At 57.9% G+C, this 137714-nt stretch overlaps 4 protein-coding genes and 1 long non-coding RNA gene across 19 annotated transcripts; 3 read left to right on the top strand and 2 right to left on the bottom strand.

Moving 5' to 3' along the window:
• Positions 1-25412: 25412 nt before the first annotated feature.
• Positions 25413-30632, top strand: ERFL (ETS repressor factor like). Of its 2 annotated transcripts, XM_074980649.1 has the most exons (5): positions 25413-25476; positions 28712-28946; positions 29543-29734; positions 29837-29946; positions 30087-30632. In XM_074980649.1, the coding sequence occupies exons 1-5, from the start codon at positions 25413-25415 to the stop codon at positions 30608-30610; spliced, it is 1125 nt and encodes a 374-aa protein (XP_074836750.1). In that variant the 3' UTR covers positions 30611-30632. The 2 variants fall into 2 exon arrangements, with proteins under 2 accessions (XP_074836750.1, XP_074836751.1); XM_074980650.1 differs by lacking the exon at positions 25413-25476 and having other exon boundaries at positions 28843-28946; positions 29543-29711; positions 29835-29946.
• A 923-nt stretch (positions 30633-31555) lies between these two features.
• ARHGEF1 (Rho guanine nucleotide exchange factor 1) lies at positions 31556-49086 on the bottom strand. 3 transcript variants are annotated; one of them, XM_074980645.1, is made up of 33 exons: positions 48980-49086; positions 48224-48329; positions 47515-47580; positions 47320-47391; positions 46791-46904; positions 46595-46693; positions 46286-46328; positions 44375-44480; positions 43555-43695; positions 43394-43423; positions 42855-42957; positions 42621-42714; positions 42244-42282; positions 41692-41847; positions 41456-41555; positions 40005-40193; positions 39725-39909; positions 39454-39600; positions 39094-39176; positions 38874-38999; positions 38414-38528; positions 38121-38221; positions 37792-37869; positions 37569-37644; positions 36139-36306; positions 35675-35762; positions 34575-34685; positions 34281-34348; positions 33822-33950; positions 33509-33646; positions 33037-33188; positions 32851-32953; positions 31556-32562 (listed from the first exon to the last, which is right to left on the bottom strand). In XM_074980645.1, exons 3-32 carry the CDS (start codon positions 47539-47541, stop codon positions 32876-32878), a joined length of 3156 nt encoding a protein of 1051 aa, XP_074836746.1. In that variant the 5' UTR covers positions 47542-47580; positions 48224-48329; positions 48980-49086; the 3' UTR covers positions 31556-32562; positions 32851-32875. The 3 variants fall into 3 exon arrangements, with proteins under 3 accessions (XP_074836746.1, XP_074836749.1, XP_074836748.1); XM_074980648.1 differs by lacking the exon at positions 40005-40193; XM_074980647.1 differs by lacking the exon at positions 42244-42282.
• Positions 49087-63571: 14485 nt separating this feature from the next.
• On the top strand, positions 63572-68190 carry CD79A (CD79a molecule). The gene is made up of 5 exons (XM_074981134.1): positions 63572-63675; positions 65441-65905; positions 66782-66900; positions 67082-67150; positions 67588-68190. The coding sequence occupies exons 1-5, from the start codon at positions 63621-63623 to the stop codon at positions 67699-67701; spliced, it is 822 nt and encodes a 273-aa protein (XP_074837235.1). The 5' UTR covers positions 63572-63620; the 3' UTR covers positions 67702-68190.
• A 2282-nt stretch (positions 68191-70472) lies between these two features.
• Positions 70473-117387, bottom strand: LOC142003969 (uncharacterized). 6 transcript variants are annotated; one of them, XM_074981370.1, is made up of 4 exons: positions 117340-117387; positions 99810-99877; positions 82309-82499; positions 70473-71873 (listed from the first exon to the last, which is right to left on the bottom strand). In XM_074981370.1, exons 1-4 carry the CDS (start codon positions 117340-117342, stop codon positions 70486-70488), a joined length of 1650 nt encoding a protein of 549 aa, XP_074837471.1. In that variant the 5' UTR covers positions 117343-117387; the 3' UTR covers positions 70473-70485. The 6 variants fall into 6 exon arrangements, with proteins under 6 accessions (XP_074837471.1, XP_074837470.1, XP_074837472.1 ...); XM_074981369.1 differs by lacking the exon at positions 117340-117387 and adding an exon at positions 110018-110512; XM_074981371.1 differs by lacking the exon at positions 117340-117387 and adding an exon at positions 105930-106036.
• On the top strand, positions 70477-136911 carry LOC142003971 (uncharacterized). 7 transcript variants are annotated; one of them, XR_012642916.1, is made up of 5 exons: positions 71934-74231; positions 74821-75011; positions 77289-77485; positions 92246-92305; positions 136735-136911. It is a non-coding gene; the product is annotated as an uncharacterized LOC142003971 (long non-coding RNA). The 7 variants fall into 7 exon arrangements; XR_012642915.1 differs by lacking the exon at positions 136735-136911 and adding an exon at positions 103935-104514 and having other exon boundaries at positions 77289-78807; XR_012642918.1 differs by lacking the exons at positions 77289-77485; positions 92246-92305; positions 136735-136911 and adding exons at positions 70477-70491; positions 75107-76973 and having other exon boundaries at positions 73171-74231.
• Positions 136912-137714: the final 803 nt, after the last annotated feature.

The raw sequence follows: 137714 nt of genomic DNA, 5'->3' as shown, positions 1-137714 counted from the left end.
CCGCCCGGATGGTGACCGGCCCGCGCCGTGAGTAGCCGCGCGGGAAAGTTTGGGGGTTTTGGGGGGCGAGGGGGGTCGGGGTGGCCGAGTTCGTGCAGAGCTGGGGGGCGGGGCGGGGGCTCTGAGCCGATCCTGGACCCCCAGGTCACAGCAGCCTCGCCGAGGGCGTCTGCCAGGGGGCTCGGGAGCGGAGCCTCCCTGCGCTGTCCCTCGTCCCACCTCCGGCCGCCCCCCCGCCCCGCTTCTCCCACCTCCGGCCGCCCCCCCCCCCCGCCCCACTTCTCTCGCCCCACTTCTCCCGGCCCCCGTCTCCCACCTCCGGCCGCCCCCCCCGCCCCACTTCTCTCGCCCCACTTCTCCCGGCCCCCGTCTCCCACCTCCGGCCGCCCCCCCCGCCCCACTTTTCCCGGCCCCCGTCCTCTCTTCCCCGCCCGCCCCCCCGCCCCGCTTCTCCCGCCCCCGTCTCCTACCTCCGGCCGCCCCCCCGCCCCACTTCTCCCGCCCCCATCTCCCTTCTGCGCTCGCCCCCCATCTCCCGCCCCGGCGCTAACGGGGGCCGGTTTCCGTTTAGATTAAGGCCGGGACCTAATTCCAGGGCAGGGATCGAAATTTCTGGCACAAAGGGAAATAGCGAATCGATCCGAGCGCCGGAGATTAAGAGACAAGAGCGGCTCCATCAGCGCTAAACGGCCGCCCGGCGGGCTGCGGACGCGGCCGGCATGACAAGGCCGCCCGGCGGGGGGGGTCACCCAGCTTCCGCCCCCCGTGGCCCTCGCTGGCTGCGGGCCTGAGTGTCCCGGGGGCGGGGCTGGGGCAGGCGGGGGGGTGGCAGCCCACGTGGGTCAGGGCCCCCAGAACTCCCCCCTGGGCTGATTCTCGGTGACTGAGAGAGGCTTCCGGCCGCTTACCGGCGGGGGGAGGGTCGGCCCGGCCCGGCCCGCGCGGCACAGGAGGGTGCTGAGTCCCGGGGAAACTCTTGCAGGGCGCTGAGGGCCGGGCAGAGAATCGACCCCACCCCCAGAGCAGGCGCGGGGGCCGAGTTAACCCCTCCGAAATCCGCCTCCTCTCGGCCCGCTCAGCCTCCAGCTGCCCCCCCCCCAGCAACGCGCATCCCCGGGGGCAGAGTCCCTGCTCCGAGCTTCCGCCTGTCCCCGCGGGTGTGCCGCGTGCGGCGTGTGTGTGCCGCGTGCGGCGTGTGTGCCCTGTGCGGTGTATGTGTGTGTGCCGCGTGCGGCGTGTGTGCCCTGTGCGGTGTATGTGTGTGTGCCGCGTGTGGTGTGTGTGCCCTGTGCGGTGTGTGTGTCACATATGGTGTGTGTGCCACATGCAGTGTGTGTGTGCCTTGTGAGGTGTGTGTGCATGTGGTGTGTGTGCGCAGTGCAGTGTGTGTTCCACGTGCGGTGTGTGTGTGTGTGTGTGCCCTGTGTGGTGTGTTGTGTGGGCCAGTGTGTGGGGGCGGTTGTGTTTGTGTGTGTGTGGCTCTTGCGCACGCCCCTGTCTGAGCCCGGCCCGTCCTTGCTGCGTGTGGCCGGGCTGCCCGTCGGGGCCTTGGATGCCTCCTCTCCGTGCGCAGCTCGCCGGGGCAGGGCAGGGCAGGGGCAGGAGGGGGCGGGGCTGGGCAGGGGCAGGGCAGGGCGGGGGCAGGGGCAGGAGGAGGGACGCGCGGCGGTCGGCCCCGGGAGGCGGCGGCCGTGGCTGGGGGGTCTCACCCGGGGCTCCGCGGCGCCGAGCCGGGCCTAGGGCTGAGCGACCCTGAACGTGACCCCCGGGCCAGGCCCCTGGTCAGGCGAGTCCCCCCGGCTCCCACGCAGCCCCGGCGGCTGGGGCAGGGCCCTCGGGTCGGCTCCCTGCTGGGGGCGGGGGCCAGGCCCAGGCGGAGGCCGCGGCCGGGCTTGTGCCCGAGCCGGGCGCGCCCCTTCCCGGGGCGGCCTTGGGGAGAACCGCTCCTCCCCACCGGGCCCGGGCAGGCAGCGCTGCGCTGCGCTGCGCTGCGCTGCGCTCCTGGGCCCGGCCCCGCCTGGGGAGCTGCCCGGGGCGGCTGGGAGCAGGGCTGGGTCAGCGGCTCCCCAGCAGCGGGACCCCCGGGCGCCCCAGCCGGCCCGGCCCGGCCCGGCCCGCACCGCCGCGTGACCGGACCCGCCCGCCGCCCCCCAGCGCCCCCCGGCCCGGCTCCCGGCGGCTCTGCCCCGCGGGTCCTGCCCCCTCGCTGCGCCGCTGGGCCAGCCGGGCGGGGCGCGGGGGCGCAGAGCCGGGCAGGCGGGGTACCGCTGGCAGCAGCCCGGGGAGAAGCGGCCGCTCATCGATCGGCGCCCAGGAGCCGGCTGTTAGGATCGCATCTTGTCACAATAATTTATTGCTCTCATCCCCGCCTGATCGATGGTTTGAATTAGCGAAGCGCCCGGCTTTAATATTTACCCTCCGCGCCGCGCTCCAATCTCCATCCTAATGGAGCTGGACACGGCCGGGAGCTGGGCAGGGCGGGGGCAGCCGTGGGGCTGGAGGCAGGGGGCAGAGACCTGGCAAGCAGAGATCCACGCTAGGGGTGGACACAGGGACGCAGGGTCCATGGGTGGGCCCGTGGGTGTGTGGGTGTGTGCCCGTGGGTGTGTGGGTGTGTGCCCGGGGGTGTGTGGGTGTGTGCCCGGGGGTGTGTGCCCGGGGGTGTGTGGGTGTGTGCCCGGGGGTGTGTGCCCTGTGCGTGTGTGGGTGTGTGCCCGGGGGTGTGTGCCCTGTGCGTGTGTGGGTGTGTGCCCGGGGGTGTGTGCCCTGTGCGTGTGTGGGTGTGTGTGACCCATGGATGTGTGGGTATGTGCGCCCATGAGTGTGTGGGTGCGCACCCAGTGTGTGGGTGTGTGCCCATGTGCGTGTGAGTGTGTGTGCACGCGCGTGGGTGTGTTGGTGTGCGTTCCGTGGGTGTGTGCGTGTGGGGGCATGTGCACCCCACCTTATCCCAGTGCAAAGTGGCGCATAGGCCCTGGCACATGGGAGGCACCCGCCTGCGACTTCCTGGCACTTGGGAGCTGCCGGTTCCCAGCTGGGGTGGCCCAGAGCAGAAGGGACAGAGGCTCCTGGCCTCAAGGACGCAGCGAGGGGCCAGTGGGGCACAAGAGGGGATCTCAGTGCTCAGCCCGAGCACCCGCACAGCTGCTCTGCTGGTGGCACAGGAGGGCCGGAGGGGTGAAGGCCCAGGAGCAGCGCTGGGGGAGGGCAGTCGGGGCAGGGAGCGACCAAGAGGTGCTGGGCAGGGGACAGGCCAGGGAGCTGCTGCCCAGGCAACTCCTCGGGGGCTGTGTGGTGTGATGCCGGGTACCCCCACCCCGTCAGTCTGTCCAGCCCAGCCATGTAACCCTACCCCTCTACCATCCCTCTGTCAGTCTGTCTGTCTGTCCAACCCAGCCACGTAACCCTACCCCTCTACTATCCCTGTCTGTCTGTCCATCCAACAAGCCATGTACCCCCCACAACCTCCTACTATGCCGCTGTCAGTCTGTCTGTCCGTCCAGCCCAGCCATGTACCCCACACCCCTCTGCTATCCCGCTTTCTGTCTGTCCATCTAACCCAGCCATATACACGCACACCCTTCTACTATCCCTCTCTGTCTGTCCATCCAACCCAGCCAGGTACCCCCACACCCCTTTACAATTCCTCTTTCTGTCTGTCCATCCAACCCAGCCAGGTACCCCCACACCCCTTTACAATTCCTCTTTCTGTCTGTCCATCCAACCCAGCCAGGTACCCCCACAACCTCCTGCTATTCCTCTGTCTCTCTCTCTGTCCATCCAACCCAACCGTGTACCCCCACACCTTGTCTCTGTCTATCTCTCCATCCAAAAAAGCCACGTACGCCCACACTCCTCTACTATCCCTCTGTCTCTCTGTCCATCCAACCCAGATGTGTATCACCAAACCTCTCTACTATCCCTCTGTTTGTCTGTCTGTCCATCCAACCCGGACATGTATCCCCACAGCCCTCTACTATCCCTCTGTCTGTCTGTCTGTCTGTCTGTCCAACCCAGCTGTTTACCCCCACAACCTCCTACTACGCCTCTGTCTGTCTGGCCATCCAACCCAGACATGTACCCCCACACCCTTCTACGATCCCTCTGTCTGTCTGTCCATCCAGTCCAGTTGCGTAACCCCCACAACTCTCTGTTATGCCTCCATCTGTCTGTCTAACCCAGCCATGTACCACACGCCCCCTACTATCCCTCTGTCTGTCTGTCCATCCCACCCCACCATGTACCCCCACACCTGCCAGTCTGTCTGTCTGTCTGGATTTGCAGAAGCACTTTAGACCTGTACACACCTTTGGCAATCTGCCCCTTGGCTTCAGTTCCTCTTGCAAACCAGCCCTGCCCCTCTCGGGCCTTCATCCATCTGCAGCACTGGGGGGCGTCTCTGCTGACTGCACTGCTGGGGGGGGTGGTTATCTCTGCTGACTGCACTGCTGGGGGGGGTGGTTATCTCTGCTGACTGCACTGCTGGGGGGGTGGTTATCTCTGCTGACTGCACTGCTGGGGGGGGTGTCTCTGCTGACTGCTCTGTGGGGGGTTTCTCGCTGTTCTCCACACTGTGGCGGGGGTGGGGCAGGGTATCTCTGCTGACCGCATGGCAGTGAAGACTGGCAGTGACAGTGCTGACCACCAGGCGTGCTCCAGCTGCCCCAGCACCCTGGGTAATTGGAAATTGGGGGCTTGCAGATGGTTATTTCCAATCCGCAGGCCTGGCCCAGGTAAGGTGAGCTGGAGGTCACTGGGCCCTCCCCCAGTCTGGACCCAGCCCTCCCTTTGACTATAGCTGGGTCAGGAATCTTTTCAAGGTGGGGCGCCCAAATTCAACCTTTGACCTCTGTAGGTTCCCAGTGCTGGTGAGACTTCGGAAAGTCACTAAGGCAACATCTGCCCAGCCACTGCTCCAAAGTAACTGTGTGACTGCACCCTGCACACCGCACAACCTGCACACACTGCACACTGCACCCTGCACCCTGCACACTGCACACCCTGCACACAGCACACCCTGCACACCACACACCCTGCACACCCTGCACAGCACACCCTGCACACCACACACCCTGCACACTGCACACACTGCACAGCACACACTCTACACACTGCACATCGCACACCCTGCACACACTGCACAGCACACACTGCACACCGCACACCCTGCACACCCCACACACTGCACACCACACACTCTACACACTGCACATTGCACACTCTGCACAGCACACCCTCCACACCACACACCCTGCACACCGCACACCCTGCACACCACACACTCTACACGCTGCACACTGCACACTCTGCATACTGCACACCCTGCACACAGCACACTGCACCTGGAACACTGCACACTGTACACCCTGCACATTGAACACGGCACACCCTGCACACCCTACACCCTGCATACACACTCCTTTGGAACACACTGGAGATCATGGGCACCTGAGCTCAATGCAGGAGGAATAATGCTGCTGCTTTCAGAATGAGCCAGGAGGCGCCCAGTGTCACTGGATGGAAATTGGAGCACTGGGTCCAGCCAGACTCATTCGAACGCGGGTTGTGCATAGCTGTGTTCTTCAGAAGTCAGCTTGTTTCCAGCTCCTGCTCCTGTGGCCATAGCCGAAGAGCCACCCACTTGGGACCCAGCACTGGGTGAGTTTAAATGTCTAAAAGGCCTTTTCTTGCTTGGATGTAAAATGGTTTTCCCCCAAATTACACAAAAGTGCTGACTCTGGCCGGAGCTTCAGCCAGGCCCAGTGTTGCAGCGGGGAGAGGGGGTAGGGCTGAGCCCCCTGGCACACCACTCCAAATCGGCTTGTGGGCTGGGGGGTTGCTGACCCCTGGACTAAACCATCCCTCACCCCCAGGCCAGGCTCTGTGTGATGCTGTTGAGCCAGCCGGAGTTTGTTTCTATGTGACTGAAATTGCAATCATGGCCACTTCTGTGTGTGAACTGACAAATACAAGCCTGTGTGAGGCTGGATGAACAGACGGGGTGTAGGGATGGACAGACAGAGGGGGCGTACGGATGGCCACACAGGCAGGGTATTGGGATGGACAGTTGGGGGGCTAGGGACGGACAGACAGACAGGAACCTCAGAGCACATGAGCCCTCCTGTCCCTCTTGCCCGCCCCCCCCCAGGCTCCAACTGGGTTTTCTAAACCCCCAGCAGGTGTTGTACGGAGGTGGGGGGGCTGGATAATTTCCTCTCACTCTTCCCAGCCCAGAGCTCAAGTGTCAGCACCAGCAAGGGCTTCACAGGGCACTGCCAGCTTCACAGTGCATGTCCAGGCCCCTGCACACCCACCAGCCCCTTTTGCACATCCAGCAGGGAGCCCTCCGCACACAGTCCTGCACATGCAAACCACACACAGATTCCCATGTGCACACACACACTGCCCTACACTCACAGCCCCGTGCACGTCACACACAGCTGTGTGCATGCTTACACCACCCAGCCCCTTGCACGCACATTCCTCACATAGCCCTCCACACATGGCCCTGCACACGCAAGCCACACACACAGAACCAGCCTTGTGTGTGCACCCAGGCTGAGTTGTGCACACACCAGCTGCAGAGTAGGGGTGGAGCTGGGAGGGGATGAGGCACAGGGCAAAGGGGTCACATCAGCCCCAGTGGGAGCAGTTGTCAGGGGAGGTAGGCCCTGCAGGCCCTGTCACCTCATCACACACACACACACACACACACACACACACACCTACCCCTGGCTGTCTCACATGTGTGCACACTTAGAGCCCTGCACACACCCACACCCCTGCCTCAGGCTCTCACACATCTGTGTACCCACACACACTTACCACCCTGCATATGCAAGTGCCCAAATGCTTTCTGGCCTGCACACACTGCACACCACCATACACACAGGCATGTACACCACCCTGCACGCACACCCATATCTATGCACACACTAAGCTCATCTCTGTTTTTTTTGGCTGTCACCAACCTTGGCCACTGTATGGGGAAGATGTGGCTGTGAGAAAATCCCCCAACCCTCTGCCCTCCCTCCCCCACAGGCTGCAGGGGCAGAGGTGTCTCAGGCAGGGCTGGGGGGGGCGGTCTGGGAGGCAGGCGGCTCTGGCTGCCCCGGTCAGGCCACACGGGGAGTGCCAAGGGAGGGGGAGGGGCTGCTACACATCAGCAGCGCTGCCAGGCAGAGGCCCCGGGAGAGAAACCCACGCGGGGCTCTAAATGGTCTAGTGGCAATTTCCTACCAGCTCCCATGGAGAGAGGGCTGCTGCCCCTGGAGCAGGTACATGCCTCTGTGTGTGTGTGTGCGCGCGCGCGCATGCGTGTATGTCCCTGCAGAGTCCGTGTGTGTTCACAGAGTTGTGTGTGTGCCCCTTGTGTCTTTCCAGATGCCCATGTGTTCAACCACTTGTGGTTACGCGTGTGCCTGCTTTGCTGGCGGCATTTACACAGGGCTGTGCCGCTGGGTGTGTCACATTCTCACCCCCACCCTGGACATGTTGCCACCCTCGTGGTGTGTTTCCCGTGGTGTGTGTCTGGGCCCCTGGGCCCCCCATGTCCCCTGCCAGAGCCTCCCAGCCAGCTCACTGGAAGGCTGGGTCCACCCCGCAGGCCTGTGACCTGAACCGCAGATGAGGGATGGCCATGTTGAGCCTGGTGAGGACCTGTCCTAGTTCAGTGGGCACACCCACAGCCCTGTGTACTCACACACACCTGTGCGCACCCACAGCCCTGTGTACTTGCACACACCTGTGCACACCCACAACCCTGTGTACTCACACACACACCTGTGCACACCCACAGCCCCCTGTACTCACTCACATGTGTACACCCACAGCCGTGTACTCACACACACCTGTGCGCACCCACAGCCCTGTGTACTTGCACACACCTGTGCACACCCACAACCCTGTGTACTCACACACACACCTGTGCACACCCACAGCCCCCTGTACTCACTCACATGTGTACACCCACAGCCCTGTGTACTCGCACACCCACACCTGTGCACACCCACAACCCTGTGTACTTACACACACACCTGTGCACAACCACAGCCCCATGTACTCACACACACCTGTGCACACCCACAACCATGTGTACTCACACACACCTATGCACACCCACAGCCCCTGTACTCACTTACATGTGTACACCCACAGCCCCGTGTACTCACACACCTGTGCACACCCACAGCCCCGTGTATCACACACACCTGTGCACACCCACAGCCCTGTGTACTCACACACACCTGTGCACACCCACAGCCCCCTGTACTCACTTACATGTGTACACCCACAGCCCTGTGTACTCACATACATGTGTACACCCACAGGCCCATGTACTCACACACACACCTGTGTACACCCACAGCCCCATGTACCCACATACATGTGTACACCCACAGCCCTGTATACTCACACACACCTGTGTACACATGTGATGGTGTGCATATGTGTGTGTGTGTGTGTGTGTGTGCGCATGAGAGAGACAGACTCAGACTGGATGTGTGTGACAGGCAAGGCAGCTCCTAGCGGCTAAGGATGACCACTGGGGTGGTACCCTAAGCTGGCAGGTAACACCTCTGCCCTGAACACAGCGCAAGGAGGAGCCCGGGGGGTTTGAATCGGAGGTGGCAGTTGGAAGCTGGGGAGGGTGAAGGCAGCCAGCCTGGGCTGAGGGGAGGTTAGAGCCCAGCTGGGGCACCCCTCGGGCTCCTCTCCCCAGGCTGGGTTGGAATCACTGTCTCTGCCAGCTGCACTGACACCTCTGTGCTGAGCTGGGCCTCTGTCGGCTAATGAACTTCCCATTCCACCTGCTCAGTGAGAGTCACTCCTGCCTGCAGATGGGGTGCAGAGCTTGGGGACCCTGAACACCATCACAACACACACAGCCCCATGTACTCACACACACACACACACACACACGCATACGCACACACACGGTCTTCTGTACCCACACACATCTGTACCCCCCCACAGCCCTGTGCACCCATGCACACCTATGTACGCAGCCCCATGTACTCACCCACCTGTGTACACACCTGTGCACACACTCTCTGCCACATGCATGTGTGGGGGTTGCCACAGTCAGGTTGATTTACGCTGGCCCCAGCATGGGTCAGTTTGCCCTGGTGGCCGGCATGCGAGCATACAAGGACAATCACTGGCCCCTTGGGATGGGCAATGGGCCCAGCCGTGCCCTGGTGCTGCAGGGCTGTGACTGGGGCATTGGCCCTTATTTGCTCCCCGTTCCCAGTCTCTCTCCCAGGCTGTACACACCTGCACCCCCCAGCTGCTCTCGGGGTCCCTGGGACCCAGTCCCCGCCCTCCGATCAGGCCATTCCACGCTGGTGTGCCAGTGGCCCACAGCTGCCAGGTGTATTCAGGGGTGTGGTGTGGGGGCAGATGGGGGGTGCATAGGTTGGGGGTGGGGTATGGGCACAGATTGTGGGGGTGCAAATGGAGCATGTGGATGAGCCCAACAGGTAGTGGTCAATGGCTCAGTGTCTGGTTGGTGCTCAGTTTCAAGGGCAGTGTCCCAAGGGTTGGTTCTGGTGCTGGTACTGTTGGACGAGGGGCTGGATTGCACCCTGACCGAGTTCACAGGTGAGGCTAAGCTAGGGGGTCAGGTAGCTACACTGGCGGGCAGGGATGGGGTCCAGGGTGACCCAGACAAACTGGAGGGTTGGGCCAAAAGAAATATGATGGAGTTCAACAAGGAGAAGTTCAGAGTCCTGCACTGGGGCAGAAGAATCCCAAGCATTGTTATAGGCCGGGGACCGACTGAGTCAGCAGCAGTGAGGTGGAAAGGGACCCAGGGGTTATGGTGGATGAGAGGCTGGATATGAGTAAACAGTGAGCCCTTGTAGCCAAGAAGGCTGACGGCATAGTAGGGTTCATTGGGAGGAGCATTTTGAGCAGATCTAGAGACGTTATTATTTCCCTCTACTCAGCACTGGTGAGGCCACATCTGGAGTATTGTAACCAGTTCTGGGGCCCCCAGTACAAAAAGGATGTGGATTTGCTGGAGCAGGTTCAGCGGAGGTCGACAAAAGTGATTAAGGGGCTGGAGCACAAGACCGATGAGGACAGACTGAGGGATCTGGGGTTGTTTAGTTTACAGAAGAGAAGACTGAGGGGTGATTTAATAGCAGCCTTCAGCTTCCTGAAGGGGAGCTCTAAAGAGGATGGAGAGAGACTGTTCTCAGTGGTGACAGATGACAGAACAAGGAGCCATGGTCTGAAGTTGCAGAGGCGGAGGTGTAGGTTGGATATTAGGAAAAACTCCTTCCCCAGGCGGGTGGGGAAGCACTGGAATGTGTTGCCTAGAGAGGTGGTGGATTCTCCATCCCTGGAAGTTTTTAAATCCCGGCTGGACAAGGTCCTGGTTGGGATGATTCATTTGGGGTTGGTCCTGTTTTGGGCAGGGGGCTGGACTCAGGGACCTCCTGAGGTCCCTTCCAGTCCTGGGATTCTATGATGAGGTGTATGTGGTTGTGTGTAGGACACAGGTGTACAGGGGCATGTGTACAGGTAGAGGTAGAGGGGTGCAGAAGGGGGTTGTGTAGATGGGGAGGCAGGAAGGGTGTAGGTGGGGTGCAGACGGGACATGTAGGTGGGGTGCAGGGGGGTATAGATGTGTTGCAGGAGTGGTGCAAGAGCGGTGTAGATGGGGTTTAAGTGGGGGTATAGGTGGGGTGCATGAGCGGGTGTAGGTGGGATACAGGGGGTGTAGGTGGGGTGCATGAGCAGGTGTAGGTGGGATACAGGGGGTGTAGGTGGGGTGCAGGCACAAGTGTAGGTGGGGGTATAGGGGATGTAGGTGAGGTGCAGATGGGGTGTGTAGGGGGTGTAGGTGGGGTTTAGGTGCGGGTGTAGGTGGAGTGCAGGAGGGGTGTAGGTGAGGTTCAGGAGATGGTGTAGGTGGGGGTGCTAGGGGGTGTAGGTGAGGTGTAGGTGGGGGTGCAGATGAGGTGAACAGGAGGAGTGTAGGTGGGGTGCGGGAGGCAGTGTAGGTGGGGGTGAAGGGGGTGTAGGTGGGGTGCAGACGAGGTGTGCAGGGGGGTGTAGGTGGGGTGCAGGAGGTGGCGTAAATGGGGCTGAAGGGGGTGTAGGTTGGGTGTATGGGGGTGTAGGTGAGGTGCAGGAGGTGGTGTATGTGGGGGTGCAGGGAGAGTAGGTGGGGTGCAGGAGGGGTGTACAGGGGTGTAGGTGGGATGCAGGAGGTGGTGTATGGGGGTGTAGGTTGGGTGCAGGAGGCGGTGTAGGTGGGTCGCAGGGGGCTGTAGGTGGGTCGCAGGGGGTGTAGGTTGGGTAAAGGGGGATGTATGGGGGTGTAGGTGAGGTGCAGGAGGCGGTGTAGGTGGGTCGCAGGGGGCTGTAGGTGGGGTGCAGGAGGTGGTGTAGGAGGTGGTGCAGGGGGTGTAGGTGAGGTGCAGGAGGTGGTGTATGGGGGTGTAGGTGGGTCGCAGGGGGCTGTAGGTGGGGTGCAGGAGGTGGTGTAGGAGGTGGTGCAGGGGGTGTAGGTGAGGTGCAGGAGGTGGTGTATGGGGGTGTAGGTTGGGTGCAGGGGGCTGTAGGTGGGTCGCAGGGGGCTGTAGGTGGGGTGCAGGAGGTGGTGTAGGAGGTGGTGCAGGGGGTGTAGGTTGGGTGCAGGCGGGGTACAGGGGTGTCTGCGGAGGGGAGGTGGGAGCTGCGCTGGCCGGAGGAGCCGGGCCCAGCCTCGCAGCGTTGCTTTCCCTCGGGGGGTGACTCACAAGTCCGCCCCCAGCCCCGCACGCGGCTCATTGACGTGCCCCGGGCCCGGGCCCCGGAAATGACTCCCGGGCGGAGCAGCGCCTTCGTGGGCGGCGTCCGCGCCTCCGCCCCCGCCCCCACCCCAGCTCCCGGTTGGGGGCTGCGGGCGGCCCAGGCTGGCTGGGCGGGGGAAGCGGCTGCGGCCGGCGGGAGCGCAGGGCCCGGGCGTGGGCGCCGGCCCGTCCCCTCCCCTCCCCTCCGAGAGCTGCGTGCGGGTCAGACCCAGCGCCCCCGGGGGCCCAGCGGAACTCAGCGCCCGGAGGCAGCGAGGGGGCAGGGCCGCACCCCCCCGAGCCACTGGGGCGGCTGGAGACCCCGGGGAGGCCCCCCGGCCGGGCGGGCATTGAGCTCGGAGGGGGGCGCCGGGGCGGTCAGGTGCCAGTTGCTGGCTCCACACACGTGTGTACGAGGCCATGTCCGGCTCAGCAGAGGCCGCGGCCTCCCCGGGGCGCCTCTCCCAACCCCCAAAGCAACCGCCGCCCCGCCCCACAAACCGCCCCCAGCCCCCGCCCCCCAACCCGGCCTCCCAAAGCAACCACCGCCCCCGCCCCCCCAAACTGCCCCCAGCCCTCGCCACACAACACGCCCCCCAAACCGCCCCCAAATCAACCACCGCCCTCGCCCCCCCAAACTGCCCCAGCCCCCAAAACCAACCTCAGCCCCGCCCTCCCCAAGCAACCCCCGCCCCCCAATACTGCCCCCAGCCCCCCAAACCGCCCCCAGCCCCGGCCCCTCCAAACCGCCCCTCAATACCGGCCCCCCAAGCAACCCCCGCCCCAGCGCCCCAAAACCAAGCGCAGCTCTGGCGTCCCCGCGGCCGCTCTCTTGGCTCGCTCCCCGCAGGAGCCGTCCCCGGGCCGGGCTGGCGCTGAGGACACCCCTCGGCTCGGGGGCTCTGGCGGCCCCTTGGGGCGGTCACCGATCGCAACAGCGCCGCCCTGTGGAGCTGCCGGTGCGGTCCCGCCGCACCCCACCCCTCGCGTGCACCTCAGACGTGCCCGGCGTGCTCGGGCGCGCACACGCTCGTGTGCCACCCCCGCGTTACACACTCACAGGGCACGCGCTTGCACACCGGCCTCCTCCTGCAGCTTCTGCCGGCCTGACGCTTCTCTTGACACTGTGCGGAAACGTGCCCAGCCCACCCGTGGCGGCAGCCAGGGCACCCGGGGAGCAACAAACAGACACCGGCGCCCCGTACCCTGGGGCTGGGCAGTGCGCAGAGACGCCCCTGGGGCTGGGCAGTGCGCGCAGAGACGCTCCTGGGGCTGGGCAGTGCGTGCAGAGATGTTCCTGGGGCTGGGCAGTGCGCATAGAGACGCTGCTGGCGTTGTGCAGTGCGCGCAGAGACACTCCTGGGGCTGGGCAGTGCGCATAGAGACGCTGCTGGTGCTGGGCAGTGTGCGCAGAGACGCTCCTGGGGCTGGGCAGTGCGTGCAGAGATGTTCCTGGGGCTGGGCAGTGCGCATAGAGACGCTGCTGGCATTGTGCAGTGCGCGCAGAGACGCTCCTGGGGCTGGGCAGTGCGCAGAGACACTTCTGGGGCTGGGCAGTGTGCGCAGAGATGCCCCTGGGGCTGGGCAGTGTGCGCAGAGACGTTCCTGGGACTGGGCAGTTTGCGCAGAGATACCCCTGGGGCTGGGCAGTGCGCGGAGACGCTCCTGGGGCTGGGCAGTGCGCGCAGAGACGCCCCTGGGGCTGGGCAGTGCACGCAGAGACGCTCCTGGGGCTGGGCAGTGCGCGGAGATGCTCCTGGGGCTGGGCAGTGCGCGCAGAGACGCCCCTGGGGCTGGGCAGTGCACGCAGAGACGCTCCTGGGGCTGGGCAGTGCGCGGAGATGCCCCTGGGGCTGGGCAGTGCGCGCAGAGATGCCCCTGGGGCTGGGCAGTGCACGCAGAGACGCTCCTGGGGCTGGGCAGTGCGCAGAGACGCCCCTGGGGCTGGGCAGTGCACGCAGAGACGCTCCTGGGGCTGGGCAGTGCGCAGAGACACCCCTGGGGCTGGGCAGTTTGCGCAGAGACGTTCCTGGGGCTGGGCAGTGCGCATAGAGACGCTGCTGGCATTGTGCAGTGCACGCAGAGACGCTCCTGGGGCTGGGCAGTGCGTGCAGAGACGCCCCTGGCGCTGGGCAGTGCGCAGAGACACTCCTGGGCCGGGGCAGTGCGCAGAGATGCCCCTGGGGCTGGGCAGTGCGCATAGAGACACTGCTGGCATTGTGCAGTGTGCGCAGAGACGCTCCTGGGGCTGGGCAGTGCGTGCAGAGATGTTCCTGGGGCTGGGCAGTGCGCATAGAGACGCTGCTGGCGTTGTGCAGTGCGCGCAGAGACACTCCTGGGGCTGGGCAGTGCGCATAGAGACGCTGCTGGTGCTGGGCAGTGCGCGCAGAGACGCTCCTGGGGCTGGGCAGTGCGTGCAGAGATGTTCCTGGGGCTGGGCAGTGCGCATAGAGACACTGCTGGCATTGTGCAGTGCGCGCAGAGATGCTCCTGGGGCTGGGCAGTGCGCAGAGACACTTCTGGGGCTGGGCAGTGTGCGCAGAGATGCCCCTGGGGCTGGGCAGTGCGCGCAGAGACGTTCCTGGGACTGGGCAGTGCGCGCAGAGACACCCCTGGGGCTGGGCAGTGCACGCAGAGACACCCCTGGGACTGGGCAGTTTGCGCAGAGACACCCCTGGGGCTGGGCAGTGCGCGGAGATGCTCCTGGGGCTGGGCAGTGCGCGGAGATGCTCCTGGGGCTGGGCAGTGCGCGCAGAGATGCCCCTGGGGCTGGGCAGTGCGCGCAGAGACGTTCCTGGGACTGGGCAGTGCGCGCAGAGACACCCCTGGGGCTGGGCAGTGCACGCAGAGACGCTCCTGGGGCTGGGCAGTGCGCAGAGATGCCCCTGGGGCTGGGCAGTGCACGCAGAGACGCTCCTGGGGCTGGGCAGTGTGCAGAGACACCCCTGGGGCTGGGCAGTTTGCGCAGAGACGTTCCTGGGGCTGGGCAGTGCGCATAGAGACGCTGCTGGCATTGTGCAGTGCACGCAGAGACGCTCCTGGGGCTGGGCAGTGCGTGCAGAGACGCCCCTGGCGCTGGGCAGTGCGCAGAGACACTCCTGGGCCTGGGCAGTGCGCAGAGATGCCCCTGGGGCTGGGCAGTGCGCATAGAGACACTGCTGGCGTTGTGCAGTGTGCGCAGAGACACTTCTGGGGCTGGGCAGTGCACATAGAGATGCTCCTGGCGCTGGGCAGTGCGCAGAGACGCTCCTGGGGCTGGGCAGTGCGCAGAGACACTTCTGGGGCTGGGCAGTGCACATAGAGACGCTCCTGGGGCTGGGCAGTGCCCGCAGAGACGCTCCTGGGGCTGGGCAGTGCACATAGAGACGCTCCTGGGGCTGGGCAGTGCGCAGAGACGCTCCTGGGGCTGGGCAGTGCACATAGAGACGCTCCTGGGGCTGGGCAGTGCGCAGAGACGCTCCTGGGGCTGGGCAGTGCGCGCAGAGACGCTCCTGGGGCTGGGCAGTGCACAGAGACGCTCCTGGGGCTGGGCAGTGCCCGCAGAGACGCTCCTGGGGCTGGGCAGTGCGCAGAGACGCTCCTGGGGCTGGGCAGTGCGCGCAGAGACGCTCCTGGCGCTGGGCAGTGCGCAGAGACGCTCCTGGGGCTGGGCAGTGCGCGCAGAGACGCTCCTGGGGCTGGGCAGTGCACATAGAGACACTCCTGGGGCTGGGCAGTGCCCGCAGAGACGCTCCTGGGGCTGGGCAGTGCGCAGAGACGCTCCTGGGGCTGGGCAGTGCGCGCAGAGATGCTCCTGGGGCTGGGCAGTGCGCATAGAGACGCTGCTGGCATTGTGCAGTGCGCGCAGAGATGCTCCTGGGGCTGGGCAGTGCGCAGAGACACTTCTGGGGCTGGGCAGTGTGCGCAGAGATGCCCCTGGGGCTGGGCAGTGCGCGCAGAGACGTTCCTGGGACTGGGCAGTGCGCGCAGAGACACCCCTGGGGCTGGGCAGTGCACGCAGAGACACCCCTGGGACTGGGCAGTTTGCGCAGAGACACCCCTGGGGCTGGGCAGTGCGCGGAGACGCTCCTGGGGCTGGGCAGTGCGCGGAGATGCTCCTGGGGCTGGGCAGTGCGCGCAGAGATGCCCCTGGGGCTGGGCAGTGCGCGCAGAGACGTTCCTGGGACTGGGCAGTGCGCGCAGAGACACCCCTGGGGCTGGGCAGTGCACGCAGAGACGCTCCTGGGGCTGGGCAGTGCGCAGAGATGCCCCTGGGGCTGGGCAGTGCACGCAGAGACGCTCCTGGGGCTGGGCAGTGTGCAGAGACACCCCTGGGGCTGGGCAGTTTGCGCAGAGACGTTCCTGGGGCTGGGCAGTGCGCATAGAGACGCTGCTGGCATTGTGCAGTGCACGCAGAGACGCTCCTGGGGCTGGGCAGTGCGTGCAGAGACGCCCCTGGCGCTGGGCAGTGCGCAGAGACACTCCTGGGCCTGGGCAGTGCGCAGAGATGCCCCTGGGGCTGGGCAGTGCGCATAGAGACACTGCTGGCGTTGTGCAGTGTGCGCAGAGACACTTCTGGGGCTGGGCAGTGCACATAGAGATGCTTCTGGCGCTGGGCAGTGCGCAGAGACGCTCCTGGGGCTGGGCAGTGCGCAGAGACACTTCTGGGGCTGGGCAGTGCACATAGAGACGCTCCTGGGGCTGGGCAGTGCCCGCAGAGACGCTCCTGGGGCTGGGCAGTGCGCAGAGACGCTCCTGGGGCTGGGCAGTGCGCGCAGAGACGCTCCTGGGGCTGGGCAGTGCGCAGAGACGCTCCTGGGGCTGGGCAGTGCACATAGAGACGCTCCTGGGGCTGGGCAGTGCGCAGAGACGCTCCTGGGGCTGGGCAGTGCGCGCAGAGACGCTCCTGGGGCTGGGCAGTGCCCGCAGAGACGCTCCTGGGGCTGGGCAGTGCGCAGAGACGCTCCTGGGGCTGGGCAGTGCGCAGAGACGCTCCTGGGGCTGGGCAGTGCGCGCAGAGACGCTCCTGGCGCTGGGCAGTGCGCAGAGACGCTCCTGGGGCTGGGCAGTGCGCGCAGAGACGCTCCTGGGGCTGGGCAGTGCACATAGAGACACTCCTGGGGCTGGGCAGTGCCCGCAGAGACGCTCCTGGGGCTGGGCAGTGCGCAGAGACGCTCCTGGGGCTGGGCAGTGCGCGCAGAGATGCTCCTGGGGCTGGGCAGTGTGCACAGAGACGCTCCTGGGGCTGGGCAGTGCGCAGAGACGCTCCTGGGGCTGGGCAGTGTGCACAGAGACGCTCCTGGGGCTGGGCAGTGCGCGCAGGGACGCTCCTGGTGCTGGGCTGTGGGCGCAGGAGTGGGGGCGAGCAGAACCAGGCCCCAGCTGGAGAATCTGCGGAGGAGGCGCCTCACTTGGTCTCCCGGCCCCGGACTGCTGCAGGTCCGCGGGAGCTCAGCCAGGGTATGCTGCAGCCGGGGGTGGCAATGGCTCGGGGTGTGCTGGGAGGGAGGTAGGGGTGGGGGCACTTTTCCCTCCTTTTATTGACGCTTCTCCGCGGCTCTGGGGCCAGCTGGACGGACACAGAGACGAAGTTGATTGGCGAGGGGTAGTCGGGAACAACGGGGCTCTGGGGATGGCTGGAGAGTGAGGTGTTCTCTGATGTATAGGGGGCGCAGTGACAGACAAACAGAGGGGTGTCTGGGGCAGATAGAGGGGATCTGGGGGTAGGTAAAGTGGTATGTAGATGGGGGTATCTGGAGGTAGATAAAGGGGCGTCTGGGGCAGATAGGGGGTGTCTGGGTGTAGGTAAAGGGGTGTCTGGGGGTAGATGAGGGTATCTGGGGTTAGATAAAGGGGCGTCTGGGGCTGATAGAGGGGTGTCTGGGATCAGGTAAAGGGGTGTCTGGGGCAGATAGAGGTGTCAGGGCAGATAGAAGATGTCTGGGGGCAGGTAAAGGGGTGTCTGGGGGTAGATAGAGGGTGTCTGGGGACAGGTAAAGGGGTGTCAGGGGTAGATGGGCATCTGGGGTAGATAGAGGGTGTCGGGGCAGATAGGTGGTGTCTGGGGCAGATGAGGGTGTCTGGGGGTTGATAGGGGTGTCTGGGGCAGGTAGAGGGTGTCTGGGGGCAGGTAAAGGGGTGTCTGGGGCAGATGAGGGTGTCTGGGGGCAGGTAAAGGGGCGTCTGGGGCAGATAGATGGTGTCTGGGGCAGATGAGGGTGTCTGGAGGCAGGTAAAGGGGTGTCTGGGGCAGATGAAGGTGTCTGGGAGCTGATGGGGGTGTGTGAAGGGAGGTAAAGGGGTGTCTGGGGGCTGATAGGGTGTGTCTGGGGGCAGGCAGAGGGTGTCTGGGGGCAGGTAAAGGGGCATCTGGGGCAGATGAGGGTGTCTGGGGGCTGATAGGGGTGTCTGGGGCAGATGAGGGGGTCTGGGGCAGGTAGAGGGTGTCTGGGGCAGATGAGGGGATCTGGGGGCTGGTAAAGGGGCGTCTGGGGGCAAATGAGGGTGTCTGGGGGCTGGTAAATGGGGCGTCTGGGCAGGTAGAGGGTGTCTGGGGCAGATGAGGGTGTCTGGGGGCTGATAGGGGGTGTCCGGGGCAGATGAGGGTGTCTGGGAGCTGGTAAAGGGGTGTCTGGGGCAGATGAAGGGGTGTCTGGGGCAGGTAGAGGGTGTCTGGGGGTAGATAGAGGGTGTCTGGGGCAGGCAGAGGGTGTCTGGGGCAAATGAGGGTGTCTGGGGGCAGGTAGATGGTGTCTGGGGCAAATGAGGGTGTCTGGGGCAGGTAGAGGGTGTCTGGGGCAGATGAGGGTGTCTGGGGCGGATGAGGGGGTCTGGGGCAGGTAGAGGGTGTCTGGGGCAGATGAGGGGATCTGGGGGCTGGTAAAGGGGCGTCTGGGGGCAGATGAGGGTGTCTGGGGGCTGGTAAATGGGGCACCTGGGGCAGGTAGAGGGTGTCTGGGGCAGATGAGGGTGTCTGGGGGCTGATAGGGGGTGTCCGGGGCAGATGAGGGTGTCTGGGGGCTGGTAAAGGGGTGTCTGGGGCAGATGAAGGGGTGTCTGGGGCAGGTACAGGGTGTCTGGGGCAGATGAAGGGGTGTCTGGGGCAGGTAGAGGGTGTCTGGGGCAGATGAGGGTGTCTGGGGGCTGATAGGGGGTGTCCGGGGCAGATGAGGGTGTCTGGGGGCTGGTAAAGGGGTGTCTGGGGCAGATGAAGGGGTGTCTGGGGCAGGTAGAGGGTGTCTGGGGCAGATGAAGGGGTGTCTGGGGGTAGATAGAGGGTGTCTAGGGCAGGCAGAGGGTGTCTGGGGCAGGTAGAGGGTGTCTGGGGGTAGATAGAGGGTGTCTGGGGCAGGTAGAGGGTGTCTGGGGCAAATGAGGGTGTCTGGGGCAGGTAGAGGGTGTCTGGGGCAGATGAGGGTGTCTGGGGGCTGGTAAAGGGGCGTCTGGGGCAGGTAGAGGGTGTCTGGGGCAGATGAGGGTGTCTGGGGCAGGTAGAGGGTGTCTGGGGGCAGGTAGATGGTGTCTGGGGCAAATGAGGGTGTCTGGGGGCTGATAGGGGGTGTCTGGGGCAGGTAGAGCGTGTCTGGGGTCGGTGAGGGGCTTTGGGGCACGCAGGCGGGGGACGGGAGGCGCAGGCGGGTGGAGGCCCGGCCCGGCCGGCGCTAAGCGGGAATTAGGTTGTTTATATTACTTACGCTCCGCGGGGAGCAGCTGCCGGTGCCGGCTCCTTTGATGTGCATCCCCCGAGCGAGCCCGGGGCCGGTGCGGGGAGGGGCCCAGGACGGCCGCGACGCCCGGGCCCGGGCTCCGCGACAGCAGGTTCCGGCCCCGGCCGAGGCCGCGGCCCGCTCCGCGCTGGGAGCTGAGCCCTCCCGGGGGCTGCGCCCCGACGCCCGCGAGGACCTCCCCAGCCAGCCGGGCCCGGCGAACCTGGCGGCTCGTCCGGCAAGCGGCGGTCCGGGGCGGCGGGGGCGCCTTCGCCCGGGGGTCCCCGCGGGGCTCACGCCGGGGCCGGGGCTTTTCCCGTGTCCACCCAGCGGTCCCGACTCGGGCCTGCGACTTGGCCGCTGCGCAGGGCTCGGCTGGTGCCCCGGACGCCCGGCAGGTCACGGGCACACGCGTGTGCAAGGCCAGGGCGGCGGGCGGGCGGGCGGGCGTTACACGAGGAGGGCCCCTCCCGCAGCCCCTCGGCTCCCTCACGCCCCCGCCACTGGCGCGGGTGTTTGTCCCTTTCCTGCCCCGCTGCCGGCCCGGCCCGCGCCGCTCTCCTTGGTCCGGAGCGGGCCCGCGTCGGGCGCAAGGACAGCTCAGAGCGGCTCTGCAGCGACCGGCGGGGCGGGCCGGGGCGGGGCGGGGCGGGCGGACTCAGAGGGGTCCGCCGCTCCCCCGCCCCCGTTTAGCCCCGGGTTATGAAACAATGAGGGGAGCGCAGAGCCGCCGCGGATCGATAATTAATGACAATGAATAATTTACAGCATCGATCGGGGGCGCGGGGGGGGCTGTTAGCGCGAAAAACAACCTGCAACCCCCCCAGCAGCGCCCAGCACAGAGATGGGGCAGGGCCTGGCCGGACCTCACCAGCTGTGTGTGGGTGTGGGTGTGAGAGAGAGAGAGACAGAACCCAGAGTTGTGTGTGTGTGTGTAAGAGAGAGAGAACCCCCGGTTGTGTGTGTGTGTGTGAGAGAGACAAAACCCACAGCTGTGTGTGTGAGAACCCAGGGTGTGTGTGTGTGTGTGTGTGTGTGTGTGTGTGTGTGACAGACCATACGCGTGTAGGGGTTGCGTGCGCCCCCCGGAGCGCTGCGTGTGCCCGTGTGTGTGTTTCCCGCGGTGCGAGGCGGCGGGCGGGCGGGGGCGCAGGAAGAGGGAATTCCCTGAGCTACTTGTTATAACGTTTCTCCAGGAGGTAGCGCGAGTTGAAAGCCTCGGAACCGAAATCAAAACTAACAAGGAAATGATCCGGCCTCTCATCCGGGCGGCTCCTGGGGCCGCGGGCTGGGAACCCGCGCAGCGCCCCCGCCCAGCGGAAAACTACTGCAGTGGGGGGGGGGGGGCGGGGAGCTGTTCCTGGGACTGACACGGACTGCTCGGCCCTCCGCCTGCCCCACCCCCACCCGCCTCCCGTCTCCCCCACCCCCACCCCAGCCACCGATCTACCCCCACCCCCACCCGCCTCCCGTCTCCCCCACCCCCACCCCAGCCGCCGATCTACCCCCACCCCCACCTGCCTCCCGTCTCCCCCACCCGCCGATCTATCCCCCACCCCACCCCACCCCCTCCCCACCTGCCCCACCTACTCGCCTATCTACCCCTCCCCGCTATCTCCCCACCCAGCTACGGCCCAGCTACTCACCTACCCCTCCCGACCCGCGCCTGCAGCCCCACCCGTGACAGCCCCTTGAGCCGCCTGCGGAGCTCTCGCCGCGCACCTCCGCTGTCAGTCTGGCTGGCTCTGGCCTCTGTCCAACCGGCTCCGCCCCGCCTGCCCCACAGCCGCCACCTCCTCAACCACGATGGGGGTGTGTGCGCGCGCTTCCCACCCCGCTCGGGAACGTGTGTGCGCGTGTGTGTGTGTGTTCCCACAGCCACGTGCGAAGTGTGTGTGTGTTTGGCTGTGTATGGCGAGGGTGCGCACCCTCCTATGAAGTGTGTCTGTGTGTGCCCACGCCCATGTGAAGCGTGTGTGCACGCACGCATGCCGTACGTCTGGGTGTGCGCCCACGTGCGAAGTGTGTTGTACACGTGAGTGCCCGGGGCACTGGCGCTGGGCTATTGCAGCCATCCCCCCAGGAGGCGAGTGTGTAGCTGGCTGAGGACACACGCGCTCTGCACACTCCTGTGCTCGGGAGCTGCGGCGGGCAGAGGCTGGCGCGGCGCGCGGGGTCGGGCGAACCCGGACCAGCCAGGCGCGCGCACAGCGGAGAAGGTGCCGCTCCCGGGGCAGCCACCGGCGCCCAGACTGGCGGGAGTGTGTGCGCGTGTGTGTGTGTGCATGTGCGCGCGTGTGTGCGTGCATGTGCGCGCGTGTGCAGATGAGTGCGCGCGCGTTTGTTGGGCTCCGAATGTTGGCCTGTGTGTCAATCTATATATGTGTGTGTACGTGTGTCGGTCTGTGTGTGCGTGTCTGTATGTGTGCGCATCGATCTCTCAGTGTTGGCCTGCATGTTAGTCCATTTGTGTGTGTGTGCATGTGTCGGTCTGTGTGTGTGTGTCGGTCTCTGAATGTTAACCTGCGTGTCATTCTATATGTGTGTGTGTCTGTGAGTTAGTCTATGTGTGTATCAGTCAGTGTGTGTGTGTGTGTGTGTGAGTGAGTGAGAGAGAGAGAGTGTGTGTGTGTGTGTCGGTCTCTGAGTGTTGACCTGCGAGTCAGTGGATGGGTGTGTGTGTGTCAGTCTGTGTGTGTGTCAGTTTGTGTGTGTATCGGTCTGTGTGTTGGTTTGTGTGTGTATGTGTGTGAGTGACTGAGAGAGAGAGAGTCTGTGTGTGTGTCGGTCTCTGAGTGTTGGCCTGCGAGTCAGTGTTGGGGGTGTCTGTTTGTGTTTGTGTGTTGGTCTGTGTGTGAGTCTGTGTGTGTGTCAGTTTGTGTGTGTGTCAGTCTGTGTGTGAGTTGGTGTGTGTGTGTCGGTTTGTGTGTGTATGTGTGTGAGTGACTGAGAGAGAGAGAGTCTGTGTGTGTCGGTCTCTGAGTGTTGGCCTGCGAGTCAGTGTATGGGGGGGTGTATGTCGGTGTGTGTGTGAGTCGGTGTGGGTGTGTGAGTTGGTGTGGGGGTGTGTGTGTGAGTCGGTGCGGGGGTGTGAGTCGGTGCGGGGGTGTGAGTCGGTGTGTGTGTGTGTGAGTTGGTGTGGGGGTGTGTGTGTGAGTCGGTGTGGGTGTGAGAGTCGGTGCGGGGGTGTGAGTCGGTGTGTGTGTGTGTGAGTTGGTGTGGGGGTATGTGTGTGAGTCGGTGTGGGTGTGAGAGTCGGTGCGGGTGTGTGAGTTGGTGTGGGGGTGTGTGTGTGAGTCGGTGTGGGTGTGAGAGTCGGTGCGGGGGTGTGAGTCGGTGTGTGTGTGTGTGAGTCGGTGTGGGGGTGTGAGTCGGTGTGTGTGTGTGTGAGTCGGTGCGGGGGTGTGAGTCGGTGTGTGTGTGTGTGAGTTGGTGTGGGGGTGTGTGTGTGAGTCGGTGTGGGTGTGAGAGTCGGTGCGGGGGTGTGAGTCGGTGTGTGTGTGTGTGTGAGTCGGTGCGGGGGTGTGAGTCGGTGTGTGTGTGTGTGTGAGTCGGTGCGGGGGTGTGAGTCGGTGCGGGGGTGTGAGTCGGTGTGTGTGTGTGTGAGTCGGTGTGGGGGTGTGAGTCGGTGTGTGTGTGTGTGTGAGTCGATGCGGGTGTGTGAGTCGGTGTGTGTATGGGTGTGAGTCGATGCGGGTGTGTGAGTCGGTGTGGGTGTGAGAGTCGGTGCGGGGGTGTGAGTCGGTGTGTGTGTGTGTGAGTTGGTGTGGGGGTGTGTGTGTGAGTCGGTGTGGGTGTGAGAGTCGGTGCGGGGGTGTGAGTCGGTGTGTGTGTGTGTGTGAGTCGGTGCGGGGGTGTGAGTCGGTGTGTGTGTGTGTGTGAGTCGGTGCGGGGGTGTGAGTCGGTGCGGGGGTGTGAGTCGGTGTGTGTGTGTGTGAGTCGGTGTGGGGGTGTGAGTCGGTGTGTGTGTGTGTGTGAGTCGATGCGGGTGTGTGAGTCGGTGTGTGTATGGGTGTGAGTCGATGCGGGTGTGTGAGTCGGTGTGGGTGTGAGAGTCGGTGCGGGGGTGTGAGTCGGTGTGGGTGTGTGTGTGAGTCGGTGCGGGTGTGTGAGTCGGTGTGTGTATGGGTGTGTTTGCGTGTTTCTGTCTCTGTGCGCACCCCCCGGCCCTGCCTGCGCTGCCCCCGCCCCGGCACGGGAGTCACAGCCGAGCTGCCTCTGGTCCCAGGGTCCCTTTGTGCGTCTCCTGCCCGGAGACCCGGGCGGCCCTACCCGGCGGCGAGCTGCGGGGCTCTGGGGGGGCGGGGGGCGCTGCCTCGGAGTTAATGAAGACAAAGTAAGTGGCTGCCGGGCCCGGCCGCTTTCCTGCTCGGCTGCGAGTCCGGGCAGAGCCCGACCCGACCGGGTGTTTGGAGGGACAGACAGACGGACAGAGGTAGCGGAGCGGCGACAGACGGACAGGGGGAGTGACGGTGCCGGACAGACAGACACACGGGAGGGAGAGGAGACAGACGGACAGGCGGACAGGGGAGGGACGGTGCTGGACGGACATACGCACAGGAGGGAGCGGAGACAGACGGACAGACGGACAGGGGGAGGGACGGTGCCGGACAGACAGACACACGGGAGGGAGAGGAGACAGACGGACAGGCGGACAGGGGAGGGACGGTGCCGGACGGACAGACACACGGGAGGGAGCGGAGCGGAGACAGACGGACAGGCGGACAGGGGAGGGACGGTGCCGGACGGACAGACACACGGGAGGGAGCGGAGCGGAGACAGACGGACAGGCGGACAGGGGAGGGACGGTGCCGGACGGACAGACACACGGGAGGGAGCGGAGCGGAGACAGACGGACAGGCGGACAGGGGAGGGACGGTGCCGGACGGACAGACACACGGGAGGGAGCGGAGCGGAGACAGACGGACAGGCGGACAAGGGAGGGACGGTGCCGGACGGACAGACACACGGGAGGGAGCGGAGCGGAGACAGACGGACAGGCGGACAAGGGAGGGACGGTGCCGGACGGACAGACACACAGGAGGGAGCGGAGCGGAGCGGAGACAGGCGGATAATCAGCCATCCCGAGCCGAGGGGGCGCAGGCAGGGGGCGGGGGAGGGGGCGGGGGGCTCTTTTCCCTGGCCGGGGGGCGAAGCCATAGAGGATGCAGCGTCGCCCCCCGGCTGACAGGCGCCCGACACCTGCTCGGCAGCGGTAATTATCCCCGGCCCCGCTCCGCGCCCCTGGCAGGTGGGGGAGAAGGTCCCGCCCAGACCCGGCTGGAGAACCGGGCGGGGAGCGAGGCGGCTGCGCGGACGTGGCGCGGGGCTGCGAGTCAGCGGAGGAGAGACTCCAAAGGGGCCGGACACGGGGGGGAGGGGGTCGGATAGTGGGGGAGGGGGACGCGGAGGTGCCCCCAAAGGGGCCGGACACGGGGGGGGGGGGGCGCGGAGGTGCCCCCACAGGGGCCGGACACTGGGGGGGAGGGGGTCGGATAGTGGGGGAGGGGGACGCGGAGGTGCCCCCAAAGGGGCCGGACACTGGGGGGAGGGGGTCGGATAGTGGGGGAGGGGGACGCGGAGGTGCTCCCAAACAGGCTGGCGCGGGGTCGCTCGGTGGAGGTATCCGCTTGCCGCTGTCCCGGCCCCTCCCCCATCGGGATCTCTTGCGGGGGGCAGGGACCCGGCGCGCGGGACCCCCAACCCCTGGGCTGAGGGCGGCGGGGCCCCGCGGAGGGCCCGGGGCGGGTGACTCCCGCCGAGGCGCTGGGGGCGGTGTGTCCCCTTCCTCCCGCGGCTCTCCCCGGCCGCGCCCGCTCGCTCGCACCGGCGCCGATCCGTCCCACCCGGCCCTTGTCCCCGCGCCGCGGTCCGGTCCGGTCCGGTCCAGTCCGGTCACTTTCTGCCCCCTCTGTCCGCGCAGGTCCGCCCCGGGCCCAGCATGGACTGTAACTGCGTGTCCGACCTGCTGCTCACGCCCCCGCTGCCGGCGCTCTGGGCTCCAGGTAAGTGCCACCCCCGCGGCCCGGCCCGACAACCGGGACAGCGCGTCCAGGACGGGGTGACGCGACACGGACCCAGCCCGGGGCCTCCCCCACCTCGGTCAGCCCGCGGGGCCCCCGGGGCCGGCCCGACACTGCCGCAAACAGCTCCGAGCGCCCGGCTGCGGGACTCCGCGGGGCGGTTTGTGCGTCCCCAGCCGCCCCGTCCGTCCGTCCGTCCACCCCTCCCCCACCCCCCGCCCCGTCCGTCCTTCTGTCCATCCCTCCGTTTCTCACACCCCACATATCTCCTTTGCCCCTCCCACCGACCCCATTTCTTCTGCCCCCCTCCCCCTCACACCCTCTGCGCCTTCCTCAATTTCCAGCACACCTGCGTCCGTCCCGCCAGCGGTCAGTGCTGCAGGAGGAGCTCTCTACACGCTCCTAGCCCTGCACACACACACAGACACACACGTGCAAGCACATGCACTCCTACCCGTGAACGCGCGCACACGCTGGCAGGTAGGGACACACACTCTGACACCCGTTAGCGCCTTCTCCCCCCGTGGTGTGCCAGCCGCATGCCGTGGGTGCTGGCCTCCGGGAACACGCGTGGGCGGTTGGGCCAAGCTGCAAACCGCCCCCTCCCCGCCCGCAGTGCCACCTCCGGGGGACACGGCCGTGGCCTGGCAGGCGGAGACCGGGCCCTGAGGAGGGGGAGGCGGTTCCAGCCGCCCCCGCTCTGCCCCCGAAGGAAGGGATGTGCCGGTAATGTGCATGTGTGTGTGTGTGTGTGTGTGTGAGACGCCCGTGCACCCAGGGCGGTGTGTGTGTGTGTATGTGTGTGTGTGTGTGAGAGAAAGAGACGCCCGTGCACGCGGGGCGGGGTGTGTGTGTGTGTGTGAGAGAGAGAGAGAGTGTGTGTGTAAGTGTGTGAGAAGCCCGTGCACCTGGGGCAGTGTGTGTGTGTGTGAGAGAGAGAGAGAGAGACACCCGTGCACCCAGGGCGGTGTGTGTGTGTGAGAGAGAGAGAGAGAGAGAGAGTGTGTAAGTTTGTGAGAAGCCCGTGCACCTGGGGCGGGGTGTGTGTGTGTGTGTGTGAGAGAGAGAGAGAGACGCCCGTGCACGCGGGGCGGGGTGTGTAGGGGCGCGTGATTTCTCCGCGCTCCGTCTCTCGGTGCGGGTGACACTCACCCCGCCTGGCACCCCGTGCAGGGCTCCCCGCTCCGCTGGGTCTGCTCAGCGGCCCGGCCTGGTGTGGCCGGGGGTCGGGGACCAACCTGTGCTAACGCCGGCCCAGGCCTAGCGCGTCTGGCTGGGACAGCGCACCCGCGGCCCAGCCCCTCGCCCCGCCGGGTCCGAGCCGGGAGCGGCGGGGAGGCAGCGGGCCGGGTTCGGCCAGCCCGGGGCCGAAGGACCGGCCCGCGCTGCCCGGTGGAGCAGGGGGGCGCTGCGCTTCGCTTCGCTTCGCTTCCCGGAGCACGCGCAGGTTCGGATCCCTGGGCCGGGCAGCGGGGCCGCCGGACGGGTAGCACGGTGGGGAAGGCCCCCGCGGACCTCTGCAGCGCCCCATGGCACAGCGGGGAACCAGGCACTCGGCACCGGCGGGCGCTGCCCGAGCCCGCCCGGCAGCCAAGCCTAGAACCCAGGAGCCCTGCCTGGGCCTGCGGGAAGCGGCCGTAGTGAGCTCCCGCCAGCGCTGGGAGCCCGGGGATGTGGGGGCGGCGCGGGCGGGTCCCCGTTCTGCCCCGCAGCTCGGCCCCAGGCCGGGTAGGGTTCAGTCTGCGCGGGGGCGGGGGGGCACGCGGCCCAGACGCACAATTACCAGCCGTGTAACGGGTGTGTGGAGAGTTACAAAGGGCCACCGATGTACGCTACAGCTGTCACACAAGCACATGGCCACGCCCACGCTAGAGCCGTGTTACACACACACTCGGGCCCATAGCTACGTGCGCAGGCTACCGCTGATACACGCGGGCACACACGCTCTCTACAGCTGTTACACAGAGGGACACGCTCACACTACAGTGGTGTTACACACCCCCATGTGTGTACACTACAGCTGTGTCACACAGAGACACAAGTACACGGCCATGCATGCACTCTACAGCCATGTCACACACAACCACACGTGCACACTACAGCTGTGTTGCACAAAGGCACACGCCAATGGGCACGCTCACAGTCTACACTGTTACACATAGACACACGCCCATGGCCACGTGCGCAGGCTACAGCTGTGTCACACCCAGACACACACACGGCCACGTGCGCTTGCTCTCAGTGTTACACACAGCAGTGGCGCGCGCCGGCACAAGGCATATTCCCACCCACACGCTCCACACCTGTCTCACACGCAGATGCACGCCCATGACCACACGCATGCGTTGCAGCTGTTACACACAGACATGCACACATCTATACACGCACGCTACAGCTGTGTTACACGGACACGCACACTAGAGTGTGTTCCACACAACACATGCACACAGCTACACAAGCGCTCCGCAGCTGTTTCACACACAGACCACACGCACATGGCCATGTGCACACACTCCAGCTGTGCTTCAGAGACACACTCACCTGATTACACCTGCACAGCACAGGTGTGTTACACACAGACCCACACCCACCCACTGCCACATGCACACACTACCGCTGTGACACGCGCGCGCACGCTATAGCTGTGTCACACACACGTGCTCTACAAGGGTGTCACCCAGACACACGTCTTAAGGCGCGGCTGGGCTGCCCGCGGGTTCCCGGCCGAGCAGCGCCGGGGGAGGGGGAGGGGGCAGGGCCTGAACCCGGGCTCGCTCCGGCGGCTCACGACTTAGCCCGCGGGCATGTGCTCGGGCCAGGGTCCTGGATTGCCCGGGGGGGGGGGGCGGGCAGCAGTGGCGTCACCGATCAAACTTCCCAGCCCCCCTCGCCAGAGGTCCCCCCCCACGCCCCGGACCCCCCTCCTGACCAGTCCACCACAGACCCCCCCGCCACCGAATGGCGCTTCCCGTTGGGCGAGCCCCACAAGCGAGGAGATTCTGGCCCCCAGGTCCCAGCCCCGGGCTGCTCGCTCCGGCTCCTCCTGACCCCGAGCCCCACGCGCCAGCCGCGGGAGAAGGGGCCCCGCGGACGGACGTCGGGGGTCTAGCCCCGCGCCCGGCTCCTCTCCCGCGCGCCCTGCGCCACGTCTCCAAACCCGCGCCCAGGGCGCAGCTGCCTCGGGCGCGTTCAGCCAACGAGGGTCCCCGCCCCGCAGGGTTCGCCTTCCCCGACTGGGCCTACAAGCCCGAGTCCAGCCCCGGCTCGCGGCAGATCCAGCTGTGGCACTTCATCCTGGAGCTGCTGCAGAAGGAAGAGTACCAGAGCGTGATCGCCTGGCAGGGCGACTACGGCGAGTTCGTCATCAAGGACCCCGACGAGGTGGCCCGGCTGTGGGGCATCCGCAAGTGCAAGCCCCACATGAACTACGACAAGCTGAGCCGGGCGCTGAGGTGAGGGGCTGGGGAGAACGCGCCCGGGCCGGGCCAGCCCCGAGCGCAGAGCTGCGGCTGGTGGGAGGGCCGTGATCGGCCCCGGGACTCCTGGGTTCTTTCCCCAGACAGGGCTGGGGCAGTGGCTTGGCCGTGCATAAAACGAGCGGAAGACGCGCTTACTTGTAGCGCCCCTCCCCCGCTTGATGGGTGCCGAATGCGCTGGGCGATGCCAGCCCCGGACCCCTCCAGCCCCCCCGGCTGTCCCCCGCCCCCGTTGATAGAGGGGCGGGCGGTTGAGTCCCTTCCACCGCGGGTCAGCCTCAGACGCTGCCTCCCCATTCAGGAGCCGCCAAATGCCCTCGGGCCCGCCCGGCGTCACCCCAGCGGGGCCCAGGAGGGAGCTCGATGCCGGGGGGGGCGCTGGGCTGCAGGGAACAGGGTGGCAGAGCCCAGGGGGCGTTAGGGGGCGCTGGGCTGCAGGGAACGGAGGGGGCCCAGTGGGGCGCCGGGGGCGCCGAGCTGCAGGGAGTTGGATGCGCTGAGCCAGGGGGCGCCGGGCTGTCAGACGCCAGCGGAGGGGAACGCGCGGCCCCACTGAGCCCGCCTCCCCCCAGGTACTACTACAACAAGCGGATCCTGCACAAGACCAAGGGCAAACGCTTCACCTACAAGTTCAACTTCAGCAAGGTGGTGCTGGTGAACTACCCGCTGCTGGACGTGGCCAGCGCCCCCCTCCTGCTGGCCCCGGGCCCCTGCCCCCCGCACGGCCCCGACTGCCCCGAGGTACCCGCGGGGTGCGCGGCTGGGTGGCTCGTGGCCAGGAACTGGGTGGGGGGGGCAGCGCAGATGCTGGGCGGGGCGGGGCGGGGCGGGCCTCCCGCCGCTCACGCCGCTTTCTGCCCCCAGAGCCTGTTCTCCGGCCCCCGCCTGGGGGAACCCGCCCGCGGGCCCCTCTTCGAGCGCCCGGCCGAGGGCGAGAAGCTGCCCCTGGACTCGGCCTTCCCCTTCCTGGGCTCAGGTGAGAGCTGCACCCCGCGCCCAGCACGCCGGAGGGGGGGTCCATCCCGCCGGCCCGAGCCAGGCGGAGAGCTCGGGGGTCCCGGCGGGGGGGCGCGTGCCAGGGGGACGGGCGCTCACCTCTCCCCTTGTCTCCGCCAGGTGTCGCCGGCTACTCGAAGCCCCCCCTGCTGGCCCCCTATGGCCGGACGCCGCCGTTCCCCGAGTACCCCTGGAGTTTTAACCCCTACCTCTCCGGCGCCTTCCCCCTGAGCAGCTCCAAGCTGCCCGCCTCCCTGTACGCCCCACACTTCTACCCCAGCCCCCTGGGCCAGCTCCCGGGCCCCGTCTCCCTGCTGGCGAGGGAGGGGGCCGAGCGGGGGCCCCTGGGGGCTGCAGCTGTGCCACGCTTCTGCCTGCCCCCGCACGGGGCTGCGCTGCCGCTGAGGGCCGAGGGGCACGGGCTGGGCGGGCGCGAGAGGGAGGCGCTGGGGGCTCGGGGCCCCAGTCCCCCTGGGGGCCCCAAGGAGGATCCGGGCTCCGACTCGGAGCTGGAGATAACAGACCTGAGCGAGTGCAGCTCGGAGAACGAGTCCAGCCCCGAGAGCCTGGAGCTCAAGCTGGGGGCGCTGGAGGGGGCGGCCGGGGGCTCAGCCCAGGAGGGGACGAGCCCGGCGGGGAGCTGAGCCCCGGCCCAGGAGGCGGCGCAGGGCAGCTGGAGCCAGAGGCCACCGGACCGGTCACGTGGCCATCCCCGGCGCGACTCCTGCCGGACGCACGGATCGGAGCCAGACGGGCCCAGCCCAGAATCCCCGGGGAGTCCTGGGCCCCCCGCGGGCCTCCGCGTCCGTGCTAGGTACTGCGGGGCGGCACCACGGCCCCCCCCGCCAGCGCCGTCAGGCCCCGTCTGCTCTGTCCCCCGCCGCGGCCCACGCCCGTGGCGCAGCCCGCTCCGCAGGGGGCAGCTCAGCCTTGACTGCCACAGCTGTACCGAGCACGAGGCGCCCGTGGCTGGGACGGGCCCAGGGGGCCGGGCTCCCAGCTCCCCCCCTTCGTCCCCCAGGAACGCGCCTCACCTTCCTCCCCTCCCGCAGCCGGGGAGGGAACCCAGGAGTCCGGGGGGCGGGCGGGAAGGAGCTCCGGCCTGTGCGGTTCTCCAAGGGCACATCGGGGCATCGTCCTTGTTTTCCTCCCTTCCCCCAACGCTCACAGTGCAATATTGTCTGTGGCCCGTGTGTAAAGTCCCCCCGCTCTGCACCCCCGCTTTGCAGCTTTGTGTTCCCCGCAGCAGCCCCGGGGCGCGGGGGGACGAGCCGCGACTTCCCCCGTCGCCCCCGGGCCGGAAACGCGCTTTTCTGGAGTGTGAGAACTAAGCCCCAGGAGGGGCTCGGGCCGGCCGCCAGCTGGGCCCTCTCAAGCAATAAACTCCCGGCGGCAGCCTGGGCGCCGCGCCGCGCGGGGACAAGCCGGAGGCGGACTCCTGTTTTCTGTCCACGCCGCACCGGCGGGCTGGGGCTGGGACCGGGACCGGGACCGGGACCGACCCTACGCTGGGCCTGGGTGCCTTGCAGGCAGGGGAGGGCCGGGCCGGGGCACGGGGGTGCACACAGACGGACAGACACGCTCCGGGCCCTGACACACGTATGGCTTCTATTGCTCCAAGCTCTTTGGTTCAGTGACGCACCAGCCGCGCCCAGCCGAGGCCAGAAACCCACCATCCGCCAGACCCTCGGGGGCGCAGGAAGTCAGGGTTGGGCTTGGGCGGGGGGAACGTATTAACCCAGCTCCCCCCGGCCCCCCAGGGCAGACCTGCAAGAACTCTGAAAATACTGCTTCCCAAAAGCCCCACCTGCCTGCTGGCAGAGCCGGGGGGGGGAGGGCAGGCGGGGGGGGGAGGGCAGGCAGAGGAGTCTATGGGACGATTTGCCCCCCCCCTCACCCCAAGTCCTCCGGGGAATTTCTGCTTTTTACAAGCGGGGGATACCCCTGGGAAGAGCCCTCCCTTGGGGGGACCTCCCATAAGGGCCCTGGGAATGAGGGGCCCGGACCCCCATCTGACATAACTGCTGCAGTTTCACAGGCCAGTTCTCCCACAGCCCCCCTGGTTCGGGCCCCCAGCCACTGGGGCCCCCGCAATACATCCTATATATAAAAATAGTCCAGCAAAAGCAAAGGGGCAGCTCTGCAGAAAAGCAGCTCTGGGCTAAGGCACATGGCAGCAGGGGAGCCTCTGCCCCAGGCCCCTTGCAGCCCCAGCACCTCCTGCTGGCTGACCCCAAACAGCTGGGGTCAGGGACAGGGGGCCTGTCCCCTCTCGGGGCGGCTGACACAGGGACTATGGCCAGCTCGGGGCAGAGGGGGACAGGAGCTTGACCCCATGTGGGAGGCCTCACCTCAGGGCAGCCATGGAGGGGTGTCAGCCCATTGGGGGATTTCAGAGCCAGCCTGTGGGGGACTCAGTCCTACCCAAAATCCCCTCCAGGGGTCCCAGCTCCTCTGGGTGGAGTTCAGGGGTGTCCTATACCCCAACTCTCTCCCGCACGTGTCCCCTATGCACCTCCGCCCTGCCCAGCAACCCCCACAGGAGAGCCCCAGCGGGACCAGACGCCACCCTGTCTTGTCCTCCATCACCAGGGGCCTGGGGAGACAAAGAGCAAGGACCCAGGTTAGAACCGCCAAAGCAACGAGGAGCACCCGGGCTAGGCTGAGTCCCCTCCAGGCGCCCTCCGCTGCTCCCCACACCGCCTCCGGGCCCCCCATCCTGCTCCGCGAGCCGTTTCCGAGCCCTCCATCCTGCTCCCCACATGGCCTCTGGGCTCCCTGGCTGCTCTTTGCCCCGTCCCCTGCGGCATCCTCCCTGGGCCCCCCAGCATCAGCCTAGGGTATCCAGGCCAGGTGAGAGCCCCCCCGCCGTCCTGTCCCCCACCTGTGGCTGCGGCTGCGGCTGCCCCTCAGGTGAAGCTGGGGGCAGTGGCGGAGCTGTGTTTGGCCAGGAGGTGCTGCAGCTGGGAATAATCGTCCTCCATGTCCTGGGGGGGCAAAGGGGATTACTCGCGTGAAATGGGGAAAGCGCAGACCCCCTGCAGCCCATCCCCCACTAGCCCCCCAGCACCTTCAGCCGGTGAATGGCTTCCTCCAGCTGCTGCACCCGAAGCCGCACATCCTCCACCTGCTGGGGGGTCAGGAGGATGGGGGAGCCGGGCCCCTCTCCGTCTGGGAGCCGCGCCCCCCAGTCCAGAGCGCTGGGTCCATTCAGGGGCCCCCCTGGGGAGAACATCGGAGGCAGACTCAGTCCTGCTGCCCAGCACATCAAGCTCCCCCCACCCCCATGGAAAACATGGCCCAGCCTATGCCCCCCAATTCCCATCAGCCCCCGCTCCTCTGGGCCCCCTTGTCCATCAGCCCCGCCCCCTTTGTCCACCGTTTCCCATCAGCCCCCCACATCCCATCAGCCCCCGTTCCTCTGGGCCCCCACATCCCATCACCCCCTGCTCCTCTGGGCCCCCTGGTCCATCACCCCCACCCCACTCGCCCCTATTTCCCATCAGCCCTCACTCCCATTTCCCAGCATGCTCTTCTCATACCTGCCGTCCCCGCCTCGCTCTCAGCGCCGTCCCCTGCGTCCCGCTCCTCGGCCTCAGCGCCCTGGTTCTGGCGCCAGTCGTCCTCGGGGGAGCTGGGGTCCCCGCACCCCCCACCCAGCAGCCTCTTCAGCGCAGACACTGGGGGGAGGAGCAGATAGGGATTCCCTCCGCAGCACCCCCCGGCCCGGCTCTGGCAGCCAGAGGGGGCAGGGGGAGCTCTGTGATGGGGGCAGGGCAGTGGAGGAGGGGTTCCATGGTGGGGGGCAGGGCAGTGGGGGCTGAGTTCTGTGCTGGGAGGTGGCGGGGGTCTCACCTTTCTCCAGCGCGGCAGCTGCCAGCCCCCCCTCGCCAGGTGCCCGGGGCTTGTACAGGAGCAGCAGCTCTGCCAGGATCCGCTCTGCATCCTTCTCCGGCCCCTCCGGTGCCCCGTCCTTCTCCCGCCCTGCAGGCAGGGAACAGCCCCCCGCTGGGACCTCCTGCTGCGGCCTGGAACCCAGGTGTCCTGCCCCCCTCCCCCCGCACAGGGAACCCAGGCGTCCTGCCCCACCTGCCCCGCGCATAGGGAACCCAGGCGTCCTGCCCCCCCCCCCCCCCCGCACAGGAAACCCAGGCGTCCTGCCCCACCTGCCCCGCGCATAGGGAACCCAGGCGTCCTGCCTCCCACCCCCGCACAGGGAACCCAGGCGTCCTGGCCCCACCAACCACCCCGGACCCCAGGATCCGAACTCCCCTGGGCAGGGTGGCTGAGCACATGACGGTGCCCTGCACTCACCCTCCGAGGGCAGCACCTCCTTGAGGGAATTCCCGTTCTCCGAGCTGCTGAGCAGCGGCTCCCGGGTGCTGTACGGAAGGGGTGTCAGCGGAGACAGGAAGAACAGCCCTCAACCCCCCGAGCTGCACCCCATCCTGCCGCCAGAACTCCCCAGTACCCAGCCCCACCCCCAGTAAAACCAGCCTCACCCCACCCCAGAGCTGGGCGCATCTCAGCACCCGGGGAGGGGTCCCTGTGTCTCTGGTCCCGCCCCGCCCCCACCCCGAGCCAGCTGCGTCCCAGCCCCACACTCACTAGCTGGGGCTGTGAGGAGCCGACACACTCTGTGCGGAGCGACGAGGCTTCTGGCGATGGAAACCCGGCAGCTTAAGAGACCCGGCCGTGTGGCTGATCAGCGCGCACCAGCTGGGGAGAGCAGAGCCCCTGAGAAACACCGCCGGGGCCTGGCTCCCACCCCCAGCCCGGCGCCCCCCAGCTCGGCCGCAGCCCCTCGCTCCCGCCCCCAGCCCGGCGCCCCCCAGCTCGGCCGCGGCCCCTCGCTCCCGCCCCCAGCCCGGCACCCCCCAGCCCAGCCCAGCCCAGCCACGGCCCCTCGCTCCCGCCCCCAGCCTGGCGCCCCCCAGCCCAGCCCAGCCCAGCCACGGCCCCTCGCTCCCGCCCCCAGCCCGGCACCCCCCAGCCCAGCCACGGCCCCTCGCTCCCGCTCCCACCCCCAGCCCGGCACCCCCCAGCCCAGCCACGGCCCCTCGCTCCCGCTCCCACCCCCAGCCCGGCACCCCCCAGCCCAGCCATGGCCCCTCGCTCCCACCCCCAGCCCGGCGCCCCCCAGCCCAGCCACGGCCCCTCGCTCCCGCTCCCACCCCCAGCCCGGCACCCCCCAGCCCAGCCACGGCCCCTCGCTCCCGCCCCCAGCCCGGCGCCCCCCAGCCCAGCCACGGCCCCTCGCTCCCGCCCCCAGCCCGGCACCCCCCAGCCCAGCCACAGCCCCTCGCTCCCGCCCCCAGCCCGGCACCCCCCAGCCTCCTGCCCCGAGCTCGGCCGGGGCCCCTTGCTCCCGCCCCCAGCCCGGTGCCCTCCAGCCCAGCCACAGCCCCTCGCTCCCACCCCCAGCCCGGCACCCCCCAGCCCAGCCACGGCCCCTCGCTCCCGCCCCCAGCCCGGCACCCCCCAGCCCACTGCACCCCAGCTCAGCTGCAGTCCCTTGCTCCCACCCCTATCCCAGCCCACTGCCCCCCAGCTCAGCCGTGGCCCCTCGCTCCCGCCCCCCAGCCCATTGCCCCCAAGGTCGGCCGTGGCCCCTTGCTCCCGCCCCCAGCCCACTGCCCCCCAGCTCGGCTGCAGCCCCTCGCTCCTGACCCCCAGCCCCACTGCCCCCTCCCTGGGGTCCAGCTCACTTCTTTCTCTCAGACACCGTCTGCGCCACCAGCTCATAGATCTGGGCTCCATTCTCCCAGCTGAAGATCACATAAAAGGCCTTGTGGTCTGCGATGAGGAGGGGCCAGTCAGAGGGGGATCCTCACCCCTGAGCTCACAGCCCCCTGCTTCAGGCTCCCCGGGGTTGGGGTCATTTATTCGGGGGTGGGGGGCATTGAATTTCCCACAATGCACCAAGGCCCCCAGACTGTCCCACCCTAGAGGCCCCAAGGCCCCCCAACCACCCCGGGATCCCCCGCCCCCCCCAACTGCCCTGGCACCCCCCCGACTCCCCAGGATCCCCCAGGCCCCGGGCTGCCCCAGGATCCCCCGACTGCCCTGGCCCCCCCGACCGCCCCGGGATCCCCCGGCCACCCCGGGATCCCCCAGTCCCCCCGACCCCCCAGACTGCCTCGGCCCCCCCCGACTGCCCCGGCCTGCTGACCTGTGGCCACTTCGCGGGCCATGGCGGAGCTCAGTTTGATGATAGGGCTGAGCAGCTGCCGGGGTTCAGGCATGGGGCCGGCGGGGCGGCTGTGGCACCGAAGGACCAGCCGCTCTTCCTGCCGCTGCAGCAGCACCAGCATGTCATCCAGCAGCAGCACGTGCACGTCTGGGGGGCCAGCAGAGGAGCGGGGGCTCAGCAGTGGGGCAGGGTCCCGGCAGAGGGGCGCCCCCCTCGCCGTGCCCACAGCCCCTCAGCCCCGTGTGCGCTGATGGGCGGGAGCAGCTGTCACTGCGGGGCCTGGGAACTGCTGTGCTGTGCTGAGTGAGGGGTCCCCCAGGGGCCCATGGCACAGGCAGGCTGCTGGGCTCACGGGTTCGGGTTCAGGCTCGGGGGGGGGGGCTCCCAGGAGCCTGAGTCCTGGCGTATTTGACTCCCTCCAGCTTCCAGCCCCCACCACAGACCTGCGCCCCACGGCGCCCCCAGGGCTTCCCATACCTGTGCCCGTGCGGGGGCGCACGGCTGTCGGAAAGTCTTGGGGGGAGTCCCAGTCCCCAGGGGACCCAGTGTGGAGCCCTGTATGTGCCCCAGCTGACCTGGCCCCACAGGGTCTTCCCCTTCCCACTGTGGGGCTGAGCCGGGCTCCCTGCCGAGGCTTCACCTGGCAGCCATGGGGGGCACCTCTGCCTGGGACCTTTGCCTGCTGCGTGGGGGCACCTGGTCCCCCAGCTCCCAGCTGTGCGACCCGTCCACTCTCCTGGGGGTGGGGGCCAGAGCCCCCAGGGCCAGCTCCACCCCAACCCGGCATCTGCCCCCAGCAGGCACTGGGCTCCCTAGGAGCCAAGCCATTTTCCAGCCCCCGGAGCAGCAGGTGCCCTCGTCCGCCACCAACCGGCCGCAGCCCGGCCACAAGCCCCGTGGATGGGCACCTGCAGGGCAGCCGCTCTCGGCGCCTCTTCCACCTGCGCCCGGCTGAGGGTCAGACGTGGGGCCGCCTGGCCTCCAGCTCACCACACTCCCAACACGACACAGGCCTGGGGGCTCAGTCAGCCCCACGGCGCCACCGCCCCCCGACTCACAGCCCTGGGGGCTCAGTCAGCCCCACGGCGCCACCGCCCCCCGACTCACAGCCCTGGGGGCTCAGTCAGCCCCACGGCACCACTGCCCCCCAACTCGCAGTTCTCAGGGCAGGGAAACGGATGCTACTGGAAACCCCCTCCTGGGCCGGAACGCCGGCAAGGAGGACCGAGGGGCTCAGCTCGGCTTTTCCCAGGCTCCCCAGCTGGCCCGGCGGGTGATTGTCAGGGGAAGCTTCCAACAGCCGTACACAGAGCCCGAACTCCACAGCGCTGAGCAGCTCCAAGAGCAGCGGTGAGAAGCCGCATCTCCCAGCCCCCGCAGGGCCCCCGACGCCCCCAGCCAGCACTCACCCACAGCCTTGTCCCGGCTGACGCGCCAGGTCAGGGGCCCCTCATGCACCAGGTTCCGCTTGGTGATATCTGTGTTCTGAGAGGAGCAGTGAGATGGCAACAGCCCCCCATTTCCAGACAGACCCCCACTCTCACCATGCCCCCAGCCAGCACCCCCCCTCCTGTGCCCCCCAACTCCGCCACCAGTGCCCAGCTGCATCCCCCCGCCATGAGATGGCCCCACCTTGAACTCGCTGAGCAGCGGGTCGGTGCTCTGCTTCAGGCCGGAAAGGTCCAAGCGCTTTTGATAGTCCTTCAGTTTCTGCAGGGGCAGGGACAACGTTAGGGCCGGCTGGGCGGCGTTAGGGGTGGCATTAGGGCCAGCTGGGCAGTGGGGCAGGGGTGGTGTTAGGGCTGGCTGGGTGGGGGGGCAGGGGCAGGGGCAGTGTTGGAGGCGGCATTAGGGCTGGCTAGGGGGGGCGGGGAGGGCAGGGGCAGCAGTAAGGGGGCTGGGACAGACACCGGCGGGGGGCGGGTGCTGATGGACAGACGGACAGCAACGGGGAAGCTCACCATGAGGTTCTCCATGTGTCGCACCTCCTGGTTGACGTGGTTCAGGATCTGCCGGCAACACTCAGCCGCCCGCTGCACCTTCGCCCGCTCCTCTTCCTCCTCTGGGGGATGGGCTGGGTCAGTGCCCCCCACAGCCTTGCCCCCACGGCCCCTCCCCCCGGCCCCACCTCATCAGCCCTCCATGGCCCTGCCCCCACGGCCCCCCATAATCCCTCCACCCCAGCCTGCCCCCCAACACGGGACAGCCACCTCTGCAGCCAGTATCCACCCCAGCCTGCCCCCAGCAGCCCCACCCGTATACTTGGCGATGTTCTCCAGCAGCAGCGGGTACTTGGTGAGTCGCTGCATCTCGATGGGGATGATGTCCTTCAGCTGCAGGCGCCGGCACCGGGGCTGGCTCTCCGCCTCCTGGGGAGGGGACAGTGCAGTGGGGCAGGCTGGGGCCAGGGGCAGCCCCTGGGGGAGTTGGAGTGGGGACCAGCAGGGGGCTGCAGTGTGGGGCTGGCTGGAGTGGCAGCACAAGGGGAATGGGGCTGACACAGAGGGAGAGCTGCAGGGAGGGTACCTGGATGAACTGGCTGATTGGGGAGGGGGGAGCCGCGGGGGAGGGGGGTACCTGGATGAACTGGCTGACCGGGGGAGGGGGGTACCTGGATGAACTGGCTGTTGGGGGGGGGGGAGCCGCGCAGGGTACCTGGATGAACTAGCTGACGGGGCGGGAGCTGTGAGGGGGGAGCCGCGGGGGGGGGGTACCTGGATGAACTGGCCAAAACGCGCCTCCTTCCTCTGCTTGGCTTTGAGCTGGTCTAGCGCAAAGCTCTGGCGGCTGCAGAACCGGGCCGAGATCTTCTGGAACCAGCTGCCCTCGGTGCTGTCAAACTGGGACAGGGGGACGGAGGTCACCTGACTGCCGCTCTGCCCCCACCCCCGCCCAGGGCCCCCCACCCCCCAGCCCAGCCTCGCCCACCCCTACCCGGGCCAGCAGCGTGTCCCCGATCTCGGTGATGACGAAGTCGCTCTCCTCACGCAGCTTCTTCAGGCTCTCAAGAAAAATGGCTGCAGGGTTGGGGGGCAGAGCTGGTCAGTGGCCCCCATCCCTACCCTGCCCTGCCCCTTCACTGGCCCCGCCCCTCCCCCATTCTTGCCCTGCCCCCAGTCCCAGCTCTACCCCCCAGCCCCGCCCCTCCCCTTCACCAGCCCCAGCCCCGCCCTGGCCCCTCCCCCAGCTCTTCCCCCAGCCCCACCCCTGCCCTGCCCCGTCCCCACCCCCATTCCCACCCCGCCCCTCCCCCAGCTCCGCCCCCACCCCTCCGGGCCAGGTGCCCGCGCTCACTGTGCGCGTCGGTCAGGTCGTCCAGGCTGGGGAAGATGTTGGCGAGCTCGGCCTCGGGGAAGAAGCCCTCGCTCAGCAGCGGCTGGTAGAAAACCTCCAGCAGCACCCGCAGCATCCGCACGTGGGCGTGTTCGGTGAGGAAGAGCTCTGCGGGGGGCGGCGCGTCAGGGCCTGCAGCGGCTCCCCCCACCCGCGGGGCAGCTGGGAGGGTGGGACCCGGGGGAGGGGGCAGGGCGGGGGGCGGCCGGGAGCCAGGTCTCTCCCCACGCACCGTTGATGACCTCCTGCCGCTTGACTTCGCCTTTCTTCAGCCTGAGGAGGGCGTCGGGGGGGACCCGCTGGCGCCACGTGGGCGGCTCCGGCTCCAGCTCCGCAACGCGCGGCTCAGTCTCCTCAGACTGGGGAGGCAGAAAGGACGGCGGGGGCTCCCCGCCCCCGGCCCCTCCCGGCTCCAGGCTGTGGGAAGAGCAGGGATGAGCGCGCACCCAGCTGCGCCCCAGCGCCCGGCCTGCCAAGGCTTAACCCGTGGGCGGGGGGCTCCCGGCACCTACGTGACACCGCCAGGCCTCAGGCGCCCCTGCGCCAGGGGGGGTCTCTCCTGCAGCTCCCCAGCGCGGACAGCGGCATCCAGGTCCACGTCGCTGCGGGAACGTGGCTGCTTCCCCTTGGTCGAGCCGCGCTGCGAGCGCTTCCGCTCAGCCACGCGCAGGCTCTCCGACCGGCCCAGCCTCCCCGGCAGCCTGCAGGCGCGGGGCGGGAACCACGCACGGGGGGCGCACGACGGACCAGCCACGCACGACGGACCAGCCACGCACGACGGACCAGCCACGCACGACGGACCAGCCACGCACAGGGGGCGCACAACGGACCAGCCACGCACGACGGACCAGCCACGCACGGGGGGCGCACGACGGACCAGCCACGCACAACGGACCAGCCACGCACGGGGGGCGCACGACGGACCAGCCACGCACGACGGACCACCCACGCACAGGGGGCGCACGACGGACCAGCCACGCACGACGGACCACCCACGCACAGGGGGCGCACGACGGACCAGCCACGCACGACGGACCAGCCACGCACAGGGGACCAGCCACGCATGGGGGCACATGACGGGTATGTGTGGAGGGGGAGCCACAGATAGGGCCAGACGCAGAGCCGGGGGAATGGGTCACAGACCACAAGGGAAGAGATCCACCAGACACGTGAGGGGATCGCAGTGAGCCACAGGAGACAGTTGTCAATCACAGAGGAGGCAGAGCCAGTGAAGGTACAAATGGACCAATGGGAGAAGCAACGGGGGTGGAACAGCCAATGGGAAGCAGGGAACAGGAGAAAAGATCAGGCACAAGGTGTGGAGCGGGGACGTGCATCAGGCCAGGGCGCTGCCAGCCATGAACCCGCCCCCAGAGGCCACGCTGTGGGGAGCGGGGTGAGGCTCAGCAGGGGGCAGCTCCCTGGCAGCCAGGGCAGCTTTGGGGTGCTGGGGGGGCCCTGGGCGGTCAGTAGGAGGTGCTGTGGGTGCTCTCCCCAGCTTTCAGGGCCAGCCTGGTCCCTAGGCATGGCATTAGGGGGTGCTGTGGGGCTCCGATTGGGGTGCTTAGGGGGTGCTGTGGGGCTCTGATTGGGGTGCTCTCCCCAGGAGTCAGGGCCAGCCCGATGCCCCAGCACAGCGCTAGGGGTGCTGAGGGCTTGGCAGGATGAGACCCAGGTACTTAGCTCAGCCCGTGGGTGTGTCTAAATTATTCGCCCCGCGGAACCAGCCTGTCCCCACAAACATGCAAATTGGGGGTGCAGGGGTCACCGACCTTTTCCATTTTCTAGGAAGAAAGCACGAGAAGAGGCGTGTTAAGCTGGGGGCTGCCTGGCCCAGTGGGGACCCCCAGTCCGGAGGCGACAATTCCCAGAGTTGGGGGCTCCCAGCCCAGCGGCAGGAGCATGCAGGTGGGCAGGGCGTGGACAGCTGGGGCAGGTGGCTGCAGAGTGGGGCAGGACTCACCTCTCGTTCTCAACACTGTCCTCCGGGGGCGGCTCGCTGGGGAGAGGCGGCTCCGGGGGAGGGGTCTCACCTGGCTCCACAGGGCCCTGGGGCTCTGATCCTGCAAGGGGTGTGAGGAGAGCAGGAGGAGGTGCTGGGGGCACCCAGTAAGACCCCTACAACCCTGCAGCCCCCTGCTCCCCATGGGTCCCTCCTCCGCTGCCCTCCCTCTCCAGACCCACGTCCCCATCTCTTACCCAGATCCCCTTCGGCCCCCTCTCCCGGAGGGGGGTTGATGGTCACAGACACACTGGAGGGCTCGGGTGCTGGGGGCCCAGAGGGTGGCCCTTTGGCCCGGCCCTCACTGCGCTCCAACTTCAGCCCCTTCCGGTCTGGGGCTACAAGCTTCTCGGCTGGGGGGACACGAGGGCAGGTCAGTCACCAACGGGGGGAGCATTCATATGCCGCACCCCGAAATCATCAGGATCCATGGCTGCTCCATGATCCACTAGACCCCACTCCCACTCCAGACCTGGGAGAGAACCCAGGAGTCCTGGCACCCAGCTCCCCTGCTCAAACTCTGCAGCCAGCCGAGCAGTGATGGACACGGGGGGACGACCACGGTTGCATGCAGGGGCTCAGGGTGATGGACGGCTGGGGTGACAGGGTTAGTGTATTAGGGGGGCAGCCCACACACCTGCCCCCCAGGTCAGGACACTCTGCATTTATGGTGAGGGTTAATGAGGTTACGGGGGGCAGAGCCCGGCTAGTGGGCCCCAGAGGACCATGCCTGGGGCGGGGGCTGGTACCTTCGCCCTCAGGGCCTTTGGTTTGTCTGAAATCAGAATCTGTAAGAGAAGAGCAAGGGAGAGCATTGTGCTGAGGGGGAGAAAGGGGCTCCCCTGGGGCTCCCTCCCCCATGGGGATCCACAGCTCCAGGGAGCCCAGCCCGCCTCAGAGCAGGGGGTGCACAGCCGGCACAGCCCAGGCAGCTGGGAACAACATGGGCGTGCAGGCTGGGAGTCTCAGGGACACCCGTGGGGATGCAGAGGGAGTGGGCCTTGGGGCACCCGGGGGACAGGGGCTGGGCACTGCAGAGGACATCGGGGGGCACAGGAGAGCTGGGGGTTGGGGCTCAGGGCAAGCTGGGCTGGCAGACCCCTGGGGGCAGGGACCCTCCACATACTGTGCGACTCCCCACGGTTCCAGCGCGCAGCATCCAACAGGCTGAACCCCTTCCTCGTCCTGGGGGTCTCCTCCGGCTTCCGGCTCCCCGAGATCTGCGGTCGGGAAAGGCGGACGGACAGCCGCTGGGACAGCAGCACAGGGTGGGGGCGGGGCAGGTCCGGAGACTCCAGACCCCCATCCCTGCCCTCCCCTGCCCAGGAGTCCGGGCTCCAGCTCCCAACCAACACCTCACCTTCTTGCGGAAGAAATTCCCTTTCGATTTCTTGCTGTCGCTCACTTTGCTTTTAACCCCCAGGTGCTTCATGTAGGTTGTGATGGCGGCGAAAACGGCAGCGCTGGGAGGAGGGCACAGCAGGGGAGTCAGCGGGCGACGCTGAAGGGATGGGGGGGTCAGCAGGTGGCACTGCGGGGGAGGGGCACGGCAGGGATCAGCAGGTATCACTGCAGGGGAGGGGGAGGGGCATGGCGGGGGGTCGGCAGGTGGCGCTGGGGGGAGGGGGAGGGGCACAGCAGGGATCAGCAGGTACCACTGAGGGGGAGGGGCATGGCAGGGGTCGGCAGGCAGCACGGGGGGAGCAGTTCTGGGGCAGTTGGCAGGGCGCTATTCGTGGGGGTGGGCCACACCCCAGACCAGCTTTGGCAGGGCGCCAGGGGCCCCACAGGTGGCTCTATGGGACAGTGGGGACAGGAATGGCTGGAGAACTGCAGCTGCCCCCCAGGTACCAAGTGGGGAACCAAAGCAGCCCCCAGCCACCCCTCCCCCTTCGTTACCTTTTCTCCTCGTCAGCAGAGATCGTGGGGCTGAAATGGAAACAGGAACCGTGAACCCAGGCGTCCATGTAAAGGCTGCCCCAGAGCCCCAGAGCCCCAGCCTCCTGCCCCCGAGGCGGCTGCAGCACACGCTGCCACAGAGGCCCCCGGGGGTCACTCACTGCATCTCGTCCAGGCGAACCAGCAGCAGCTCCGCCAGCTGCTTCTCCTTGGCCTCGCGGATGCCGCGGTCGCGCGTGTGGTACGACTCCAGCTCGGCCAGTTCCTGCTCCCCCGGCGTCATCCCCATCATCCGCTTCGACCTGGGGGGCATCCCCACAGCGCCCAGTGCTCCCTGAGTCACCTGCCCCGCTGCCCCCCACCGCCCCGCCCTGCCCCCACTGCCCCCCTTGCCCCACCCTCCCGCCCTGCCCCCACTGCCCCGCCCTGCCCCCACTGCCCCCCTTGCCCCACCCTCCCGCCCTGCCCCCCCGCCCTGCCCCCACTGCCGCCACTACCCCTCATCTCCCCGCCCTCCCACCACTGCCCCCGCTGCCCCGTCGCCCTGCCCTGCCCCCACTGCCCCCCATTGCCCCGCGCTCCCACCCTGCCTGCCCACCACCTGCCTGTCTACCTCACCCTGCCCCCACCTACCCCCACTACCCTGCCCTCCCCCCGCCTGCCCCACCTATCTCCCCGCCCCGTCCTGCCCTGCCCCCACCTACCCCCACCCCCACCCTGCCCCCGCCTGCCTCCCCACCTACCCCCGCCTGCCTCCCCAACCTGCCCACCCCTACCTAACCTCCCACTGCCCCACTCCCCTGCATTGCCCTGCCCACCCTACACCTAGCCCACTGAGTCAGCCCCCCCAGCCAGTCCCCACCCAAGCCACTCAGCCCCCATCCAGCCCTCCTGCACTGCCCAGCTCCCACCAAGCCAGGCCCCTTGTGCTGTGCAGCCCAGGCTCCCTGCTGTCCCCCATCACCTCCCCACGGGACTCACCTGAAATCTTCCAGCTGCTTTGAGATCTCACACTCCTGGAAGTTCTGAATGTCTGTCAGGAACCGGCGCTGAACATCATCTGGCAGCAGCTCTGGGCGAGTCCGGTCTGCAGGGGGAAGACAGAAGTGCTGCGAGCTTCCTCTCTGGCAGTGCCCCCAGCAGGACCCTGGCGCTGCGAGCTTCCCCCAGGCAGTGCCCCCAGCAGGACCCTGGCGCTGCGAGCTTCCTCCCTGGCAGTGCCCCCAGCAGGACCTTGGTGCTGCGAGCTTCCCCCCCCGGCAGTGCCCCCAGCAGGGCCCTGGCACTGCGAGCTTCCTCTCTGGCAGTGCCCCCAGCAGGACCCTGGCGCTGCGAGCTTCCTCTCTGGCAGTGCCCCCAGCAGGACCTTGGTGCTGCGAGCTTCCCCCAGGCAGTGCCCCCAGCAGGACCCTGGCGCTGCGAGCTTCCTCCCTGGCAGTGCCCCCAGCAGGACCTTGGTGCTGCGAGCTTCCCCCGGCAGTGCCCCCAGCAGGACCTTGGTGCTGCGAGCTTCCCCCGGCAGTGCCCCCAGCAGGACCTTGGTGCTGCGAGCTTCCCCCGGCAGTGCCCCCAGCAGGGCCCTGGGGGTGCGAGTTCCCCCCACCCAATGGTACGGCTCTAGTCTCTCTTTTCCAGCAGCCAGCGAAGGATGTTGGGTCTGTGTTCAGCCGCCTCTGCCCCTGCCTGGCCCAGCCCCCAGGGGATGAACACAGGACCTTCTCCTGGCCAGTCTCTGCCAGACTCCCCCACCCAGACCCTCCATGGCCCTGCTGGGGGTCAGGCGGGGGGCGGGGGGTGAAGGTGAACCCCGGGTCGGAGCAGCAGCGTCAGCCCAGGACACCTGGGGGATCTGGGCTGGGGGAGGGGTCCAGGCATTGAGACGCGCTGCCAGCTGTAGTGCTGCGGGACGGGCACCAGGTGGCGCCCTGTGCCAGCCTGGCAGGGCCGGGCCGGCTCCTCCCCCAGTCACATCCGGCCCTTCCCAGCCCAGGCTCCCCGAAACCCTGCCGTGCCCCCCCTCCGCCCCACAGCCCTGCTGTGCCCCCCACTCTGCTCCACAGCCCCGCCCCCCACAGCCCCGCCATGTCCCCACTCTGCCCCACAGCCCTGCCGTGCCCCTCACTCTGCCCCCAGCCCTGCCCCCCACAGCCCCGCCATGCCCCCCACTCCACCCCACAGCCCCGCCACGCCCCCCCTCCACCCCACAGCCCTGTCAGTGCCCCCCACTCCGCCCCACAGCCCCGCCCCCCACAGCCCCGCCATGTCCCCACTCTGCCCCACAGCCCTGCCGTGCCCCTCACTCTGCCCCCAGCCCTGCCCCCCACAGCCCCGCCATGCCCCCCACTCCACCCCACAGCCTCGCCCCCCACAGCCCTGCCATGCTCCCCACTCCGCCCCACAGCCCTGCCATGCCCCCCACTCCGCCCCACAGCCCCGACCCCCACAGCCCTGCCATGCCACCCACTCTGCCCCACAGCCCCGCCATGCCCCCGTCTGCCCCACAGCCCTGCCAGTGCCCCTTGCTCTCCCCACAGCCCTGCCATGCCCCCCACTCCGCCCCACAGCCCCGACCCCCACAGCCCTGCCATGCCACCCACTCTGCCCCACAGCCCCGCCATGCCCCCGTCTGCCCCACAGCCCTGCCAGTGCCCCTCACTCCGCCCCACAGCCCCGCTGTGCCCCTTACTCCGCCCCACAGCCCTGCCAGTGCCCCTCACTCCGCCCCACAGCCCCGCTGTGCCCCTCACTCCGCCCCACAGCCCTGCCAGTCTGGTTCCAGGATTCCCCGGGGCACAAAGAACTGCAGGGAGGCTGGCCAGCGCAGAGGCCGGAGGGATGGGAAGTGACGGGCCCAAGACTCAGTGACGCCTGTTCAGCCCGGCACTGGCTCACCCAGTTCAAACTGCACCTGGGCCGGCACGGAGACACGCAGGAGCTGCACAGAGAGAAGGGGTTAGACACAGGGCTGTTCCCGGGGGGCCTGAGAATGGGGGTGGAGCTTGTGGGCCTGCTATCCCCAGAGGGGCCCCAGTGAAGTCATGGAGGGGTGGGTGATTTGGGCCCCAGAGAGCCAGTGCAGGAGTCCCAGGGAAGGTCTCAGGGGGCAGGTGGTGGGGCCTGGGCATGGGGGCCAGGGGGAGAAATGGGGGCAATGGAGGGGGAATGGTTGGGCGCTGCAGGGCACTGGTGGGGGGCTCTCACCCCCGCCTTGTCCAGGAACGTGTGGCAGAAATCCAGGAAGTGCTTCTTGCTCTCTTTGGGGTTCAGGCTGAGGATCAGATCCACATGGAGGTAGCAGAGCTGTGGGGGGACGAGGGTCAGAACAGGGGCAACTGGGAGGTGAACAGCCCCACACGCCCCCCAACTTCCAGGAATCCCCTGGGTCCCCCCCACTCACCACAGGGCTGGAGTCGAACTGCAGTACCACGTGCTGCAGAAAGGCCATGAGATAGGCCGGGTGCTGCTTCACCAGGGACATGTTCTGGAACAGGCTGGTCTGGTCGTCCGGGCTCTGAGGGGTAACCTGAGAATCAGACCCCCGCCGACTGCGCCCCCGGACACTGCCCCCCCCGCCGACTGCGCCCCCCACCCCCAGACACTGCCCCCCCACCGACTGCGCCCCCAGGCCCCCGGACACTGCCCCCCTGCCGACTGCACCCCATGCCCCCAGACACTGCGCCCCCTGCTCCCACAGACCACGGACACTGCCCCCCGCTGACTGTGCCCCCAGACAGTGCCCCCCTGCTGACTGTGACCCCCGCCCCCAGACACTACCCTCCCGCCAATTGTGCCCCCAGGCCCCCGGACAGTGCCCCCCCCACCCACTGCGCCCCCAGACAGTGCCCCCCTGCCGACTGCACCCCCCGCCCCTCGACACTGCCCCCCGCCGACTGCGCCCCCAGACCCCGCACACTGCCCCCACTCACCGGCTCCATGTCATTCTCAAAGTCCTCATCCTCAGCTCCGATGATGGGGACACTGGTGCTGCCATGGGCGCCCTGGGGGCAGAGAGCGGGGGTGGGACGGGCCCCGGGGAACCACACTCCCAGTGCCAGTCCTCAGCTGTACTGCTGGCAGGGGTGGGCCGGGGCCTTGTACCGTCACCTTCCCCAGCCACTCACCTCACTGGATGGCTCCTCAGGGTCCATGTTGTCCCACAGCCTCCCGGCCACGGGCTCTGGGGCCACCTGCCAAGGACACCAAGGTGGGTCACAGGGCCTCCCCCCACGTCTCCCCTGCAGCTCAGCCTGATTCAACCTCCTCAGGAACAGCTGCTGCCGCAGCCCAGAGAGGATGTTTGCTGGCACTGAGTAGCACAACGGGGGGGTAGAGAAGGGCTGTGGGGCACAGCAGGGCGTGGGGCAGCTGTGGGGCACAGAGGAGGGCAGGGACGGGCTGTCCTTGGCAGGCACGGTGCGCAAGCTGGAGGTGAGCACATGGTGAATACAGGCCTGTGCGAGTAAAGAGGCTCAGATCCCACCCGGGGGTGAGGGTGCCCCCAGTCTGACTCACCCCCTCAGATGGGGGGCGTCCAGCCTCAGGCCCAAGCGCGTCGCTGCCCCTGGTGGCCAGGACTGGACTTTCGTCCGCAGTGCTAGCTGGCCCCTGTGGCTGCCGGTTCTGCAGTCCAGGCTGGGGGGAGCCCAAGGCAGGTACAATATGGGGGGCTGAGTAGGGAGGCTGGGCACGTGGGGTGGGGAGAGAGGGACCAGGGCTGGGAGGTGCTGCCAGGCCAGAACCCCGAAGCCAAGGGAGGCAGCAGGGTGGGCTCCGGGTGTGCGTGTTGGGGGAGCCATTCTGCAGCCCCACGCGGACCCCCCAGCTGCCTACCTGCAAGTACAAGCCGAGAATCCCACCCCCAACCGGGGGTCGTAGGGCCGGACACCTGGGTTCCTCCGTGCACCCCTCCCCCAGCCGGAAAGGCAGCACCGTGGGGCTGGAACAGAGAGCAGGGCCCCCACATTGTGTACAGCCAGAGACTCGGCTTCCTGCAGGAAGTGATCAACCGCCAGCGCATCCACCCCCCGCCTCCCAGCCCGGCCCCCCAACCCTTCCCGGGCCTTTGGTCCTGCCCCCCAGCCCTGCCTGTGCCCCACTCCTGGCCTGCAGCCCCCCAACTTTGTGGAGGCTTTAGAAACATTTGCTCCCCCAGCAGCTCCGCTGTGCCGGTGACAGACAGAAGCCCCCCCACCCCCGCCGCTCCTGACAGGTGGGGTGGGATGGGGGGGGGCTCCGCGCACACAGCCGGGGGGGGCCTTTGCCGACCGCAGCTCCCCCGGGCGGGTCGGAGGTGGCGGGCGCGTTGGGGGAAATGTCCCCCCGTTCCAGACACGGCAGGAAACGGGGGGAGGGGCGGGCAGTAAAGTGTCGCCCGGCGCTGCCCCCCCGCGTCCCGGGCCAGGCCGGGGCAGAGCCGCTGAGGGCGGCGGGCGCCGCGGGTTCGCTGCCCGACAGGGTCATCCGAGGGCAGCTGGGGGGTCCGTCCGCCTGCGGGGCGGGGGCAGCGCAGGTCCAGCCCCGGCCCCCTGAGCCCGCCCCCCCGGGCCCCGGGCCCCCCCAACCCCTCCCCCTCCCCGGGATTCCCACCGGAAACGCCACTTCCGCTCCGCGCCGCGCCTGGACCGGGCAGGCGGCTCCGCTGCGCTCGGCTCCGCCGGCGGGACCAGGCCGGGGGGAGGGAGCAGGAAGCCGCCGCCTTTTCCGGGCTCCCCCCCACCCCGCCCCGCTGCCTGCAGCGCTTCCTGCCCGGCCACGAGAGCGGCACTGCCGCCCCCCCCAACAGTCCCCCGCCCGCCCGCTTCCTGCCCGGCCACGGGAGAGGCACCCCCGCCCCGCGACCCCCTCCGGCCCCCGCCCGCCTGCAGCGCTTCCTGCCCGGTCACGAGAGCGGCACCCCCGGCGCCCCCACCGCAGCCCTTGCCCCTCACCTCCATCGCCCTAAACTGCCCAGCCTGGCGCCCCCCACGGCGTGCACAGCGCCGAGCACCGCCAGCCCCCTGCGCCCCCCGGTCAGGCACTCGGGGGCCCCGCCCGCCAGGCCGATTCCCGGGGGGGCTAGTAGTGGAGTCCGAGGGCTCCCGCCCTGCGCTGCCTGAGCGCCTTCTGGCGGCCAGCCCCCGGCTCTGCGCCTTCCGCGCCAGCTCTGTCTGAAATTACCGCGCAGGCCGCCATGCTGGGGTCCTGTAAGGACCCTTCACCCGGCGCGGGGACCCGGCCCCTCTGGGGTCTGGTTCTGTGGGGACCCCTTGTGACGAAATGGAGACTTTCCTGGCTTATTTTATGTGGTGTGCACTCCTGTTTCCCTGGCTGCTGCACCACTGCCGAGGTGGCGAGAGTCGGGGTGCTTTGGGTGGCTGCTGCAGCTGGCAGCGTGTGCCTTGGCCCTTTGCACCCTGAGCCCTAGGTAACGCTTGGCCCGGGAAGTGAGACAAAGGCTGGAGGAGGATTAATGAGTGTGGGGGGCCAGGCAGCTGGAAGTGGGTCAGTCTGTACTGGCTAGGGGGCCGGGGGGCTGTCTCTGGGTACCCCCTGTGATGGACTTCACTGAATGGTCCATTTTCTAGCACTGCCAAACTCTGTTCCACGCTGTGTCCCTGCTGCCCAATAGACCTGCCCTTTCACACACCGGCGGAGTCCCGGCTGTTGAGGTATGTGGGGAGCAGGGATGTGAGAACTTGGCTGATGGACTGGAGGCCGAAGCAGGGAGACCGACCAACCCGAGGCAGCTAATGGGACTTGCCCGGCTGCATCACATGAAAGGGGCCAGTACCAGGGTCCTGACGTGGAGCATCCCCTGCAGAGGTGGAGGTGGTGCACATCAAGGGCAGCACCCAGGGTACAGACGATGCCCTATCACGTGGGAAGGGCCCTGAACTTCCCCAGCTCACTGGCTGAGTGACCTTGCTCAGTTCGGTCTGGAATCAGGGAGAGATGTGATGGAGTGGGCGATATGTGGTGGTGGGGGGCTCACAGAGGGTGGGGGGGCTCCTGCTGGGGGTAACCTGGTAACCAGGTGACACCTCTGGGCTGTAGACAAAGGGGGAGGTGGAGCCAGAGGGGTGTGAATGGGAACTGGGAGTTGGAAGCAGTGAGTCTGGGCTGGGAGAGAGAGAGACAAAGGAGGGGGCCAGGCCCCGGCTCTGGGGACCCCTCGGGGCCTCCTCTCTCCAGCATGGATGGGACTGGCTGTCTCTGCCGGCTGCACTGACACCTCTGTATAACGCTGTGTCCTGTCAGCTAATAAACCCGCTGTTCTCCTGCTGAGTGAGCGTCACTCCTGCCTGTGGACGGGTGCAGAGCTTGGGTACCCCTGAGCCCATCACACTCCTGCCTGTGGATGGGTGCAGAGCCTGGGGGACCCCAAACCCCATCACACTCCTGCCTGCAGATGGGTGCAGAGCTTGAGGACCCCTGAGCCCATTAGAGAGCTTGCACTGTGGGCATGGTGGTGAGTCGGTGGCAGAGGCTGTGGTGGTGGCACCAGAATGCCAAGCCCCTCAGACTGCCCTGTCCAGACACTCCCCCAAGGCCCCACAGGTGGCTGCGCAAAGCAGGGTCTGGCTTCCTCCTGCTCTCCCGCTCTGGGGCTGGGGCACCAGCTGCTCCCATAACTCCTGTGATGGGGTTCAGGGGTCCCCAAGCTCTGCACCCCGGCTGCAGGCAGGAGTGACTCTCCCTCAGCAGGTAGAATGGGAAGTTCATAAGCTGACAGAGGCCCAGCTCAGCACAGAGGTGTCAGCACAGCCGGCAGAGACAGTCACTCCAACCCAGCCTGGGGAGAGGAGCCTGAGGGGTGCCCCAGCTGGGCTCTGACCTCCCCTCTGCCCAGGCTGGCTGCCTTCCAGCTCTCTCTCTCCCAGCTTCTAACTTCCACCTCCAATTGAAACCCAGCTCAGCTCCTCTCTGCTCTGTGCTCAGGGCAGAGGTGTTACCTGCCAGCCGAGGCTACAGCCCCCAGGGTCATCCTTAGCCGCTGGGAGCTGCTCTGCCTGACTCACGCATCTGATACAGCGGGTCTTTCCCACGGAAGGTGCCACAAGACTTCTTGTTGTTCTCAAAGCTACAGACTAACACGGCTCCCTCCCTGGTACTTGTCACGTCCAACCTGACTCTCTCACGCACCCCCCACTCCATCACAACTCCCCACCTCCGCATGGCGAGTGCCCACCGCCTCCTGCTGCAGGCAGCAGCTGCACTTATCCTGGCCTGGGCCTGGGACACTGCCCCTGGCACTGCAGGTCCTGCGTCCATCTGTGGGGACGGGGGATGCAGCCATGGAGCCCTGCCCTGCCCTGCCCCGGAGGAGCCTTTGAGGCCATGGCCGTAGTGGGCCCTCAGCCTGGGCATGTGGCTGCTCCGTACCCCGAGGTGGGGGCTCTGCGTGTCAGTGGGCAGAGGCCGGGCTGCAGGTGGGCTGAGCCGGCCCCACAGACCAGCCCCTCCGGGGGCCCAGATGTGCATAGCTTGATTTGCAGAGTGGGGGCGGCGCTGCCTCTGCAGAGCGAGTGTCTCGCACACCTCGAGGCGGACGGGGGAAGGGCCCCGGGGTTCTGGGACACAGGCGCAGATGTGACGCTGGCCCAGCCCAGGGTGGTGGCACCAGAACAGATGATGCCCAATTCCCACCTGGCTGTAACGGGAATTGACAGGACCCCTTTCAAGCTGCCCAGGGCGAGGGTGCACCTGAAATGGGGGGACAAGGGAGGCCCCAGGGAGGTGGGTTTGCACAGCCATTTGCCGGCGGATGTACTAATGAGGGGTGACCTGGAGCACTGGCCGGGTGAACATCCTCGGGCCCTGGTCCTGACCACAGCCAAAGGCGAGGGGGGCTCTCTGCACGTTCAGGGGAGGATACCCAGCCGGAGCCAGAGGACACAGGTGGATCTGCTCACAGGGACTGGAGCCGGCTCCTTGCTGGAGTCTATTCCCCTCTCAGACCAGCTGACCCCTGCCCAGCAGATGGAGATCAAGGAGGTGCTGAGTTCACACCAACAGCTGTTCTCGGACAGACCCGGACGCACTGACCTGGCTGTCCACCGAATAGAGACAGGCACCCACGCCCCTATCAAGTGTGTGCCATTCAGAGCCCCAGGGAAGACGACTCAGGACATAGAGCGGGAGGTTGAAGACATGCTGGCTCTGGGGGTGATCCAACCCTCGTCCAGCCCCTGGGCCTCTCCCGTGGTGTTAGTCCCTAAAAAAGATGGATCTGTGAGGTTTTGTGTGGACTATCACAAGCTCAACACCATCACCGTATCGGATACCTACCCCATGCCCAGGCCTAACGACCTCCTTGACAAGCTGGAAGGAGCCCGTTACCTCACCACCATAGACCTCACCAAGGGGTACTGGCAAGTGCCATTACACGAAGATGCCCGGCTCAAGTCGGCTTTCATCACACCTGTAGGGCTCTTCAAGTTCCTGGTTCAGCCCTTTGGCCTCAAGGGGGCACCCGCTACCTTCCAGCGTCTGGTGGACCAGCTACTGAAAGGGATGGAGAGCTTTGCCCTGGCTTACATGGACCACGTTTGCATCTTCAGCCAGACGTGGGAGGACCATGTGTCCCAGGTCAGCTAGGTGCTGGTCCGGCTTCAGAAGGCCAGGCTGACTATCAAGGCAGGGAAGTGCCAGGTGGGGATGGCTGAGGTGACCTACCTGGGCCACAAGGTGGGCAGCGGCTGCTTAAAGCCAGAGCCAGCTAAAGTGGAGGCTGTCGGAGATTGGCTAGTACCGCACACTAAGCAGCAGGTCCAGGCCTTCATTGGGATGGCGGGGTACTACCGGAGGTTTGTTCCCCACTTTAGCTCCATCGCAGCCTCCCTCATGGAGCTGTGTAAAAGAAGGAAAGCCTGATAAGGTGGTCTGGAGAGAGAAGCACCAAGAGGCCCTCTGTGCGCTGAAGGAGGCTCTGGTCAGGGCCCCAGTGCTGGCAAACCCAGACTTTGACAAGCCCTTCCTGGTGTCCACCGATGCCTCAGATGTGGGGCTGGTGGCAGTGCTAATGCAGGTGAACGACAAGGGGGAGAAACACCCCATCGTGTACCTGAGCAAGAAGCTGCTGCCCCGGGAGCAGAGCTACGCAGCCATAGAGAAGGAATGTCTGGCCATGGTGTGGGCACTGGGGAAGCTGCAGCCGTACCTGTTTGGACGGCGTTTCACCATGTGCACTGATCACTCACCCCGACCTGGCTGCATCACAGGACAGGGGCCAACGCCAAGCTCCTGCAGTGGAGCTGCTCCTGCAGGACTACGACATGGAGGTGGTCCATGTCAAGGGGAACAGCAACACCACAGCCGATGCCCTGTGTGATGGAGTGGGGGATACTTGTGTGTATGTGAGTGGCTCACAGAGGGTGGGGGGCTCCTGCTGAGGGTAACCGTGATGACCAGGTAACACCTTTGTACTGGAAACAAAGGAGGAGTTGGAGCCTGAGGGGTTTGAATTGGAACTGGGAGTTGGAAGCAGTTAGTCTGGGCTGGGAGAGAGAGAGACAAAGGAGGAGTCAAGGCCCTGGCTCCGGGGGCCCCTCGGGGTCTCCTCTGCCCAACATGGATTGGACTGGCTGTCTCTGCCAGCTGCAGTGACTCCTCTGTACGACGCTGGGCCCTGTTGGCTAATAAACCGGCCGTTCTCCTGCTGAGTGAGAGACTCTCCTGCCTGCGGATGGGGTGCAGAGCTTGGGGGACCCCAAACCCCATCACACTGGTGTCAGAAGTGGGATGTTCTGCACCCCGAGGATGGAGCATCCAGCAGTAAGTGACAGGGGCCCAGGAGGAGGAAGGGGGCCAGCGAGACCCAGGTGTGCTGACGGGCAGTGAGGTGCAATTCCCCAAGGCAGAGGGGCCTGCGGCAAAACCCCAGCAACTGCGGTCGAGGTCCTCGAGCTGGGGTGTCACACGTGAGGAGGGGTTACTCCTGGGAGTCAGTTGGAGTCAGTCCCAGAAGGTGGAGGGGTCGAGGGCCCAACCCCCAGGAACAAGTGACCCACAAGAAGGCTGACACGCTGAATGAGTTTGTCCCAAGACAGTGTGCTCATGGTCCTTGACAGCGGGTGTCACACTGAAGAAGGGGTTCCTCTGGGAGTCTGTTGGAATCGGTCCTAGAAGGAGGAGGGGCCTACGGCCTAAGCCCAGGGAGCTTGTGACCCACAAGGAGCCTGGTACACTGAAGGGATTCTTCCAGGAATCGTGGGGTGCAGAGGGCATCAGCCTGAGAGCCTGCAACCACGCTCAGCAACTCCACTGTGAAGTGGCAGCACCTGGAAACCGATTTGAGATTAAAGGAGCTGGACAAGGCAGCGTGGATGTGCAGTGGCAGAGCTGAGGGTTAAGGAAACTCCTGCAGGGGTGAGCCCAGATCGGGGCAGGGAACTCTGGACTGCATGGTGCTCTGAACCGAGTGGCCTGCCACAGCTCAAGGAGGGAAGGAGCAATTCCAACCCATCATCTACTAGTGCCCAAGACAGGCCTGTGAAGAGTTTTCCAGGCCTGGGCCGAGGAAGGTGCCTGTGTGTCTGTGCAGGAAAGCAGCTGGTCCACTGGGAATGGCAAGTTGTCTGTGAGAGAAGCTGCTTCACCTTCTGGGTGTGTGTCGAGACCAGCCAGGGGGGCTGGGACAAAGGAGAGAGTGTCTCCCATTGTCTGTCTGTGTTGAACAGCAGCAGCAGCCTGGGGAGGGAGCAGAGCCTGCGTTTGGAAAAGGCCTCAACGAGGAGACTAGTCCATTGTCTGAGGAAGACTCCCCCAGCCTGGGGTGGCTGGAGAGGGAACCCGGAAAGAGCATTCCAGGTGTGAGTCTGAATCCAGCCATGGGGGCTGGAGCAGAGGGAATGGCTCTGGGATGGGCAGTGGTGTCCCTGCTAAGGACACTGGTCCTTGGTGCAAGAAAAGTGCTTCTGCTTCTGGGGAAGTGACTCCTTTGTCTGAGCCTGTGGGGGCTTGAGATGGGGCCAAGATCCCAGAGCTGGATCTGAGGGCAGCTGAAGCCCAGATGGGAAATGGGCCTGCCTCTGTGTCTCTCAGGGAGGATGATGCTTTAACTCAGTCTGATCCAGTTAGTATCATCAGGGAATCCCAGAGACCAGGCAATTCTGGTATTTGTTCTTTGCCTGCTGCTGAGGTGTTACTGGGAGGGGTGAGAGGACTCTGTCTGACCAGAGTCATCCTCCAGCCAGGAGACAGGGGCTACGTCTACACGTGCTACATCGAAATACGCTATTTCGATGAATAACGTCTACACGTCCTCCAGGGCTGGCAACGTCCACGTTCAACTTCGACGTTGCGCAGCACCACATCGAAATAGGCGCAGCGAGGGAACGTCTACACGCCAAAGTAGCACACATCGAAATAAGGGTGCCAGGCACAGCTGCAGACAGGGTCACAGGGCGGACTCAACAGCAAGCCGCTCCCTTAAAGGGCCCCTCCCAGACACAGTTGCACTAAACAACACAAGATCCACAGAGCCGACAACTGGTTGCAGACCCTGTGCCTGCAGCATGGATCCCCAGCTGCCGCAGCAGCAGCCAGAAACCCTGGGCTAAGGGCTGCTGCACACAATGACCATAGAGCCCCGCAGGGGCTGGAGAGAGAGTGTCTCTCAACCCCTCAGCTGATGGCTGCCATGGCGGACCCCGCTATTTCCATGTTGCGGGATGTGGATCGTCTACACGTGCCCTACTTCGACATTCAACTTCGAAGTAGGGCGCTATTCCCATCCCCTCATGGGGTTAGCGACTTCGACGTCTCGCCGCCTAACATCAATTTCAACTTTGAAATAGCGCCCAACACGTGTAGCCGTGACGGGCGCTATTTCGAAGTTGGCGCTGCTACTTCAAAGTACAGTGCACGTGTAGACGCGGCCAGGAAGAGCAGACTGGCAATGGAGTTACGCTGATTGATGAAGATAAAGAAGCTGGTAGCAGAAGGGAGAAAAGTGATCCTAACCTTCTGTCCGGTGGTACTAGCTGTCTGCCTGGAGGGGGATTATGTGGGAATCTGCCTGATGGGCCAAAAGTGATCCTGGGCATAGGTGAACCCCAGGAGCTGGCTGTGGCTCAAGGGAGCAGTGCCCCTGTGGAGCCAGACAGGGTGAGCTGTTGTTTGGGTGAGCTCTTGAGGAGGAAAATTTCCCTGAAACTTTTCCTGACCCGTCTGTGGGGACTGCAGAAAATGGGAGTGAGGTGAAGGAGAGTGAACAGGAAAGGTGCAAGGCTGTAAGAGCCAGGACCTGCCTGAGTGTGAAGCCACTGGCTGTACTCTGCAAGGGTCCAGAGCAGGCAGGGTAAAGGTTTCTCAGGAAATGGAAGTTGGTCCAAGTAAAGTGAAAACTCTCAGGGAGTGTGAGCAGCCCTGTGATAACCAAGTAAAACAGCTGCACAGTCAATCTCTGTAGGATGCAGGAGAGCACCAGCAATTCCCCATCTCCAGATGGTGGAAACACTTATATTCTCACACTGGACTCCACTTCTGATTCCATGAGGCGGCAGAAGTTGGAGGTGGAAGGACAAAGGAGCTTTGGGCCTGGTGGGCCAGAAAGGGATAAACAGGGATCCCTTCATGTGGATTCTGCATCTGGGACTCACAAAACAACTTTTAGAAACTAGTTTGGTTTGCAAATTTCCAGACTGGCTGGGAGGGGGCTGTCTCCCTGAGACCATCAATGGCCCAGCTCTTGTTAGAAAGGAGGGCACAGCCAGAGAGATCAGATTTCCATCTCAGGGGGCAAGAGAGAATATTAGAATTTGATGGTGCAAAGAAAGGCCTCAGCCATTTAGCTCCAAAATACCAGATTCTCAAGGAGGTTACACAAAGGTTGTGGTCTACCAAAGAGCAACTTGCACAGTTGCAATGGGCTTGTTCTTCTTACTCACGCTGACTGCTGTAACCAGTGGATGAACATAAGAACATAAGAATGGCCATACTGGGTCAGACCAAAGGTCCATCCAGCCCAGCATCCCATCTGCCGACGGTGGCCAATGCCAGGTACCCCAGAGAAGGAGAACAGAAGACAATGATCAAGTGATTTATCTCCTGCCATCCATCTCTTGCCCTTGTTCTGAAGGCTGGGGCACCATACTTTATCCCTGGCTAATAGCCATTTATGGACTTAACCTGCAAAAATTTATCAAGCTCTTTTTTAAACCCTAATATAGTCCTGGCCTTCACAGCCTCCTCGGGCAAGGAGTTCCACAGGTTGACTGTGCGCTGTGTGAAGAAAAATTTCCTTTTATTAGTTTTGAACCTACTACCCATCAATTTCATTTGGTGTCCCCTAGTTCTTGTATTATGGGAAAAGGTAAATAATTTTTCTGTATTCACTTTCTCCACACCATTCATGATTTTATATACCTCTATCATATCGCCCCTCAATCGCCTCTTTTCCAAACTGAAAAGTCCCAGTCTCTCTAGCCTCTCCCCATATGGGACCCGTTCCAAGCCCCTAATCATCTTAGTCGCCCTTTTCTGAACCTTTTCTAATGCCAATATATCTTTTTGGAGGTGAGGAGACCACATCTGCACGCAGTACTCAAGATGTGGGCGTACCATATTTTATATAGGGGAAGTATGATATCTTTTGTCTTATTATCGATCCCTTTTTTAATAATTCCTAACATCCTATTTGCCTTACTAACTGCCGCTGCACACTGCGTGGATGTCTTCAGAGAACTATCCACTATAACTCCAAGATCCCTTTCCTGATCTGTCGTAGCTAAATTTGACCCCATCATGTAGTACATGTAATTTGGGTTATTTTTTCCAACATGCATTACCTTACACTTACCCACATTAAATTTCATTTGCCATTTTGCTGCCCAATCACTCAGTTTGCTGAGATCTTTTTGTAGTTCTTCACAATCCCTTTTGGTTTTGACTGTCCTGAACAACTTGGTGTCATCTGCAAACTTGGCCACCTCACTGCTTACCTCATTTTCTAGATCATTGATGAACAAGTTGAACAGGATCGGTCCCAGGACTGACCCCTGGGGAACACCACTAGTTACCCTCCTCCATTGTGAAAATTTACCATTTATTCCCACCCTTTGTTTTCTGTCTTTTAACCAATTCCCGATCCATGAAAGGATCTTTCCTCCTATCCCATGACCACCTAATTTACATAAAAGCCTTTGGTGTGGGACCGTGTCAAAGGCTTTCTGGAAATCTAGGTATATTATGTCCAGTGGGTGCCCCTTGTCCTCATGTTTATTAACCCCTTCAAAGAATTCTAATAGATTAGTTAGACACGACTTCCCTCTGCAGAAACCATGCTGACTTTTGCCCAACAATTCGTGCTCTTCTACGTGCCTTGCAATTTTATTCTTTACTAGTGTTTCTACTAATTTGCCTGGTACTGATGTTAAACTTATCGGTCTATAATTGCCAGGGTCTCCTCTAGAGCCTTTTTTAAATATTGGTGTTATATTGGCCGTCTTCCAGTCATTTGGTACCAAAGTGGATTTAAAGGATAGGTTACAAACCACTGTTAATAACTCCGCAATTTCACATTTGAGTTCTTTCAGAACCCTTGGGTGAATACCGTCTGGTCCTGGAGACTTGTTACTATTCAGCTTATCAATTAACTCCAAAACCTCCTCTAATGTCACTTCAATCTGAGTGAGTTCCTCAGATTTGTCACCTAAAAAGGCTGGCTCAAATTTAGGAACCTCTGTAACATCCTCAGCCGTGAAGACTGAAGCAAAGAAATCATTTAATCGCTCCGCAATGGCACTGTCTTCCTTGATCGCTCCTTTTATATCTTTATCGTCCAAGGGCCCCACTGCTTTTTTAGCGGGTTTCCTGCTTGTAATGTATTTAAAAAACATTTTACTATCGTTTTTTGAATTTTTGGCTAGCTGTTCCTCAAAATCTTTTTTGGCTTTTCTTACTACATTATGACACTTAATTTGGGAGTGTTTATGTTCCTTTCTATTTTCCTCACTAGGATTTGACTTCCACTTTTTAAAAGCTGCCCTTTTCTCTCTCACTGCCTTTTTAACATGGCTGTTTAGCCATGGTGGTTCTTTGTTAGGTCTCTTAAGCCGTGTCTACACGTGCACGCTACTTCGAAGTAGCGGCACTAACTTCGAAATAGCGCCCGTCACGGCTACACGCGTCGGGCGCTATTTCGAAGTTAACTTCGACGTTAGGCAGCGAGACGTCGAAGTCGCTAACCCCATGAGGGGATGGGAATAGCGCCCTACTTCGACGTTGAACGTCGAAGTAGGGACCGTGTAGTCGTTGCGCGTCCTGCAACTTCGAAATGGCAGGGTCCGCCATGGCGGCCATCAGCTGAGGGGTTGAGAGACGCTCTCTCTCCAGCCCCTGCGGGGCTCTATGGTCACCGTGGGCAGCAGCCCTTAGCCCAGGGCTTCTGGCTGCTGCTGCGGCAGCTGGGGATCCATGCTGCATGCACAGGGTCTGCAACCAGTTGTCGGCTCTGTGTATCTTGTGTTGTTTAGTGCAAGTGTGTCTGGGAGGGGCTCTTTAAGTTGAGTCCGCCCTGTGACCCTGTCTGCAGCTGTGCCTGGCACCCTTATTTCGATGTGTGCTACTGTGGCGTGTAGACATTCCCTCGCTGTGCCTATTTCGATGTTGTGCTGAGCAACGTTGAAGTTGAACGTCGACGTTGCCAGCCCTGGAGGATGTGTAGACGTTATTCATCGAAATAGCCTATTTCGATGTAGGCTTCACGTGTAGACGTAGCCTTACTGTGTTTTTTTATTTGGGGTATACATTTAAGTTGGGCCTCTAGTATGGTGTCTTTAAACAGTTTCCATGCAGCTTCCAGGGATTTTAGTTTAGTTACTCTACCTTTTAGTTTCTGTTTAACTAGCTTCCTCATTTTAGTGAAATTAAATGCCGGAGTGTTTGACCGCTGCGGTGTTCTTCCCAACACAGGAATATTAAAAGTTATTATATTGTGGTCACTATTTCCAAGCGGTCCAGTAGCAGTTACCTCTTGGACCAGATCCTGCGTTCCAGTCAGGACTAGGTCGAGAATTGACTCTCCCCTTGTGGGTTCCTGTACTAGCTGCTCCAAGAAGCAGTCATTTAAGGCATCAAGAAATTTAATTTCTGAATCCCGTCCTGAGGTGACATGTACCCAGTCAATATAGGGATAATTGAAATCTCCTATTATTACTGTGTTTTTTATTTTGATAGCCTCTCTAATCTCCCTTAACATTTCAGCATCACTATCACTGTCCTGGTTAGGGGGTCAGTAATATATTCCTAATGCCATATTCATATTAGAGGAATGAATTGTTATCCATAATGATTCTATGGAACATTTTGATTCCTTTAGGATTTTTGTTTCATTTGATTCTATATTATCCTTCACATATAGTACCACTCCGCCACCCGCACGCCCTGTTCTGTCTTTCCGATATAATTTATATCCCGGTATGATAGTGTCCCACTGATTGTCCTCATTCCACCATGTTTCTGTGATGCCTATTATGTCAACTTCCTCCTTTGATATGAGATACTCCAGTTCACCCATCTTATTAGACAGACTCCGAGCATTTGTGTAAAAGCACTTTAAAAAACTACCCCTATTTATATGTTCGCCTTTCACAGACGTGTTGGATTTTTTTATATGCGATTGTTTCACGTCTGATCTTGCCCATATATTATTTCCCATGTTCCCTGTCTGACTAACTTCTAGGGAATCCCTATCTATGGAGCCTCGTGTAAGAGAAGTCTCCGTCCGATCCAGGTGCTCCCCTGCACCAATCGGCTTTCCCCCACCTCTTAGTTTAAAAACTGCTCTACGACCTTTTTAATGTTTAACGGCAGCAGTCTGGATCCACCTTGATTTAGATGGAGCCCATCATTCCTGTATAGGCTCCCCCTACCCCCAAAGTGTCCCCAGTTCCTAATAAACCTCAGACCCTCAGGCAGGAGCTGGGGCTGGACTCCAACAGACAGACGCGGCGCCCACCAGGTCGTGCTCCACCAGCAGCGGTTCGTCCTGGGCAGGCCCCTGTGGCAGAGCTGCAACGGCTGGAGCTCCAGGTGTGATTAAAGGAACTGGAAGACTGGGCGAGGCAGTGGCAGCGCTCGGGCCAGGACTGAGAGAAACAGAGGGAGCACGAGGGGACCAAGGCGGAGATGAGACGCGAGGAGGCCCCGGCTGTGGTGAGCGGGGAGGTGGCCAGGAGGCCCAGGACTGGCAGTCAGCAGGACTTGCACGTGCTGGCCCAGTGTAAGGTGAGGAGGACCTGGATGTTTTCTCACCTCCTTTGAGCGAGTCTGCGAGTTGCACCAGGTCTCTCCAGCCGAATGGCTCCTGCGGCTCAACCCCTGGGCTGGAGCAGAAGGCCACAGGTGAGCTCAACCAGTGAGAGGGTCTGCATCTGGGCACTACGACCCATAGGCCCCATGGCATAGGTCCGGGCTGACCCCTGAGACGTCCAGGAGGAAGTTCCAGGAGGCACAGAAGGTCATGACAGGGGCAGCCCTGCCCCCACCCGGCACACGGAGACGCCCGCCTCTGGGGCGTCCAGTCTCCCGGAGGTGCTGGCCTGGGGATCCCCCACCCCCCAGCCAAGCTGAGGACGTATTGCCAGCCCCTCCCCCGGGGCAGCCGGCTCCTCTGGCTGCTGGGACCCCACCCAGCTGACCCCACGAGGCCTCTGGCTGCTGGGCCTGTCTGGGACCTTGGGGCACTGGCCTGTCTGTGCCCCTCCTGCCCATGGCGATAACAGCCCAGGTCTCCTTGTGTCCCTCGGGCCGGCTGCTCTGCCCAGGCCCTGGCCAGCTCTCAGGGGGTGTGTGGCTGGGCCCTGTTTGCTGGGCTCACCCCGTAGGTGCTCCCCTCCATTGCACAGCTGGGAAGGTGTCTCTCCAGGATTCCCTTTCACACCTGGCCCGGCTGTCTGTGAACTCATCCGCCAGCTTCCCCACACCACATGGGCCCTCTGGCTTCCGGTCCTCGAGCCCCAGCCTCAGGGCAGGTGGTCACGCTCCATAGAACCGCTCCAGGACCATGTGACCATGCGGGTCACAAGCTGCCCAGGGTTAGGCCGTTGGCCCCTCCGCCCTCTGGGACCGACTTCAACAGACTCCCAGTGGAACCCCTTCTTCAGTGTGACACCCGCTCTCAGGGACCATGAGCACCCTGTCTTGGGAAGAACTCATTCAGCGTCAGCCTCCTCAGGGGTCACTTGTTCCTGGGGGTTGGGCTCTCGGCCCCTCCACCTTCTGGGACCGACTCCAACAGATTCCCAGGAGTAACCCCTCCTCGGGTGTGACACCCCCTCTCGAGAACCACGAGGAAGAACCTGGGAAGAACTGCTTGGGTTCGGCCGCAGGCCCCTCCGCCTTGGGGAACTGCACCTCATTGCCCTTCAGCACACCTGGGTCTCGCAGGCCCCACTTCTTCCGGGGCCCCGGTCACTTACTGCTGGATGCTCCATCCTCAGGGTGCAGAACATCCCACTTCTGACACCAGTGTGATGGGGTTCTGGGGTCCCTCAAGCTCTGCACCCTGTCCGCAGGCAGGAGAGTCTCTTACTCAGCAGGAAAACAGCGGGTTTATTAGCCGACAGGACACAGCATCGTATAGAGGAGTCAGTACAGCAGGCAGAGACATCCAGTCCAATTCATGTTGGGGAGAGGAGGCCCCGAGGGGCCCCCAGAGCTGGGGCCTGGCCCCCTCCTTTGTCTCTCTCTCTCCCAGCCCAGACTAACTGCTTCCTAACTCTCAGTTCCAATTTAAACCCCTTAGGCTCCACCTTCTCCTCTGTCTCCAGTACAAAGGTGTTACCTGGTCATTAAGGTTACCCTCAGCAGGAGCCCCACACCCTCTGTGAGCCACACACACACACACAGGTATCCCCCACTCCATCACATTAGGTTATAGCCTGCAGGGGCCGTCCACAGCAGGTGTGAGCTGCTCAGCCTGTCGCTTGCCCCTCGACCCCACTACGTCACACCCCTCACCCAGTACTGAGATGCTGCTGAATAACCAGGTGGATAACCAGCCCTGCATGGGCCCCACACAATGCTGCACCATGGACATCTCCCAGCCAAGCGTGCGCTCTGCCAGCAGCTGTGCTGGAGGCCGGAAGGCTGGGGGGCGGTGCAGGGCCCTGGGGCGGGTATGGACGGGCAGTAGGGCGCATCTCCTGCCAGGGGCCCTGGGGGGAAGAACCAGGACCCAGGCAGCTGCTTTGCACACGCAGAGCTCTCCTCCGCCTCGGCACCACAAGACGTGAGCCCAGCCGCCATGGAGAGGGGGCCTGCGTGGGTCTGTGTCCTGCTGCCCCTCTGCCTCCTGCCAGGTAGGTGTCAGCCAGGAGCCCAGAGGGCTGGGGGGCCCTTGGTCACCAGTGCAGTGCCGAACCTGGGGGGAGCTTCACAGGAGTCCTAGAGCTCGCGGTTCTCCATCCCGAGCAGCCCTGCCCGGCCCTGGGCCAGATCAGCCAGAGCCCCCTGGCGGGGGAGGGGGGAACAGGCCCTGCCCAGCCCTGGGGCAGATCAGCCAGAGCCCCCTGGCGGGGGAGGGGGGGACAGGCCCTGCCCAGCCCTGGGGCCAGTTCGCAGCCAGAGCCCGGCAGAGGGGACAGTCCCAGCCCGCCTTAGCTGCCCCCGCCAACCTCCTGAACCCCCGAGCCAGCGCAGGGTGTGCAGCTGCCCTGCTCTCGCCTGGGTTTCATTTCCTGTCAACAGAGCTGGAAAGGAGGAACTGAGAGCTGGGCTGCAGCTGACTGAGCTGTGCTGGGGGATGGTGGGGGCGGGGGGGGGGGAAGGGGCATTACCAAGCCCCTGGCCCCCTGCACGGTGGGGGGGGGGTGTCTCTGGTGTGGGCTGAGTGCTCCAGGCACTTGTAAGCTCTGGGGCGCGGCTGGATGAAAATTTGGGGGCGGGGCACAACGTGGCTCATCACAGAGCTACCCATGGCCCTGCAATGCCCACGGGCAGCAAGACAAGGAGCACGCCCCTGCTCTAGGTATTTGCTCCCACGCCCTGACCCAAGCCAAGGTCAGCACCCAGGAGTCCTGGCTCCCAGCCCCAGGCACAATCCCCCACTCCCCTCCACGGCTGGGACGGCTCCGCTGTAACCATTAGGCATGAGCCCATCTCTCCCTTCCTCTCGATCTCCTGGCTTTGGATTCTGGCAGTGCTCGGGTGCCATGTGGGGGGAGGGAGGTAGGTGCAGGAGGGGTCCCCTCACCCACCACTTCTGGGGTACTTCATACAAATCGCAGCCTCTCTGCAAGGTCCCAGGCCCTGGAGTCAGGGAGGGGCTTGGGGAAGGGGGGCAGCACCCCATGGCCAGCGTGCACAGGCAGGGGCATGTGGGTGGCTGGGGGGGCTGGGGTCATGCAGCATGTGAGGTGCTACCATGGGTCCCCTCCGCCTTCCTGTGCCCCCAGTTCCCCACTCCGTCCCCCATCGTCCTCTGGTACCGTCCCCGGGAACGCAGACAGGAGCTTGGGGCAGCACCTCTCTGTGCACCGGGGCCAGGGCCTGCCCTTGGTGCAGTCAGCAGCAGTGCTCCCTCTTGGGCAGGGCCCCTGGGGACACGGGGGGGGGCCCTGCCCCTGCCCCTGCCAGCCGATGCCAACAGGAGGGCTTGCCTTGATAGGGAATCAAGTCCATCATGGGGGTTGGGGAGCCCAGAGCCAGACTCCCCCACACCCCCAGCTGGCCGTGAGTGTCCCACTTCCCACTGCCTGCCCCCCGACTCCTCCCCCAGCCTTTCTCTCACTTCGTTTATTCCCTGGCCCATCCTGCCTGGCCTCCTCCCAGTGCCCCCCATCCTGTCCTGCCTGGCCTCCCCCACCGCCCCAAATATGCCCCCAGGCCTGGCCTGTCCCACCTCTTCCCCCCAGGCCCATCTTACTCAACATCTCCCCTGACTCCCACCCCCCAGGCCCGGCCAGCCAGCCTCCTCCCACAAATACCCTCTTTCTGTCCTCCCCTATCCCGTGCTGCCTGGCCACTCTCCTGATCCCCTCAGACCTGGCCTCCCCGATTCCCCCTGGCTGCTCCCGCCCAGTGCCCATGGCTGGGCTGCTGACGTGTGGTGTCCCTGCCCCACAGGTCACCTTTGTGGGAGCCCTGAGACCACGACGGAGCTGTGCACCCAGACCACCTGGAACGTGAGCAGGGTGCCCCCTGCTCCCCCGCCCCCCGCACCCAGTGCCCCAGTGGTCATGGTGCAGACCAGCCTGGACTTCCAGCCCATGGTGGAGCCAAGCCTTGTGAAGGTGGAAGCCGGTCTCACCTCGGTGACAGCGCTCGAAGGCGGCCGCGCCAGCCTGGAGTGCCGCTTCAAAGCCCCGAGTGGGGCAAATGTGACCTGGAGCCGAGCCTGCTCATGGAACTGCAGCGAGCCCATCGTGGTGGGCAATGGCACAGAGCGCAACGTGGCCATCAACTCCAATGCCAGTTTCTCCACCCTCAGCTTCCAGCCAGCCAACAAGAACGACACCGGCCTCTACTTCTGCCAGGTGCAGAGTGACACGGCCTGGGACCAGTCGTGTGGCACCTACCTGCGTGTCCGCAGTGAGTCACCAGCCTGGCGCCCGGGCTGGCAGCCCAGCCACACCCGGCAGGGCAGGGCCCTGGCGCCTTGCTGCTGCCAAACAGCTGCCGGGGGGGCTGCACTGGGGTCTTGCAGCTGCCTGCCCTGCACCCAAGGGGTGGTGCAGCCATGCAGGGCACAGGCCAGAACAAGGAGCGATGGTCTCCAGGTGTGGTGGGGCGGTCTAGGCAGGACATCAGGAACGCTTTCCCTAGGAGGTGGTGACGCACTGGAGTGGGCTACCAGGGTGGGTGTTGGGATCTCCAGCCTTAGACATTTTTAAGGCCCAGCTGGACATAGCCCTGGCTGGGCTGGTCCGGCATCAACTAGGCAACCTTCTGAGGTCCCTTCCAACCCTGATCTGCCATTCTGGGAACTTGCCCCATCCAAGCCTGGTCTGTGTGATGGTGGAGGGGTTGTCGCCCCCCAGGAGAGGGCTGGTGGCAATGGAGGGCTTCTTGCCCCCCACGGAGGGGACTGGTGGTGGGGGAGGGGTTCTCACCCCGCTGGTGGTGGGGGAGGGGTTCTCAGTCCCCCAGAGGGGACTGATGGTGGGTGAGGGGTTCTTGCCCCCCTGGAGGGGGCTGGTGGTGCGGGAGGGGTTCTCAACCCCCCAGAAGGGACTGATGGTGGTAGAGGGGTTCTTGCCCCCCTGGAGGGGGCTGGTGGTGGGAGAGGGGTTCTCACCTCCCCAGAGGGGACTGATGGTGGTAGAGGGGTTCTTGCCCCCTTCAGGGGGCTGGTGGTAGAGGAGAGGTTCTCAGCTGCCTGGAGGACACTGATGGTGGGGGAGGGGTTCTTGGGGCTGCGTGGTGGTGGGGGTGGGCGTGGACCTGAGCCCTCCCCCTGCATTGCAGAACCCATCCCCCTTCCCTTCCTGAACATGAGGGAATCCACCAAGAACCAGCTGATCACTGCCGAGGGCATCCTGCTCCTGCTGTGCGCCGTGGTGCCTGGCCTCTTCCTGCTCTTCAGGGTGAGTGCGCACCCCTCGGCCCCGGACACGGCCCACGGGCCTGAGCTGCCTCTGCCTGGCACCTACGGCCAGACCCTAGTGTCCAAGGGCTGATGTGACTCGGGAGTGTGAACCCCATGCGGACTAGCGAGTGGCTCACACCCCCCGGCCTGGCCTCATGCCTCCCCCTGGGCTGTTGCAGAAACGCTGGGAGAACGAGCGGCTGCTGCAGGCCAAGAAGGGTGCCTACGAAGAGGAGAACCTTTACGAGGTGAGGGGAGCAGTGAGGTTAGGGGAACTGGTGGACACTGCCTTCACCCACCTGCTAAACAGGGCCAGCCTGGATCCATGGGTAGAAGGGAGGCCTCCCAGTGTGCTGAAGAGCGAAGTGGGGTAGCTTGAGCTGGGCTGCAGGGAGTTGGGCTAACAGTGGGGCACTGGCCCTGGCAGCCCTCGGGTATCCCAAGCTGCCAGGAGTGGGGCTCAGTGGGGGATGCAGGCCCTGGCAGTCAGCACCAGCCCTTGTGATGTACTAGCAGGTCACACAATCACTCTAGAGACCCCAGCACTGCTGTGTGAAGTGCCTCAGGCCCATATTGGGCTGTACGGCGGGGAAGCATCAGCTACTGTGGGTTGGCCTGCCCCACACCTCACCCTATTCTGCCTTCAGCCTCCTGACCAACCAACCCCTCTGCTTTGCCACCCCAGGGCCTGAACCTGGACGAGTGCTCTATGTATGAGGACATCTCGCGGGGCCTGCAGGCCACCTACCAGGATGTGGCCAACATCCGTGTGCTCGACATGCAGCTGGAAAAGCCGTGAGGGGGGGCACTGGCCATGCCCTGGGGACCTCTGGTGCCAATGGGGGGGAGGGAGGTAACAGCAGTTTGTCTGTGCAAGGCCTTTGTTAAAAGCTTGCATCACCCTGATTGTCACTTGGGGTGTGACCTGCATGTCCAGTACAGGGTGGGGGCTGTGTATATACATGGAGGCCCTGGGTGCTGGGCTGCTCACTCCATGGGAGAACAGATTCCTTTCAGGCACGGGAGGGTTATCTACCCACCAGGCTAAATGCAAGTTGAATGTTATCCATGTCACATCAGTTGCCTGACCCACACTGAGCACCACACCACACCATCGCTGGGGAAAGCTAGCAGCAGTGGGCACCCTGCTGGCAAGGGAGAGCACAACCCATGGTGCACCTCTGCCCCTCAGTCAGGGGACAGGCTGGCTGCCAGCGTATTGACTTACACTCAGCAGGTCACAGCTGCCCAAGTTGTACATGTCATTAAACTGCAGTGTCTTGTGAGTTAGCACTGGGGTCTAGAGAGCTCGTGATTTTACACAGAGCCATTTCTTATCGCCTGCCTCTTGCTTTTACACCATTTTGTCTCTAAACCCAGGGCCATGAGGGAGGCTGAGCCGCAGCAAAGGGCAGGGGCTTCTCAGGGCTTTTGTGCCCAGGTATTTCTCTGCCCTGGGCCAGCTCAGAGACTTCAGTGATGGAAAGGCTCTGTCTTGTGCTCACTTGTTCCAAGCCAGAGCTACTCTGCCCCATGGTCTAGTCTCCAGTACCTCACTCAACAGGGCACCTGAACTTCAGAAGCTCCTGGCTGTGGTGCTTGAGTCTCTCCTGACTTGGCTTCAATGCTGACTCCCCACAGGGCTTCTCTAGGCTGAGTCCTGGGGAGTTTGGCAGAGGAGTTTGCGCTGCCCGGCCTAGACCTGGCCTCACTCTCAAATGCTGCCAGGTTACCAGGGCAGGGAAGACAGTATGGGGCTGTTCTGCTCAGAGTTTGTTTCTAAGAACAGTCTTGCACCCCCATACAGGAATTACGCCCACCACACAAACACACTCCTGTCAGTCTAGACACATAGACTGGATCTCTGCCCAAGCCACAGGATGAACTAGACAGGACATGCTCCAGCTGCCTGGCATGCTCCTCGGAACCACGGGCTGGGGGCAACCACCAGGACTCCTGAGCTTGGCTAACAGGCGTGTCAGCTAGCTGCTCAGTCAAATAAGCAGTTTGTTTTCCAATTGGTGTGTTCACTGTTGAGCTCTGCAGGCCATGGCCAAGGGTGGAGGGTGCTTGAGAGTGTGTGAGAACAGAGCAGTCTCTGTTCCACCCTCCTGAGCTCTGCTCCGTTGCCCCAGTTGTTACAACTACGGCAGGTAGGTGAGGCTCCACTTTCCCAATTCAAGACCAACATTTCTGTGACTGTCATAGTAAAGCTCCTGTGAATGACAACACTGAATACAAGCGGCACAGCTACCACAGGGACCTCCTGCACTTTGCTTTGCATTATAGTACACTTGCTATGCCAGGGGACACCCCTGGCTCTCACAGCGAGGTGTGGAAGCCTAAGTCCAGGGCACATGTACAACCAGAACAAACCATCCCTTCCCCCCATAGCACTCTCCCCCTGCCTCTGCAGCTCGGAGGGTGAAGTATAGCCTCCATCTGCTGGAAGAGAAGCTATGCAAGCTTAACTCTGCACTAACACATCTATCAGTGGAAATTTGAGTCTGCTACCCCATCTGCTGGAGCAGGCCCTTTAAATCAGGCACAGAGGCTTACGCCTGGAGAGCCAGCTCCCTTGGGCTCAGCCACCGCCTCTGCTGGGGATCTCTGTATAAGATAATCAGATGAGTCTCCTTTCCAGAAGCTCCCTTTATTAACACAGGCTTAATGACATTCTGCAGAAGAAACGTGGAGAAAAACTATTGTCTTCCCAAGACAGAAAGAACAAACAAATAGGAACAGAACATTAACAACAGGAGGTTAACAGGCAGCACTTCTAGCCTTGTGAGTGCGTTGGCAAGTCAGCCCTAGTAGAGATGCTGACCAGAGCGCTAGATGTTGCCTCACCAGTACCCGTCCTGACTTGGTCACCCCTCCTTGCCTGGCTCTCTTGACCTCTCATTGATGAGCTCTGACTAACCCGTGCCCGCTGCTGGCTCCCTCCTGCACCAGCCACCGTGTCCGGTGTGACCTGCGGGTGACTGACAAACAGGAGACGGCGAAGAACTAAGGGGGGGGCTTGCATCGGCCGCGCCCGCCTCACACCCTGGCCCGGCCCCCCTCAGGCAGTCGCACGGCTACAGCAAAGCGCAGACGCGCACGAGGGGTTTCCGAAATTGCTTTTTCGCTGCCCCTGGGGCGCCCATGTCGTGTGCTGCGCCGGTGGGTCACAAGGCGCCTCTCTGCCCCAGGCACTGAGGAGCAGGGGGCGACGGACTAAAACCCTGCGCCGGGAGCCGCGAGCAGGACGGGGCTACGCGAACGCTCCACCATGCAGCTCCCCGCCTCCCGCACAATGCCGCGCGGGCCCGCCGGCGCGAGGTGGCACCTGCCCCAGGGCCCCGGCCGGAGCTCCGAGCTCTGTGCAGCTCAGCCCTGCAGCGGTGCCCCGGGCAGCAATGGGAACTGAGGGAGAGAGAGGAGGGTCACTCCCAGCCTCGCCCCTTCCGCCCGACGCCACGCTCCTTCCGGGGGGGGAGCCGCACCCCCTTAGCTGGGCAGCGGCGGGGCTGGCGGCGCCCTTGAACCCTCGCGATTGACGCGGACCCTTCCTGTCAATCAGCTGCCAGTTGTTCCCCTCCTAGGCGTGAGTCCGCTGGTGCCTGGCGAGATGGGATGACTGGTTGAACCGTCTCCCGCAGTCGGGGCACTGGAAGGGCCTCTCCCCCGTGTGGGTGCGGCGGTGCCTGGCGAGGATGGATGACCGGTTGAACCGTCTCCCGCAGTCGGGGCACTGGAAAGGCCTCTCCCCCGTGTGGGTGCGGCGGTGGGTGGTGAGGTTGGATGACCGGTTGAACCGTCTCCCGCAGTCGGGGCACTGGAAAGGCCTCTCCCCCGTGTGGGTGCGGCGGTGGGTGGTGAGGCTGGATGAGCAGCTGAACCGTCTCCCGCAGTCGGGGCACTGGAAAGGCCTCTCCCCCGTGTGGGTGCGGCGGTGGGTGGTGAGGTTGGATGACCGGTTGAACCGTCTCCCGCAGTCGGGGCACTGGAAAGGCCTCTCCCCCGTGTGGGTGCGGCGGTGGGTGGTGAGGTTGGATGACTGGTTGAACCGTCTCCCGCAGTCGGGGCACTGGAAAGGCCTCTCCCCCGTGTGGGTGCGGCGGTGCCTGGCGAGGATGGATGAGCAGCTGAACCGTCTCCCGCAGTCGGGGCACTGGAAGGGCCTCTCCCCCGTGTGGGTGCAGCGGTGCCTGGCGAGGATGGATGAGCAGCTGAACCGTCTCCCGCACTCAGGGCATTGGAAAGGCCTCTCCCCCGTGTGGGTGCGGTGGTGGGTGGCGAGGATGGATGACCGGTTGAACTGCCTCCCGCAGTCGGGGCACTGGAAGGGCCTCTCCCCTGTGTGGGTGCGGCGGTGGGTGGCGAGGCTGGATGAACAACTGAACCGTCTCCCGCAGTCGGGGCACTGGAAGGGCTTCTCCCCCGTGTGGGTGTGGTGGTGGGTGTTGAAGGCTGATGAACCGCTGAACCTCTCCCCACAAAAATAGGATTTCTCTCCTGTGTGGCTCCGCTGATGTCTAATCAGGTGTGATGGTCTGGGAAAGTTCTGTCCACACTTGGTGCAGGAATACCACTTCTGTCTGCGACTGCCATCTCGTTCCTCCCCTGCATCACTCTGTGCATGTGGCTCCCCTTTTGTGTCTGCCCACTTCTGTGGGGGCAAGTTTGACAATAAGGTAGAAGCCACTCGATCTCCCGCACCTTCCCTCTGCCTTTGCATATGTGCTTTCTCTTCACATATGCCATTGCTCATAGAACTGGACTTTGGCTGCAGCCGTTGTGCTGATAGATCCTGTGGAAAGGCAAGACCTTCAGTTTTAAGGCAAGATTCCCCTTCCAAAGCACCTTCTTCAGTCTGCAATCCAGTAGGTTGGTGCTTATGCATCAAATGTTGGCTGAGGTACTCTCTACTGCTGAACACCAGCCTGCAGCTAGGACATGGATAGCAGTGTGGATTCTGCCCATGCACTGTGTCCAAAAACAAACCAGAGTTCAGATGGGAAATGACCATTGTTCCAATATGCTGACCCTTCCAAAGGCTTTGCACTACTGTCCTGCCACATCAGGAGGACCAAGAGCATCAGACAATTAGTGATGCTCAGACTTTAGTTTTAGCATACAAAATGAACTATTCCCTGTATCACCAGGCCTAATGGGTGACACCTCTCCAGGGTTCCATTCTATCTCCTGACAGCCAGATTCAGACCTAAAGCCATGCCTAGCTGTTCTGAGTCCCTGCTATGAGTGTCATTGTCTTTCTCTTCCCTCCCAGGTAGGGGTTCTGGACTGGTCCCTGTGGATTCCTCTCTCCCAAGGCCAGCAGAACAAACCATGGCAAAGAGTTGTGTCTCTAAGTATTTCTAAAATGCCCACTCCTGTAGTATTTAAGACCTGAAGGCAGAGACCTTTTTCCTCACACTGGGTGACCCTCCAGAGCCTCTTACTGTCTTCACCGTGCAGAAGAGGCTGTGGGCACAAACGGTGCTGGGTGTTTTGCTCGGATTACCCTGACCAAATACTCTGCGAGCTCTGACTAGTTTGAAGATCACTAGCACTACTGCAGATGTCAATAGTGAGTTTGAGAGGCCACTCACTATTCCCATCCAAGGCCTGTTCTGACCTGTAAGCTTGTTTTGAAAGTATTTTGTATAAAAGACAGTTACTTGTTTTGTAACTGGTGTTCTTTGGGATGTGTTGCTCATGTCCATTCCAGGTTGAGTGTGCGCTGGCACATGCCCAGTTGCCAGAAGCTTCTTGCCCTGTCCAGTAGCCATAGGATTGGTGCGGTGATCTCTGGAGTGGCACCTGTATGGCGGCCCATATATGTACTGCCCAACCCGCCGCCCACTCAGTTCCTTCCTGCCGGCTACTCCAACAGTGGGGAAAGCAGGAGGGTTTTGGAATGGACATGAGCAACACATCTCAAAGAACACCAGTTACAGAATAGGCAACTTTTTCTTCTTCTTTGAGTGATTGCTCGTGTGCATTCCAAGTTGGGTGAATACAAGCCAGTGCCTAGGACGTGGGGTCGGAGTGCCAAAAGGACTGCAGGACAGCCCTGCCCATCACATCGTCCTCCTGTGCATGCTGCATTAAAGTGTAATTTGCTGTAAACATATGAATTGAGGACCAGGTAGCCGCCCTACAGATGTTCTGGATAGGAACCCTGGTTAAGTATGCTGTTGAGGAAGCTTGTGCTCTAGTTAAGTGACCTCTGATTAGGGATGGGGGAACCCCTGCCAGGTTATAACACTCTTTAATACAGGCCACTGTCCAGGAGGAGATCTGCTGGGAGGAGACTGAAGACCTTTCATCCTGTCTGCCACGGCAACAAACAGCTATTGAGACTTTCTGAAGGGTCTGGTCCTGTCCATATAGAAGGCCAGCACCCTTCAAACATCCAAAGTATGTAAAGACTACTCCCTAGGAGAGGCATGAGGTTTTGGGTTAAAAATTGGTAAGGCGACATTCTGGTTGATATGAAAAGGGGAGAGCACCTTCGGCAGGAATGCCAGATCAGGTCTCAACCTGACCTTATCCTCGTGAAACTCCACATAGAGTGGGTCCACCGTCAGCCCTTAGTTCCGACACCCTCCTGGCCAAGGTAATAGCTACCAAGAATGCTGTTTTGTAACTGAGAAATAAGAGGGAGCAGGAGCCAAGGGGTTCGAAAGGGGTCCCCATAAGTCTTAACAATACCAGACTGAGGTCCCACACCAGTAGAGGGGGTCGCACCTGCGGCCTGATCCTTTCCAGGCCCTTCATAAACCTTTTTATCACGGAGTCTGAAAAGACTGACAATAGCTCTTGCCCGGGGTGAAAGGCTGAAATAGCTGCTAAGTGCACCTTGATAGAGGATAGTGACAACCCTTCCTGGGTCAAGAATAAGTAGTCCAGAATAACCAGTATCAGAGTTTGCCCCAGGGATAACCCATGTTGAGCTGCTCAGATAGAAAATCTTTTCCAGTTGGCTATACGTGTCTTTCACAGGTTCTGAGCACAAGAGCTCCATCACCTTCAGACATGGAGCTTCCACGCTGTGAAATGTAGCACTTGAAGATTCGGGTGCTGCAGTCTCTCCTCCTCCTGCGTCAGCAGGTCCAGGCGTAATGGGAGTGCCATTGGGCTGCAGAGGGACAGCTCCAAGAAGGTTGAGTATCAGTGCTGCCGAGCCCACACTGAGGCCACAAGGATGACGGATGCCCGCTCTGACTGAATCTTGAGTAGGGTCCGGTGGATGAGTGGCACCGAAGGGAAGGTGTAAAGGAGAGGGCCTGACCAGTGATTGCTGAACACATCTGCCCAGGAGCCTGGGCTCCGATTCTGGTATGAGCAGAACACTGGGCACTTTGTGTTGAGATGGGCGGCAAATAGGTCTGCCTGGGGATGTCCCCATTTCTGGAAAATTAAATGAAGCACTTCCAGATGTAGTGACCACTTGTGATCCATGAAAGACTTACTGAGACAATCCGCCAGGGAGTTGTAGGCCCCAGGGAGGTAATATGCTTTCATGAGAATTTGATGCTGAATGCAAAACTCCCAGAGCCTAAGGGTTTCATGACAAAGGGGAGAGGAGTGTGCACCCCCTTGCTTGTTTATACGTTGCTGTGGTATTGTCTGTATTCATGGCAACACACTGACCCTTTAAGTTGCTTTGAAACACCTCGTATGCAAGTCTTATGGCTCTGAGTTCTCGAACATTTATGTGGAGCCAGGCATCCTCCCTGCTCCACAGGGCTTGGGTCTGGTGCTCCTCCAAATGTGCCCCTCAGCCCAAGTCTGAGGCATCCATGACTAAACAGAGGGAGGTCGAATGGCACTCCTGTGCAGACCGACTGGGTGTCCAGCCACCAGTGTAGTGTTAATAGCACTCACGGAGGGACAGTCACTAATGTGTCTATGATGTCCCTGACAGGTTGGTACACTGAGGGGGGCCACAGTTGGAAGGGACACATTCGCAACCTGGTGTGCTGGTCTACAAACCTACCCCACAGAGGCAGAGGAGAGACCGAATGGAAGGACTGTGAACTGATAATGGTCCTTCCCCACCACAACCAGAGGAATCTCCTGTGGGGAGATAAATCGCTATGTGGAAGTACACATCCTGTAAGTTGAGCAGCAAACCAGTCTAGTTCCAGCATCAGAATAATTAGGCCCAGGGATGTCATACGAAACCTTATCTTTTTTATGAATTTTTTTAGGTTTCGCAGGTACAAAATGGGCCTTAGACCCCGCTTTTGCCTTCAGGATTAGGAAACAATGGAAATAAAACCCCTGTCCCCGAAATTGTTGAGGAATCCCTCTATAGTCCCCCGTTGGAGGAAGGACTGTACCTCCTGCCTGAGCAGAGTCTTGTGAGAGAGGTCGCTGAGGAGGGACAGGGAAGGTAGGGAGTGGGGGGTACGAAGAAAATTGGATAGCGTATCCTCTTTCTACCATGAGGAAGACCCACTGGACCGAAGTTATGTTGCACCAGGCATGGTAGAAGCGGGAGAGACGGATTGAAAACAAAAGCTGAGCTGGAACCGGAATGGTGACCGGTGTGTCACTCCCAACCGCACCATCAAAATTGTTGTTCAGGCCCTGACGGGGGTGTTTGATAACTCTGGCCCTGAGTCTTTTGGACCTGACGTCTCCTACTGGAGCGGCCCCATCTTCTATTGTTATCCCAGTATTGTTGCAGGAATTGTCTGAACTATGGTTTCCCAAACTGGGGGGCATGAAGAAATTCCAGGGGGTTGCAAGGCAACCCAGCCCCGCCATCATTCCCCCCAGCTGAAGAAAGATCCAGCATTTGCTTCCAGCTCTCAGCCCCTGCCATTTTATGTGAGTGACCCAGCACAGCCACTATATAAAGCAGGCAGCCAGCAAACACCCATGTGGAGCTGGCTGTCTTTTGCAAATGAGAGTGAGTGTGGGTTGTGGGGGAGAAGGAGAAGGAGGAGGAGGATGGGGTTAGATGGGGGGCTGGGGGTGCCTGGTGTTGTGGAAGGGCAGGGGAGGGGCTCCGGGGGTAGCTTGCAGGGCTTGTGGGGCTCGGGTGGCCGGCCAGCTTATGGGACTTGTGGGGCTCAGGTGGCTTGCCCCAGCAGAACAGGGCTTGGGTGACTTGGGCTGGTGGGCAGGCAGTTGGCTGGCCCCAGCAGCATGGGGCTCGGGTGGCTGGCTTGCAGCTGGGGTGGGTGGTTGGTCCTGGCAGCGTGGGGCTCAGGTGGATGGCAGGCAGGTGGACAGCTGGCCCCAGCAGCTGGTGGGTGAGCAGGTGGCTGGTCCCAGTGGCCTGGGGCTTGGTCAGGCAGCTCTAGCAGTGCAGGTCTCAGGTGGGTGGGCGGCTGGCATGGGCAGCTCTGGAGGCTGGCATGGGGCTTAGGCATCTGGCCAGCTGGGGCTGCACCAGGCAACCAGAAGTGACCAAGAAAAATTATTTGTGCTTATTTTTAATTTTAAATAACATTTTATATCAAGATTTTGTGTTTATTTAAAATTATGAATTTAGTTTTTTGTTCAAGGAGGGCTGGATGATGGTAAAGAAGAGGTGGGGATGTCATGAGGGTTTCCCAAAAAACAAAAGGGAGGTGTGATGCCGAAAAATTTGGGAACCACCAGTCTACACTGAGGCCTAGGGGTGAAATGCCAACGCTGGGTTGCAGGGTGTGCAGGCCGAGCAAGCATAAGGTGGCCCTCAAGTCTTTTAGGCTGTGGAGCCTTTTGTCTGTCTTCAGAAAACAGGGATGGCCCCTCAAAGGGAAGGTGCTGGATAGTCTGTTGGACCTCGTAGGGGAAACCCGAGACTTGTAACCATGCTCTCCTTCGCATGGCCATCCCAGAGGCCATGATCCTAGTGGCAGCATCTGCTGTGTCCAGTGCAGCCTGCAGCACTGCCCTGGATATGAGCTCATGCTCATCCACCATAGCACTAAAATCAGTTTTGCTCTTTGGAGGAACCAGCTCCAAGAAGTGGGATAAAGAGCTGGCTGTGTTATATGCATATCTGCTAACCAGAGCCTGCTGGTTAGCAATCCTTAACTGGATGCCTCCAATCGAATAAACCTTTCTACCATATAAGTCTATGCGTTTGGCCTCTCTGATTTTAGGGGAAGAGCCTTGAAACCCCTTTCTCTCCTTATGATTCGCTGCATCAGTGACAAGGGAGTCAGGGGGAGGGTGGGCAAAAAGGTGCTCATTGCCCTGGGCAGGAACAAAGTATGGGCACTCGTTCCTTCTGGACATAGGTAGGGTAGAGGCTGTGGTCTGCCACACAGTCTTTGCCATATTGGCAATTGTTTTAATAATGGGCAGTACTACCCTGGTGGGCCCCAATGCCAAGAGGATATCTGTCACTGGGTCTGCTTCATCCCTGATTTCCTCTGCTTGTATACCCAGGCCCTGGGACGCCCTGCTATCCTCCATCACTGGGAATGCTGAGGATCCAGCCAAGGCCTCATCTGGGGCGGACGAGGACAACACCTCTGCCCCTTCCATGGCCACCGGCAAAGGGGGTTCCAGTTCCTCTGTTTGAGTCCCCGGCACCGTAGTCTGTGGTCCTGTGCTTGGCACCTGGGGTTGAGCGCCCCATAAAGGTGGGGGCTGCATTATGGGTATGGCGGGGTAGTTGGGCACCTGGGACGGCACTGGGACTGCTAGTGTCGTTACCGATGGCACCATGGTTCCTGATGCCTGCAAAGGTGGTGCCCAAAGTTGAGTTGGTGCTAACTGTGACAGTGACAGTGCTGGTGCCGAGCTTCACCAAAGAGGCCTCTGACGCTGCCAGCCCTTGAGATTGTTCCTGCAAGGGCGCCCCCAGTGATGCCGACAGTGCCGCCCTTAGCACCTGCTCGGTGCCCTAATAGGGAGTCCTAGAGCCTGCCCTTGCGTTTCAAAGACTGCCCACGGGGTCCAAAAGAGCCAGTGGGGTGTGCCTTGGGAGGACGCTTGCCAATCCTCATCTGCAGGGTGACGAGTCCGGCGCCAATGTCCACTCTGGTACAATGATCTTGTACTCCCACTTCTGACTGAGCTGGAGCAATAAGAGTCAGACTGTCACCAACTCTGATGCCGAAGAGCAGAGCAGTATCATGGGGCCTGTGGTTCATGCAGGCTCCTGTCTCCCTTGCACTGTGTGATAAGGAGCGCCAAATGGGGTCACCATAGGTATGCCTTCTGGAGGCTCGTCCAGTGCCAGGAACTGTGCTAGTGCTCCTGTAGTCTGCGCTGGTGTCTGCACCTGGGATGATCCCGCTGACAGTGATGAGGACTCACGGAGCAGCATCGGTCCCAGCACTGTGATCTGTAAGAGGCCCTGCGCCATCCTGAATGCCTCCAGCGTTGAGGGCAGCCTCGGAGAGCATGGGCTCCTGCCTCGTGCCGGCATCAATGCCTGCACTTCATGACTCAACTCATGGTGCGACCTGGCTGATGCCTTGGAGGGTTCTGGGTGCTTAACCCTTTCATGGGACCAGCCCCCTTCTCTCCTCTTCTCCTTGTGAGGCACCGGGGACTGGCTTCTGTGTCACCTTGAGGTGCTGGGCGGCGACTCCTGGTCCCAATGTTGGGAGCTTTCTGATGGCACCAACAGTTCTGGAGTGCTCTGCACCAGTGATGCACCGTTCTGAGCTCCCACAGAGGAAATGTCCGGGCGCAGAGCCACCTCCATAGTAAAACTTTCAAACTTTGCACTCTGTACTTCAGAGTTCTGGGTCTGAAGGCCCAGAACATGTAAATGTGGTGCAACGTTTGTGAAGTTGTGCCTCACCGAGGCAACTCAAGCAAGTCCTGTGTGGATCACTCTTGGGCATTCATTTGCCACATTTTGAACAGGTTTTGAATCCTGGAGAGCTGGGCATCCTCTGGCGGTGAAATGCCAAGAGGTGCTAAAGTCCCAGCTGGGCTCACTGACAACTAGGTAAAAACTATTTACAAGTGAAAATTAACCATCTGAACTATTTACAACTATTTACACTAATTACTAACTAATTTACAAGTGATAGCTACCAGCCAACTAGACAAGAAGAGAGAGTAACAGAGAGAAAGCCGTGCTAGTCTATATACTATCAAAACAAAAAAGCAGTCAAGTAGCATTTTAAAAGTTTAAAAGCTGGTTTAAAGTGCTACTTGACTGCCTTTTTTTCCTCTCTTTTTTTTTTTTAAGATGAGAGAGAGATTGAGAGAAAGAGAGAGAGAGAGAGCTCCAGCAACTGACAGCATGGCGAGAAGGAACTGAGCAGGGGGTGGGTCAGACAGTACATATATGGGTTGCCATACAAGCGCCACTCCAGAGGGCACCGCACAGACCCTATGGCTACTGGCTAAGGCAAGAAGCGTCCAGCCAACTGGGCATGCACCAGCACGCCCCCAACTTGGAATGCACATGAGCAATCACTTGAAGAAAAAACTGAATTTCTGAACTCTGGCTTTCTATACAGTGAGGGTGACAGGTAGCTTTGCACCCATGGTAACAGTGAAACTGCTTCTAGCCACCCTGTGCAGATCATCTGATAGACAGCCAGTCAGAAAAACTGTAGCCTGGCTGCTTAGTTTAACTGTAAATACTGTTTTTCCTGTTTTCAGTCCCAGGCTTCATCTCCTAATATAAAGCAGACTGTGGGGTCAGATTGGGTTGGACAATAAAGTCATGGGCAGAGCAGGAGGCGCAGCTGACAGTGTTTCAGATATTAGGCTGGGAACTTCCAGCAGGCAGCGTTTGAGTCTCCTTATGACCACAGTGTTTCTCAACCATTGTGATACAAGAAGTTCACTTGCTGCCTTCCTAAACTGTGTTAGAGATCCGAGGGACTAGTGCCAGGCCACAGACTGGCCATTACGAATTGCTGAGTGAGAGACATGAATGTGTTGGGGTCATCGTCAGTAGCTGAACAGAAGGCAACTAAAGAGGGAGATTCTTCAGCATATCAAGTTCAGGGCTGCAGGCACTCTAAATCTATCTTCTAGGGCAGCAGTAGTCAAAAGCAGGCCGCAGACCAAATCCAAACCATCAGATGATTTTGAACTGACCGTGAAATCTTTTTACGTATTGTCATTACAATGTGAAAAATGTTTCTCTGGAGTCTGGACTTTGGCTATACCCAGGGACATCCCTACGGGGATGCATGGCCCAGGACAAGCCCTGCTCATCTCCACTTCTTCTTACCTCTTGTCCATCCCTCCTACCCCCATTGCACCCCTTTCCTCAAGTCCCCATCTCTCACCAATGCAACCTGAGGCTTATCAGAGATGAGGAGGGCCTGGTGCATGCAGCAGGGGTCGGGCACCCCGTACTCACCGCAGCAGCAGAAAGCAGAATGACACAAACCCAGTCCACTGGGCTCTGCCAAGCCCAGGTCTCACCCACGTTGCTCTGGAGAGAGAAGACTAGGGCTGGGCCCTCTGCTTTCTACCACCACAGTGAAGCAGAGTACTTTAGCTGGGAAAAAAGCAGTCAAGTAGCACTTTAAAGACTAACAAAATAATTTATTGGGTGAGCTTTTGTGGGACAGACCCAGTTCTTCAGACCACAGCCATACCAGTACAGACTCAATATTTAAGGCACAGAGAACCAAAAATAGTAATCAAAGTTGACAAATCAGAAAAAAAATTATCAAGGTGAGCAAATCAGAGAGCAGAGGGGTGAGGGGGAGTCAAGAATTAGATTAAGCCAAGTTTGCCAAAGAGCCCCTATAATGTCCCAGAAAGTTAGCATCCTGGTTCAAACCACGTTAATGTGTTGTATTTGAATATGAAAGAGAGTTCAGCAGCTTCCCTTTGTAAAGCAAACTGGAAATTCTTCTTCAGTAAAACACAGACTTTTAAGTCATTAACAGAATGGCCCACTCCATTAAAATGCAGACTAACTGGTTTGTGGATCAGGAATATTTTGATGTCTATTTTGTGCCCATTAACTCTTTGTCTGAGAGAGTGTGAAGTCTGTCCAATATACAAAGCATCTGGACATTGTTGGCACATGATGGCGTATATGATGTTAGTTATCAGAGGGGTAGCTGTGTTAGTCTGGATCTGTAACAGCAACGAAGGGTCCTGTGGCACCTTATAGACAAAAAAGTTTTGAGCATGAGCTTTCGTGAGCACAGACTCACTTCATCACATGCATCTGATGAAGTGAGCCTTTGCTCATGAAAGCTCATGCTCAAAACTTTTCTGTTAGTCTGTAAGGTGCCACAGGACCCTTCGTTGCTGTTACATGATGTTAGTTGTGGAGCATGAGAATGTGCCCATGATTTTACTTGATTTTACTTTGTGATTGTTACTCACAAAATCACGGGCACATTCTCGTGCTCCACAACTAACATCATATATGCCATCATGTGCCAACAATGCCCAGATGCTTTGTATATTGGACAGAATTCAAACTCTCTCAGACAAAGAGTTAATGGGCACAAAATAGACATCAAAACATTCCTGATCCGCAAACCAGTTAGTCTGCATTTTAATGGAGTGGGCCATTCTGTTAATGACTTAAAAGTCTGTGTTTTATTGAAGAAGAATTTCCAGTCTGATTTACAAAGAGAAGCTGCTGAATTCTCTTTCATATTCAAATTAGACACATTAACACGTGGTTTGAACCAGGATCCTAACTTTCTGGGACATTATAGGGGCTCTTTGGCATATTTAGCTTAATCTAATTCTTGACTCCCCCCCTCCCCTCTGCTCTCTGATTTGCTCACCTTGATCGTTTTTTTTTCTGATTTGTCAACTTTGATTACTGATTTGGTTCTCTATGCCTTAAATATTGAATCTGTTCTGGTATGGCTATGGTCTGAAGAACTGAGTCTGTCCCACGAAAGCTCACCCAATAAATTATTTTGTTAGTCTTTAAAGTGCTACTTGACTGCTTTTTTGTTTTGATACTATATAGACTAACACAGCTCCTTCTCTGTTACTATTTAGCTGGGAAAAGGTGGAAAGGAGCAGGCTGCTGGGTTCTGCCACCACTGGTGAGTGGGAGGGCTGGCCTGACCCCTGGCTGACAGTTCCAGGCCTCTCAGTAATGTCCCAGGCCACCCTAGGACCACTCCTCTAAAGTGCAGGATTGGGGAAGGGGGCTGCCACAAACTATCCTATGGATGGGATGGCTCCGGCTATACCTTGATCAAGTAACATGGACTTTGACAAAAAATAATTGACTGCCGCTTTTCTAGGGAGATCAGAAAGCTCCCATAATTGCTCGTTTCAGACACTAGCAGCAGTGGTGTCTGCAGCATCTCTCTTCTCCAGCTTCCCTCTTCACGTCTACATTGGAGGTGTGCTCTCTAACAAAAGGATTTCCCTGGGGTGTTCATGGCAAAGAGATACCAGGACAAGGTATCAAAGTTCCTGGGTATTAGAAATTGTGTCATCCCAAAACAAGCCCAGGGAAGCTTCTAGCCAGACTGCGGCTGCAGTGTAGTACCTTTGGATGGTGCTGTGCTTTTCCATCTTGTGCCCCACTTGATGCCCAGCTCCTTGCCGTATTCATCCCCATACCAGACCAGAAGCTCACTGTGTGGTGAGATGGTCTTGCACACTCTGTAGTAGATTTGTCCATGATACTGGAAAGCGACAAGGTTCTGCTCTTCCTCATCCCTAGCACAGTTCACGTACCTAGACAGTCACAGTGAAGCCAGTGTTGTGTTAAATATTTGGCACTTCCCTGGCTGAAGACAAATCTGAAAGTTAGGCAGTAGGACAGTGAAATAACCACAGTACTGCTGTATTTTCCATAATGAGATTAATAATTTCAGAGCCTAGCCTGTAACATTTAAAAGCTACATCAGATGATCAGATCAAAACAAAAAGCAGTCAAGTAGCACTTTAAAGACTAGCAAAATAGTTTATTAGGTGAGCTTTCGTGGGACAGACCCACTTCTTCAGACCATAGCCAGACCAGAACAGACTCAATATTTAAGACACAGAGGACCAAAAACAGTAAGCAAGGAGGACAAATCAGAAAAAGATAATCAAGGTGAGCAAATCAGAGAGAGTGGAGGGGTGGGGGGGAAGATCAAGAATTAGATTGAGTTAAGTAAGCAGACAAGCCCCTATAGTGACCAAGGAAGTTCCCATCGCGATTCAAACCATGTGTTAATGTTCCGAATTTGAATATAAATGTCAATTCATCCGATTCTGGTATGGCTATGGTCTGAAGAAGTGGGTCTGTCCCACGAAAGCTCACCTAATAAACTATTTTGCTAGTCTTTAAAGTGCTACTTGACTGCTTTTTGTTTTGATAGTATCTAGACTAGCACAGCTTACTCTCTGTTACTATTCAGATGATCAGATGTTTGTGAAGCTCATTCATTTCCAATAAATCTAGGAAAGTGAGATGCCTTAGAGAGCCAAAACTGGAAAAGTTACTCACTTTTGTGTAGTAATGATGGTTCTCCAAGATGCGTCCCTGCAGGTGCTCCAATGAGGTGTCAGCATGTCCTGGCGCTGTTGATTGGAATGCTTTTCAGAGCAGTGCCCCTGTGATGTGTGTGTGTGGGGGGGTGGATGTGTGTGAGTGACAGGCTGAGCAGCTCACCCTGGCTGGGGATGACCCCCTGCTGGCTGTAACCTAAGCCGGCAGGTAACACCTCTGTCCCTGAACAAAAGAGTGGGGAGGAACCCAGCTGGTTTTGAATCACAGGCTGGCAGTTAGAAAGTGAAGGGATAGTGGGAAGGCAGTTAGCCTGGGCCAAGTGGGGCTAGACCGTAGCTGGAGGCGCCTCTCGGGCCGCCTCTCCCCAAGATGGATTGGACTGACTGTCTCTGCTGGTTCTGCTGACAGCTCTGCATTGCGCTGTGTCTCTGTCAACTAATAAACTTTCTGTTGCACCTGCTGAGTGAGAGTTACTGTTGCCTGCAGATGGGGTGCAGTGCTTGGGGAGTCCTGAACCCCATCACAGCCCCCCCCAACACTGCGCATGCACACTGGTCATCTCAGGCCATCACCAATCTGAGGAGTGCGCGCATGGCACAGCCCTCACCTGTTCCTTTTCTACCTTAAGTTCCTGTAGACTCCAACCAGAGGGAAGGATGGGAGGGTCACGGAGCACTTGCAGCGACACACGTGGAGAAAGCGAAGTTACTCACCTTGGTGCAGTAACTGTTGTTCTTCGAGATATGTGCCCCGTGGGCACTCCACATCAGGTGTCAGGCCCGTCCCATTGCCGTGGCACGGAGAATTTTCTAGAGCCACAGTCAGCCAGACTGCACATGTGTAGCTGCCATTTCTCGCCGCTCACGCTCCTCTGATCACACGCTTGGGCCAGCTCTCGCCAGTTCCTGAAGACCGTCCTGGAATCAGAAAAATATAAAAGAGAGAGACTCCAGAGCTGGGAGGAGGGCAGGCTGTGGAGCACCCATGGGGGACACACCTCAAAGAACAATAATTACTGCACCGAGGTGAGTAACTTCGCTTTCTTCTTTGTGGTCCCCATGGGTGCTCCACATCAGGTGACTCGGTAGGAGTACCCTCAAAAGTCAGAAGGAGGGAAAGTATTGCCTCTGGTCGGATAATGATAGCACTGCTGATGTAAGAGAAACGTCCCCAGTTCATTGGTGTTGGAATGCATAATGTTTCACAAATGAGTCACGAGATGACCAGGTAGCTGCTCTGTAAATGTCTTTGAAGGGAACCCCGTTAAAGAAGGCTGTTGATGTTGCCACCACTCCTGTCGAGAGAGCTCATGGTTGCATTGGGAGTGGTATCCCACTGGAGAAGTAGTACTGAGCCATACATGAAGTTACTAGTTTTGCTACTCGTTGGGACAATAATGGCTCACCCTCAGACTGCTCGGTGAGAGAGACCAGCAGATGATCAGTTTTCCAAAATAATCTATTTCTGCCTGTATAAAAAGCCAGTGCTTTTTGTACATCAAGGGTATGAAGTGAGGCTTCTCAAGGTGAGGCAAGTGGTTTAGGGTAATAAGACAAAACAATTGGCTCATGTAAGTGAAAGTCTGAACATCTTTGGGAATAAAAGTGGGGTGACGTCTCAAAATTACCCCTTCCTTGTTGAAAATTGTGTGAGGGGGTACTGCTATGAGAGCCAAGAGCTCACTGACTCTACAGGCTGAGGTAATGGTAAGAAGGAAGGCAACATTCATGGTCATGATTGGTAGGGGTTCAAAAGGTGGTACCATGAGACAGGAGAGATTCCAGAAGACTGGAAGAGGGCAAATATAGTGCCCATCTACAAAAAGGGGAATAAGAACAACCCAGGAAATTACAGGCCAGTAAGCTTAACTTCTGTGCCAGGAAAGATAATGGAGCAGGTAGTTAAGGAAGTCATCTGCAAGCACTTGGAAGGTAGTAAAGTGATAGGGAACAGCCAGCATGGTTTTGTAAAAAACAAATCATGTCAAATCAACCTGATAGCTTTTTTTGACACGATAACGATACTCGTAGATAAGGGAGAAGCAGTGGATGTGGTATACCTAGACTTTAGTAAAGCATTTCATACAGTCTCACATAATATTCTTATCGACAAACTAGGCAAGTCCAACTTAAATCGCGCTGCAATAAGGTGGGTGCATAACTGGCTGGCTAATCGCACCCAGAGAGTAGTTGTTAATGGTGCTCAATCCAGCTGGAAAAGCATAACAAGTGGGGTTCCGCAGGGGTCTGTTTTGGGACCAGTTCTGTTCAATATCTTCATTAATGATTTGGATATTGGCATAGAAAGTACGCTTATTAAGTTTGCAGATGATACCAAGCTGGGAGGGGTTGCAACTACCTTGGAGGATAGGGTCATAATTCAGAATGATCTAGATAAATTAGAGAAATGGTCTGAAGTAAACAGGATGAAGTTTAATAAAGATAAATGTAAGGTGCTGCACTTAGGAAGGAATAATCTGTTTCACACATACAGAATGGGAAAAGACTGTCTAGGAAGGAGTACAGCAGAAAGGGACCTGGGGTTCTAGTAGATCACAAGTTAAATATGAGTCAACAGTGTGATGCTGTTGCAAAAAAAGCAAACATGATTCTGGGATGCATTAGCAGGTGTGTTGTGAACAAGACACGAGAAATCATTCTACCGCTCTACTCTGCGCTGGTTAGGCCTCAGCTGGAATATTGTGTCCAGTTCTGGGCACCCCAATTCAAGAAATATGTGGAGAAATTAGAGAAGGTCCAGAGAAGAGCAACTAGAATGATAAAAGGTCTGGAGAACATGACTTATGAAGAAAGGCTGAAAGAATTGGGCTTGTTTAGCTTGGAAAAAAGAAGATTGAGGGGGGACATGATAGCGGTTTTCAGATATCTTAAAGGGTGTCATAAGGAGAAGGGAGAAAACTTGTTCTTCTTGGCCTCTGAGGAGAGAACAAGAGGCAATGGACTTAAACTGCAGCAAGGGAAGTTTAGGTTGGACATTAGGAAAAAGTTCCTAACTGTCAGGGTGGTCAAGTACTGGAATAAGTTGCGAAGGGAGGCTGTGGAATCTCCCTCCCTGGAGATATTTAAGAACAGATTGGATAGATGTCTATCAGGGATGGTGTAGATAGTGGTCGGTCCTGCCGGCGGGGCAGGGGACTGGACTCGATGGCCTCTCGAGGCCCCTTCCGGTCCTAGTATTCTATGATTCTATGACAGCACTAAGAACTAATGTCCAGATCTCATGGGGGAGGGATGGGTTGGCGTGGGGGAGAAAATTCGTAAGGCCCCTAATAAATCTCTTCATGGTGGGATGCGCAATCACAGAGAACCCCTCAGTGGCTTGAACAAAGGTGGTAATTGCAGCAAGATGGATTCAGAGAGATACCAGCACCAGCCTTTTAGATGTAAGACGTAGTCAAGGATTGCATGTAAAGGAGCTGTCTGTGGTTCTAAGCAATGTAATCAACACCATGCAGCAAACCTGTGCCATTTAGATAGGTAAGTGACTTGAGTATTCTGTTGATGGCTGTGTGTTAAGACCTCTTTGACTTGTGTTAAACAGAGGCATTCGGACACATGGAGCCAACTAGGAGCCACACCGTTAAGACAGAGAGTGTGTATCCGAGGATGAAGCAGGGACCCTGTTCTGAGACAGGAGGTTGGGAAGTGTGAAGAGTGGGTAGGGAGGGTAGGGCGACATCTGCTGACGGAAGGGAAACCAGTGCTGATGAGCCCATGCAGGTGCCACTAGCATGACTGTAGCCCCATCCATCTGGACCTTCTGCAAAACTTTGGGTCTGAGCACTGTGGGAAGGAAGGCATAGAAAAGAGCTCCGTTCCATTCAAGAAGAAACGCGTCACCCAGCAATTTGCTTCCCACTCCCCTCCTCAAGCAATAGAAATGGCACTTCTTGTTGCAACAGGTGGTGAAGAGGTCCATGAGGGAAGTTCCCCAGCATTGGAAGAGGAGATAGAGAACCCCATCATGAAGTTCCCACTCATAGGCTGTTTCTACACAGGCCACTTTCTTTGAAAGTGGCATGGTAATACACAGCCCGAAATATGCTAATGAGGCATGGGTGCAAATTCCCCGTGCCTCATTAGCATACGGTCACGTGATTAGGAGTCTGGAAGACCATTCTTCTGGACTCCAAAATGCTGTTTAGAAGCGCGGCCCCTGTGGGGAGCTTCTGGAAGGAAGTCCTTCTTCTGGAAGCCTCTTTCTTCCCAAAAATTTTCAGGAAGAAGGGGTGTCTGGAAGAAGGACTTCCTTCTGGAAGCTCCCCCGGGGCTGTGCTTCTAAACAACATTTTGGAGTCTGGAAGAATGGTCTTCTGGACTCCAAATCACGTGATCATATGCTAATGAGGCACGGGGAATATGCACCCGTGCCTCATTAGCATACGGGCTATGTATTGCCATGCCACTTTCAAAGAAAGTGGCCTGTGTAGAAACGACCATAGTGTGGGGCGAAGTGTCTGTTCAGAGAATCTGCCATGATGTTTTCTATGCCAGGTTAGTAAGATGCCACAAGTGTGATGCTGTTGTGAATGCACCAGTTCCACAGTTGAATGGCTTCCACACATAAGGATCGGGACCGTGCTCCACCCTGATGATTGATATAGTACATCTTTGTGACATTGTCAGTAAGTATCTTGACTGTGGTGTTGCATATGTGGTCACGGAAGTGTCAGCAGGCATTCAGGCTGCTCTCTGCTCTAGAGCATTTATGTACAATAGGATCTCTCGGGCTGACCAGCGGCCTTGGACTGACCAGGTGCCCATGTGAGCTCCCCAGCCGAGAAGGGATGCATCTGTGGTGATGTGTATCGTAGGTTTTTGCTGGTGGAAGAGTACATTGGCCAATAGGTTTTCTCGTTTTGCCCACCATATGAGAGAATGACATACTTGTAGAGGAAGGGTTACTGATCTGTGCAAATCGTGCTTTGTATGGCTATAGATGGAGCCAGGTCCCTCAGCACTGATGCTTTGGTCAGTGCCGTAGCAGTACACTCATCCCTCGTTCTACAAGCACAGTTGGTTCCCAACTTTGTGCTCATAGATGAAAACTCGTAAGAGGGACACTAAATTCTCATTAGAATACACGTAAAATTCTCCGATTAGTTCCTAGAGCAGGCGAAGGAGTGGCACCATGTGGCGCTGGTTTTGGAAGGTAAGTGAACCTTGAGTTTGGGGGTGAGGGAGTTTAAAGGCTGGGGGCAGTTTAGGGCCAGGAGTGTGAGGGAGGGTTAAAACCTGGTGGCTGGTTGGGTCCATTGGGTGGGTGGGGGGTTCAGGCTGCTGAAGGTTGGGTGTGTGGTCTGGCAGTGGGGGAGGGCGGTCAGGCTGCTGTGGGGCCAGTCTGTGGGGCCAGGGGGGTTTAAGACTGCTGTGGGTTGGGGCCGTGGGGCCGGCACAGGGGTCAGACTGCCGCAGAGCCAGTCTGTGGGGCCGGCAGCTGGGGAGGGGAGTCAGGCTGCCATGGGGCTGGCAGAGGGTGGGAGTCAGGCTGCCGCGGAGCCAGTGCGGGGGGTGGGGCGGGGTGTCAGGCTGCTGTGGGCCAGCAGAAGTAGGGGGTCAGGCTGCCATGGGTAGAGGCTGCAGGGCCAGTGGGGGGTAGGTCAGACTAGGGCAGGTTGGAACCCAGGGGAGGGGATTAGCCTCGTATTAGTGGGGAGAGTTCACTCGTAGAGTGAACTACAGAAAGTAAATGTGTCTCTTGTTTAAGCGAGTGCTTGTAAGTGAAGTACATGTTTAATGAGGGATGTATTTGGAGCCAACTGTGCCTGCAATATGGAAGAGTATCTTGGCACCTTAGATCTTAAGGTCATCAGTGCTGATGCCACGCAGTGCCAATACCTCCAGGGACTGCACCAAGGTCAATCTCTTCCCAGGCTTTGTGGCCAGCACCAACTTCAGTGCAGAAGTCTCAAAGCCCTTCTTGTGGGGCTTATCTAAAGTCTTTGATCTGCTCTCCATCATGGCAGGCAAGGATTTGTAGGCAACTCCCTGATCTTCTTGAGCAAAGTCACCAAAGTGGCTCTTCTTTTGTGAGTTGAAGCCTCATGAGAAACCTCAGCCTCAGAAGATAAAGGCTAGAGGGCTTTGTCAAACAACTGCACGAGGAGCCTCATCTCCCGATCATGGTGGGATCTTGCAGTAAGCTTGGAGCAGTGCCCACACTTCTGAGGCACATGCACTTCACCTAAACAGTGGATAGAAGAGGCGTGCCTGTCCGATGCCAGAATCATATCACTGCAAGTTTTGCATTTTTTGAAGCTGACTGAGCCAGGCAAAATGCTGTCTGACAAAGAACTCAGTCTGTGGGTTTTTTTTTAAACGAATGGAAACTTAAGAACAATTATTAAAGAACATTTAAGAACTCAAAGACTAAGTCACTGCTAATACTTTTATTTAAAGAAAAACAACAACAGAAAACAAAAAACCAGGAACAGGATAAGAACTATTAACAGTTTAGGAGAAAATAACTACATACAAAGCTGTAAGACGGCACTCTTGCACTGAGGGTTCTCCATGAGGAGAAGGGAGAAGAACATTCCATCTACAGCCTGGGGCAGTTGAGAAGAAACTGGCAGGAGCTGGCCCATGCGCATAATCAGAGGAGTGCAAGTGGTGAGAGACAGCAGCCGTCTGTGCACAGTCTGGCAGACTACAGCTCTAGAAAATTCTGCGTGCTGTGGCACTGGGATGGGCCCAACACCTGATCTGGAGCACCCATGGGGACCACTCGAAGAAGAACCATTGTTACTGCACGAAAGTGAGTAACTTCTCCTTCTCCAGTGAGTAGTCCTGTGGATGCTCATTTAGGTGACTCTGTAGCAATACCCATACGATGGAGGTGGGTACCGGAGCCTTCTGTGGATTGAAGCAAAACTGCATCTGCCCAAGCAGTGGCAGGTATTGGCCCTTTCTGCAAAGCATTAATGTTGTGCAAATGTGTGATGTGAGGACCAAATGGCTGGTCTACAAATGTGAATTGAGGGATGTTGCAAAGGAAGGCTGTTGTTGCAGCCGTTGCCTGTGTGGAGTGGGCCCTAGTAGTCTGTGGTGGCTGTTTGCCTCTCAATTGGTACACAGTGTGTAAGGAACTTGCAATCCACTTGGATAGGTGTTGTGCTGAAACAACTGTTCCTGCACAAGGTCCTGACCATGCTATGAAGAACTTGTCAGATTTTCTAATTGATTAAGTTCTGTCAAGGTAGAATGCAACTGCACGTCTTACTTTAAGAGTGTGTAATACAGCTTCCTTAGAAAAGGTATCACAGAGGGAGCCGTGCTAATCTATATATTGTCAAAACAAAAAAGCAGTCAAGTAGCACTTTGAAGACTAACAAAATAATTTATTAGGTGAGCTTTTGTGGGACACACCCACTTCTTCAGACCACAGCCATAACAGAACAGACTCAATATTTAAGGCACAGAGAACCAAAAACAGTAATCAAGGGGACAAATCAGAAAAAAAAAATGATCAAGGTGAGCAAATTAGAGAGTAGAGGAGTAGAAGGGGGGGAGGTCAAGAATTAGATTAAGCCAAGTATGCAAACGAGCACCTATAGTGACTCAGAAAATTCCCATCCCGGTTCAAACTAAGTGTTAATGTGCCGAATTTGAATATAAAATACAGCTCAGCTGTCTCTCTTTCAAGAGTGGTGCAAAAATTTTTCTTCAGTAACACGCAAACTCTTAAGTCATTAACAGAATGGCCCACTCCATTAAAATGTTGACTAACCGGTTTGTGGATCTGGAGTGTTTTTATGTCTATTTTATGTCTGGTTATTTTGTGAATAACCTAACCAGGTTATTCACAGAATCATGGGCACGTTCTCATGTTCCTCAACTAACATCATGTTGGCACACGATGGCATATAATGCCCTGATGCTTTGTACATTGGACAGACTTCAAACTCCTTTAGACAAAGAGTTAATGGGCACAAAACAGACATAAAAACAATCCAGATCCACCAACCAGTTAGTCAACATTTTAATGGAGTGGGCCATTCTGTTAATGACTTAAGAGTTTGCGTGTTACTGAAGAAAAATTTTTGCAACACTCTTGAAAGGGAGACAGCTGAGCTGTCTTTTATATTCAAATTCGGCACTATAAACACGTGGTTTGAACCGGGATGGGAATTTTCTGAGCCACTATAGGGGCTCGTTTGCATACTTGGCTTAATCTAATTCTTGACCTCCCCCCAACTTCTACCGTTCTACTCTCTAATTTGCTCACCTTGATCTTTTTTTTTCTGATTTGTCCTCCTTGATTACTGTTTTTGGTTCTCTGTGCCTTAAATATTGAGTCTGTTCTGGTATGGCTGTGGTCTGAAGAAGTGGGTTTGTCCCACAAAAGCTTACCTAATAAATTATTTTGTTAGTCTTTAAAGTGCTACTTGACTGCTTTTTTGTTTTCTTAGAAAAGGTGTGAGGTTTAAGAAAGTAACAAGGTAAGTATATATGCTTGTTTAAGTGGAAGTCAGATTGGACCTTCAGGAGAAACTTAGGCGTGGCCTAAGTGTCACCTTGTCCTTAGTGAAAATAGTAAAATGTGGGTCAGCCATGAGTGCTGCAATTTCCCCGACCCTTCTGGCAGATGTTATGGCCACTAGAAAAACCACTTTCATAGAAACATATTGAAGGGATGTCGTGGCAAGAGGTTTGAATGGTGGCCTTGTAAGCGTATCTAACACTAAACTTAGGTCCCATGGTGGTGCTGGAGGGTGCAGGTTTGAGTGCACTTTTTGAAACACTGTTACAAAACGCTTCACCCTGGGGTGTATGAAGAGAGAAGGACCATCTCCAGATGCATGAAAGGCCTTGATCACAGTAGGATGCACTCTGATAGAACTAACAGAGAGGCTGCATTGCTGAGGTCCGTAAGATAACTGAGGAAATTAAGTATGGGGGCGGTATCAGGATGTACATTGCACGTCGTACACCATTGATGAAAACATCTCCATTTCTTTTTATAGGTGCTTCTGCTGGAGGATTGACATCTGTTTAAGAGGACATGTTTGACCCTGTTCAAACAGGTAAGTTCTTCATTTTGGAACCATGGAGAAGCCATGCTGTGAGTTTCAGGGTCTTGGTCTTGAGGTGATGTGCTGCCTTGGTGCTGTGTCCAAAGATTCAGCACCATTGAAAGAGGGATCAGTTGATCTACCGATAGATAATGCAGATAAGGAAAACAAGGTTTTTTGGACCAGGCTGGGGCTATTAATATTACAGTGGTGCAATCTGACCTGATCATGTTGATCACTCTGGTGATGAGCCATAGGAAAGGCATAGATAAGGAGGGTTCTCCAGTGAATCATGAAGGCGTCCCCTTGTGATCTCCTGCCTGTTCCTGCTCTGGGGCAAAACCTGTGGTATTTGCAATTGTGAGATGTTGCAAAGAGGTCTATGGTTGGAAAGACCCATTTGTGGAAGATGGAGTATGTTGGTATTGATCTCCCATTCATGTTGGTCTGAGAAACATCTACTCACCCTGTCTGCCCTGATGTTCTGCTCGCCCACGATGTACACTGCTGCCGAGGTTATCCAATTCCTTATGCACCAGTTCCAGAATCCATGTGCTTTGGCACAGAGTGTGATCAGACACCCCCTGCCTGTTGATAAGGAACATAGCGGGTGTGTTGTCCATGAGGACACAGATAGTTTTGCGTCTTATCAGGGGAAGAAAATGGATGCATGCCTTTCAAATGGCAGTGAGCTCTAGTATATTGATATGGAAGTCTCTTGTGGTGGGCCCATGTACCCTGTATTGACATTATGCCATAGTGACCCCCGCCACCCCCCAGCCCAAGAGAGATGAATCTGTTATAGTCTCAGAAAGGTCTTGGGTGGTGAAAAGATATACCAGCAAGGAGATTTGCTGGGGATGTCCACCACTCCACAGACTGTGGTACCAATGAAGGAAGAGCAAGGCTCTTTGACAAACTGTGACAAGTTGGAGTATAACTGCAAGCAAGCCAATGCTGCAGGCAGTGCATATGTAGTCTTGCAAAATAGGACTATGAATACAAAAAGCAGTCAAGTAGCACTTTAAAGACTAGCAAAATAGTTTATTATTAGGTGAGCTTTCATGGGACAGACCCACTTCTTCTTACCATAGCCAGACCACAACAGGACTATGAATGTTGTGGCAGCCATGTGCCCCAATAATTGGAGGCAAGCCCAGATCATAGTGAGAGGGGTTTGCTTGACTATCCAGAAAAAATTGCAGATTGCTTGGAGTCTGTGCACAGATAAACAGGATCTCTCCCTGATTCACTCTAGTAAAACTCAAATGAACTCTATGCTCTGTGTTGGTCTTAAAATGGACTATTGTAAGTTTATATGGAGGCCGAGTCAAGAAAAACATTCCTTGGTAGTATTTATCATAAGGTTAGTTTGGTGGCAAGTGGGATGCTTGATCAGGCAATTGTCTAGGTAAGGGAAAATTATGACATTCCGCCTTCTGAGGAATGCTGTGACCACCATAGCCGTGTCTACACGTGCACGCTACTTCGAAGTAGCGGCACTAACTTCGAAATAGCGCCCGTCATGGCTACACGCGTCGGGCGCTATTTCGAAGTTAACTTCGACGTTAGGCGGCGAGACGTCGAAGTCGCTATCCTCATCAGGAGATGGGGATAGCGCCCTACTTCGATGTTCAACGTCGAAGTAGGGACCGTGTAGTCATTGCGCGTCCCGCAACTTCGAAATAGCGGGGTCCGCCATGGCGGCCATCAGCTGAGGGGTTGAGAGACGCTCTCTCTCCAGCCCCTGCGGGGCTCTATGGTCACCGTGGGCAGCAGCCCTTAGCCCAGGGCTTCTGGCTGCTGCTGCGGCAGCTGGGGATCCATGCTGCAGGCACAGGGTCTGCAACCAGTTGTCAGCTCTGTGGATCTTGTGTTGTTCAGTGCAAGTGTGTCTGGGAGGGGCCCTTTAAGGGAGCGGCTTGCTGTTGAGTCCGCCCTGTGACCCTGTCTGCAGCTGTGCCTGGCACCCTTATTTCGATGTGTGCTACTTTGGCGTGTAGACGTTCCCTCGCAGCGCCTATTTCGATGTGGTGCTGCGCAACGTCGAAGTTGAACATCGACGTTGTCAGCCCTGGAGGACGTGTAGACGTTATTCATCGAAATAGCCTATTTCGATGTTGCTACATCAAAATAAGCTACTTCGATGTAGGCTTCACTTGTAGACGTAGCCCATGAGTGTCTTTGAGAATACTAGTGGGGCCACAGAAAGTCCAAAAGGGAGGACCCTGTATTGGTAATGATCCTGGCCCACAACAAATCTGAGGAACCTCCTGCGGAATGGGAGGATAGTCAGGTGAAAATGTGTGTCCTGGAGGTCGAGGGCTGAGAACCAGTCCCCTTTGTCTAGTGCGGGAATGGTAGTTCATAAGGTTACTATCTTGAATTTTGAGTTAAGAATGAATCTGTTCAGTTCCTTGAGGTCTAAGATAGGCCTGCTTCCCCCTGATTTCTTGGTTGCAAGGAAATAGTTGGAGTAGAACTCACTGCTCCTATGATTCCTGGAGACAGGTAAGAAGTTTCTGCACCTCTGCTGGTAGGAAGGATCCCTTAAGAGGGATGAAGTTAGGGGGATGGGTAGAGGGGGATGTTTGCAAAAGGAATTGTATAGCTTTCTCTGATAATCTGTAGGACCCATTTGTTTGATATGATCTGGCTCCATTGATGGTAAAAGGGCCTCAAACGGTGATGGAATGTAGCCCAAAGATACACTAGACTTATAGGGTGGTTGCTCAGACCCCCGACCACACCTTCAAATTTGATGTTTTTGTGAGGTGGGAAGGGGCTGTAGAAGACTGGTCTTGTTGTGCCCCCCTACTGTTTGTTCGGTGTTTGGCCTTATTATTCTATGGTATATGTTGTTGTCTAGAATAGGTATAGATATGTGCTCTAGATCTGTGGAAGGGAGTGTACTTGTGTGCTGGGGTTCAGGCGTCCCCAAGCTCTGCCTCTGCAGCCAGGAGTGACTTTCACTCAGCAGGTGGAAGAGGTTTATTAGGTGACAGGAATACAGCTTGGTACAGACTTGTCAGAGCAACAACAAGAAGTGGTTTGTCTGACCCATACTGGGGAGAGGAGATTCCCCAGGGGGAACCTCAGGCCTGGAGATCCTGCCTGGGGCCCTGCCTGCTTTGTTCCTCTCCAGCCTCCAGACAACTTCTCCTAACTGCTCAGCTTCTAATAAAAAAAAACAGCCAGGCTCCACCTCTCCCTTTGTCTGGGTCCGCTCTGAGTAGAGGTGTTACCTGGTTGTCTAGGTTACAAATGGCCAAGCCTGGTCACAAAGATTAGAGGCAGCAAGAATCCCATACCCTATGCGAGCCATGCACACATGTGCAACCCCACCTTTGTCACAACTTGCACCTCTTCTTTGGTGGGCAGCACATTCCCAATGTGCGCAGTGTCGCTCTGGAATCCTTCATGGAGTATAAAAAGTCATCAGTAGTACTGGAGAACAGCTGCTGCCTATCAAAGGAGAGGTCTTTCACCTTTGATTGGATTTCACGTGAGATGCCTATGGATTGTAGCCATACCACTTTGCACATAACTGTTGCAGTGTTATGACCCTAGCAGCTGTGTCAGCTACAACCATTGCTGCTTGAAGGGCAGTTTTTGCAATTGAGAGGCCCTTCTTAATAATAGACTGCAGGACAGGCACTTGGTATCCAGTAGGTCTTGTCATCATCATCAACAACCACGGGCTTAGCACCCACTGGTGTCTGACGTCTCCCTCACTATTTCCTCCCATCTTTCCCTGTCCAGTGAGGAGTGGCTTAGTTTCTGTAGACTAGCTCCGCACCAATCTACTATACTATCTATCCATTCTCTCTGGGGTCTGCCTCTCCTAGCCGAACTGTCCATTATGCCAAATAACAGGGTCTTGACTTTTTGCTCATCATTCATTCTGTAGATAGGCCTGAATAGCTGTGGCTTCCGCTGCATAGCCTTCTGCTGTAGGTTCTCTTTCCAATGTCTCTCTCCATAAAATTCCTCATTGGTCACCTCCTGCATCCATTGTATTCTCAGGATCTTTCTGCAACAACTGCTCTTGAACACCAATGTCCTTCTCTTCAAATCTTTTGTTATCACCCATGTCTCATATCCATACAACATGCTGCTTCAAGACACACTTTTTCAAGACACTCAGCTTCATTGCTACACTAATTGGTTTGCTTTTCCAGATCTTATCCATCGCCTTCAAACTTGCTCTTGCTTTCGTTATTCTAGTCACTGTTTCCTTCTTACTGTCTAGATCATACGTCATGTTGCTCCCCGGACATGTGAACTTCTCTACATTCTCTAGTTTGATCCTATCTACACTGATCTTCCTTCCTATTTCCTTATCTCCAAATACCATTGTCTTAGTTTTTTCGATGTTCGTAATCAGTTCATGCTGCTTCCCTTCCTCATTTAGCACTTGCACTGTTCTCACTAGCTTCTCTTCATCTTCCTTGATGATAATCATCCACGAATCTCAAGTTGTTAGTTCTCTTTCTATGCACTGATATCCCTTCTACCTCTTCCTTGCTCTTGTCCATCTTTCTCTCTAGGTCCATGATGAATATACTTGGCAATATCGGATCTCGTCTCATACCTCTACTCGTTCTAAACCAACTTCCCCACTGTCTGTATGTTCTCACCGCTGCCTCCACATTGTCATTGATAGCAGACTGATACGGTTGTTGAAGGATATCTACTCTGTACGATTCCAACACTGCCTATGTCACTTTTTGATTTATACTGTAAAATGCCTTCTGAAAAATCGGTGAAGCAATTGCAGATGTTCTTGTTCTTTTGTCGAGCTTTCTCCACTATCAATCTTAGTGCCAACACCTGCAATATGGTACTTCTGTCTTTCCTAAATCTCACTTGCTGATCTACTAGATGTTCTTCTGTCTGTGATCTCAGTCTCTCCATCAGCATCAGCCCCTTGCCTAGACTCGTTAGGGTAATCGTTCTGTAGCTCTTGCACTCCAACACACTTCCTTTCTTGTGTATTGTCACTAGCAAGGATCTTGTCCATTCCTTAGGTGCCTTCCCTTCTTTCCACACTATATTACATGGTCAGTGTACTTCCTGAATCATACTTTCTCCACTGTATTTGATCCTCTTTCCTGTGATCTTATCATTTCCAAGGCTCTTGTTCTTTAGTTGTTTCACTGCTTTCTCTACTTCCACCTTCAAGTATCAGTCTTGCTCTCAATGCTCGGTGGTGATATCTCTTTCAGTTCTTTGATCAGTCTCTCTGAGACACTCAGGTCCAATTGTGCTTGGCACAGATCTTTGTAATATCTTGTCCATCACTGCACAACCATCTCCTTGTTTATGAGCACCTTGTCGTTCTCATCTTTGATCGCCATCTGCTTTGGCTACTACTTCCTATTAATATTCCTGATCATCTTATATACCTCCCTGGTCTTACAGTGCCCGTAATACTGCTCTATATCTTTACACTGCTCCACTAACCATTTTGCCTTACCCATTCTATATGCTTTTCTTACCTCATTCCATTTTACTCTATATTGCTCTTCTGCCCTCAGAAACATCTGTTCTGATCTTCAGCACTCTCTTCTCTTGAACAAACTTCAATGTCTTCTGCGTAATCCACTTCTTACTGATTTCTTCTTCTGGAACCAACTGCTCAGTTGCCTCTTCTATCACTGTGGCTATCCCTTCGACTCTCTTATCTAGGTCTTTCTCGGTGCCTGCATTCCTAATCTTCTCTTGGAGTGCTGCTCTGTACGCATTCCCTATTTCTTCCTCGCATAACCTTGCCACATCTCATCATTTTTTGAACTGTCTCTAATACTTTCTCTAGTATATTTACTCTAGTAGTTTCTCACCTTGTTCATTTCTTTCTCCATATCCAAACCTTCCCATTGCTCTCTCCCAACCTTCATTATCTGTTCTGACCTTCGCATTCCAATCTCCTCCGATGATCAACACACCTCTCTTCGGTATCTTCTCCAGCATCTTTGTCAAGTCTTTACAGAATAGCTCAATTTCTTCCTCAGTGCTCTCCAATATGGGTACATATACCTGAACTACCGAGATGTTGAACAGTTTTGCTTCAAAAAGCGCAGTATAGTTTGCAATGCAAAACTGCAGTGTAGCTGAGGAGTAAACCTTTTGGCCAAAAGAATCTAATCATTTATGTTCTTTATCAGTAGGTATAGACTTGAAATGTGGGTTCCTGGATTTATGATTTACAGAATCCAAAACAAGTGAATTGGGTTGTGGATGTGAGAAGAGAAAATCCATGTCCCTTGATGGAACAAAGTATTTCCTATCTGCCCCACGATTCATGGGTGACATATGTGATGGAGTGGGGGGAGTGCATGTTGAGACTCAGGCTGGATGTGAGAGACAAGCAGAGCAGCTCCCAGTGGCTAAGGATGACCCTGGGGCTACAACCTAGGCTGGCAGGTAACACCTCTGCCCTGAACAAAGAGGAGGGAGGAGCCGAGCTGGTTTTTTGAATTGGGCGTGGCAGTTGGAGGCTTGAGGGGGTAAGAGGGAGCTGGAAGGCAGCCAGCCTGAGGAGGGGGAAAGCTACACCCCAGAGGGGCACCCTTCAGGCTCTTTTCCCCAGGACAGGTTGGAATGACTGTCTCTGACTGCTGTACTGACGCTTCTGTGAGAAACTGGGCATCTGTTGCCTAATAAACCTCCTGTTGTACCTGCTGAGTGAGAGTCACTCCTTTGCCAGTGGACAGGGTGCAGTGCATGGAGACCCCTGAACCCCATCACAACACAGAATCTGGATTTTTCCAGGGGACCTTGGAGGGTTTGAGGATAATCTTGTTAATATGTCGTGCTATTTTTGAAAGTGCAGATGGCTGTAATGTAGTAAGTTATGCATATTGTTTATACTGTACCTCTTGCAGGGTAATATCCTGGGATTGAGCCACCCCTTTAAATAGCTCTTGAAACTGTTTAAAATCATCAGTAGGAGGAGAGGGGGAGATCTGAAATGCCACCTTGTTCTGTCTAGATCTGGGATGAAGCATCAGAGTCTGAGTGTGGAAACTCCTCAAATGCGTTAGAAAAGGAACTGAGGAGAGCTGTGCCACGTGCACACTCCTCAGAGTGGCGACTGCTCAAGATGCCCAGTGCATGTGCTCAGCACAGAGGCGGGGTGGGGGAGGACACTGCTCTGAAAAGTGTTCCAGATGAAAGCACCAGGACACGCTGATACTTAAGTGGAGCTTCCACAGGGATACTCAACACAGAACTGTACAGCTTTCATTCAAGAAAATTCTTTCTATAAAACTCCTCAGTATGCTTCTATGTGCTTGGGTATGAGTGGGGCTAATGTCGATGTCCCTGACCAGGCATTTTTTTGTCCTAGAATTTATGTTGCAATCTTAATGCTGAGAATCACATCATGAATGCTAACAAGACTGAGTAACTAAAAGCCTGCTCAATGATGGATTCTATGTGCTGTCTTTGTATACCTGAAACAGAGCTCAGATTCTATGATCATACTGGGAAGGATAGGAGTACAGGCACTTACCTCATCCAGTTGGCATTAGTTTCGTCCTTCCCATCAATGTATACATACCAGTTTCTTCCCTTGGTGATCTGGAGTTGAACCAAACAAAACAAACAGGAATCAGCGAAGCACTCTTCATACAGAGAATGGGATAAATAAGTGACAAGTGTCATTCTTTGGGTTCATTGTATCCTGAACATAGTTGAGAAAAATCCTCCAAGTGCAAATACACTCATCCCTCGCTATATGAGCACAACTGGTTCTCAACTTTGTTCATAGGCAGAAACTCATGAGAGGGACACTAAATTTCTATTAAATTACATGTAAAAGTCTCTGATTAATTCCTAGGGCTCCTAACTCGGGGAAGGAGTGGGAGCAGGTGGTGCTGCTTTTGAAAGGTAATTGAACTTTGGGTTGGGGGGGTTAAAGTCTGGGAGTAGTTTGGGGCTGTGAGTGGAAGGGAGGGAGGGTTCAGGCTGCCACAGTTTGGGGCCAGTGGGGTGGGGAGGGGTGAGGCTGCAGGGCCATGGGGGGCACAGGCAGCTGGGGGGGGTCAGGCTTTGGGGGGTACAGGAGGTAGGGGGTTCAGAGTGTGGGGCTAGTAAGGGGGGTCTGGCTGGCACAGTTTGGGGCCACAGAAGTTATAGGTAGCAGGGGGGTCTGGCCGCAGGGGTTACAAGCAATGGGATGGGATCTGGCTGTGGGGCCACAGGGGGTACAGGTGGCAGGGTGGGGTCTGGCTGTGGGGATTATAAGTGGCAGCAGGGTCTGGCCACAGGGCCAGCAGGGGCCTCAGGTGGAGATGGGGTCAGGCTGCGGGGCTGCAGGGTTACAGGCAGGAGCAGAGTCTGGCTGTAGGGCCCACAGGGATTACAGGTGGCAGCAGGGCCCTTGGGGGGCGGGGTACAGCTGGCGGGGGCAGTCAGGTCATGAGGAGTACAGGCAACAGGGGGTTCAGGCTGTGGGGCTGGTAAGGGGGGGTCTGGCTGCCGCGGTTTGGGGCTGTGGGGTTACATGCAGCAGGGGCGGGGGTTCTGGCTGTGGGGTACAGGTGGTCGGGGGCGGGTCTGGCTGTGGGGCCGGCAGCAAGGTCTGGCTGTGGGGCCTGCATGGGGGTCAGGCAGCAGGTGGTTAAGTCTGTGGGGACAGTAAAAGGGTCTGGCTGCTGCAGTTTAGGGCTGCAGAGCTGTGGGTGGGGAGTCAGGCTGTGGGGCCATGGGGGTACAGGCGGCGGGGGGTCTGACTGCCGCGGTTTGGAGTTGTGAGGCTGGCGGGGGGTGGGGGGGTGTCAGACTACAGGGTTGGAGCTGCACAGAGAGGGATAAGGCTCGTATTAGTGGGCGGAGTTCACTCGTAGAGTGAACTAAGGTTGGTATATATGTGTAAGGAATGTGCCAGCAGGAACTCAATGCTGCTGAAGTCTGGGAGGAATGTGTCTCCCAGAGATCATTTGCATGAGAGTGCAAAGGTATACATATATGATACCTTGCAAACAAAGCCTGATGGGTAGCAAGGAAGCAATGGCGTTTTGTTTATTGTAAACACATTGTAAAATCACAGTTTATGCTAACACTCACTATAAGAATTGTGGAATCTCACCAATTCTTGAAGTCACTGTGGGGGACAGGTCAGTCATCATAACTAGATAACACATGGATGGCATAGGGCTCCCCTGTTCTAAAGCATTGTAAGGCAGCAGAGGAAAGATACTGGTTGAATCAAGTAGGTGGGTGCTTTGGTCCTACTTATGCCTTGGCCCTACAATTGCAAGCCTAGTTTGAATAACTTTTCCCTTTCTGTTAGAAGGTAGAGCTAGATACTAGTGTTCATGTTTTATATGAGACTCTGCTTTAATAGATATTGGCTATGTCTACACTAGCCAAAAAACTTTGAAATGGCCATACAAATAGCTATTTTGAAGTTTACCAATGAAGTGCTGAAATACATATTCAGCACCTCATTAGCATGCAAGCAGCCACAGCACTTTTGAAATTGACATGGCTTGCCACCACAGGGCTTGTCCAGATGGGGCTCCTTTTTGAAAGGACCCTGCCTACTTTGAAGTCCCCTTATTCCCATCTGCTCATAAGAATAAGGGGACTTCAAAGTAGATGGGGTTCTTTCAAAAAGGAGCCCCATCTGAATAAGCCCCATCAATTTCAAAGTGCCACAGCTACCTACCTGCTAATGAGGCACTGAATATATGGCTCAGCCCCTTATTAGTAAGCTTCAAAATGGCCATTTACATGACCATTTCAAAGTTTGGGGCTAGTGTAGACGCAACCATTAAGAGCTGAAACAACAACATGTCAACCAAAGCTACTAAGAACTGAAATTACAGAGTAGCTTCCTTTCCTACCTTACAGTGATTTAGAACAGGGGAGCCCTGTGCCATCCACATCTTATGTAGTTATGATGACTGCCCTATCCCCCACAACAACTTCAAGCATTGGTGAGGTTTCACAATTCTTATACTGAGTGTTAGCATAAACTGTGATTTTACAACGTGTTTACAATGAACAAAGCTCATTGCTTCCTTGCTACCCATCAGGCTTTGTTTACAAGGTATCACATATGCACACCTTTGTATTCTCATGCAAATAATCTCTGGGAGACACGTTCCTCCCAGCCTTCAGCAACATTGAGTTCCTGCTAGCACATTCCTTACATCTGTGTCCCTTGTTTAAGTGAATACTCATAAATAAAGTATTTGTTTAAGGAGGGATGGGTGTAAACACAGAAGAGACAGGGCCAAACAGCGTTTACAGTGACCAATGGAATGAACTCAAGGAGACTGCATGGTGTAACACAGAGCAGAACCTGGGTCTTCAAACAGTGTCTCCCACCATACTCTGAAAGCTGAGCCCACTACCACCAGCAGGAAAATTAAACCAACTGCGCTCCCTACTAATAACAGAGAGGAAGCTGTGCTAGTCTATCCACTACCAAAACAAAAAGCAGTCAAGTAGTACTTTAAAGACTAGTAAAATAGTTTATTAGATGAGCTTTTGTGGGACAGACTCACTTCTTCAGACCATAGCCAAACCAGAACAGACTCAATATTTAAGACACAGAGGCTGTGTTTACACGTGCCCCAAACTTCAAAATGGCCATGCAAATGGCCATTTTGAAGTTTACTAATGAAGCACTGAAATGCATATTCAGTGCTTCATTAGCATGCGGGCAGCTGCGGCACTAGGAAATTGACGCGCCTCACTGCCACACATCTCGTCCAGACGGGGCTCCTTTTCGAAAGGACGCTGCCTACTTCGAAGTCCCCTTATTCCCATCAGCTCAAGTATAGCGATCAGTAGGTTTTCAGTACAGTGTGGTACTGATCAGGCCATCCTTGATTAGTACTGTAGTGTCCAGGAAATGTATCTGGACAATCATACATACAATTGTGATGGGAACTTTCTGAGTCACTATAGGGGCTTGTCTGCATACTTGGCTCAATCTAATTCTTGACCTTCCCCCCACCCCTCCACTCTCTGATTTGCTCACCTTGATTATCTTTTTCTGATTTGTCCTCTTGGCTTACTGTTTTTGGTTCTCTGTGCCTTAAATATTGAGTCTGTTCTGGTCTGGCTATGGTCTGAAGAAGTGGGTCTGTCGCGCGAAAGCTCACCTAATAAACCATTTTGCTAGTCTTTAAAGTGCTACTTGACTGCTTTTTGTTTTGATAGTGTATAGACTAGCACGGCTTCCTCTCTGTCACTAAAGGTATGTGTGTTACTGAAGAGGAATTATCGCACCGTTCTGGAAAGCGAAGCAGCCGAGCTGGCTTTTATATTCAAATTCGGCACATTAACACATGGTTTAATCATGATGGGAACTTTCTGAGTCACTATAGGGGCTTGTCTGCATACTTGGCTCAGTGTAATTCTTGGCCTTCCCCCAGACCCCTCCACTCTCTGATTTGCTCACCTGGATAATCTTTTTCTGATTTGTCCTCCTTGCTTACTGTTTTTGGTTCTCTGTGCCTTAAATATTGAGTCTGTTCTGGTCTGGCTATGGTCTGAAGAAGTGGGTCTGTCGCGCGAAAGCTCACCTAATAAACCATTTTGCTAGTCTTTAAAGTGCTACTTGACTGCTTTTTGTTTTGATGGTGTATAGACTAGCACGGCTTCCTCTCTGTCACTAAAGGTATGTGTGTTACTGAAGAGGAATTATCGCACCGTTCTGGAAAGTGAAGCAGCCGAGCTGGCTTTTATATTCAAATTCGGCACATTAACACATGGTTTAATCATGATGGGAACTTTCTGAGTCACTATAGGGGCTTGTCTGCATACTTGGCTCAGTCTAATTCTTGACCTTCCCCCAGACCCCTCCACTCTCTGATTTGCTCACCTGGATAATCTTTTTCTGATTTGTCCTCCTTGCTTACTGTTTTTGGTTCTCTGTGTCTTAAATATTGAGTCTGTTCTGGTCTGGCTATGGTCTGAAGAAGTGGGTCTGTCCCACGAAAGCTCACCTAAAACTATTTTGCTAGTCTTTAAAGTGCTACTTGACTGCTTTTTGTTTTGCACTCCCTACTGTGTGTTGAAAGCCTAAGCATATTAACACATGCACTTCCTAGGCCCCTCAACATGCCTTTCATGCCACCTTCCCAACAGACACTTTGGAGAATGCGGATATGAGATTATATTAATAAAATATGAATTAATAAAAGAGAGATTTCAGTGCCAAGAAGCGCACTTCCTTTGCTTCCTTTTGAACTTTGATGAATTTGAACATGACACAGTATTGTAATGGAAAAAAAAACATCATGGGCAATTCCTACCAGCCAAGAATAGCCATTGTGGGCTGCTTCCTCCTCCTCTGTTATCCTTCCATCGTATGGGCCAAAGTGAACTCCGACTTGCAGGGTGTCTGCCTCATTCCAGACTCCAAGCCCAGCCTGTGGGATACTCGAAAGACCAATTCTCATCCCTGGGGGCAAAGTGAGAGCTGCTCTCCTTTCCTGTCCTGTTTCTACTATTGGGTCCTTGATAAAGACTGGGGGGCCATGAACTGAACACTCGTCTATGAAGAATGTCAGGCAATCCTCACAAACTAGAAGAGGAAGAGAAACACAACACCAATTCCATTGGTTAGTTTCTCTGGTCTGTCTCCACTAGCCTCTGTCTGCATACCTGACCATTAGTCCCATCACACAGGCAGCTGAGTTACATGCCAGTTAGCTGCTCTGCAGCTGCTAAATGTTAGGTGAGCTGAAGTGAATAATTGTCCTTATAATCAGAGGTGCATTTTTCAGAGAATTTATGTCAGGTGATTTTCTGGCTCCAGCAGGCTCTCAGTGGAAAAAGTGGACACAGCAGCTTATTTGCTTCGGCTATATAGGTCTCTGCAAATGTGGCACCCAATGCTTAATTCTCTGCCCTGGCTCCTTACTGAATAGAGTCCAGTTCCAGGTCTCTCCTTCTATTAAAAGCTCTTAATGGGAGAGCTATGTTCTATCAGAACGATTATCAGAGAGGGAGCCGTGTTAGTCTGTAGCTTCGAGAACAACAAGAAGTCTTGTAGCACCTTATAGACTTGTTGGCAGGGGAAATGTTGTTATATTCTGTACTCATAGAAACATTGTTTTGTAAATGAATGCTTACTGATGTTCCCATGAGGTTCAATATTGTATTTAGCATTGTTAGTGAATCCTCCTTAATTTTCTCATGAAATTCAGCATTGTTTTGTTACTGAAATCCTGTTCATGTTCTATACAACTGAATAACTCTGCCTCCCTGTAACTTACATTCTGTTAATAATCTATTGGTACTTTACCTCCTGATTAATAGGGAATTACCAGAGCGGAATGTCATATGAGCAGTAGGAATTCAGTTTGAGCTGGAGGAATGGATAAAGGGAGTATGAGAAACTCTCCCCTGGTTTGTTGGGGTGGGGGGTGAACAAAGGAGGAGAGAGGTATAAGTATTGCTCACTTGTTGCAAGGTGCGCAGGCTTTGAGGAGAGATCCCCCTGCGCCTTACTTGGCATGCCAAATAAAGATTCTTCTTCCACTCTCGGTGTGTTATTGGGCCAGCGTTGCACACCGGGCACGAACTGCCACTGTGCCACCTTAAGAAGGAGGCAACAGTTTTGGCGTCTCTGGGTGGGCACTCTAAATTAAAGCCTTGCCCGGCTCACCTCTTGGCGGGGGTGGCGGGAGATGGCATCGGACTTCCAGCGCGCACACCGGTAACTTTACCGGGGGAACTCGTCGTCCGGATTCTGCAGCCCCTGCCACGGACGACACAACGGTGCAACGTAGCAACGTGGAAGAGAGAGAGGAAACAGAGGGTGGAGCGGCGAGAGCCAGACCTTTGGACAGGTAAGGCCCAGTCCCTTTTTGTGAAAGGGACTTCTGGGACGCCGGACGGCCAATACAGGGTTGGGGCGATAGGCTGTAATAAGGATGGGACTAGGTCAAAGTAGCCCCAAGGATAATACTCCCTTGGGTTGTGTTTTGAAGCACTGGAAAATTATAGGGGGGGACCCTATGACGAAATCTAGATTAAGGAGACTGTGCACAGTAGAGTGGCCACAATATATCTTAGAGGGACAAGAGCGGTGGCCACCAGAGGGATCCCTAAATTATAACACCATATTGCAGCTGCTTTTGTTTTTACAACATACGGGTAAAGGGGAGGAACATATGTATGGCCAATGTTTTCAATATCTTAGAAATAGACAAGACCTGCAGGAAATGTGTGGATTGCCATGTACAGTGCAACCAGCTGTAAATAAGCCTAATGTAAACTGTCACCAGGACCCCCCTTCGGCTTCTGCACCCACACCCCCTCCATAAAGGGAAAGGGTTTCCCATGATTTGGGGATAGCCCCCTCAGTTGAACTGTATCTATTAGTGACTGAAACAGTGGTTGACAGACTGGGAGCTGCGGATCGGCAGGCTACTACTATGCAGGTGTATTCCCATGTGTCCTTTAATCCGATCGATTTGGCAACTTTTAAACCCCAAGCCGGGGAGTTTTCCACGGATCCTAGCCGCTTTATTTCAATTTTCAAAGGGTGTTTAGCCAGTCACAAGCCTGATTGGAATGACTGTCAGGTCCGAATGAGAACCCTGTTGTCTGAAGTGGAGCATAACCAAGTTGTAACAAAAGCCAGGGAGGAAGCAAGAAAAAGGCATGAACTTGGCAGGAGCGAAAAAAAGCGATTTGTCAAATCACTGAGCCCAGCAATAGGAAACAACTGTGTGCCTTTTTGGGAATGGCAGGATTTTGCAGATTATGGATACCTGATTTTGGGGTACTGGCTAAGCCTCTGTACGAGTGTGTTAAAGAAAGTAACAGAGACTTGTTCTGTTTTAAAAAAAGAGGCTCAACATGCATTTGAAGCTTTAAAATTGTGTTTAATGGAAGCTCCAGCCCTAGGTCTACCAGATATTACTAAACCATTTCAGCTGTATGTGCATGAAAGGAAGAGAGTGGCTCTTGGAATATTAGCTCACCAAAGGGGGGGATGGGGATGTAACTAGAGGTAATGCCCGGGCGGACCGAGAGGCCAAACGGGTAGCGAACACAGAGGGTATTGCTCTTTTGCCTCTGACCCCCACCCTCCCAGATCCCCATGAAAAGCCAGAATACTCTGCCCAAGAACAGCAGTTGGCTGAGCAGTTACAGCTGAACCTGCGAGAAGGATGGTATGTAAGTGAAAAAGGACAAGTGTTGCTTCCTGGACCCTTGATAAGGCCAATGGTTATGAGTTTTCATCAAGGAACGCATGCAGGTCAGGAAGCCCTGGTCCGATTATTAGAAAAGTACTTTCTAGGAGATGGAATAAGAAATGAAGCCAGACGGGTGGTTAGAGACTGTATGGTATGTCAGAAACATAATCCCCGAGCAGGAAGACCCGTGGTACCCTCCCCACTACCATCAGCCCCGGGACCAGGACTTGTGTGGCAAATTGACTTTACTGAACTACCTCGCGCCAGTGGGTTTCGGTACCTCCTGGTACTTGTGGACCGTTTCACAGGATGGATAGAGGCATTTCCGTGTAGATATTGTACGGCCAGCACGGTTACCACTAAAATCTTAAAGGAGATAGTCCCCCGGTTCGGAGTACCAGAATGGATTGAATCAGACCGAGGAACCCATTTCGCAGCTCAATGTGTGGAGAAAATAGCAGATGGACTCAAGATCCCATGGAAATACCACACTCCATATAGACCGCAAGCCAGTGGAGTGGTAGAAAGAGAACATCAGACTTTAAAAAGACATTTGTCAAAGTTGTGCCAGGAAGCTCAGCTTAAGTGGCCAGAGGCCCTCCCCTTAGCCCTCTTGAGGACCCGAATATTGCCCAAAGGGAGGTTAGGACTAAGCCCATTTGAAATCTTGTATGGGCAACCATGGCCAATGAATGGGGTGCCTGGTACAGGTATAGAATGGGGGATAGGGGAGGGGTTTTCTAAAGAAATATTTGCTGTCGCTGTCGTCTGTTATGTCTTCAATCCACAGGTTTGTTCGTGACAACCAGCCCATTCCGTTGGACCAACCCCTTCACGACATTCAGCCAGGAAACAGCGTGTTGCTTCGGACGTGGAAAAAGGAGCCCCTTCAAGAGAAGTGAAAAGGACCCCACCTCGTTTTATTGACCACTAAAACTGCTGCTAAACTACAAGGGGTCAAACTGTGGGTCCATTTCACTCAGCTAAAGGTCGAACCTGCTGAGGAAAAGGAGTGGACTGTGAGCCGTTACCCCAGAAGCTGAAGAGAACTTAGGACTAAAATTATTGTTTAAGTATTAAAAGATAAGAAAATGGAAATGCTACCCATGAATCAGGTTTTAAGTAAGGAATATGAGAAGACTCAATATGGGACATCTTGAGTATTCTCAAAGGGGGGAAATGTTGTTCTATTCTGTACTCATAGAAACATTGTTTTGTAAATGAATGCTTACTGATGTTCCCATGAGGTTCAATATTGTATTTAGCATTGTTAGTGAATCCTCCTTAATTTTCTCATGAAATTCAGCATTGTTTTGTTACTGAAATCCTGTTCATGTTCTATACGACTGAATAACTCTACCTCCCTGTAACTTACATTCTGTTAATTGGTACTTTACCTCCTGATTAATAGGGAATTACCAGAGCGGAATGTCATATGAGCAGTAGGAATTCAGTTTGAGCTGGAGGAATGGATAAAGGGAGTATGAGAAACTCTCCCCTGGTTTGTTGGGGTGGGGGGTGAACAAAGGAGGAGAGAGGTATAAGTATTGCTCACTTCTTGTTGCAAGGTGCGCAGGCTTTTAGGAGAGATCCCCCTGCGCCTTACTTGGCATGCCAAATAAAGATTCTTCTTCCACTCTCGGTGTGTTATTGGGCCAGCGTTGCACACTGGGCACAAACTGCCACTGTGCCACCTTAAGAAGGAGGCAACAGACTAACAGATATTTTGGAGCATAAGCTTTCATGGGCAAAGACCTGTTTCATCAGATGCATGAGTTGGGGGTGTGGTTTCAGAGGGGTATTTAAAGAGTGGGATCCCAGTAAGAGGGAGGGCCAGAGCTGACAAGGTCTCTTCAGCAAGGTAGAAATGGTCCACTATCAACAGTACTTATCAAAAGAGGAAAAAACAATCGGATCAGACAGGTGGATGTGAGCCTTTGTCAGAGTCTAATGGGGAGAGAGACATTAGCATCCAGAGCAGAGAAACTGCCTTTATAAGATGCAAGCCACTCCTAGTCTCTGTTTAATCCATGGTTAATGGAGTCTGTAGGAAGTCCGGAGACGCCCAGCCCTTGGCCTAGGGCGGGCGGCACCCAAAAGGGGTTAGAACACCAGCCCCGCACTCAGTTCGGGGTGGTCAGCAGTTCACTGTTACAAGACAATACAGGCCCCGGCCCTCAGTCTAGGGCGGGGCAGCAGTTCTCAATAGCAATACAGTACCGGCCCAGCCCTCAGTCCAGGGCAGGGCAGCAGTTCACAATAGCAGTACAATTCTGGCCCAGCCCTCAGTCCAGGGCGGGGCAGCAGTACAGGGTTTGAGCACAGGCCCAGCCCTCAGTTTGGGGCGGGGCAACAGCACAAGGGGTTAGCCCAGGCCCAGCGCAAGCTGGCCCTGTCAAGGAGGGGGTAGGGGGTCACAGGTCCTCCCACTCCACTGCGACCCGGCCCGGGGCCCTGGGGTCGCTCACACACGACCACGGCAGTGGGGATCCAGGCCGCAACACACTGCCATGGGTTCGGGTGCGTCGTTCCCCGGGCCACTTCCTACCTCTCCCTCCGCTGGCAGAAGGTCCCAGTCCATCTGGTCGGGGGGGTCCCTCTAGGTCGGTCTCCTCCAGGTCGTCCACCTTCGGGGGCTCCAGCCAGTCGCTCATATCAATGTCATTGGGATAGTTGGGCGGCGGTAGCACAGGCGACTTGAAGCAATCCTGGGCCTAAGGGCTGTAGGGATCCGCCAGGACTCTGGGGCAGACCGCTTCTGGGGCTTCTTCCAAGGCGGGGAGTCTCTGCCGGCGTGAAGGTCCTGGCAGGTCTGGGAAGTCCGGGTAGTCCCCCTGGGGCATCTGGATCCGGGGTTGTTCGGAGCCGTTGGGAGCTTGCTCCCCCGGCCTGGCCGGGCGGCGGCAGGCCCTCTGCCCTTGGTGCCGGGGAGCTCGTGCAGGCGCGGCCTCCCTGCCCGAAGGCCCCGGCTTTAATGGGTCCTGAGCCCTGCCCTTGGCTCTTCTAGCCCTGGGCCCCGCCCTCTGAGGGGCGGGCCTCTGGTATTCTGGCTCCGGACCCGCCCACCAGGGCCTCTGCGCAGCCTCCTCGGCCTCTGAGTCAGCAGGAAGCCTGCTGCAGGTGCTCCTGCAGGGCTGCTGCTGCCGTGGGACCCCACTCCCACGGCTGGAAGGCGAGCTACCAAGGGCCGGCCGGCCTTGGCTGCCTGAAGCCCCCGCAGGGCTGCCTTCCCCGCCCCCCCCTTCTGGGGTCAGCCTCCCTCCTGCCTCGGGCAGGCAGGCTCTATCTTTCTCCCCCCCGCCACCCCCAGTTCTTTTAGGAGCTGCTGGGTGGGTGGAGGGTGGGGGACTCTTGCCCCCTGCCCTACAGCAGGGCCCCCCCCTTTTTCCATCTTTTGGGGGAGAAACTGCTGGCCCCCCATTTGGGCCCACCTTCCATCTAGCAGGTGCTGCATCCTCACCACCTGGAGATGGTAGGGGGCTCTCTCAAAGCGGCGGTTGGGCTTGTGATGGGGTTCAGGGGTCCCCCTGCACTGCACCCCGTCTGCTGGCAGGAGAGACTCTCACTCAGCAGGTACAACAGCAGGTTTATTAGGCAACAGATGTCCAGTTTCTCACAGAAGCAACAGCATAGCAGCCAGAGACAGTCCTTCCAACCTGTCCTGGGGAGAAGACCCCGAGGGGTGCCCCTCTGGGGTGTAGCTTCCCCCTCCTCAGGCTGGCTGCCTTCCAGCTCTCCCTTTTCCTAGCCTCTAACTGCCACCCCCAATTCAAAAACCCAGCTCAGCTCCTCCATGCTCTTTGTTCAGGCAGAGGTGTCACCTGCCAGTTGTAGCCCCAGGGTCATCCTTAGCCACTGGGAGCTGCTGCTTGCCTCAGACATCCAGCCTGACTCACACATGCACTCCCCCAACTCCATTACATCTCTCCCCCCTTCCAGACCGAACTGAGCGGGGTCACTTAGCCAGTGACCTGGGGAAGTTCGGGGCCCTCCTGCGTGACAGGGCATCGGCTATGGTGTTGTTGTTCCCCTTGACGTGGACCACCTCCATGTCGTAGTCCTGCAGGAGCAGACTCCACCGCAGGAGCTTGGCATTGGCCCCTTTCATGTGATGCAGCCAGGTCAGGGGTGAGTGATCGGTGTACACGGTGAAACGCCGTCCAAACAGGTACGGCTGCAGCTTCCCCAGCGCCCACACCATGGCCAGACATTCCTTCTCTATGGCCGCGTAGTTCTGCTCCCGGGGCAGCAGCTTCTTACTCAGGTACACGCTGGGGTGTTTCTCCCCTTTGTCATTCACCTGCATTAGCACTGCCACCAGCCCCACGTCTGAGGCATCGGTGAACACCAGGAAGGGCTTGTTGAAGTCTGGATTTGCCAGCACTGGGGCCCTGACCAGAGCCTCCTTCAGCGCGCAGAGGGCCTCTTGGCACTGCTCTGTCCAGACCACCTTGTCAGGCTTTCCCTTTTTACACAGCTCCGTGAGGGGGGCTGCGATGGAGCTAAAGTGGGGCACAAACCTCCGGTAGTACCCCGCCATCCCAATGAAGGCCTGGACCTGTTTCTTAGTCTGGGGTGTTGGCCAATCTCTGAGAGCCTCCACTTTAGCTGGCTCTGGCTTTAAGCAGCCGCTGCCCACCTTGTGGCCCAGGTAGGCCACCTCAGCCATTCCCACCTTGCCCTTCCCTGCCTTGATAGTCAGCCCGGCCTTCTGGAGTCGGTCCAGCACCTGCTTGAGTTGGGACACATGGTCCTCCCACGTCTGGCTGAAGATGCAAATGTCGTCCATGTAAGCCAGGGCAAAGCTCTCCATCCCTTTCAGTAGCTGGTCCACCAGACGCTGGAAGGTAGCGGGTGCCCCCTTGAGGCCGAAGGGCAGGACCAGGAACTCGTAGAGCCCCACAGGAGTGATGAAAGCCGACTTCAGCCGGGCATCTTGGTCTAATGGCACTTGCCAGTACCCCTTGGTGAGGTCTATGGTGGTGAGGTAACGGGCTCCCCCCAGTTTGTCTAAAAGGTCATCAGGCCTGGGCATGGGGTAGGCGTCCGAGACAGTGATGGCGTTAAGCTTACGATAGTCCACACAAAACCGAACAGACCCATCTTTTTTAGGGACTAACACCACGGGAGAGGCCCAGGGGCTGGACGAGGGTTGGATCACCCCCAGAGCCAGCATGTCTTCAACCTCCCGCTCTATGTCCTGAGCCGTCCTCCCTGTGGCTCTGAATGGCACACACTTGATAGGGGCGTGGGTGCCTGTCTCTATTCGGTGGACAGCCAGGTCAGTGCATCCGGGTCTGTCCGAGAACAGCTGTTGATGCGAATGCAGCACCTCCTTGATCTCCGTCTGCTGGGCAGGGGTCAGCTGGTCTGAGAGGGGAATAGACTCCAGCAAGGAGCCGGCTCCAGTCCTTGTGAGTAAATCCACCAAGGGATCATCCCCCTGCCCCTCCCAGTGTCTGCACACGGCCAGCACCAAGTTCTGTCTGTCCCAGTAAGGTTTCATCATGTTCACATGATAGACCCGGTGGCTGTGGGCCCGGTTCGACAGTTCCACCACATAATTCACGTCATTTAGCTGTTTGAGAACCTTGAAGGGCCCATCCCAGGCCGCTTGCAGCTTGTTCCGCCGCACAGGTATAAGGACCATCACTTGATCCCTGGTGGTATAGGCTCGGGCCCTGGCGTTACGGTCATGGAGAGGTTCTCCCTGGCTAGGCCCATGAGCTCGGTGAGTTTTTCCTGGAAGGTCAGTACATACTGTACCACTGACTCCCCTTCAGGAGAGTCCGTCCCCTCCCACTCTTCTCTGAGCAAGTCCAAGGGTCCCCGTACCCTCCTTCCGTACAGCAGCTCAAACGGGGAGAACCCCGTGGATTCCTGGGACACCTCCCTGTATGCAAACAGCAGGTGGGGTAAGTACTTGTCCCAGTCATGGGGGTATTGATTCATGAAGGTTCTCAGCATCTGCTTCAGAGTCCCATTGAACCTCTCCACCAGCCCATTGGTCTGCGGGTGGTAGGCTGTGGCCCAGGTGTGCCGGACCCCACACTTGTCCCACAAGCTTTGCAGTAGGGCCGACATGAAGTTGGACCCCTGATCTGTGAGGACCTCCTTGGGGAACCCCACTCTGCTGAAAATGGACAGCAGTGCGTCTGCCACGGTGTCAGCGTCGATAGAGGTCAAGGCCACTGCTTCTGGGTATCGCGTGGCAAAATCTACCACTACCAAAATATATTTCTTCCCCGAACGCGTTGCCTTGCTGAAGGGACCCACTATGTCTATAGCCACTTTCTGGAAAGGCTCCTCTATGATGGGCAGTGGCCTCAAGGCAGCTTTCTCCTTGTCCCGGCTCTTCCCCACCCTCTGGCAGGGATCGCAGGACAGGCAATACAGACGGACAGCTGCAAAGATCCCTGGCCAGAAAAAGTTCTGTAACAACCTTCTCCTGGTGCGGTGGATCCCCTGGTGTCCTGCGAGTGGGACATCATGGGCTAGGTACAGCAGCCTGCGCCGGTACTTTTGGGGAACCACCAGTTGCCTCTGGACCTTCCATGGCTCCGCTTTGCGTCTGGGAGCCCATTCCCGGTACAGGAATCCCTTTGCCCACAGGAATCTCTGCCTGCAGCCCTCCCCCAGCTGTGGAGCTGGGCTGAGACTGGCCAGTTCCCTCAGCTTCTGCAAGGAGGGGTCTCTCTGCTGCTCTGCCTGGAATTCTTCCGCTCGGGCAGGAGCGGATGCTACTTCCCCATCCCTGCCTGGCTCCAGCACCCCTGGCCTGTGAGATCTGGTTTTTGGGGGCCCCCTTTCTCTCAGGGTTGGCCCCTGTGGCTCCTGTGACTTTGGCTGGGCCTGTACCCCTGAATCTGGGGAGCGCACCCCTCGTTTTCTTTGGCTACGGGTCAGGACCAGGGCACAAGGGCGTTCACCTTGCCAGTTCTCCAGGTCAGCCCCCATCAGTACATCCTCCGGCAAATGGCTGTGCACGCCCACTTCCTTGGGGCCTTCCTTCTTCCCCCATTTCAGGTGCACCCTCGCCATGGGCACCTTGAAAGGGGTCCCATCAATTCCTGTTATCGTCAGGTGGGAATCGGGTATCATGCAGCCCGCTGCCACCACCCCGGGTCGGGCCAGCGTCACGTCAGTGCCTGTGTCCCAGAACCCCGTGACCTTTTTCCCGTCTACCTCGAGGTGTTTGAGACACTTGCTCCACAGAGGCATTGCCGCCCCCACTCTGTAAACTGGCCTCTGAGCATTTGGTCCCCCTGAGGAGCTGGTCTGTGGGGCGGACTCGGCCCAATCCGAGTGCCCATTGTCAGCACCACCCGCCTTGGCCGCCAGCCCCTCTGGCTTCTGGGACCCCACCCAGTCGACTCCATGACCCCCCGGCCTGCTCAACCTGTCTGGGAGCCTGGGGCACTGGGCTGCTCTATGCCCCTTTCGCCCACAGCGATAACAGCCTGGGTCTTGTTGTGTCCCTCGGGCCGGCTGCTCTGTCCGGGCTCTGTTTGGCTCTCTGGGGGGTGGGTGGCTGGCCCCTCTTTCCTGGGCTTGCCCAAGAGGTGGTCCCCTCTGTCGTACAGTTAGGGACCGGTCTCTCTGAGATTCTCGGTTTCTCCAGGACTCCCTCTCCCTCCGGGACTCCCTCTCTCTCCGAGACTCCCTCTCTTTGTGGGGCTCACTTTCAAACCTGGCCCGGCTGTTTGTGAAGTCATCTGCCAGTTTCCCTGCACCATGTGAGTCCCCTGGCTTCCGGTCCACGAGCCACACCCTCAGGTCAGGTGCGCACATCTCGTAGAATCGCTCCACGACCGCCAGCTCGATCAGGTCCTCTACAGACTGGACTCCCATTCCGAACGCCCACTTCTGGTAGTATTGCTTCAGGCGGGCGGTTGTATCTACATTGGTTTCCTCTGGCCTCTTCTGCGCCTCCTGGAACTTCTTTTTGTACATCTCCGGAGTCAGCCCGAACTTATGCAGCAGGGCCTGTTTGAACCGTTCATAGTCCCCAGGCTGCAGCCCCACCAGCTGGCTGAGCACCGCTGCGGCCTTCTGGCCCAGCAACGGGGTGAGGTGCCGGAGCCACTCATCTGGGGGAACCTCATGCAACTCACAGGCTCGCTCAAAGGCGGTAAGGAACTCGTCCATGTCCCCTGGGTCCTGACACTGGGCCAGCACACGCGTCTCCAAGTGACTGGCCACCCCGAGCCGTCTGGCCCTCTCCCCGCTTACCGCAGCTGGGGCCTCTTGGCGTCTCGCCTCTGCCATGGTTCGCTCATGTTCCCGCTCTCGCTCTCTCTCCTCACGCTCTCGCTCTCTCTCCTCACGCTGTCTCTCTTGTAGCTGGCACTCGTGCTCACGCTCTCTTTCCCGTTCCTGGCGCTCACGCTCACGCTCTCTTTCCCGTTCCTGGCGCTCACGCTCACGCTCTCTTTCCCGTTCCTGGCGCTCACGCTCACGCTCTCTTTCCCGTTCCTGGTGCTCCAGTTCCTTTAATTTCACCTCGAGTTCCAGCCGTCGCAGCTCTGCGGCAGGGGACTCTGCCCGCGATGGACCACCGCTAGCTGAGCGCGACCTGGCGGGCACCGCGTCTGTCTGACGGCGTCGAGCCCCTGCTCCTGTCGGAGAATCCGAAACGCTTCCTGAGGCTGACCGGCCACTTTCTGCCGGGACAGGCTCTGCCCCCCCGGATCGGTCATTCTCTTCCAGCTGTGCAATCAGCTGGGCCTTGGTCGCCTTCCCCATGGTCAGGCCCCTCTCTCTGCACAGCCCCGCTAGCTCTGCCTTCAGGAGTCGGGTATAATCCATCTCCCCGCTATCTCCCGGGGTATCCACTCACCAGCAGCAGCTGCAGGAATGGCTCTGTTCCCCCTCTGGCTCTTGTGAGACTCCTTCCTTCTCTGGTGCTCAGTCAGCCACTGCTGGGAGCTCATCTGTGGGTGCAGTGCATCCCACTCCTGACACCAGTGTGATGGGGTTCAGGGGTCCCCCTGCACTGCACCCCGTCCGCTGGCAGGAGAGACTCTCACTCAGCAGGTACAACAGCAGGTTTATTAGGCAACAGATGTCCAGTTTCTCACAGAAGCAACAGCATAGCAGCCAGAGACAGTCCTTCCAACCTGTCCTGGGGAGAAGACCCCGAGGGGTGCCCCTCTGGGGTGTAGCTTCCCCCTCCTCAGGCTGGCTGCCTTCCAGCTCTCCCTTTTCCTAGCCTCTAACTGCCGCCCCCGATTCAAAAACCCAGCTCAGCTCCTCCCTGCTCCTTGTTCAGGCAGAGGTGTCACCTGCCAGTTGTAGCCCCAGGGTCATCCTTAGCCACTGGGAGCTGCTGCTTGCCTCAGACATCCAGCCTGACTCACACATGCACTCCCCCCACTCCATTACAGGGCTCCCTCCACATAGCCTCCTGTGGAGTGGCTTGGGGAGGGGTGAGTTTAGGCAGGGCCCCTCTCCACTGGGGCTCCGGGGGGGGGGGGGGCTGCATAGCCAGGGGTGGGGTGTTAGGGCGTGGCCCCTGCCCCACCCCTGCAGCCACCCCCTCTCCTACTGCCCCCCCCACACCCAGCTGCCGCTGGGGCCCCCTCCACCTGGGCCCCTCCAATCAGCTGCCCCTTCCTTCTCCCCCTGTCATCCCGAGGCTCTGCAGCAGCTGCTACGGGCCCACCCCTCAGGCACACGTGGGCACACCCCTCCCCCCATTAACCCCGCCATCCCCCCTAAGTTGGCTGTGTCTCCTCCTTCGCCCCCCCACGTGCCCACGCCCTTCCCCCCCCTTTTTTGTTTACTTAAGCGCCTGAGCCCCCCCCCCGACCCACACACACAAACTTTGATTCCCTCCACATCCCAGTGCAGAAACAGGAGCCATCTTACCATCTTGTGCTGGGAGTTGTGGCCTTTTTTGTGTCTCCCTTTCCCTGACCTCACTCCCCTTGCCCTGCCCTTCCCTCATCTGACTGGGTCCTCAGCCCCGCCAGTGGGGGAGGGGCAGCCACGCCTCACTCCTTCCTTCCCTTCCACTCTCCTCCCCCTCCCCCGCTCTTTCTTAAAGGCCCCCACCCCCAATAAACTTTCTCCCTCTTAGACGCACCAATATGACCCCCACGCCCACTGGAGGGTCATCTGGTGACCCCTCCCTCCCTCTCCCCTCCACTGTCACCCCTCCTATCCCTGAAACGGCGGCCCACTCGTCCAGGGCTGCCCAGAACTCTGCCACCATGTCGGCTGAGGGTGCGGGCGCAGGCTCCGGGGCTCCTACTGCCTCCGCCGCGGCGCCCCCTGGCGACCCAGCCCCAAACCCTCCCCCCAGAAAGGGCAGGAAGGGCCAGGGGAAAAGAAAGGGCAAGAGCCCCACCCGGAAGGCCAAACCTCCCGTGGCGGGGACTCTCCCCCAGGCTGCCCAAACACCTAGTGCAGCCTCCCCTTCTTCCCTTCCCCCTGCTCCCTCCACCACTCCTGGGGGCCCCAACCTCTCGGCCCCAGGTCGTACGCCCAGGCGGCGGCCGCCGCCCCGCACCCTACTCCTTCCGCCTCTGCCGGGACTACCATCCCCAACGGTCGCGGCCCCTTCCCCGCGCTCACCAGGAGGCACGGGGTCCGCTGCCTCCTGGTGGCTGCCTCGTCCCACGTGGAGACCTATGTGCGGGCGTTGGCATGGGTGGTGGGGCCCACAGCCGTGGTGGCGGCCTCCCGGATGTTCGGGAAGATCGTCTTCTTCCTGGCTTCGGAGGCCGCCGCCCAGGAGGCGGTGGAGAGGGGCCTGGCAGTTGGGGGCGTGCACGTGCCCCTGGAGCCGCTGGAAGACCTGGGCGTGCGGGTGGTTTTTTCATCTGTTCCACCCTTCCTTCCCAACTCCGCCCTTTTGCCCTTCCTCACCGCCCTGGGCCGGCCTTTGACGGTCCTGAGTCCCCTCCCCCTAGGCTGTAAAGACCCCGCCCTACGGCATGTGCTCTCCTTCCGCCGGCAGGCCCGGGTCCAACTGCCGCCGGCGGCAGCACAGGGCGGGGTGGCCCAGGAGGGGACTATACTGGTGCCCTATCAAGGGGCCCAGTACCGGGTCTTCTATACTCTGGGGGAGGCCCGGTGCTTTATGTGCTGGGCGGCAGGGCACGTCTGGAGGGATTGCCCCCTGGCCCGGCACAAAGGGGAGCCCGGGACCTCCTCCGACCTGGGGGGCGTCAGCCACGAGATCGGTGGCGCCCCGACCGCGACAGGCCCTGGGACCGACCCTCCTCCTCTCGTCCCGGACGGATCCATTGCCGCTCGGGCATCGGAGGATGCCCGGCCGCATGGTGCCGGGCAAGAAGAAGGAGGCGCTGGCGCCCGAGTGGGCACAAGAGCCGGGCCTGCGGAGGAGAGGGAGGCGGGGCCGGCGGCAGGACCAGAAGAGGGCCTGTCCCGGGGCGGGTCGTCCCTCCCCCTTGCCGCCCCGCCCCCTTCTTACCTCTCTTCCTCCTCGTCGGCCCTGTCCCCTGGCCTCTCCTCCTCTACTGCCCAGCCCGCCTCCTTGGAGGGCTGGGTGCTGGTGGGGGGGAAACGAAAGAAAAAGAGTGGGCGCACCCGGCACCCTACCCTGTCGGAGGACGGGGTGGAGGTGCCGCGCAAAGCACTAAAAAGAGCTGCCAGCCCAGACCCACCTGCCGAACCGCCGGCTACCGATCATCTGCCGGGGGCGATGGGGGCTGCCGCGGCGGCAGCTAAGAAAGGTAACATCCCCTCTGCCCCGGAGCCAGAGCCTGAGGAGGCTGAGAAGGATTTTTGTGCACCCATGCCCTCCCCCGACACCCCTCCGGCCGCCACCCAGACTGCTGCTGCGGAGCATCCGGAGGAGGTGGGCCCTGGCCTCGCCCTCCTCTCGCAGGAGGTCGAGGCCCTAGGCCTCACCCCGGTGGCCCTGGACATGGACAGCCTCCTACTGGAGGCCTGTGGGCCGTCCATCCACTCACCCCCACCCCCTCCACTCTCCCCCTCCCCATCTACCAGCGACCCCTCAATTATCACCTCCCTCTGCCTTGGGACGTCCCATGAGGCGACCCCCCCCTTAATTAGGGATGACCTCCCCGCAGGAGTCGGCCAGCCCCTGGGCGCCCTGGGGTAAGCAGAGTTTCCCATGTCCCCCGCCTTCGGCCCCGAAACTAAAGACCCCGACACCCACCCCCTCGACCAGTTGGCACCTCCTGCTGAGCATGTCGGCACCTCGCCCCTACCCCCCTCCCCCGCCCCACCATCCAAGGAAGCCCCTCCTCCCGACACACCTTCTGTCCATATCCCCGCCCCTGCTCCCATCTTAGCCCCATCACCTGCCATCATCCCCGTACCTTCTCCCAGCCAACGCCCCGCCCCAGAACTTGCAATCCTACCCCCTCCAGACCCTCCTCTCCTTCCACTCCCTCCTTTTCCTCCTCCCCTTCCCCCACTACCCCCTCTCCCTCCCCCTCATGAACCTTCCCTTCCCCTGATGAGTCTCATCCCCCCTGCCCCCACCCCCATCCCTCCTCCTCCTACCCCTCCCTTTGATCCCTGCCCACTCATACCTGCCCCCGAGACCGTAATCCCTCGGGAGGCCCCCCCTATATTGCCCTCTCCCAGCACTTCCGGGGCTGCTCTCCCTCTGCCGCCCTCATCCCCCCCAAAACCAGACCCCAGTCCCCACCCCAATCTTTTCTGTGGCCGTGGGGCCCAAAGGAACACAAGGCCAACGGGCACTGGAGACCCCGAGGCCTCGGCACCCCATGCGCTGGTGGGAGAGATGCGCCGGTTCTTGGAGGACATTCGTGGCTCCAAGAACAAGGTTGCTCTCGCCCTCCAGCGCTGGGGGGACTTTCATACCATCTTGGAATCCGTGAGGGCTCTTCTCAAGGAGGGCAAGGGGACCGGGAGGAGGGACGCCACGGCTTACCAACGGGCCCGCAGCTTCCGTGACGCCCTCGTCACCTTCGGGTTGGTCACGGTTTGCTGCATGGCCTCACGGGAACCGTCGGTACTCCCTCTGGCGAGGATCCTCCCCAGCCCTCCAAATGGCGCCGATCATCTTTGCCACTCTAAATGCCAGGGGCTGCGGGTCGGGTCTCCGTAGGTGCCAAGTGCTCTCCTTCCTTCGGGAGGGGGGTACTCGGTCACCTTCCTACAGGAGACCTACACTACCCCAGCCGCCGAAGCTAAGTGGCGGCTGGAGTGGGGAGACGGGGTCCACTTTAGTCACCTCTCGGCCCACCGGGCCGGGGTGGCGACCCTGTTCTCCCCAGACCTGCAGCCCGAGGTGCTGGGGAGCGTCGAGGTTGTGCCCAGCCGCCTGCTGTATCTCCGGGTGCGGGTGGAGGGGCTGCCTCTCCATCTCGTCAATGTCTATGCCCCGACACTCGGCCCGGAGAGAACACCCTTCTTCCAGCAGGCGACTTTGTGGGGCCGCGGATGGGGTGTGACAAGATAAGGAGGTGCGGGGAAAAGTGCAGCCAGAACCTCAAGAGGAGGTTCTGGAGGAGCCGGAAGAGGGGCTGCAGCCTGGCGCACTCAACGTAGATGTGCGCCAGGTTCTCCCTCATGCCGCAGAAGGTGCAGGTGTCTGGGATGGGGGTGAACCGCGCCAGGTACACGCCCGTGCTCACCGCTCCATGGAGGATTCTCCAGCTGATGTCCACGGCGGGCCGCGGGACCAGGGTGGAATAGAGGCTGGCCCACCGGGGCTCCCCACCCTCCGATGGCGGCAAGAGGTCCCGCCACTTGTGGTCGGGGCGGGACACGAGGGTGGGGAAGTGGAGCGTGTGAAGCACGAGCGCGTACAGAAGATGTCTAGGCATGGTTCGGAAGGGGACCGGCTGCAAGGTATGCAGCCGGCTGAGGTGGTGGAGGGGAGGGGGGCGGGCAGGATCGCGAAGCCGGGGGCCCACGGAGAGGTCCGGAGGGCTAGGAGTGACAGGGGGGCGGGGTGCACCCTCTCACAGGACCCGGCCGAGGTAGACGTGAGCAATGGGCGGCAGGGCGGCCTTCACCTCCTCGAGTACGCGACGGGGGGAGCGTAGGTTGGAGAGCCCCATGCGCTGGGCGAGCGCCGGGGCCTCCATCCAGTCTCCCCGGTCGTAGTCCAGGAGGTCTCCGACCCTGGTGATTCCACCTAGGACCAACCTCCGGCGCACCTCGGGAGACTCCGCCGCCTGCACACGAAGGTGGGGGTTGTGTAGCAGGGGCTCCGTGAATTTGCTTCATAGACTTGCTGAATAGACCTTGTCAGGTCTGGACCTCCCTCTTACTGGGACCCCACTCTTTAAATACCTCTCCGAAACCAGCCCCCCACTCATATATCTGATGAAGCGGGTCTTTGCCCATGAAAGCTTATGCTCCAAAATATCTGTTAGTCTATAAGGTGCCACAAGTCTTCTTGTTGTATCAGAACAATGAACTTCTTGACCAGTAGGGGAGTTTTGAGTGCAGGATACAGACGTATCACAGGAACTAGGTTAAGATTATGGAATTCAGTGCCACAAGACATGCGGATGACTTTCAGAATTAAATGCAAAACATATATCCAACCATATCCTACCCCCAGCTATCTCTCCTGCATTGTTAAAAGGAATAAAGAAATACAAACTATTATTCCTACCCTTAAACACTTTTGAGATGCTTGGACATTACAGTGCAGGGAGCCATATAAGGAAAGCTATTTGGGGCTCAAAGAAAACTATAGAAAGAAACCGTGTGACTTACATAAGTAATCATCATCTTGGGGTTCATTTATTTCAACATATACTTTTTTCTCTCTCTTTCGTAAGCTATATGTATTAACTTGGGTCCTTTGCCCTTGGGCTTTAGAAACTCCTCGAGGTAGATCTAAAAAGGAAGTTATACTGGGTAGGTTAATCTGTGCAGTTCCAGCACTGATAAACATAAATAAGCAATAGCATTTTGAGGCTGAAATCTTATTTATATTGAGGCTGTTTACACAGCTCAATAGCTATCGACCTTGTAAGAATCAGGCCTTTTGCACATGAAAACATACATAAATAAGAGCCATACAACAGTTTGCAGGAGCTGAACACTGAAAACCACTGCTGATGCAGACACTGACTGTAATTGACTAAGTAGTGACACTGTCTCCTTAAATTTGTGTCTAGCTCACTGCCCTCTGCTCTCAGTGCCAACAGCGTCAGATGTGCTAGTACGGGAGAATTAGGACCAGAATAAAACAGCAGTAAAAGGCCAATGTATGTTCTTTGTACTGGTAGGCTGGACTCAGCCAAGTTAGAGGTCTTACTAGTTTCGCATGGCAATAACAGGAGTGCCATGGAGGCTCACCTTGATTTGTGATGCCCGACAGTACTATAAACAACCAGCTGAACAGCAGTATGAAGGGATTCGAAGAGAATCCCATCAGATTGGTGGCTGTTATCTGAGGTGGTGAGGAATGCATTGTTGCCCAAGAGAAGAGAGAAACACTCGGGCACTGAGAGCTCAAAGGGAAAAGCAGCAGTAAGTATAACTGCAGTATTGGATTTCATTATCATGAGAGATGTTTCTGAGTTTCTCTAGATAACAGAAATTACAGGTCCTCTTTAGCCCCAGAAGTACAGAAGGTGCCTCCCACCAAATTCATAGGCTGCAGAACTACTAGTTCTCAGACCTACCATGAAAATACAGAGATTCCCCTGTGTTCTGGGCTTACCAGTTTTCAGGTTAGCAGTGTTAGTGCCACGGATTCTGGTGCCTATCTCTGAATTTTTGTCCAATTTCTCAGTGTCTGGTAAATTCTCAGAGGTTGCCTTTTCGGAGGCCTTCTCCAGCATTGTCTCTTTATTCTGCACACAAAGTTATTTTCCATAACAATGAGCATACTAGTCTGGTTCTCTCTACCCAGAGCCTGTAATGTGCGGAAACTAATAAGACTATACAGAGCAGATGGCCATGTAAAAATAGGTTGATGACTACAGCAAAGGAGTACCCTCCCCAGATCAGACAGGGCCCAGGAGTATTCCCCAAATGCCACTCCCTGCTGACAATTGTTCCATCATTGCAATGACCTCTTTTCCCATAACTTAGCCTCCTTTTCTCTTCCAGGGTAACAGCCCAAAGTCTTTGGGCTTCCAACATGAGGCCTCTGATCTTCTATTCTTTCCTCAAAGTTTTCCAGTGTCCCTTTCCTCTTCACTGGGCCCAGGACACCTTGCGAGTGCCAGTACAGGAGTCTGGGTTCTCCCACCACATGAGGTCCCAGCCCAGGAACCATTAACCAGCAGTGCACTTCCACTCCTTGCTGCTACTGCTTTCCTGGGTCTCCTCCTAGACAGCCTCTCTCAGGGTTGGCCTTTTAAGCTCCATACTCTGTTCCTCAACAAAACACCATCTAAGGCACTCTCTCCTTGGCAGTCTGATTCCAAATGCATCTCTTCTTTCAGAGCACACAACCAGTCCAAGACCACCTCCTCCACACGGCTACCTTTTTCCGTACTGTTTGTCCACCTGCTCTACTCCTGCTAGGATGCCAGGGCTTTGATTATTTTCCCACTGGCTCTCTGCCTCACCACATCTCTGGTCTCCCAGGATGACTATACACCTCTTCAGCCTCCTTCCTTTCTTCATCCCAACAAATCTGCTCTTGCCCAGTTGAATTTCTCCTTCAAGGTGCACCAAGGTAACATGTCCCTCCCAGGCCCACATTGATCCACTCAGGGCCTATGTGGGGTACACACCCCATCACAGGGCCTAATACAACTTGATTTGAATTTACCTACTGGTCTCTTCACTGAGCTGATTAATGATTTGCCTAATTTGATACTGTATCTTATGTATAAAGCTAATCAAAATATTTTAAATAAAAAGGTTTATGATTGAAAAATGGCCTTTATTTAAAAAGTTTCATAAAAACGTTGACATTTTATTTTATGTTAAATTATTCACATCATTTTAACATTTTTGAAACTGTTTTTTGAAATTGTTACCCAAACAGTTACCAATTTTTCAGCTAACTAACCGGTTTGTGGATCTGGAGTGTTTTGATCTGAGTGTTTTCAAAACCCCAGATCCACAAACTAGTTAGTCAACATTTTAATGGAATGGGGCATTCTATTAATGACCTAAAGGTATGTGTGTTACTGAAAAGAAACTTTCGCACTGCTCTTTGAAGAGAAACAGCCGAGCTGGCTTTTATATTCAAATTCGGCACATTAACACGTGGTTTAAACCGGGATGGGAACTTTCTGAGTCACAATAGGGGCTCGTCTGCATACTTGGCTTAATCTAATTCTTGACCTTCTCCTCCCACCCCTCCACTCTCTGATTTGCTCACTTTGACATTTTTTTCTGATTTGTCCTCCTTGATTACTGTTTTTGGTTCTCTGTGCCTTAAATATTGAGTCTGTTCTGGTATGGCTATGGTCTGAAGAAGTGGGTCTGTCCCACAAAAGCTCACTTAATAAACTATTTTGCTAGTCTTTAAAGTGCTACTTGACTACTTTTTGTTCTGTTACAAGTGTTACTGATCAACAAGAAGTCTTGTGGCACCTTATAGACTAACAAATATTTTGGAGCATAAGCTTTCGTGGGCAAAGATCCGCTTCATCAGATGCAGTGGGTCTTTGCCCACGAAAGCATATGCTCCAAAATATTTGTTAGTCTGTAAGGTGCCACAAGACTTCTTGTTCTCGAAGCTACAGACTAACACAGCTACCTCTCTGATAAGTGTTACTGATGTTACTGTTGATGTTGCTCTGTGCTCGCATTTTGGCAGAAAATTTGTGATTTAGACATTTCCCTTCTGAAATTTGCCATGTCAGGAAGTAACCCTGAAGTGAATTTTTCTGTCTACAGTGTATTTGAGTCCAGTGCCAGAAACTGAACAATTCCAATATGGGACCAATAGTCTGAAAAATGATCCTCAGTCTGAAAACTTGTCCTGGGCTTTTTTCTCCTCTCCCCCATGTTATATATGCATCTTCTTAGTACCAAAATGTTTTCACAATCATTTGATTGAGGTCCTGTGTTTTAATTATTATAGTTAAGATTACATTTATTAGAGAGGTAGCCATGTTAGTCTGTATCTTTGAGAACAAGAAGTCCTGTGGCACCTTACGGACTAACAGATATTTGGGAGCATAAGCTTTCATGGGCAAACACCTGCTTCGTCAGATCCATGAGTGGTGGGGTAGTATTTAAAGGGGGGGGTTCCAGGAAAAGGGAGGGCCAGAGCTGACAAGGTCTCTTCAGTCAGGGTAGAAATGGCCCATTATCAGTAGTATATATCAAGGGAGGAGAAAAAACAAGTCAGATCAGTTGAGGGGGCGGAGGGGGGTGATCTTCCCGAAAACACCATCCTGGCCACCATGGATGTAGAGACCCTTTACACCAATATCCCACATGAAGATGGACTCCAAGCTGTGAGGAATGTTATCCCTGATGAGACTGAGGCACAAATGGTGGTGGACCTTTGTGACTTTGTCCTCACCCACAACTATTTCAGATTTGAGGACAATTCATACCTTCAAATCAGTGGCACTGCTATGGGCACCCACATGACCCCACAGTATGCCAACGTTTTTACGGCTGACCTGGAACAATGCTTTCTCAGTTCTCGTCCCCTAGTGCCCCTCCTCTGCCTGCGCATTGATGACATCTTCATCATCTGGACCCATACGAAGGAAGCTCTTGAAGAGTTCCACCATGATTTCAACAGTTTCCACCCCACCATCAACATTAGCCTGGACCAGTCCACACAAGAGATCCACTTCCTGGACATTACTGTGCAGATAAGCGATGGTCACATAAATAACACCCTATACTGAAAACCCATGAACCGCTATGCTTATCTACATGCCTCCAGCTTCCATCCAGAGCATGCTACACGATCCATTGTACACAGCCAGGCACTAACATACAACCATATTTGCTCCGATCCGTCAGACAGAGACAAACATCTACAAGACCTTTACCAAGCTTTCCTCAAACTACAATACCCACCTAAGGAAGTGAAGAAACAGATTGACAGAGCCAGACGGGTACCCAGAAGCCACCTGCTACAAGACAGGCCTCACAAGGAAAACAAGAGAACATCACTGGCCATCACATACAGCCCCCACTTAAGGCCTCTCCAGCACATCATCAGCGATCTGCAACCCATCCTGAACAATGATTTTACACAGCAACGAAGGGTCCTGTGGCACCTTATAGACTAACAGAAAAGTTTTGAGCATGAGCTTTCATGGGCACAGACTCACTAATGATCTTTCACTCTCACAGACCTTGGGAGGCAGGCGTCCTGTCCTTACCTACAGACAGCCTGCCAACCTTAAAAAATTCTCACCAGCAACTATAGACCACAAGACAGTAACTCTAAACCTGGAACCAATCCCTGGAACAAACCTCACTGCCAACTCTGCTCATATATCTACACCAGCAATTTCATCACAAGACCTACCATCAACCATACCATCAGGGGCTCCTTTACCTGCACATCTACTAATACAACATATGCCATTATGTGCCAGCAATGCCCCACTGCAATTTACATTGGCCAAACTGGACAGTCTCTACACAAAAGAACAAATGGACGTAAATCAGACATCAGGAACGGTAACATACAAAAACCTGTAAGAGAACACTTCAATCTCCCTGGACACTCAGTAACAGATTTAAAAGTAGCAGTCCTACAATAAAAAAATTTCAAAAATAAAATGGAGAGAGAAATCTCTGAGCTGCAATTTATTTGCAAATTTGACTCCATCAACCAAGGATTAAACAGAGACTAGGAGTGGTTAACCCCTTACAAGGGCAGTTTCTCTGCTACGGAAGTTCACACCTCCACATCAGAATTTGACAATGGGCCACATTCCCCGACTGATGTGACTTGTTTTTTCTCTTGATGTATACTACTGATAATGGGCCATTTCCACCCTGACTGAAGAGACCTTGTCAGCTCTGGCTCTCCCTTTTACTGGGACTCCCCTCTTTAAATACTCCTCTGAACCTCCCTCCCACTCATACATCTGACAAAGTGGGTCTTTACCCACGAAAGCTTATGCTCCAAAATATCTGTTCGTCTACAAGGTGCCACAGGACTTCTTGTTGTTTATTAATTATTTAACTAGACAATTTACCTGCTACTGCACAGGTCCTTCACTCAAATAAGTTTTGTTTTTCATTTAAATAATTGTTTTGGGGTGGGGCTGAAGGGTTCAGAATGCAGGCTGCCCCAGGCAGAGAGGGCAACCCCAACCTCGTCACCACAGCAGCTTGTGGCCAGGAGAGAAACACCTTTGCCTGGCTGCTGTAGCCCTAACGGGCATGGCTGGGGAAGAGGTGCATGTCCGCTGGCTGGGGAACAGATAGTTTGTGTGTGTATGTCTGTCTGTCTACCTCTCTGAAATATATAGCAGACAGCTGCCCCTTGCTTCACCCCTGCCAGCCCAGTGGGGTTATAGCAGTCCTGGCCTCCATCTCTGTCCCCTGGCTACCTCTTTTGTTCATTCTACAGTAAAATTGTTCCTACTACCAGATCCCTTATTTTCCATTTGAAGAGATACAGTCGAATTCCAGGCGCATCCAATTGTCTTGGCACAAACCCTTAACTTGCTTCAAGTTAAGAAGAAGTTGCATACTAAATTTGGTGGCCCTAGCTGTTAACATTTAGAAGTTCTTGAACAAACAGATTCAGACAAACACAGATACACAAAGTTACTAAACTATAAAGTACTGTAGATTGATACTTGTAGTCCAAGGACCTCTTTGTGTCAATGTACAGTGGTCACAGGGACATAGAAAATTACAGAGATCCCTGGGCCAAGTATATGCGCTGCAGTTCCACAGAATAGCATGCAAGGTCTTTACCAGGTGCCAATTGCTTGTTATAATCATTGTGAAAGGTATATAAGGGGATTTAAGTTACATAAACACCTGCCCGTGTCCCACAAGGGAAGCCCTGCTGCTCCCGTGCATGCTGGGGCCAGGGAACCCTCCCCAACATGCTGGGGCCAGGGAACCTGCCCCTGTCCTGCCCCACCCTAGGCTCACACTGGGGCTGGGGAAAGCCCAGCACTACAGCACAGCACAGCCCCCATAACCCTCCCCCACACCTGGGGCTGGGGCAGCCCCCCTGGCTCAACCCAGGGCTGGCTCACTGTGAGGACAGGTGGATAGACTGGGATCCGCAGCCCAAACTGCCCATTCTTGAAGACAGGCAGCAGGGGCCAGGAACCGCAGCCTGACATGGCTCCCCAACCAGAGGGCAGGCAGAGGGGGCCAGAAGCCACAGCCCAAACCAGCCCCCACCACCTTCTGAGGGGCTGGGAGTCGTGGCCTGACCTGATTCCCCAACCTGAATCTGAGAGAATGAAGATGGGAACATAATAACTTCAGTTAAAGACCTGACAATGCTGGTTACATCTGCTAGTACTTTATTAAAGCTGACAGAATCTTTTTAATTAAACCTAGGATCTAAAAAGAATGTTATGATTGTTCTATATATAACCATTTTTTCCCAATATTTCTTGTTCCTGAACTTGGACTTGTTCTCACTGTCACCTCTGCTGTGTGTTAAGCAAAGTGAGGATCTGAGGTGCCCTGGTTTGTGTGGTGCCTTTGGGGACAGTGAATCTGTGACAATTGTGAGGGGCAAGTGGAACAGGAGCTGTGCAGTTCCAGAACAATGCACAGAGGGCTTGGAAAGTGCCTAGCTCAACCCTGCAGAGAGATGGTGAAGCCTGCATAGGCAGATCGGGGAGTGTTTGTGATGCCTGGGCCTCACGAAGTCAGGGAGCTGACCTAAAGCAGGCATGGACAAGATTGCCTCACGCTCAGAGTATAGAATCCTAGGGCTGGAAGGGACCTCAGGACATCACTGAGTTCAGCCCCCTCATAAAGTAGGATCAACCCCAACTAAATCATCCCAACCAGGGCTTTGTCAAGCCAGGACTTAAAAACCTTTAGGAATGGAGATTCCACCACCTCTCTAGGTAACACATTCCAGTGCTTCCCCACCCTCTTGGTGAAATAGTTTTCCTAATATCCAACCTACACCTCCCCCTCCATAATTTGAGACCATTGCTCCTTGTTCTGCCATCCCTCGCTACTGAAAAGTCTCCCTCCATGCTATTAAATCACCCCTTACTCTTCTCTCTACAAACTAAATAAGCTCAAATCCCTTAGCCTCGCTTCATAGGTCATGTGCTCCGGCCCCCTAATCATTTTTGTTGTCCTTTGCTGGACCTGCTCCAATGCATCCACACCCTTTTTATACCAGGGAGCCCAGAACTGGATGCAGACTCCACAAATGGCCTCACCAGTGTTGAGTAGACGGGAATAACCACTTCTTTAGATTGCTGGAAATGCTCCTTCTAATGCACCCCAATATGCCGTTAGCCTTCTTGGCTACAAGGGCACACTGTTAACTTATATCCGGTCTCTCACCCACTGTAATCCCCAGGTCCTTTTCTGTTGTATTGCTACTTAGCCAGTCGGTCCCTGGCCTGTAACAGTGCTTGGGATTTGTCCATCCCAAGTGCAGGACTCTGCACTTGTCCTTATTGAACCTCATCAGATTTCTTTTGGCCCAATCCTCCAATTTGTCTAGGTCACTCTGGACCCCATCCCTGCTCTCCAACATATCTATCTACCTGTCCTCCTTCATGTCATCTGCAAATTTGCTGAGGATGCAATCCATTCTCTCATCCAAATTACTAATAACAATGTTGAACAATACCTGCCCTAGAACTGAGCCTTGGGGCACTCCACTTGAAACTGACTACCAAACCTTGGTGATAATGAGGTGTCCCACAGCTCTGGCATCCCCAGGAGGTGTCACTATAATTATTAGTTGAATCAGCAGCATAGCTAGCATATAAAAAACACTTTTCATGTTCAAATCACTGCGATGGCATTTGTTAATTAATAACAGGGTTCATCTCATCTGTAAGATTCATCATCTAGAAGAAAGCACACTGTAAGCTTACTTGATTGATGTTCTGCCTTTTCTTTTTTTTCTTTTTCAAGCTGCCAGATGTACATGGTGGCCTGAAGGTTTTAACTGTAAGTGTAAACAAACCAAACATTACCAAATGCTAAATGACCAACATTACTGAAATTGTGTCACAAGCAGGAAGTTGTCATCTATGTAGGGTGACCATCCATCCCATATCTGGCAGTACAGTCCCATATTTAGGGAGCCAAAAAGGCATCCCAACTTATTTTTTAAATGGGACTAATTGTCCCTTATTTGGCCCTCCCCTGCTTACCTTTTCCTGTGCTGGATGGAGACTCACAGGGCTTTTTTCTGGCCACCACCATTTTTAAAATATAGCTCCTCATCTGCTGCACCACTGGAATGCCACTGCGAGCCATAGCCTTGCTCAGGTGTGTGGCTGGGCTCGGGACAGAGTTGGTGGGGGGGAAGTGGAGGCTGGGGCCATTGCTGGAGCCCCCTCCACCCCCAGTCCCTGCCAGGAGGCTGGAGTGGAGCCAAAGCCGTACTGCAGCCGGAGCCCTGCACAGTGTGGGGGTGGAGCCCCCCGCCCAAGCCCCCACCACATCACGGGGCCAGGGCTGGAGCCCTGTATGGTACGGGGCTGAGGCCCCCCCAGACCTCCTGCAGGGCCAGAGCATGCCTTCCAGAGTCCCGCCTCAGGGCTGGGGTGGAGCTGGGGCTGGAGCACTAGTGGGGCGGCCCCTGCTGCAGACCTGGGGCCAGAGCCCTGCGTGGCACAAGGACAGAGCCACCCCACCCTCCATTGCTGCATCACTGGGTCAGGGCCAGAGCCTTGTACTGTGTGGAGCTGAGGCCCCTCCCCTCAACATCCTGCAGGGCCAGAATACGCCCCCACGCCCAGCCCAGAGCCCTGTGCGCTGTGGGGGTAGGGCTGGAGCCCCTCCGGATTCTGCAACACCAAGCCCTGAAGAACCTGCTGCAGGCTTGTTTCTGTCCCCAGCCCCAGTGGGGTGGGGGTGAGTGTGTGGGTTCTGGCTGGGTGGGACGGTGCAGGAGCAAGCTGAGGGTGGGTGTTTGGGGTATTGATGGGAGTGCAGGAGTGGGCTGGGGTTTAGGCATCTGGGTGGAAGGTGAAGTGCAGCAGTGGGTGGGGGGCTCAAGAGCAGGCTGGAGGTGAGAGGTCTTGGTGAGAAGGGTGCAGCCATTGCCTGATGCAAGGTGACCATCTGTCCTGTTTTAGCCGGGACACCTGCCCCACCACCCCCAGGGTGTCCCATATTTCATCTAGGGGAATATGGTCACCCTACATCTGTTTCATGTTCAGACTTACTATCACAGAAAGCACAAATGGAGAAGCTCTGTAAGAAAGTAATCTCAGCTCTCGCCAGCCACTATTAGCTGTTACAATGTGGCTGATTTCAGTATGCTGAGTAACTACTTAACAAAGCAAGGTGTAGTGGACAGGTCATGCTTTATGTAAGAAACTGCTTTTCAGTCACCATCAAATTATTTAATCTTTATAAATAAGATAGAGTGTGAGTGGTTGAAGCCACACTAGACTTAGCAGCAGTTTGAATCTGTACAAAACCATACACCTTAGAGCAAAACAGCAAAAACAATGAGACATCCTGTGGTATCTTATAGACTAACAGGTTTTCTGGAGCATAAGGTTTTGTGGGCAAAGACCCACTTTGTCAGGTGCATCAAGACAGCATGAACCTTGGATCATGTACAGTGAAATTCAGATGGTCTGAACCACTCTGTGACACCTGTTTTGCCCTCCAAGTATCAGAGGGGGTAGCTGTGTTAGTCTGTAGCCATAAAAACAGATACATCTGACGAAGTGTGTGTCTGCCCACAAAAGATTATGCTCCAAAAAATCTATTAGTCTATAAGGTGCTACAGGACTACTTGTTTTTGCAGCTATAGACTAACATGGCTACCCCTCTCATATTTATAGAGCAAAACTGGGTTCACAGAGTGGTTCAAAACATTCGAGCTTCGCTGTACATGATCCACAGTTCATGCTGTGTTGCTGCTCATCCAGGAAGTTTGTGGGGAAAAAATAAACTGTTCACTTTTTAACCCAAATGCCTCACCCTTAGAGCAAGGAGAACTTTGTGTTGCGACACTTGTGGTGGATTAAAGTGTTATGGTAAAAAGCTCTGAAGTAAATCTCCAGTTCTCCCTTGCTGAAAGGGTGAAACATGCAGCACGAGGCCTTTGTGTCTAGAGACTATGTGGGAAGGAGCTGTTCTCCTAAGGGTTAGAGATGGGTGCCGATTCCCCTAAGGATATTTTAATTAGTGGAAATGCCCAGTAATGGTAGCTCACTAAAGAGTCAGTTCTTTGCTCTATTACCTAAAGGCTTTGGTGTCCAGTCTTCGTCGGACTCAGAGTCATACACTATGTGGTTTTGGAGCCATCGACCACGACACATAAATGCAGGTTTTGTGGTAGGAAGGCCTAACAAAGAAACCATTATAATAGTAATAAACAGTTGACATGTTATGAGTCTTGCTCATGCAAAGAGACACTTCCCCACACCTTGCACTGTGGTGTTACTGGTAACAATACTAACTGTTCCAATCTGGAAGATCTGTAAGACTTGGCTGGCACCTCAGGACTCTTACGACCCTGGAAGGCTCATCACAGAATCAGCAAATGGAGGAGCCAGCACATTGACCTAAAGTCCGAAATAGGAGATGCAGCATGTTTCTTCCAGCAGATTTATACCCTGGCTTCTCTCTGACCAAAGACACAAGCTCTATATTTCCCTTTCCTCCCAAAATGAGAGAAATTGAGCCTAAGTCTACACTTCAAGCATTAAAGTGCTGTGGTGGCAGCACTTTAAACAATATGGCCACAGCACCATAGAGTTCTCCCAGTGCTCTATGTAAACCACCATTTACCCTTTACAGTGCTGTAACTTGCTTTTGTTTTTATACACCTGAGCCAGAAAATAGTAAAGCATCAGTGTAGACATGGCATAAGATGTTATCTACACTGCATACTGAACAGCACACACCCACCCCTTCCCCAGCCACAAGACAAATTTTGCTATGGCATGTAGAAGTGTAAATAGCTCATTAAAGTGAGGAGTGCTCTATGAAAACGCCGCTTAGAAGGGTGGAAATCGATGCCAACAAAACAGCATTCATGCTGACGAGGAGGTTCAGTTCAAGTTGGCTTTTCTTTTGTTTGTGGAAGATATACAGGTTGGCAAAAGCAGGCTTAAGTCGGCAAAAGCACCTGCCCTATTAATTTTTTTGTTGCATAATTCATTGAACTGAAAAAACAGTTGTGGTTACCAGAATAACAGTTAACTATATTCTGTGTTGTGTTCCTTGTAAACATTGCAGTATAGTGCCACCAAAAGTTTGGTAGGATAAACAGAAAGGTGCCATGCAGTCCTCTTCCATGACTTATCCCCACTAGTTTCATTATGCTTATAACACTGGGGCAAGTTAGGTTATTTGATAATGTGTATGTTTGCAATTCAGTTTTTCTCAATATGCATTTAAAATGCAAACCTGAAATAAGTGTCTACGTAATAAAAGAAGTATTTATGCTGCCTGACTTTTAGTGGCACAGCCACATGACCATGTCACTAAAACTTGCGTAGTGCAGATAAAGCCTTAGAGGAGGACAAAATACAAAACCTTCAACTCTCCAGCTGCTTGTGCTACTAGGGGTCACCCTTTTCTCCTTAAGGCTGGCCCCCTCACCTAATCCAACCATAAACTCATAATTCCGCTTCATGTTCTTGTAGCGGGTTTTCTCCCAATCTCCCATCTCTGTCCATTGGTCCTTAGGGAAGTAGATGGACAACTCTCTGAATTCATCTTCCACCTAGTCAGGGAAATAAAAGTGCCGCAGGCATGTTAAGTTCACTAGTCACCATCCGAATTTTTTCAACAGAAAGGAACGCTTGCAAAACTGTTGACTTTCCTTCCTTCACTTTCCACCCACCCAAAAACAATAGCAAAAAATCTGTTGGGAAAAAGGTATGGAAATTAGCTCTGTGCAGCATCTCATCTCCTACTTTTTCCACTGACTGACAATTTGCAATGAAAAAGTGAGGGTCTTATTTTGAATTAATCTGCTGGGTCTGATTATTCTCTCTGGTCAGGAGAGAGGGAGTGAACTCCTTCTGTTGGTTCTAGGGTTCTCAGCCCCATGGCTCTTGCCTTCCAAGGCACAGGGGCACCTGCTCCTTCCCCTGAAGGTGGAATCCTTGCTGGTTCTGCTCAGTCAACCCTCACTTTGATGTCTCTGATGCTCTCCCTTCCTGCAACAAGGAAGATAAAACAAATTTCCCAGCTCCCCCTGCAGGCCACCTTCTCCCAGCAGCTGCTTCCCTGGGACCTCACCTTGCAACCTTCCACTGCATTTCTGCTCTTTCCTCTTTTCTGATGTTCACCCTTCTCCAGCATTTTCTCTCATGGTGCCTGACAACTTGCCCTGCTACCCAAAAATCTCTGTAAGAAGACAGTGAAATAAGGGTCCCATTGCCCAGTCAGGTGTCTTTTCCCTTCCTGAATGTCCACCCTTTTAGGGATCCAGCCTGAAGTGGGGGTCTTCCTGTCTCACAGGCTTTCCCTAGTCTGAGAGGTACCCCTGTCACCCCGTGAGTCTCAGCCCTGGCTGGTGTATCTCCCCTCCGCCCCGGCGCTCAGCCCAGGCTGGCGTCTCTCCCCTCCGCCCCTAGGATCTCCCACCTCCACTGACTGAACTGGGTTGCCCCAACCTCCAGCCCCTTCCCTCGTCTACCACAGCCCGCCAAAACCCCTAGCCAATCATCGAGAGGCATTGGTGCGCTACGGCCAATCAGCGTTGTGCAAAGATAAGGTCGCCGCCAATCAGCGTGCAGCGCGGGAAAGAGTCGCTGGTCTCGCGCCCGGCAGAAAGGAGTTACCAGCAGCTGCGCGAGGCGCCGGGGGTGGGGAGGGAGCGAGGAAGCAACGGCCCCGCCCACTCCGCGAGGGGCGGGGAAGCCCTGCTCAGTCCGTTGGAGGAGGGCGGCATGGAGGTGGGAGGGGCCTGGGGGGTGGGGCGGGGCGGTGTCTAGGGGATAGGAGGGTGGGTGGGTGGCTGGGTGCGGGGGCTTCAGATGGGATTGAGGGGAAATGTGGGGGGGCAATGAGGGGAGGGTCCCTACCTGGGTGGGGGAGGGGTCCCTAAGGTGGGATTGAGGGGAGGTGTGGGGGGGCAATGAGGGGAGGGTCCCTAGATGGGTGGGGGAGGGGTCCCTAAGGTGGGATTGAGGGGAGATGTGGGGGGGCAATGAGGGGAGGGTCCCTAGATGGGTGGGGGAGGGGTCCCTAAGGTGGGATTGGGGGGAGGTGTGGGGGGGCAATGAGGGGAGGGTCCCTAAATGGGTGGGGGAGGGGTCCCTAAGGTGGGATTGAGGGGAGATGTGGGGGGGCGATGAGGGGAGGGTCCCTAGATGGGTGGGGGAGGGGTCCCTAAGGTGGGATTGAGGGGAGATGTTGGGGGGGCAATGAGGGGAGGGTCCCTACATGGGTGGGGGAGGGGTCCCTGAGGTGGGATTGAGGGGAGATGGGGGGGGCAATGAGGGGAGGGTCCCTGGATGGATGAGGGTGGTCTAAGGGAGGGGTACCCAAGGTGGGACTGAGGAGAGCTGTGAGGGTGACAATGAGGGGAAGGTCCCTGGGGGCCTCAGAAGAGGACGCTAGGTATTGGTCCTATTGGGAATCCACATGCAGACACTCCCATGAGGAAAGGCCCAATGGATCCAGTTCAGAGAGGTGGAGAGGGAGCTCATAGCCCCTCCCACGCCCTCCTGCCCTTTACCCTCAGCTCCCTCCACACCTGCTGTGAACTAAGTTATTGGGGTCTCAGCAGAGGCTCCTGCTTGGCTTGTGCCTGGCATCCTTGGGTGAAAGCTTCCTTTCCATCACCTCTCTGCAGGGCTCCTATCTGGTCCCCTCATCAGCAGAGAGGCTGAGGGCTGACCGGGTCATGGGGCCTGTGCCCAGTCTCAGGTTTTGGGGGTTTCCCCGCAGGGCAGTACGAGGCCATGACCTAGTGCTGCCTGCACTGTTCCTGTCCAGGCAGCCCCAGCAGCCTGTGAGCCAAGCTCACAGGGCATCCCTAAAGCCCAGGATGCAGGTAAAGAGAGGACAATTGAGGGGTGGGAATAGATGACATCTGGAGCCATGAACAAGCTCATGTCCCCAAGTGCTTTGTACAATGTGTGTGAGTGCAGTGCCAGCTGCAAGGACAAAGGGAGCCTTTTGTACCCCAAACAACTACTTGAGGTGTTATGGGTTACCACCTACCAGCTGCTGTGGGTGACAGGGTGTTACTCAAAGCTCTCCAACCGTTGCCTTTGCTACTTGCAGCAGGAGCAGCAGCCATCATGAATCCCTGCAGCAGAAGAGAGGCAGATGATGTCCCCAGCCTTGCCCGCTCTGGCCCACAGCTGATGGCATTGCAGCTGGAACACCATGGTGCTGGGCAGAGACCCTGCCGAGTCAAGCGCCGCAAAACCAGACGGGAACGCAACTCTGCCAAGTTTGGCAGGAACATTGCAGCTGGTGCTCTGGAGCATAAGCCTGGCTGCAGGGTTCATCAGAGAGTGCTGCCTCCAGGCTGGGGCTTACACTGTGACAGCTATGCCAAGTCCTCTCCTCTTCTAGCCATCAAAAAGGTCTCTGGCTCCATGCCGGTCATCATAACGCAGCACAGGCTTAGCCAGCACCTGGGCATGTTTAACAAGGAGGTGAAATCTGCTGACATTGCGAGGCTGCTGGATCCCCAAAGCGAGCGAGAGATGGAGCTCAAGACAAGTGCAATCACCCAGGACCAGACATGCTTTCAAGACAGGGGGCCTGGGACTGGTGCACATCCACCTCACACAACAGGTGAAGGGCCTCAAGCTGCACCTACACCTGCTGTCGGGGAGCAGGGCTCAAGCCACTCTGAAACGCTGGTGGTGGAGACAGGAGATTCCCAGACCAAGGATCCAGCTTCCCTGGATGAAAAGGAGAAGGTTCCCCGAGGGGGAGCCGAGCCAAATAATGCCACTGCTGCCACAAGGGAGCTGGCCCAGGAATTGCAAACCCACTTTAACCTGACGTCAATGTTCCCACGACGCAACCTGATCAGCGAGAGGCGCCAGACAATACTCGGCATCCTGCTGGACCAGCACCAAACGCTACCTGATCTTGCTGCCCTAATGGTGCATAACAGGGCGTGCAGAGGCTCTGCCCAGGGAGGTATTGGCATGGGCCATGGCCCAGGCAGGGAGTGTGGCTCAGCAAACTCACAGCATCGCTCCAGTTGTCACCAGTTAGGGAAAGGCCCACTCAATCCTTGGAGG

The sequence above is a fragment of the Carettochelys insculpta genome, chromosome 30 (assembly GCF_033958435.1).
Source record: "Carettochelys insculpta isolate YL-2023 chromosome 30, ASM3395843v1, whole genome shotgun sequence".
NCBI classification, from domain to species: domain Eukaryota; kingdom Metazoa; phylum Chordata; order Testudines; family Carettochelyidae; genus Carettochelys; species Carettochelys insculpta.
The sequence above is the reverse complement of the archived record's forward strand: the minus strand, read 5'-3'. Positions and strand labels throughout refer to the sequence as shown.

Excerpts from the sequence above, each read along its gene's own strand:
- ERFL (XM_074980649.1), top strand. The coding sequence starts at position 25,413 with ATGGACTGTAACTGCGTGTCCGACCTGCTGCTCACGCCCCCGCTGCCG. Across the intron at positions 29,735-29,836 it reads CCCGCGGGGTGCGCGGCTGG|CCTGTTCTCCGGCCCCCGCC; the intron begins GTGGCTCGTGGC and ends CTGCCCCCAGAG. Across the intron at positions 29,947-30,086 it reads CTTCCCCTTCCTGGGCTCAG|GTGTCGCCGGCTACTCGAAG; the intron begins GTGAGAGCTGCA and ends TGTCTCCGCCAG.
- ARHGEF1 (XM_074980645.1), bottom strand. The coding sequence starts at position 47,541 with ATGGACCCTGAGGAGCCATCCAGTGAG. Across the intron at positions 44,481-46,285 it reads CCAGGTGCAGTTTGAACTGG|ACCGGACTCGCCCAGAGCTG; the intron begins GTGAGCCAGTGC and ends TTCCCCCTGCAG. Across the intron at positions 39,177-39,453 it reads CGACCTGACCGACGCGCACA|CCATTTTTCTTGAGAGCCTG; the intron begins GTGAGCGCGGGC and ends CCAACCCTGCAG.
- CD79A (XM_074981134.1), top strand. The coding sequence starts at position 63,621 with ATGGAGAGGGGGCCTGCGTGGGTCTGTGTCCTGCTGCCCCTCTGCCTC. Across the intron at positions 65,906-66,781 it reads CACCTACCTGCGTGTCCGCA|AACCCATCCCCCTTCCCTTC; the intron begins GTGAGTCACCAG and ends CCTGCATTGCAG. Across the intron at positions 66,901-67,081 it reads GCCTCTTCCTGCTCTTCAGG|AAACGCTGGGAGAACGAGCG; the intron begins GTGAGTGCGCAC and ends GGGCTGTTGCAG.
- LOC142003969 (XM_074981368.1), bottom strand. The coding sequence starts at position 104,718 with ATGAGAATTGGTCTTTCGAGTATCCCACAGGCTGGGCTTGGAGTCTGG. Across the intron at positions 99,878-104,571 it reads ACAATGGCTATTCTTGGCTG|ATCACCAAGGGAAGAAACTG; the intron begins GTAGGAATTGCC and ends GTTCAACTCCAG. Across the intron at positions 82,500-99,809 it reads ACTAATGCCAACTGGATGAG|GTACGTGAACTGTGCTAGGG; the intron begins GTAAGTGCCTGT and ends GTGACTGTCTAG.